The 122113-nt window shown below is 33.3% G+C and overlaps 6 pseudogenes; 5 read left to right on the forward strand and 1 right to left on the reverse strand.

Moving 5' to 3' along the window:
* Positions 1-17202: 17202 nt before the first annotated feature.
* LOC149892218 (torsin-1A pseudogene) lies at positions 17203-25109 on the forward strand (annotated as a pseudogene).
* Positions 25110-26224: 1115 nt separating this feature from the next.
* LOC149892219 (uncharacterized) lies at positions 26225-117137 on the forward strand (annotated as a pseudogene).
* LOC149892220 (uncharacterized) lies at positions 30870-37669 on the forward strand (annotated as a pseudogene).
* On the forward strand, positions 37894-41246 carry LOC149892221 (uncharacterized; annotated as a pseudogene).
* Positions 78190-80225, forward strand: LOC149892222 (uncharacterized; annotated as a pseudogene).
* LOC149892223 (uncharacterized) lies at positions 83885-86895 on the reverse strand (annotated as a pseudogene).
* Positions 117138-122113: the final 4976 nt, after the last annotated feature.

Genomic DNA, 122113 nt, shown 5'->3' on the forward strand with positions numbered 1-122113 from the left:
AGAAGCTATTTTGCGAGGAGACAAGATTACGGCCGAAAATTGCAAGCTTTGCACCAACGGACATTACGGTTGGCTTTGTCAAGACGCCGCTAAACACAACGCTAGCACGCACGTGAACCATCAAGAAAAAACGTTGCAACGAACGATAGCTCGCACGCGAAGAGTGATCGAAATGCTGTGCGACGATAGTGAAGGATTTGCGACGAAAGATGCGATGGAAATGATCGACCCGCGATTTTTGTATTTGTTCGTAGACGACGGTGACAATTTGATTCGCGAAAAATACAAATTGGATACTTTTGCTCATCGCGTGCGTTTAGACGGAACGTACGTAACTCCCGATTATACTTACGACGATTATTACAAAGAATATTTGAGGGAATGCCTCGTTCGCGACAGCAAATCAATCGTTTGTTTGGCTCCGTCTTATCGCCATCGTCATCGCGGTGGCGATGAAGAAGAAGAAGAAGAAGAAAAACACGTGTTGGAATGGGTGTTTGGAGAAGAGGACAACAATTTGAACGAATGCGTTTTTTTGGTCGTTCGCGAAAAGAGAAAGCAAAAAATGAAGTCTTTGAGATTGACAGCCGCTACCGTTTTGTCGTTAGCCAAAAATCAAATCAATCGTTTTCGTTGGAGTTTTCAACAAGCGTTGCCAGAATGCGACGTTCAATTGTTATTGGCCGATACGGATTCGTACGGTGTGGCTGTTAACCATTATTCGTACGATAACGATGCAGAACGATTTAGAGATTATATAGACAGACGTCTTTACGAAAATCCCGATGCTAGACGATGGTTAGACTATAGCAATTTGGACAAGAACGATTATCGTTACGACGACAGTCATGCCAAAGAAGCCGATTATTTTCAAGAAGAAGTACCTTCGCCGTGGTACATACAAGAAGCAGTAGCTTTAGCTCCCAAGTGTTATTCTTTAAAAAAATCAATTTTAAAACTCGCGACAAAAGCGAAAAAATTACGGCCAAAGGCATGAACAAAACGGCGCTTTGTTTCGAAGATTACGTTTGTAAAATCGATGACAGCGGTGATGGCGACGGTGCAGAAAAAAGAGTGTTGCAAAATTGCATGCAAAGCAACGTAAACGGAATTCGCATTATAGAAAACACGCTCGACTTTGCTAAAAACATCAACAGCAAGCTTTACATTTTTAACGACGGCGTGATGGGAGAAATACGCGATCATTATCGTTTAAAACCCGTTCGAGATTTGAACAAGAGTTGCAAAGACGATTTACAAAAAATGTGTAGCGACGAACACATTGCAACGTAAGAAAAGATCGTAAACGAATGGTTAGTTTATCGAAATAGACGCACGATGATCGAACAACACACCCTTCCTCATTTTAAAAGAAACAAACGTTTGTAAAGAATAAAAGAAACATTGTTATTAAAATTTATATATAACGACGAGTGTGTAATATAGATTATTAGAAGAAAAAAAAAATTATATATAGAATTGTAAGAAAAAAAAAAAATCGTTTTTTTTTAAAAAAAAAAAAAAAATGATGAACGAAATGACTCAGGAAATGATTCGTAGAATAAAAGAAAGAGAAAAATATTTTGAAAATCGACAAGGCGAAGAAGATGATCAACAACAACAACAAGAAGACGAAAATGAAAAACAAGAAGAAGAAAATGAACAACAAGAAGAAGAAGAAGAAGAAGAAGAGGAAGAAGAAGAAAACGATAAAAAAAAAAAAGATTTTTTGTTTCGTTTGTTAAAAGAGAAAGGTTTTGAACCGTGTTATACCGAACGAAGCGATGGATCGTTGGAAAAGAAACAAAAGGCAAAACATCTCATATTCGAACCTCGTTTAGACGTTTATCCTGAAAACACCATTTTGTTGGGTCCTACCAATTGCGGAAAAACGACTTTGGCTTTGAACCTGATTAAATCTGGTAAATATCCTCACGCAGAAATGCTTTTTGTTTTGCAAAGCAGACAAACTTCACCGTCACAACTCGAAGCTTGGCGTTCCATTGCGAGTTCCGATTACAATCGCATTCAAGCTGTATATTTGACCATCGTAGACAGCGTGGAACGATTAGATCAAGAAATATTGCGAATTTCTTCTTTGAGTTTGGAAGCGTTCGGCGTGCAAAACAACAAAAAAAGACGCATCAAAACGTTGATTCTTTTTGACGATATAAGTCCTTTGTGTGTAAAAAGCGAACAATATTTAACGCTATGCTCTAGCGGTTCGCATCACGGTTTAGGCACCATGACTGTTTTTCATAGCGTTCCCAATCATTCGATTCATTGGCAAAATTTACAAGTTCATTATAAATTGGTCATTGCGTTTAACGCGTGTTCGGCTATTCACGCCATGTTTCGAAACGAGTTTCCGTCTGGCGGAAGTAGATTGAAACATCCCATAGTCGATTTGTTAGACGATAAAACAAAAGAGGGGAAACATTTGGCTTTTTTTCGAAAAAATAGCAGCGTGGCCCGATTGAGAAGTTCGTTAGACAATCCTGTGCGACAAGAAGTGTTTGTACCCGTAGACGGTAAAGGCGAATGCGATTTCGATTATTCGAGCATGAGCGTTGCTAAAAAACTAGTTTCTTTTCAAGCTTTTCCGTACGTCAAAGTTAAAGATCGTAATCAACATTTTTATTTAAAGTCGTGTTACAACGAACCCCCCGAATTAAAAAGATCTAACCCCCCGATTGACGATGAAAAAAAACATATAAAAGCGTGCGACGACGACGAAACGATTCTTTTTCAAAAACGACAGCAACGAAAGAAAGAAAGAAAAGAAAGAAAAAGAAGACTAATAATCAAACGAGCAAACGATTTGCTCAAACGAATAAAACGAGTCGAAGATGACGATGACGACGATGATGAACAATAGTTTGAAACAAGATTTCGATAACGATAATTGGTTGACGGAAATTGTGCAAGAAAAAGAAAAAACAAACATTTTTGAACAAACGTACGACGAATTATGGTTTGAAGAATTAAACGCTTATTTATCGTTAAAAGAGGAAGAACAACAACAACAGCGTTCGATCGAACAATGCAACGAAACGGAGTTTGTAAAAATCGACAAAAAAAAATTAAAAAGACAAAACACGAGAATCAAACTCAAATTGAGAGCCATGTATCATATACCGAACATGAAACAACGTAAAGATTTCGATCGAAACGAAATTGAAATTTTGTTGTTGCACATGATAAAACATTACAATCCTGTTCAGTTTAGCAAATGCGAATTGATGAGCGAAGAAGAAAAACGAATGTTTGCTAAATGTTTTAAAGAAAACGTCGCATCGTCGATAAAAGAATTTATAAAAATACATTTGTATTCGTATCCCGACGAATACGCGTTTTCGAGAAGGAAACAAAAGGACAAAAAGGAATCGATAAAAGCGTTTGTTTGCGAAAACATAACGGCGTTAAAAGACTATTTCAATTCTAACGATTTCCATAAATACTTGCAACAAATAAACGTTCACGCAACCAAGTACATGTCGTGTCTTGTGAAGAAAAAAAAAACTTGTATTATAGATTTGTTAAGATTAAAATTTGATATCGATTATATGAAATAAAAAAAATGAACTTAAGTTCTGTTTTTGATTTGTTAAAAAACATGAGAGAAAACGTCTGGCAAAGACAGCGTCTTTTTGTGAAAGATGCGGATGCTAACGATAACGACAACGATTTATACAGCTTCACCATGGAAGTGCGTCATCGTAAAGAAATAACTCAACCTCAGTTAAACGATTTAAATATTTTCATCGTATACGGCAACAGCGTGCGAAAGACAAACGAAAATTTAAAAAAGCTATACGATCATCTTACAAACAAAGACAAACCAAACGAAACTAAACTCGAAGACAGAGATAAAATTTCGTTTTATCAAAACGTGATTCGTTCGGTTACGGGAGGAATATCGCTTGTCGACGATTCGTTTTCGTTTTCGAAAGTTTGGAAGATGGAAATAAAAGCTGACAACGTTAACTTTAAAAAAAGCAACGTCGAACTGGAACACGTTACAGTACAAAGAGATTTGCAAGTCGATCCTTATTATCCTATCATGCGCGGTTTGCTCGACAAATCGTGGCTCGGCGAATCGCCTACTCAAACGGGAGCAATAGCCAAACGTTTTTTTGAAAACGTAGAAACGAATTTGAGAAAATGGGAACACTCGTTATTATCCCGTTACGCCAGATTTGATCATCAATCCAAAAAGTTAACAACGTTAATGAGCGAATTTGTAGAAAAGCATCAAGAGTACATTATAAAAGAACACGCACCGTTGTTAAAGGCTATCGAGGATTTTTCAGTTTTTGCAAAGGAAAACGAATGGGACGAATTTTTACCGTTGCTTTATCAGAGTTTTGTATTTAAAAAAGAGTTACCGTTTAGAACTGATGATGATGTGGTCGAGGTGTTTCAAACGTATCATGCGAACGTGTCGAAGAATGTTCTCGTCGATAGGTTTTTGCTCGATTTTAACGCTTCTTTATGCGACACAACACACGGAATATTTGGCGTCTTTGCTCGTTTCATCATGTTTTTGGTAATGGGTTCTGTTTTGACTTCCAAAACAAAAGATTTGCCTATTTATTTGTCAGCTTTTTTTAGTTTGTTCGAAAACGATTCAATCGACAAAGAAAGAAAATATACGAGAGATATTTTTAAAGAATTATCGATCATAAAGGTGGATTTGATTACTCAACCTAAAATATACAACACTCGAACATGACGACACTGACTAACGTGCAAGACCTTGTGGAACGATGGAAAACAAACATTAAAAGCAAACTGTTTATTTTAACCCGACGAGATAAAATTTATCGCTACTTGAGCGATGCGAAACAAATTAAAAACGAAACAGACGAAAAATTGCTTGTTTTGTTGAACGATGTATTAAAAACGCAAAACGAGTTTGTTTCGCTCAAAGAAATGTTAAAGGCTTGGTCGACGACGAAAAAAATAAAAACCAAAACCGATTTTGATAAAAGCGAAGCTCCGAGAAAACCGTATTCGTACGAAACAGACATGGACAGGTATAACGAACCTAGAACGTATTTTCATGCCGATTTGGCAGATATGAGAACGTTTAACGTCGACAGGAGAATATTTAGACCTAAATATTGTTTGGTAATGATCGATGGCGTTTCGAGAAAGATATATTTGCGAAGCTGTCTAAACAAAAAACCTTCTACCGTTACAAAAGCTTTTGAAAACATGTTTGAAGGAATAGAAAGAGTGTTTGACAAACGCGTTCGTTTGCAAACGGATAAAGGAGGAGAATTTTTCAATTCTCAATTTAAAAATTGGTGCAAAAAAAACGGCGTCGTTCATTTTTCAAGCAAGACGGGTCATGCGTACCGTGCGGAAAGAGCTATTTATACTTTAAAGACTCTAGTAAGACGTTTAAAAATGAGCGAACAACTTAGCGTGAAAAAAAATTGGGACGCGTATATTGAAGAATTGCAAGACGTCATCAATTCTACTCCTTGTTCGTATAGCGGTTTCTCACCTGTTCAATTAGATGCAAACACTGACGAAAGTAAAATAATGCGAATGAAGGATCGTGTATCGGCGCAAAAAAAGAGAAAAGCACAATGGAAATATAACAATACGACTAGAATAGAAAAAGAAAAGAAACCGATTTTAAAACCGTTATCCGTGGGAACGTTGTGTTATCGAAGACAAACAAAAGCTCTCGATCAAGACACGTTTAGCAAACCTTCGACGCGAACCGAATCGTATTGGAATAAAAACGATGTTTACAAAATAACCAAAGTAACGATAAACAAAAATCAATTGGATAATTTTTACGCTCCTACTCATCGCTATTTTATCGAACATACGATTGATAAAAGAAAATACCTCGTTCGCAGAGAAGATTTATACCCTATTACATTAAACGATGAAGACCGTTATTTTGACAACTATGAAGATTATAAAAAGAATTATCTTAATCACATAGAACTTTAAAATGTCTACTTATACTACGTTTCGCACTTATCGAGGAGGTAACAACGAAAGAAAATACATGAAAGAATATCGAGGATCCGGTTTAAAAAAAAAACAAAAGAAAATTCGAAAAATCGTTCATCGCGCTATCAATAACGAAATGAAAAAATACAAAAAAAGAAAACAACGCGGTGGACTACCAGTTGCTTTACCGTTGCTTGGCGGAGCCTTGTTAGGGCGATATATTTATAAAAAAATCAAATCCAAAATGTAAAAAAAAATTATATTTTTATATTAAATGAAATACATTGTTTTAATTATATCGTTTTTTTTTTTAAAAAAAAAGTCAATCAATTTCCATTGGTTCTTCTTGATTTTCTTCTTGATTTATCTTTTTCGATATATTTTTCTGTTCAATTTTCATCGGTTCATCAATTTCCATCGGTTCCTCTTCATTATTTTCTAAAACTCATCATAAAAAAAAATCATTTCGTTATTGTAATATATTTCTCAATTTAAATAAATCTTCCATACAATAATTACACAAATAATAATTAAATGATAAAATTTCAATAGATGGACAATGACTAAGTTCACCATCTTCTATATGCCCACCGCAATGTCCGTATTTAAAAGGTGTGACAATGTTTTCAAGTTTAGGTACTCCTAACAATTCGATATTGTAGGATAAAATATTGTTTCTATCGCAAAATCGTTTTTCGTGAATTCCACCTTTATATAGCACTACATCATTTTTACCAATATGTTTCATAAGAAATTCGTCAACATCTTTACACGATAATATTTTGGTTGTTGTGAATAACGATTTATTATTATTTAACAAATTGAGTTTTGGATAAAAAGGTAATTTATGAATAAAATTGCAGCAATATTCAAATGCGTGTCGGTATTTTGAAGAAAGATGATCGTAATCAATACAAGGAACAGCGTGTATATTGAGCATATATCCAAAAGGATCGCACATTCTTGTTAAAGAAACTTCTCTTATACAAGCGTGAGTTTTAGAAATTTGGATCATTTCCATATCCATTATCCACCATCTTCTTCGCAGTTCTACTTTTAAAAAAAAAAATGTATTATTTTCGTTTTGTTAAAACCCACTTTACAATTCTCTTTCCGACTCTATTTAATTTGTTATTCATCGCATTATTAGTATATCTCGAATTTGTCTTTCTTTTGCAAAATTTCAATTTTTTACATTCAATTTTTCTTTTTCTAAAATTTTTTTTACTCCATTTTTTTTTTTGTTTTTTTACCGGCAAAGAATTATTAACCGGCACTGAAGAAACTATTTTAAAATCAACATCATCATCATCTTCATCAATAATTCGCCTCGGTTTATACTTTATAATAGCCATTTTTTAATATTTTTTTTCATATTATTTCTTCCATTATATATATACTATTTTAAAAAAGGTTGAATATGAATTAATATAGTGTCAAAATAAAAAAAATAAACGCTTACCTTTATTCATTTGTTCTGTTGTATTGTCATTAATGGTGCGCATCATTTTTATATGTAAATATATTATTTATACTAGAAAAAAAGATAAAATAGAATATATAACAATAAGAATATGGTGACAAACAAAGCGTTGCACGATTATTTTACTTCGGAACCGTTATTTAACGATTATTATTTGGGTGTATATTCGTTGGATGAAATACAAAATGCGTTTGATTATTCGTATTTCAGTAAAAATTTTAACAGAAAAGGATGCTTTATTATATATAACAGCGATCCATCATATAAAAAAGGAGAACATTGGCGAATGCTAATGAGAATAGATAAAGATCATCTGTTTTGTTTTGATAGCTTCGGTAAACAAAGTTTCGATCGACAAATTCCTCTGTCTTTTTTAACTTGCAACGTACTTTTTGAAAATGCGAGTTTGATAAATACAAACTCCTACATCGATAGTTTATCTGTTAATTACAACGAAATCGACACGACTTTGCAAGATTCTAAAAAAGATTTAAAATCAAACACGCAATTTTATTATTTTTCACAATTTATCAAATGCTATTCGTTGGAAAACAACATACAAAATCTTACCATTTCGTACAATCGATTGATTTATCAGAAATACAATACTGTTTTATGCGGTGGTTGGTGTGCTTATTTTGCTTCGCTTTTCTTTCAACATTTTGAAAAAATCAAACAAAATATCGACCTGTCTTATTTCAAACAAATATTGGCTTCACACTTTCAAGAACGCACCGTTTTTGATCAGCGTTTAATTTTTCAATTTAAAAACTTTATTAGAAATGTTTTTTTAAAATATTGCGACGTAATAGCTAAACGAGCTTTTTTACACGATATAGAAGATAAAGAAGAAGAAGAAATGTACTTACACGATTCACCGTCATCGTCTTTTGAATTCAACCCTATTCGTGTTTTTCAAAACGAAGTTAATATTTTACAACACAACGAAAACAAAGCTTTACTTAAACAATTCGATTGGTTAAGAACAGAACAAAACATTCAAAACTCGACGTTTTTACATGAAAACGATTTAAACAAATTACCGTACTATTGGTTAAACGATTCGATCAACACTTTAAAAGAAAACGAAAAAATGATTTCGTTACAAAAAAGATTAACAGATATAGCAAGAGAAAATAACGTTTCAGAAGAAGATAAACAATTATTAACATTGTTATAAATATTTACATTATTTTTTTATTGTCTTCATGAGTCTGTTTTCTTTTTTTAATACAAATACATTTTTTTTCAGTTTAGCCAAAGTGATTTTATATTGTTCGTTTTTATCGATAAGATTTTCATTTTCGCATAACAAATCTGTCACTTCTCTATTCAGCAAATACCTTTCGTATTTCAACGACTTTACTTTCTTCTTCAAACGTTTTATTTTCTTGATCATTTCATCCCCACTTAATAACGTATTCATTTTTTTATCTAAAAAAACGTTACAAAAAAATTATATATCATCAAATTCAAATTGTCGCCAATCAAAATCCTTTCTCCATTGATGTTCCTCTTGACAATTTTCACTATTACATATATTTATTTTACAACATTCACATTTATATACAATATTGTCTTTTTTTAACCACACTTCTTCGCATAATTCGCATTGCAAAATATCTTTTATCGTTTCCATAATCAATTTACGATATCGCTCTACAATTTTAACTTTATCTTTTATAATCGACTTGGAACATAAACAAACATTATTATTTTGCATCTAATAAAAAATTAAATATTTTTTTACATTTTTTTATATTCAATATCAATATCACAAAAACAAAATATATTAATACATTTACAATATTTTGTCATTACATTTTCATTTTGTTTTGTTTTAATATGCTTTACTACTTTACTCTCTTTAGTTTCTTGATTAACATTCGTTTCTTGAGTAGCATTTGATTTTTTCATTTCGTCTTTAAATACGTCGTCATTTTCATCATCATCGTTAATTTTTCGTTTTCGCATATTTTCATTAAATATTTCCATTTTGGTTTCATTTAATGTTGTTTCCATGTTGTTAACCATTTATCGAATGTTATCAACTAAACTTTATCATCGTCTTATATAGGTTTTGTTTGTTATTTCACCTGTTTTTTTTATTATTTGTTCCTAATCAATATCATCGCTTTAATATTGCACGTGTTATATTTGTGTCTAATCAATATTATTTATTATTACCCTTAACAACATCGATTATTTTTTCACCTGTTTATTACGTCACTTTTCTTTTGCACGCATTTAATTTGTTCCTAATCAATATTAATCATTGTTACTATTAACAAAAATCGATTGTTTTTTCACCTGTTTTTCTTTTGCACACTTTTTATTTGTTCCTAATCAATATTATTCATTTTTGTCATTAGTAACATTCTATTTATTGATTCACCTGTTACATTGTTACTAAAATATAAATTAAATGATTTTTTTCATTTTAATCTATATCTAACGTGAATCTAACGAAACAAGTATCAAAAATGACTCTTGTATGTTATACTTCGTTTTTGGAAAAATTTATGTCTGATTTAAACGAATCACATCTATTAAATAATAACATTACTATTAAACTAACATCGGATATGAAGGTGGAAAAGATTGAAAAAGCATTTTCGCTTACTATTAAAGCTGATACAATTTTAAACTGGGTACATATTAAGATTAGTAAATTAGAAGATAAACTGATTCGTTTACGAAGTTTAATCGACAGTGGTTTGAAAGATGAAGAAGAAGAATTGAAAAGATATACAGACAAACAACGAGGTTATTTCGATTTTGAACATCAGTTACGAAATGGCATGTTTTCAATTGATCAACGAACAATATTTCATTTTAACCTAACTTCACACTCGATGAAATATGCTGCTATTTTTAAACAAACGAGAAAAAGAAAATGCAACGAATAATACCATTTTGTAACATATATTCTTTTTTTAATTAAAATTACATTTTTATTTATTATTCTCAATTATTGTTTTCACACCCTGACCAACACCAGCGCTTACCGCTCCACTTGCTGCTGCTTTTGCCGTTCCAATTGCAATCGTTCCTGCTTTAGCCGCTAAAGCTGCTTTCGTAGCAATAGCTGCTGCCGCTGCTGCTTTACTCGCAACGGCCGCTTTAGCTGCAATGGCCGCTATAATCGGTGCGATAAGAAAAGGTAAACCACCTCTTTGTATGTTTCTTCTTCTTCGTTTCTTATATCTTTTTTGTTTTGATATTTGTTTTCTTCGTATATATTTATCTCGCGAATTGTTAATCATCGTTTTATATTAATTGACTTCTTCGTGCTACTGCCCAATCTAATGCTTTTTTTCCATATGTTGAAGATAAAAACTGATCACCAGCAATCTTTCCCAATCGAATAAGTTTTTGAATTTTTTCACCTCTCCCTCGTTGTTTTCTGTTTTTATTTCTGCGTACTCGTCGTCGTCGCCGATACATTATTATAGTTGATTTTTTAAATTTTTTTCGTTTTATATAATAAATTAGTCAGAAAATATCGTCTTTTAACTGGCTTTTAACGAGTTAGGTGAATATGTTATTTCTTCGTGTAAACCCGTTCCATTTTGAATATATTCCGTTGGTACATATACGCCAATTGTCACTTGTCCAGTAAAATTTTCATGAAATTTTAACGTAATTTGAAAAGCACTACTTCCTGTCATAATTTGAGGAGGGGCGTTTTGAACAGAATTATAATCACTCGTCATATCAAACACTAATGGTTGATCGTAATTGTATTCTGGATTAAAATATTCACGCATGCTTGGAATAAAAGTATCGTTTTGATCATGATAAGCAGATACTAAATTATCAATATTTGATGTTGAAGAAAGTCCGCCATTGTGCCAACTTGCGTACATACGATACACTTGACAGCGAGTTAAAAAATCTCTCATATCAAATTGAATCACATCACCCGGATTACTATCATAACTTCGTCTGCAATTTGAAAACGTTACTTGTGATATAACTCCTGTAGATATATCACGCAATGTCATACAATTTTTATTTTGATGTTCCAACTGATCTTTTCGATAACAAGAAATAATAATAGTATTTCCCAACCAATTGGAAACTTTATTATTTCCCATGTCAATAGTAAACTCATTTCTATTATTAACAACATTATCAATTGTTTCCAAATGCTGCATACGAAATAATGTATAAGGTTTATCTGGAGTAGACATCATCAAAGCCGTTTTTTCAACAACCAACGTAGGATTTATTTTGTGATTTAGCATATACAAACACGGATCTTCCATTTTTAAACCAATATTAGCTAAACTTGCAACTTGCGCATCAGTAATAGGAAAAATATGTTCCATCAATTTTTCATATTTATTTTCAAAATATATTTCCAATGCAAATTTCTTTCTTCCAATATATTCCTCTATTTCAAATATTTCATTCAATAGCTTTAAAGGTATAAGAAAATACATTCCGTTACCACACGCTTTCTTATTATATCTATCACACAAAATTGTTTGATAAACAGGAGCTTCACCAGTAAGTGCACGAATATTAGCATTTGTACCTTTACTTTCTGTCACTGTTGGATGTTTAGCAAAAAATTCTTTAACATCTTTATCACCATAACTAACACAACCCATTTGTTGATCTAAATTCGTTTCACGATACTTTTTTTTGTAATTTTTCTTATAAGTTAACGCTTTCATACGAGACAAAAATTCCGACGGAACAAAATTATTGCTGCAATGTTCTTGATTTTTCGCTAAATTTGTAAACAATTTAATTCCTTTTATCCAATAAAATATGAAATCTTCTCGCACGCAAAACTTTTTCATTAACGCATCATCAGCATGACCATCTGCCATATTAAAATATGTATTATCGTTTACATTTTTTAATATTCGCATTTTAAAAGCGAGACATATTTCACTTAATTTTATATGATCAACAGCTTCCCATTCGAAACGAAGTTTTATATCACGAGTTGTATTATTATTAGGATATATTATTTGCGTAGTAGACTTTATTATTTCTTCTTGAACTCCTGTTGTATTAAAACCAGTCCATTTTTCACTCAATCTTTCTTGCCATTCTTTAGATAATTTTCCCGAAAGAGCTTGTTTTAATAAATCTCCTTCTTCTTTTGTATTAATTAAACTCTCTTCAAGAGTAGCAGGATTATCGTTAGGACTATATCGATCTTCCAAATTTCTTTTACGTAACTTACTTTCTGTAGACATTTTTTTTATAAATAAACAATACAACATTATCAAACTCTTTATATATATTTTTAATTAAGAATATACATCAATTAGAATCGCTTTCAGAATCGCTTTTAAACACGTCTTTTTTTTGCTTTTTAACGTCTTTCAATGCTTTCTTATAACCTTTTTGTAACCATTCTTTTTTTCGATTTTTATCAGGTCTTTTACAAACAACGGTTCTTAAAGCACACGTTCGACACATACCCTCAACATTTACAGCTTCAACATTTTCTAAACATACGTTACACAATATACTTTTTCGAGATCTCTTTTTATCTTTTCGCACTTCGTCTTCGCTTTCATTGTTCTCATCTTCACTTACGTCATCATTATTTCGTTTTTCGTTTCGCGTCTTTGTTTTTCTTTTACGCTGTTTAATTTCTTCATTTGTAAAACTCTCTTTCTCTTTCTCTTTTTTTAACGATTCGAGTTTATCGTTCATTTCTTTTATCCTTTCATTCATTTCTTTTTTATTTTCTTCTTTAATTTGTTGTAAATAACCATTTATTTGTCTCATTTTTTGATTATTTATCTCATTATATATATGTCGAATCTCATCATGAGATTTTTTCGATTTTGCAATAAATCTATTAGCATACGCCTTAATATGGCTCATTTTTTATTAATAACTTCAACTTCAACAATAAATAGCGGTTTAAATTTATCATCTTCAAAAATTAACGGTTCTTTATTCGAATTTAATAACGTACATTTTATTTTTTGAAGCGATGTTATTCGATTTAAAATAAACGTTCTCGTTACACCGTCAAGTTGAGGTTTTCTATTGTTGTTCGTAACATGAATATAACCCTCTCTTTCATAATATTCATTCATATCAAAAGAACAAACGATATTTTCAACAAGCTTGTTATTTAAAAAAACCATTTGAGATAATGCATTTTCAAACTGAACATGTACCATTTTATCATCTTCGTGAGGGAAATTCAAAACGTTATTCGGCATAAAAAATATTTGCTTAACGAAGCATTTCACTCTATTTTCGCCATATCTTTGCAAACATTCGCTTATAGATTCCATCTCCACTCCCAACAAAAAAGGATTAACTTCACTACTTTCATTATTGTCATTTCCTTTCCATTTCTTATGTAAAATAAAAACATCTTTCACACCACTGGTATCCATTGCAATACAAATATTGGATCGATAACATAATTATATATTAATTTTTCATTTTTTGAATTCAATAATGTACAACTAAATGATAAAAAATCAACCGTATCTTTTACTTGAAAATAACGCATTTGCCCTTCTAAAAGAGGTTGATAATTGTTTAACAATGAAATGTTTGTTCTTTTATCACCTTTAACTAAATATTGATTTAAATCAAACGACGCCACTACATGTTCAACCTTTATATTGTTTAAATAAACATCACATTTCTCCGCCATATTAAACGTAACATGCACCCAACGATCATCTTCAGAAGGAAAATTAAGAGCTTCTGTTGGAAAAAAATAAATGTAAGTTAATGCGCAACGATAATATTTTTTATTTATATTTCTTTGTTGAATTTCATTAACTACTGAATCTGATAATCTTAATGAAAAAGGGTTACTCTCGTTTTGCAGACTATTATCATCACGATGAATAATCATAGTTTCAAACACATTTGTCAATTTTTTATTTTTAATTCTTTCATCTCTAGGCTGATACACTATTAAATGAACTCCTCTAATAGGATAGCTTTCTTTCCAATTATCAATAATAGTACCGTCATATCTTCTTTGAACAAGCGGTTGTTGATATATATCAGTGGAATAAAATGTAAGTTTTTGAATAGCATCATCCGTTAATATATTCTTTTGTCCTTGACACCAACGATAATAATTCGTTTTATTTTTAGTAGGAATTTCTTTTCTCCACAAACCTAAACATACCAAAGGCAATTTTACTGAAGAAGAATAACTTTCTTTTATTTGTTCACAATATAACCACACTTCTAAATTGTTCTTTTTATCATTCATGTATGGTTTAAATTTAACTGATTTAAAATCACCATTTAATAATGAAACATAGTCATCATTATACGTTAATGAATATTTAAAATTTCCCACTGGATTTTTAAGAAACTTAATTACGTTATACACAACACTTTTATTAATAGCTTCTAATGAAATATCATCATATAACGGAGGACACCATTTCAAATTATCTTTCTCACTCCATTGCGGAGTCCAAAGATCTTTACACATTACTTTCAAATATATATTATTCTTATAATCTTCAAAGCTTAATCCATTTAACACCATATTCGTTTTTCCATCCATTAATCCTTGTTTAAAATAATCCAATATTTGTGGTGAACGTATAGGAAATATACTCTGTTCTATTGTTTGAAACCATGGAATAGTTAAATGTGATACAATAGTATCCTTATTCGCCGACACTTCTAAATACGAATAATCCGCTTTGTTCTCAATTCTATTGTTCTTCAATCTTATACACGACATTCCAAATAAAAAATCTTGAATACGAGGAGGAATGCAAGGCATATATTTCCAATGCGACTTATCTGCATACAACAAATGCTGCCAGTCTTGTAATAATGTCTCAATTTCTACTTGCTTATCTTTAATTCGATCATTATCTTCACCGTATAAATATTCATACATTGTTTCAATCAACAAACATTCGTTAGGGATTCCACTACTATGTCCTTCTTGAATAATATTGTTTCCGAACCAATACCTCATATCAGTTAAATGTTTATTTTTATTAAACTTATAATAATATTTTACACCAGTCGGATATATAGATCTTTGAATGTACTCTTCAAAAAATCTTGCAAACGGTGTTGGTACAAATATAGGATACGAATATCCAGTTTTAGGATCTTCACCAAACACATGACCAATATTAGAAACACGAACAGTAATTTTAATTTCATTTACATCACCGCTTTTTTTATATTTATCGGAATCTCGAGGTTCGATTTTTATCGAAAACAAATATGTAAATTTCCTTCGATCAGGATCAATCATATCTAAAACGTTACCGTCTTTTGGATTATTATCATGTTCCACAAAAAACAAAAATGGTAAATTATGATATTCTGACGGATCTCTTAAAACATATTTTCCATTCTCAAACTTTTCATATCCTTGTCGAGCAATATCCTTCTCGGATGGTTTGTCTGGGTAGCATGAAATAAATTTGAGCGAGGTAAAAGCAGTCGACGTTGGAGTGTCTTCCTTGGATGTAATATTTTTCGCTTTTGTTTTTTCTGGTGAGTTACAAATCGTCAAAGATCATCAAATTGATTTTGGACGAATCTAAGGATTCAGGTTCAGGCACGTTTTCTTCACTTTCGAAAAATTTACACTCCATATCTGTTTCTCCTTTCCATTTTTTCGAGATTTCTTCAATAACGGTTTCAGGAGTTGCGTTTTTTTGTTCGATTTTGTTTTGAATGTTGAACATTTGGAAAATGATTTCTTTCGGCAGTTTCTTCTCAAAGGTGCTTTTGAGTATTTTGTACTCGGGTTGAAAAAAGGATTTGCCAAAGACTTGCAAGCACTTATAATCTACCCATCCACGTCTATGCAGCAAATTGAGCAGCAACGTTGTTTTCCCGCAACCAGACTTTCCAACGATAATTCCTTTTATACTTCTTGGCAAAAGCGCGTTGTTGTTTCTTTTGCTTTTACCGATATTCCATGACAAGTTAATGACTTTCATTTTGTATTATGAAATTTTTTTTTATTATATTTAAAATGTACTGCGTTAAATGCAAAAGAGAAACCGAAACCATTCACATGAGAAGCGAGATGAGTAAAAATAATAGACATATATTGAAAGGGACTTGTGACGCTTGCGGAACGACCGAATGCAAGTTTGTTTCTTCGCATGGATCAACAAAAGGAGATGATTTGGTGGAATCAATTAATAAGCTGTCGAGCAAAATCAAACTTCCATGGGCAAAATTTCCAGGAGAAATGCACATTCCTGGAATGAACTTTGCAGGACCGGGAACCAATTTGGATAAGAGACTGACTTCCACGGATATGTATTATGAATGGAGCAAGCCGGTGGACAGAGTGGACAATGCAGCGTATCACCATGATTTGGCTTATTAATATTTTAACGACCGGCAAAACAGGAATGTGACGAATCAAATGATGCTTGAGGAGATGAATTCGATCCCCAATCCTATTCAAAGAGAAATCAACAAAAGAAAGCTCATCACACCGGTGATCAAAGCCAAAGCAAAATTTGAATTGGGTGTCGCGAAAAGTTCAAAGAATTTTCCCAGATCTGTAAGATCTAAAAAAAAAATGCCCGAGAGCAGTCTGAAATGGACGGATCGGCTTGCAGAGGAGCTTCATAAACCGGTCATTCGCCATTTTAAAAGAAGAAGGGTGATTGTGAATGACGTTGATGATATATGGGCTGCAGAATTGGTTGACATGCAATCGTTTTCAAAATTCAACAACGGCGTAAAATATTTGCACATATTGATCGACGTGTTTTCAAAGTATGGTTGGATTGTTTCCATTAATAAGCAAAACAGGTTTTGATGTGGCAGAAGTGTTGAAAAAGATTTTTGTAGAGAGAAAGTGCTTTAAATTGTGGGTGGACGAAGGAAAAGAAGTTTACAACAAGCACGTAAGAGCGTTGGGTATGCAATTGCATTTCACTGAAAACGAGGAAAAAAGTTGTGTCGTTGAGCGATGGAACAGAACGATGAAAGAGAGAACTTAATATTTTTCAGCCAACAACACCAATAAATACATTGACGTTTTAGATGAGATGGTGAAAAATTACAACAGCACAAGACACTCTTCCATCAAAATGACGCCAGTTGAAGCCAGCGAAGAAAAGAATAAAAATAAAGTCTGCATGAACCTGAATGGAATGGTGCAAACAGAAAAAAAAGATCCAAAAATCTTACTAGGCGACAAAGTGCGGATCTCAAAAAAGCAGTCTTATTTTGAAAAGGTGTATACGCCGAGATGGACTGAGGAGATTTTTATCGTGTCAAAAGTTCAGTATACGGATCCGCCCACGTAAAAAATTGCTGACGTTAACGGTGAAGAAATACTTTCTACGAGCAGGAGATGTAAAAGACACATCAAGACATATTCAGAATTGAAAAAATAATCCGCCGAACAAAGAGCAAATCATTAGTCAAATGGTTGGGATATCCACAATCGTTTAATTCGTGGGTGGTCAATAAAGAATTGATCAGTTTGCTTTCGAGTTACAGTGATCATTTCATTTGCCAAAAAATCGCAGATTTTCCCAGATCTTAAAAAATTTTACTTCCCATTAAAAAATGTGCAAGATGATGGTTTTTTCTGAGCCTTTTATAAATGAGCACCTTAAAACGGAAGATTACGAGGAGTCGTGTTATTATTCGCCATATGAAGAAAAGTATCATTACAAGATTTACAGCTTTGAAAATGATTTGGATTTCACCATTATTTGTCGAATGGATAAATTGGAGTTGAAAATAAAGTGGCGAGGGATTCGTTTTGAAAAAAGCGGCATGGTGATGAAGGATATAATCGAATATGTTCCAAGAAAAATAAATAAAGTCAAGGAGCAGATTAAAGTCAAAGCATCGAATTTTTAAATGTTCTAAAAAAATTTCTTTTCCATTAAAAAAGATGTATTTTGTGACGATTGAAAATTTTGACGAGAGCAAACTATTGGCTAGAGAGATTTACGCAGCCACAAAGCCCATTCAGTACCAAAAGATTCCGTTGTATTATGAGTATGAGAATGGAAAAGGTCCTTTTATTTTAAGAACCCCCGTTTTTTTTTCTTTGGTGTGTTTGAAAATCGCAGTGTGGAAACGAAAGAACTGAATGGATATTCCATGTCTTTTGTTGCTTTTAACGATAAAAAGGGCATGACAGCAGAAGAAGAAAAGTTCATAGAGGTGACTGAAAAAATATCAAAATTTCTTCGCGAGCAAGTCATCCATAAGACGGCTTTGTTGAAAAAAGGAGGCAGAAAGAAAAATATAACGACTGAGGATTTGTCCATTTTCAAGCAAAAGGGGTCGAGCTCTCCTATTTTTTTCGGAAAGTTGTATACAAAAGAAAAGTGCATCACTTCCTTGTTTTGTAAAAAGGAGAATAAAAAGCATGTAAAGGCAGATCCATTGGGGTATTTTTGTCAAAGTTGTTATGCCATTGCGTCTTTGAGAGATGAAGGTGTTTTTATTGGACCGCAGATCGAGTCCATTCAAGTCAAGCTTCCAGAAGTGTTCGTCACTAAAAATGCTCCTTGTGTTCAAAGCATTATGAGCGATTTGGATTTGGGAGAGGTTGAATCTGATGAAGATTTTTAAGATCCTGGAAAATTCTTCGAATTTTTAAATTTTGCAGGAATTTAAAAATGATCAACGTTGAAGGGGTAAAATTGCCAAACAAGGCTTTGACAAATTTTTAATTGATAGAGGCTGCAAAGGAGCTAAAAATAAGAAGCTCTCAGGGTGTTTTTGAAAGAGACACATTGCCGAAAAAACCGAGAAGAGACACATTGCCGAAAAGACTTTTAAAAGAGACACATTGTCGAAAAGACTCGAGCACAGGTTGTTTTCATTGGGTGTGTTTGTTTAAAGACAGTGATAAGAAATACAGTTTCGATTCTTATGGTCAACCTCCTCTTGTCAAATTGGTTAAATACTTTAAAAGTTCCGTTTATTACAACAGCGAAAGGGTTCAAAAAGGAAACACGGTTTACTGCGGTCACTTGTGTCTTTACGTCTTAAAAAAATAGGATGAAGGGTTTGACTTTCAAGACGTCATCAATACCTTGTGGTGACCAAAATATAAAATCTGAGCCATATAAAAAATGATTGACAATTTGGTAGATCAGAATTGGGTCAGTATTTATACAACCCAACCTCTCTTACAAGCGATCTGTATGTCAGAACAGATGGAAACAGCACCATTACTGCAGATTTGGATTTTAATTCTCACAAAATCCTTAATTTAGCACAACCGACCTCTTCGCACGACGCAGCCTCAAAAAATTACGTGAACACGCATACGTCTGGAGGAGGAACGGTGATTGGCACAGCGGACTTGGATTTGAATTTTCACAAATCGATCAATTTGAACGAACCGACCAATCTTAACGACGCCGCCACAAAAAATTACGTCGACGTCACCTCGTGTATGCACGTCAAAACTGACGGATTGAGCAACATCACTGGGGACTTGGATTTAAAATCCCATAAATTGCTCAATGTGACAGATCCGATCGCTTTAAAAGACGCAGCAACAAAAAGCTACGTCGACACTAAAGTGGCATACGCCAACATCTTTTACAACGACATTAACATGTCATCACACAAATTAACCAATCTGGCAGTGCCCACTTTATCCTCAGATTCAGCCACAAAAAATTACGTGGACACGCACGCTTCAGGTGGTGGAACTACTGTGGGAATGGTTGTCTTGAATTTGAATTCTCACAAACTGATCAATGTGCTGGATCCTTGAAACGCGCAAGACGCTTCGACAAAAAGTTACAAGGACGCTTCGTCACAAAAATCCAACTTTTTAGGACTTGTTTCAAATTCAAGCTTTTCATCCTTGGGGTTAAAATCGCAAACTGTGACAGGATCAACCACTGCACCAGTCTTTAGCTGCGTAGACGGTCCTGGAATTTTGAGAAGATTATGCCTGGCTTTGAGTGGAAACGAAACAAACGTCCCTGGAAATGTTTTTATTCGGATATTGGCAGACGGAGAAATCAGAGTGGGTAATTATTCAACAACCACTGACGTTGTTGGTGTGGACGTCACTGCTCTTGCTTGCGACTTGCTCTTTTCCCTTCTCGGCGGTCCGTATTACGCCAACTCTTTGCAAGGATGCAACGCTTTCAGCACCACTTCTTTGGGAGAATATTTCACCGTCGACTTGCCCTTTACAGCAAATTTGACTATCCAATCGGTTAGTAATAATGCTGCAGCCATCACTTACTGGATTCAGCCGTTCATTTCCACATTCACTTCCATCCCTCCTCTTCTTTCCTCCGTTAAATTGTACTGCAGGACGTTCAGATATTTCAACACCACTTACTCATTCTTCATTCAGATATGACAAATAATTTTTAACTAATTTGTAAGTATGTTTGGAATCGTTATCCTGTTGCAGGATAAAATAATCCCCAATAAGTTGTCGTCCAGAAGGCACAGTTTAGTTATGTAAAATATTTTTATATTTTTCACCTGTCAGCTTTTCTGCTATTTTAACAATACCCTCAACACCTTATTTTTAAATACACCCCTAAACTTGAATATTCCCTGCACGATGTTTAATAGTTGATGCTAGAAATGGCTCCTTCAATCCCTCTCCCTTTATTTGCCAAAAATACTGATGTCTGTTTGTCCCAAATATTTGAAATTTAGATTAGTCTGGAAACAAAACCTTGTCCCACTGATTTTTCTGCCACTCTTTGTGCTCTCTGGAGAACTTTAATTTCTTTCCTTTATTACCTTTGCATAGTAATGGTTTTTTAATTGTTACACAACCTTTTAATCCAGGTTTTAATAAAGATTGTTGCACAGTAGATGCATGTACTAAAGTTCCACTAGATCTTAAGATCTCGAACGAGTTCTGCGCTTACTTTCTTGGGATTTTGTAGCACTGTTATTTTAAAAAACTGTTTATCAAGTGGTGTAAACTTCTTGGGAAGACCAGATTTCTTTTTAAACACTATATCACCAGTTTCAATATATTTTTTGAAATGACGCTTGCAAACAATTCACAAGTTTGGTTATTTTAACTTGACTACAGCCCCTCTTCACGTAAAACAATGATGTTATTTCTGTCGTTAATCGATATTTACGAAGTTTTATTTGTATTGAAAAATAACTTTATTATAAAACAAAACTTTTAAAATAAAAATAAAAAGTTTTTTAAAACGAAAAAATCTCTAACTAACACGATAACTCAGCAGTAACTAAATATTCTTCTCCACTCTCATTTATCAAAAAATATTTAACAAATATAAATTTAAACAAAATAAACAAATAGTACAATGGTTGATGTAATCAATTTCAGGTATTGATCCTTGTCCGTAGTAAATAAAGAAACATTATAAGTGGGTGAAAAACGATACAAGTTGAATACATCAACATATACAACAATAACTCATTAAGTAAATCCATAATATTTTAATACACCTAATAAATATTTATAAAAGAAAAATTATAAACACAATTATTACCTAAAATAAATAAATATAACTTTATTTTAAACATTATCTTAGTTTAATTTAATAAAAATTCAACATTATTTACTTATATTTATTTAAACGTACATTTTTTTAAAAATTTTCTTAGGTCTTCTATCTTTTGCACAGTACTGTACGTCTAAAATATACGCACCAACGAAAGATGCAAACTAGAATAGTCTTAGATGATCTATAGACGTCTTTTGTCTGCTGGGAATGGCTTGAAGAATTTCTCATAGCCACAAAAGGAAGCCATTTTGTTTCTGGAAAACCCCATAAACAATGAGTCGTTCTTGGAAAACGAAGCAAAAGAGAAAAAATAAAATAACAAGGTGTTGCAAGAAGTACATTTCTTAAAAAAAGTCAAATGCTTTGCAGGAAAATCAAAAATGTTAAAAACACTCTGGATAAAACCTTTCTTTTAAATATTTGTGTGAAGCATTAGAAGTGAGTATTGACACCAGCGACCTACTTTATTAAATGATCAGAAACGTGCCTTTGGACACATTTATCTCCTTCTATCATGATATTTTAGTGGAAAAAGTTAAATACCATCCTAACAAGAATTTTATTCTCTCTGATTTCAGCTGCTGCCATAAATATTACTGAAGCTGTGGGTATGTAGATTTTATATTAATATAAATTATAACAGCTGAAACAAATGGTGGTAATTCTGCCAGAGGAGCAATTAAAAATCTTAAACTTTTTTCTGAAATTACGCTGATTGTGATCATAAGATTGCATAACATTCTCATAACCATATCTTCTGGATACCCAATTAATAACAATGATTTAGATTTATCTGCCACTGAAACAGCTAAACTTATAGTGAGTTTGTATGGCTAGTACGTTATGCATCCTTCTGTACACAAGCTACTACTACATAATACTTCTATATCACATTAAATAACTTTGACAATTTTTGTATATTCTAAGGATGTAATGATGAGTTTGAATAAATAAAAACAAACTTTAGAAAACATTAGAATTATCTAGGAAAACCATTCCCTGTCGAAGTTATTAAAATAACTTTAAGATAAATATTTTAAAAAATATTACATTTCTGAAAAATTTATTTTTATGTATCAACTTTCTTTAAAAACAATTGCCATATAAATATCAAGTTGAATAATGTACCAATATGTTGTGTTTTGGCTTGAAAGTTCTAAAATTTTAAGTAAAATTATTTTCTAAGCGTACAGCCAAACTTTACACGCGCGTGAACGAGTTTGCATACAGTATAAACGTAATTAAATTTTATTGCTATACTTTTTATTGATGTCATGTAAAAAAAAAATAATATACAAAAATTAGGAACGAACTTCGAATTTCCATTTTCAATTTTTTAACTTTCAATTCTTCATAGATTTTTGCAATTGGAGAACTTTTTCAAATATATTTAACTTAAACAAATATAAACTAGGGTAAAGCTAACTAAAGACAGTTCTGCTACATGAAATTTGAACAAAAATAAATTGCATTAGATTATATATATATATATATATATATATATATATATATATATATATATATATATATAAATCAAAGTCAACTACTTAAAATTGAACTGGCTAAAAACCGGTTGAAACTAAACAGAAAATAAAATCTTTAAACTGCATTGGATGAGACTTGTTCCAAATCAATTTACCCGGTAAAGTGGTGAAAATTTTGGCACAGTTTGTTAATTAGTTTTCAAATCATAAATAAGTTGCATCAAAATTTAGCTAATGGTAGATATTTTATCAGGTCCAAAGTTTGTAATGCTAAGAAATAAAACAAACTTCAAAGAAAGCCACTAAGGTATTGGATTTTTTTATACTTATTATCAAACTTAACAAAATAAATTAACAAAAAGTCATTGAATTTTAGTTAACTTAGTACTCATCTTTATTATTGGTAAAAAAAAATCTATGATTTCCTATAATTTTACATCAGTTTAATTAACTTTTCGCTTATAATTATTTTATTTGCATAAACTATTGCTTTTTTCTAATTTAATTTAAGTTTTCTGTATATTATGGTTTTACTTAATGAGTTATTGTTGTATATGGCAAGAATTGCCTCCAAACTCAATAAAAAATCTTTTTTGTGTATAGACGGGAGTAAACGAAAACTTCTTAACCGGTTTACATATTCAATATTTTTTTTGGATTAATTGTTTTTAGATCTTATAACTTTTACAAGTATTATTATAAAGCTGCTTAAAAATATTTTTAAGCAAGTTTATAATAATACTTGCAAAAGACATAAGAAGCCTTCTTCTATCTTTATACAAATATAATTCAAAGTCTTATACTTTTTTTATTGGTAAAGTCTACTGTCATTTTAATGAATGTTGCAATGAAAACTGGTTGAAGTACGATATCACTGGTATTCACACTACTTTAGAAAACGAATTATTTGAGCAGCATTTAGTTAAAGGAATTGTTGCAAAAGCTGTGAAACTTCACTCCGAAGAAACAAATCCAAAAAAGCCATTAGTTATGTCTTCTCATGGATGGACTAGTAGTGGTAAAAACTTTGTTTTTGATATTATTGCAAAACATTTGTTCAAAAAAGGGCTTGAAAGTAAATTTATTATCAAGAAAATTGCAACACATGTTTATAAATATCCTGATAAGTTGCGAGCATACCAAGCAGATTTAAAAAAACTGATTCTATCATCTACAAAGAAATGCGATCGCTCATTTTTCATATTTGATGAAGTAGATAAAATGCCTGAGGGTCTTGCAGACGTTTTGAAACCCTACTTAGATTACCACCATTCAGTCGATGGCATAAACTATCGTAAGAATATTTTCATTTTTCTGAGTAACACTGTTGGTAATAAGATAAATAATTTTGCTGTTAATCATTTTGCTAAGGGTAAACGCAGAGAAGAAATCAAAAGGGTTGAGATGGATCTACTTTTATCCGTTGGTGCATTTAACGTAGATGGCGGTTTGAAAAATGCTGATATTGTCTCAGCAGCCTTGATAGACTTTTATGTACCATTTTTACCATTGGAACGTAAACATATAAAGCAATGTGCTGCAGCAGAACATAGAAGACGTTGTAAGTTTTATGATGATACAAATCTTGAAATGATTGCCGATGAACTGCAATATATTCCAGAAAAAGAAAAGGTTTTTTCTGCTGATGGCTGCAAAAAATTTTCAAAGAAATAAGACTTATTTTTTGTCTTTTAGCTATATGTCTGTTATGTTTTGTCTGTTATGCATAAATTGATTATTGAATTTCGAATAAGATAGATAATTATTTTCATATAATAAAATTTTTTTCAAATTAAATATTATCATATTTAGGAACTATTCTCGAAGTTTTAAAATGATTTTTATCTTCGAAAACATGTTGTTAATTACTTTCTAATCCTACAAGCATGCTTTTTTGTTGCAATATAAATGCTACACAGGTTGCGTTAGAACTTTTCTTGAACGTATATAATGGAGCTAGCATAAATGCGCCACGTTGCAGTTAACTTTGGCGTTTAACTTTTTTAGGATTAAAGTTACTGCTATACTGCAAAATACACGTGTGCTTTGTAGCAGCAAACATTATGTGCATCTATTTTTTTTTAGTAAACCACGTTTATCAAATATATTTATTGCACTAAATTTAAAAAAAATTAGTTAAGTGCAAAACTGTTGTTGATACACGCTGATTGCAGGTATGGTATGTATTACGAGCCAAAAAATATAGTTTACTCATGGTCGCTAACAATTTCGCCAACAGTGATACGGCGGATCCTTTAGAGTGCGTTATTTAGCCAGTTTTTAACTTATCTCCTTATTTAATCATAAGTTTATTCTCTTGCAATAGGCTGCTTTGATTAGAAATTTAATTCTCTTAAAGTCTGTTGGATTCGAAGAAAATTTTTGTTCTTGCCTAAAAAGTCACATCAACTTTCTTTTATTTATCAAAGATAACAGCAATACAACCAAGTTTTAAGCTGAATTTTGTATAGATTCAACATTTTAAGGAATAATGCGGATGTTGAAATATACTTGACTAATACATGTATAACTTGAGATATAATAAATAATACAAAATATCAACTCGTTTTGTAGCTACCTTGAGCGCAATGGTTCCATGTTTAGTGAACTGCTCCATCTACTATATTGCTGCAGTCTTCCAGTTTATGAATTATAGAATTTACTTCAATGTTAAACAGTAAGTTGTATGTACATCTCTTATAAGTCCATGCTTTAATACCTTCCTTAATTCCGTCTTTAATTACGTCTTTATATCCAACTGCCGCAGATAAATGCCTACTATTTTCTTTTCTTTTCAGAAGTTTTTTTTAATGAAGTTAAATTTTATAAGGAATTGAAGAAAATTAAATAAATCAGTTTTAGTAGAAACTCGAGACGAAAATGCTGATGAACTTCAACTAAACTGTGCACAACTTAAAGAAGAAGCAGTTAGAGATTCTTTTAATATACGCAGTCAGAGTTGTAGTCGTTTATCTGTGGAAGAAAATATAAAAGTAGAATCAAACAATTCGCTTGAGTACTGATCCGACAGTTCTGGCGACAGCGAGTCTTTTAATCCATCCACCAGTAAAGAAAACCTCTCAGGAGAGCTAGCATCCTGGTGTCTAAAGTTGAACTGTTCCCAAGCAGTCATGAATAGTTTACTTAATATAATTTGAAGACATGGTAGCACGATACCGAAAGATGCAAGAACACTATTGAAAGTACTACAAGAAGTTAAGTGTTCTCGAAAATGTGGTGGTACTATTTTGGATTTGAATTAGGTATTAAAAACAATTTTACGGGTTACGAAAGAGAAATATGAATTAGTTTCAGTATTGATGGGCTACCTTTATATAAATCATCCAATACAAAAATGTGGCCAATTCTTTGAGAAATCAGTGGCGGAAAGATTATTATGGTGGCATTATATACAGGGTAAAGTACCATCAAGTTTGGATTTGATTTTAAATGATTTTTTAGTTCGTTAAATTGTTCGCTAATGATTTATTTCAACCTGGATGGACAGAAAGACGGAAAAAGAAGCTTCAGAGAAACCCACCTTTACAAATATGTAATTGGTAAGTGTCTTCTAAAGCTGCTCATATCCAAAGGAATAGGAGAACACACTCCATAAATTTATTCAGGGTATTTTAAAAAACGCACCAGCATCACGAAAGTCAATAAATATATATTCATGAACTCTTTTTTTTTGGCTGCTGTGAAATAAATTTCTATAATAAATTATGTCACTTTCTTAAGGTGATTTCATCACAACTTTTTATATACTGTCACTACCTTCCAGTCTCCTTCCAATACAATATTATAATACAAATTTATAATTTTATATAATTTTCTTTTTTTCAATTGTTCCTTAAAAGCTTAAACAATAAACTGTTTATGAATATGTTAAACCTAATCTAAAGCTGATCCTAAATCATATAGAAAGCAGGCTTTTATGATAATCTTAATTTAAATATGTTTATATATTTCTTTGAATTCTTTTGAAATAATTATTTATGTTGAAGACTTGCATTTCTTTTTTTGTTGACATATTTGAGGTTATTTGTTAAGTATAAATTAATGGCGAATTTTTTGTAAAGTAGTGTTTTTAATGCGTAAAAAAGATTTTATATTGCTACGTTGTGTTGTTTGTACAAATAAATGAGTATTATTAAATAAATTATCATTAACAAGCAAAAATTGTTTTAGAAAAACTAAAAATAATGAAAATATAAAAATTATTCTGAACTCTGTAACTTACTCAACAATAGTTATTGTTGTTGAACCAAATATCCATGTTAAATTTTATATCAATATTGCTAAATTCACAAACTGCAGCCAAGAGACCATATGTAAATTCCATCAAATTTAACACTTATATTAACAAATGTTTTAAAAGTGAAAACTTCAGGACCCGTTACTTAGGGGTTACGACTTAGACTTAGTTAGGACTCAAAACTTCAAGATTCCTTTTTCCCATTTTATATTTACAATGGCATTGATAAAGATGTGATACAATGATTAATTTGTATATCTGATCCGATGAAAGTCAGTGATGCAAGCACTCTCAAATAAGTATTGTTAATTCTATGCTTGCACATGAATTAAGATTTTTATTGGCTGATTTTTAATAAATGTTATTAAAAAAGATTATGAACACTGATAAGCATTTGAATTTAACTATTTGATCACAAGACACTGATCACAACATAACTTAACTATTTGATCAAAAGATAGGACAATTGAAAGTTATTAGCGAAATCGTCAGTCATAACCATTTTCATTATTCGTCTGAGAGTTTCTTTCAAAGTAACACCTACTTAAAGACCAAGATAATTTCTATGAAAGTAATGTATAATTTAAACTTACAGAAAAAATAATTTAAGTTTGTTACAAGAACAAAAAACGTACTGATTGAAAACTGTCCAACACTGACTGTTATAATTTATTTTCAAAACTTTGCATCTGTTGAAATCATTACAATATTTTTAAAATTACATTTTCAGGCAATTTCTGCACTCAACTTTCAACATATTTAGCGTTCTATTTTAATAATTAAAAAATAAATTTAAGTATGTTGATAAAACCAAAATGCAAACCTAATCAAAATTGCCACAAATATTTGTATACAAGTTGTGTTGTAATTTTATTACATACTTTTTTATTAAATTTTTTGACCTAGTATAATTTATTTTAATGACATGCCAGAAATTGCATGTTGTGTAGCTAGTGGCCGTTTTCAATGTTTTTACATAATGTCTTGAAATTTGAGGCAGAGTTCCCATCATTCTACTTAATGAAATAAGATCTTGTGACTCTTTGATTTTGATTCGAATCTAATTAGTCTGTTGTCATTTCTTTACGCAACAAAGAAGTTATATCACACAAGCAAAAAGCAACCCGTATTACGGGCTATGGTCGGTCTGTTACTTAACTTATATTGGCTGTTTTCCACAATTTAAAGTTACGAAACCTTTATTATACCCTTTTAGAAAAACGACTTCAAATTAATAAAATTAAACCATCTGTAAAATTAAAAAGTATGCGGAGGTAAAATAGTTTACCAATTATTTAACATTATTTGAGTAATTTACAACTGACATAGGCCATGTCAGTGTGAGGCAGAACCATTTTCCTCGACATTACTAAGTTCAAAACAATACGTTTTTAGTTTCTGAAGAAAAATAATAACACTTCATCATGCTTTAAATTGACAAAAAAATAAAGCTAAATTCTTGTTATATTTTTTATAACATAAACTTTAATTAATAAGATTAATATAAAGCAAAAGTAAATTATACATTAGTTACTAATTTTTTGGTACTCCCTTGATACAGGTCTCTTTAAAAAACGAAATTGTCTTTTAAATATTAAATGCACACAACAAATAAATTCATTAAAAATATCTGACCATTTGACCATGTTTATATATGGCACTAATCTGACCATGTTTATATATGGCCTCCTTGTTTCAATAGTTTTTAGTAAACAGTAATTTGCTACCATTTACTAAAAATTCCTGTTGGTATTTAAAATTTAATTCTCTTAAGTATTTTGACACTAATAAAGGACCTCCTTTTTCCGTTTTTAATGGTGGTCAAGAGAATAGAGTTATCTTTATTAAGAGTAATCAAGTTTTTGATTAAGACCTTTTACCAGAATGATATTATGTAAAACAATGATTTACATGTATAACAATTTTTTCTTTTTAATATGTAAGAATTTAACATATATAAGAATTTTTTCTTTCCTCAAGTGTTGCAAATGCAAACTAAGCTAATTAATTAGTTAAACACCTTATAGAATTTAAGTAACTCTATATTTGAAAAATATATGACAAAACTACAATATTACCTCCCGTTTAATAAGATTCCCTAAGTACAACAATTTATTAGGCATAAAGAAGAGAAAATTTAAAAAAAATTGAACAAATTGCATATATTTATAACATTTTAACTGACAAAAATATACAATAAAAGATTATCAGGTTCTTTTTATAAATCGTAAATCTTAATGAAAAAAAAAAGGAATTATGATGCTATAATTACAATAACAACAACAACAACAACAACAAAAAACCACATAAAAACTGAAAATCGATTTACCTATTTATAGAAACCTATAAATTCTAAATATCTAAAACCTATAAATTCTTTTTAAAGTTAGTGATCGCTTAAGTAATTGCTATTTAATATTGCTTTTCTATTTAAATTTTATTTACTTTTACTGAAGTTACAGTTTACATTATAAGTTTTTTTTACCATGTCTACAGTTTAAAACAAAAATATAAAATAAATATTAATGGTTGAGTATGCACCCATTAATGCATATTCTCCCTTAATATATTTAAAATACCGAATGTGCCAATCGATCACTTGTTTTTAAAGTTCGTTTTTTTAGAAAATTGTTAAAAAATGTCAAACTTTGTTAATTTAGAACATAACTTTCTGAGGGCCGCGATTTGCCTACAATAATGGCTGGAGAGATAGCTTGATGTAATATCATTAAGGGGCCCCAAAATAAGTTTTAAGATATGCTTTATGTCAGCTGTGTTGCAACAATTTGTTAAAACCCTACACTTAACAAATAATAACTTTAGTTAAACTTCTAGATTAAGGCTTCAGTAGACAATTAATATGGCTTCAGTGGACGATTAATTCAGAAAATTGTGAAGGATATCTTAGCTTAATGTTAGTTGATGGTATTGTTAACCCTAGTTTACATTTTTAACTTTCATTTGTTGAGCTTTGACTGCAAGTTACACATAAAAAATTTACCCTCGCATGTTTCTTTGCCATCCTCATAAATTACAGAATATAGGTCTCTATTGCGTAATTATAGAGAATTCCTAAATTTTACAGAACTAAACTTAGGTTAACCTTAGTCTGAAATATTGGTACTTACAAAATCCAATATTTCAGACTAAGGACATGAAACATTATTCTGCAATCAAGGGTCAAAATCAGCCTGGATATGTCACTAGGTGGTATGTACCCAAACGTCCAAACATTCTTAGGATCAATTAATAAACAACTAATAGGATTGGTTTGGTTTCATGAGCTAAATAACAAATTTGAGGTAACTACTGCCCTTTTTTCACATATACACAATTATTTATAGAGGTGCAACATTTTATTCTAAAAGAGCTGGCTAAAACAAACTTTATGTTAAAGGAGCTTTTGTTAAAATAAAGTTTCATTCAACTTGGCTGAAGTTACTAGAATAAGTTGATCACTTGGTAGCATTTAATAATAAACCCAATGACAAATCAGAATATAATAAACTGCTATGATCTTATTATCTTGTTTTTAATTGGGTTGTTTGAAGGTAGCTCAGGATTAACTTTATTTGCTCTATAGAAAAATAAATTGAATATAATAGTTTTTATTATGTTAATTTTAGCTTGATAGTTTAAAAATTGTTGTTGGCAGAAAGCCAAGTGGGCATGATTTTCATGATCATGAGAAGGTTAAAGAAAATTCTAATCTAATTTCAGTTAATCAGAAGTTCAATTAAATAGTAGCAAAAAACAAATAATTTTGACCGTTTGAGTGAAAATTACTTGAAAACTGAAAACAATAAAATTTTTGAGTAATTTACTGTAGGTATTTAAACTAATATCTGCATGCAAAAGTAGTTTTGTTCAGGGTTTATATTTAATGATTATAAAACTTTATAATTTATAGTTCATTCAAATAGTTTATTTCATGTATTCAAATATGTCATTTCATTACCATATTCAAATGTATATGGTCAGTATATTGTGAAAATATCTGTCAGGTTATTTTCAAATCAGCAACAATATAAATTATATCGAAAAGACGATGGGGAAAAAATAAGTTTCGAAAACCTAGTAAATATCTGGAGTGTTTTACGAGGTATAGATTTAATGTGTGTATAACTGCTCTCTGAATAAAAAATGCCCTCTTTAGCTCATTTTTGTGCCATTCTTGTATTTTTTTCTCCATCACCTTTCTTTAGCTATACCAAAGTAAATTATATTGAATATTTTAATTTTTTTTCATTTTCACAGATTTCTGTGAATCCAATAGTGGATCAATAAAAGAAAAATCCGTAACTGATGGTTTTCAAAATGCTCCTGCTCGTAACCAGAAGAAAACAAAGAGTTTAATACATGTAAACTGATGATACATTGTTGATGATACATTGTTGTTACAATCAATAAAATGATATTTTTAAATTAACTATTACTATTTTATATATTATGTCTTTTTCAGATAATTGAAGATGAAGAGGTAAATAAATAGGAAAAAACAGCTTAATAATTTGGCAACAAGCCGAGTGAAAGTTTATATATATTTCATGTAAACAGATTTTTTAATAATTCTTCATGTATTTTAAAGCATTAGTGCCATTTATTTACATGCTATAACATTATATTTTAGATACAGATGCCATGGAACAGCGAGTTGGCGGACTCAATACAGAATCATAGTTTTTTATTGTAAACATTTGTTTTGTAAACTTGGTAAATAAATTTAAACAACTTGAACCTAATTGTTTCTTTACTTTTGAAATTTTTTAGAGACTTTTTAAACTTAACTCAGTCGGGAAAAAGATATCTAAATTGCATTTAATATGCATGTAAAAACTAAACTAAAATATGTCTGAATTCAAGTCGTGAATGAATGCTAAATAGATGTCTATCTTATAGATATCTTTTAGATGAATTTTATTTGATAAAGGTGCATCATTTTTTATGCATAAAAGATGTGCAATATACGTCTATTTTATTTATTCTTTTATCGAATAAAATGCATCTAAAAGATGTCTATAAAATAGACGTCTATTAAACGTTCATTCACGATGTGATTTCAGACATTTTTAGACCAGTTCTCATATGCATTTAGATGTATTTTAGATATCTTTTTGCCTGCTGGGTTGATATTCTTTTTGTATAAATAAATCATAATTTCTACCACATTGTTTAAGTTCTTTCCTTTACTTTATTTATGCTCTCTTTGCTAATTTCTTCAGTTTTATTTGATTTCGTTAGTTTAATTCTTCCATAATCATGATTTATCCACTCCTAATTAACGTATATTCGGGAAAGATCTAACTTTTTTGTTGTTATTGTTCTAAAGAATTGCCAAGTTAGTAATATCATTAGTAAATACCAGAAACATTTTTAAGTACTTTATATAATTTTTCCATCTACACTGTTTGATGTTTTATGTTATTGTTTCTTTCACAATTATCTCATTAAGTTTTCTGTAATGTTTAAGTAAATAATGTTACTTGCATATTACAGGAAACACTGAAACTGTTAAGTAAAGCTTTTTCAAATGGGCAGTACTAATGGAATAATAAATCATCATTCAAAATTAACAATAAACATTTTAACAAACGTCTAAGCAGCATATGATGACAAAACCATGTTTCTTTAAACTATATTTGATATGTTAAAACAAGTAATAAAAGTAAAAAAAATCTAATTCAAGAAATACAAATGTCAATAAATCCATAAAAACCTTATTTTCCGTTATTTTCATTTGTTTTGATATAATAAACTACCGTTAAAAAATGGTGGAAAACAAGGTTTTGATGGATTCACTGACATTTGTATTTCTTTAAATACTCCCTATAGTAGGAGAGAATTGCGAGTTGACCCGGACAAAAATAGTATAAAGCTGCAACTTTGCACAGAGGAAGTAGAAAGTCTCTGGATGAGCGTAAAAAAAAGCCCCATTGATTGCGCTACGGGAACATCCCTTTTGGGGCAATTTGGGGCAAAAAGTAGGCTAATTTTGACAAAACATGATTAATTATATATCGTTGAATCGAGAATTTTATGCTGATCAGTATTTATATAAGAACTATGACTTGAAAAAATTATTTTTTAAGTTACTTACGTTTGAAAAGTGTAAAAGTGTAAAAAGTGAATGCCGCGCAAAACTTCATTCAATTTTTGTTTTCAAAAGAAAATTTTTATTGCAAAAAACTTAATTATTTCGTTTGTTTTCATAACAAAAGTTTTCAATGAAACATTTTGTTTGAGTGGATAAGTTTTACTCCAAAAAAAGGTTGCGTCTTATTATATTGAAACTATTATATAGAAAAGTAAAACTAACAAGTTAAACGTTACGTGTAGTAAAAGTTTTTTCATTTAAAAAAAAAAAAGAATGCTGTTTGTGTATTGTGCAAGCTTGGGTTTGACAAAGAAAGTTATGTCAAAGTATATGGAAAAGGTCTCAAAACATTGATTCGATTAAGCGAAGAACGGAGTATGATTGAACTATGCAGGTTAAAATTTGTTTAAATATACAATCTTATAAAAAAGATTTTTCGCGCAGTTTGTTAAACTAATTAATTAAGTTAAATTAATAGTTCTATAATTTTTCGAATCATTTCAAATTAAGGGCTGCCCATTATTTACGTCAACAAAATAGGGAGGAAGTGGGTCTGAACTTTTTTGACAATTGTGACACTGGGGAGGGGGAGGTCAAGTAAAGTTGACATCAAGAATGTTTTTTTTTTTTTTTTTTTTTTTAATTACTCAAACAACATAAAATTAGGTTAAGTTTTAATTCTAAACTCAATTGAAACGTAGCTATAATTTGAGAAAGATTTTTGCATATTTTTAGTTTTCTTAGAGACCAGTTCCGACAGAACACGCATAATAGTACAACAGTACTAGTCCATCATAGCTGTAGAAGAAAGTTTGTGGATAGTCGTAAAGATCAATCATTATCTGTTCCAAGAAAGAAACTACGATCCTCATTTGAAGAGGTATTTGATTGGAAATCAAAATGTTTTCTTTGTACTTAAAAGGTAGATCACAAACATTCCCTGATTTCTAAGGTTGAGACCATACCATTAATTAAAAAAATGATTGAACGTTCATTGAATCGAGAGGATGATTGGGGAAATGCTGTACATTCTCGTTTGATGTCTTGTTATGATCTTGTAGCGGAAGAAGCTATTTATCGTGTTTCGTGTATGAACAACTTCAGGCTTAAAACTAAAAGCGACAACCAACGTGGACGCCCATTAGATCTCATTATGTTTGAAAGTTTTGAGAAACTCTTTTTCTGGTCAGAAGAAGAAACTGACTGCGAACTTTATACTCTTTCAGATGTGCACATTAAAATGAAAGAACTTAGTAATGGTTATCCGTGTTACTCGAAGAAATCTTCAAAACGAAAATTACTTGAATATTATCGTAATCATATTTTTTTTGGAGAACTCTCTGGTCAATCTAATTTAGTTTGTTTCAGAGATATGGCTTCTTTTATTATATCAAAATTTCAAAAGAAGAAAGATCACTCTAAAAATGATATTATTTCTGCCACTGCAAGTATAATTAAAAGCGAAATCAGAGAAAAGAATGTCGATAAATCTGTATATCCGTCACTAAAGGATATGGGTGATATTGAATATGGATTCAAATGGGTTCCAAAGAGTTTACAGCTATTTCTAAGCAATTTAATTTCAGTTAAGCTTAGACAAATTATTTTAGGACAATGCATTGCTTAAGCTTCGCGACCAAGATCAATGATAGCACCAATTCCATTTGGAATTAGAGTAGGTATCGATAAATTTTTTGGAACAAAATGGCTTGTGGATCACCTTTACAAATTTGGATTTTCAATTTCCTCCGATGAAGTTAAGTTGTTCAAGTTAGTAGAGTAAATGCCGCGCAAGAACAAGAGCCGAAAATCCTACATTGGGTCGCTGATAATGTAGATCCCAACATTCGAACATTGACCGGAAAGGGAACGTTTTACGGAATTGGTTTAATATCAATATGTTCGTCTTCTAAATGCTATTATGAAAGCATAACACGTTTGAAACACAAGTCTATTAAAAACTCATCTGATATGTCTTTAAAAATAACGCCTTATTACGGATCAAGTATCAGGGTTTATTAAATGTAAGTTTTAAACCAATAAAAGATATTGTATCTGAAGAATTCCGTGCGCCCGAAATGAATCTTGATCTTATTTGGCATGTGGCATGGTTTTTTAGTTCAAGAAATAATCCTCGCCCAAACTGGTCAGGTTATATGATGCATACTACATCACAATCAAAAACAGTTTATAAAAAAGCATCCATAAAATTTTTACCTATTATTGACTTAAATTCTTCACATGAAATATGCATATATTCTACACTATTGTTCATTATTGATGAAACCAATAAATATAAAATAGTTACTCCCTGCGTTACGTTTGATCAGCCATTATGGCAGAAAGCGTTTGGTGTTATAAAAGATCAGAACCTCAATATAGTATGTCGACTCGGAGGGTTTCACACAATGATGAACTTTCTCGGAAGCATTGGAAAACTAATGGCAGGGACAGGCCTGGAAGAAGTTTTAGAACAAGTTTACTCTGAAGATACAGTAAAACATATGCTTAAAGGAAAAGCTGTTGCAAGAGCTTTAAGAGGTCACATGTTGGTCCAGAGTGCATTGATGAGTCATATTATAGATATTTTAGTTGACGAATCAAAACTAGATACATTCGGACTTGAATGCACTTATAAAATTACAATTCAAAATGGTATGAATGAGGAAGAGTTAATCAGACTTGGTAATACTGATGCTTTCAAAAATATTGAATGTGCCATACTAACCTATACGGAAAAGAAGTCATGAATCACGCACTGCAAAACTTTGGATCATGTACATATACTATATAAGTATCATAAAGGAATTTTTAGTTGCAGAGAGAACTTGTAACTGGTACTTGCATCTTCAAACAATATCAAAAATGCTAAACTTATTTGCCGCATCAGGGCATTCAAACTATGCCAAGTGCTCCAGGTTATATTTGCAAAAAATGCAATACCTTTCAGAAACGAATCCATGGTTACATCAACAATTTTTAGATGGTCGTCACGCAGTGCGCCAATCTGAAAGATATTGGGCTGGCCTATCTTCTGATCTTGTAATAGAGCAGACCCTGATGCGGTCTTTAAAATGCAATGGTTGTTTAACTAGAGGTAGAGGATTTGATGAAAATGTACGCAACCTATGGACAATGAGCATCTGTTATTCTGCAAGTGTTCATGAAGCAATGGATAAATTATCTGGATTTAACATCGGAGTTACGGAAAGCAATAAAGAAATGGGTATTAAAGATTAAAATGTGATTATGAACATTGTGAGTTGTTTTTTGACTGGTTTTCTGTAAGAAATCCATTCAATACTGTCGATAGAAATTTATATTCATTATCTACGGGTATTGTGTCAGTCAATGGTGAAGATCTTGTCAATTGTGACGAGGCTGAGAGCATAGGTGTTTGTCTACAACATTGCTCAACGGCCTTAAGTTCAATGAAGCAAAGTTTAAAATGAAGAATACATTTTTGACTGATTGTTGACTGATTGTTGTGTCGATCCAACACTCCTTTTTAATAGACTTGCAGCAGTTGCAGAAAGAGAGGATGACGTTGAACTATATTTTGATTATGAGCTTACTCATCTCCTACAATCATTATTTAAAAATAACCTAATGCTGAAAGCAAACAAATCATCTTTGCGCAAAGTGATTCTTCCTGACGACGAATTTAAAGCAAGTACAAATGTCAGTTTGTGCAAATATGTCCTTGATGGAGATTCCTTACTCCACAGAGTTCTTTGGAACAAAGGTATGAAGTTTGTAGAAACTGTTGAGACCTACATCAGCTATATAAGAAAAATTATGCCACCACTTATATTATATTTGATGGTTATGATAAGAAATCTTCAATTAAATCTAATGAAAACATCAGAAGAAAATGCAAAGGTTCTTCCCAAAATCTTGTGATAAGAAAAAATAATCAGGTTCCGTACTCACAAGAACGTTTTCTATCGAATTCACACAACAAGGCACAATTAATTTTACTATTGTCAGATTACCTTAAACGAGATGGATATGATGTATATATTTGCAAAGGGGATGCTGACACGAAAATTGTCTCTAAATCGTTGGAAGTTGCAAAGGAAATTTCACCATGCATTGTTGTTGCTGATGATACTGATATAGCAGTTATGCTAATGTATCATTGGAGAGATGAATTAAATGAGATTTTTTTTTATCAGGAAAGAAAGAAAAAACTCTGGAGTATTAAAGGTGCTCAATCTCGAGTAACGGATTTTAAAGAACATCTGTTATTTGTTCACGCATGGTCAGGATGTGACTCGACATCTTCAATACTGGGAAAAGGAAAACCTAGTTTATTAAAAATTACTGCAAAAATCCAATAATATACAATCAGTATCTGAAATTATTTCGGATTACTGGGCTACCAAAAAAGAAGTTGGAGAATCTGCAGTAAGGGCTTTCATTGAACTTTTTGGTGGAAAAGCAGAATCTTTGTTAAGGAAAATGCGGTTGGTATTTGAAAGTTTAGTTATAATTTTGTGGATTTAAGTCAGTCATTTAGATTTAGAAAGTGTCATATTTTCATAGTATTTTTCTTAGGTATTTAAAATATAAACAAATGGTTTGTGAAGGAATTATTAAGCCAGAAAAGTTACCACCCATAGACCGTGCTGCTTATTTTCATGGCCTTAGAGTTCACCTACAAGTTGTTGAATGGAAAATGCTAGATGAATCTTTCAACTTGGATCCTAAAGAATGGGGATGGATGTTAGATAATGGTTGTCTTCTTCCAATACCAACAGACAAAGATGTGGCACCACCCAATATATTAAAAGTGATTCGCTGCGATTGTAAAACTTCGTCAAGAAATATGTGCGGAACTAATATGTGTTCTTGTAGGAAAAACGGATTAAAATGCATGACTTCATGCGGTGGCTGTCATGGGCAACACTGCAGTAATAAAACGGTAAATTTTATTTTTTAAATATACACATAATCTTCTTTAAATATTTTTGTTTTTTTTGGAATACAAATATTTTGCAATTTTAGGATTTTGAAATTGAAGAAGATTCAAGTGATGAAATTGAAAACGAGAGAAATTTATTTCATGATTTGTTTTGAGAAAAGTAAGATATCGGACATCTAATTTTAAAGAAATTTGCATTCAAGTCTTAAAGTTATTTTCAAAGAATATATTATTTACTAATTTTTTCCCATTTAAAATTGTGCACAGACAAAAGTTATATTATCTTTTAAATGCAAAAAATATAACATTTTAACGATTTTACACTTTTCAAACATAAATAACTTAAAAAATAATTGTTTTCAAGTAATAGTTCTTATATAAATATTGATCAGCATAAAATTTTCGATCCAACGATATAAAGTTTATGATATTTTGGTGCTGTCAATATTGTCCCTTTTTTGTACCCCAAATTGCCCCAAAAGGGATGTTCCCGTAGCGCAATCAACGGGGCTTTTTTTTACCTCATCCAGAGACTGTCTACTTCCTCTGTGCAAAATTTCAGCTTTATTCCATTTTTTTCCGGGTTCGACCCTATTTTTCGCTAATTCTCTCCTACTACTACACCGCAGGTTACCGCAGCAATCCCCCTATATTCTAAAAGTAAAAGTGTTAATTAACTGAAAAAAATGCGTTATTTTTTGGAACTCAGTGGAAAATTTTTTAAACTGATATTTAAAATAAAATAGCATGTATATATTTTATATTCTTTTAATTTTAACAAAAATAATGAATTGCAATTTTTTTTTTTAAATATATTTGAAATATATCCAGTTAAAAGAATATCTAAAAACAAAATGTACGCATTTGTTTAGATTAAAAACTCTCCATTTTTACTAAATTTCTCCTTTTTTAGATTTCTTTCAAAATATTATTAAAATTTTTAACTTATTTTAACCATTAAATATAAAATATAAATTTTATGAAAATAGTGTTTACTTTTTAAATTAATAATCATTGTAATTTAATGTTATTAAAAAATTGGCACTATATTTACAAAAGAAATGTGATGGACTTATTGCCATTTTTTTTTGGTTATGAGTGCGGCTCTGCGAAATAAACTTTTCCTAGGAAGTAGAAGCTAAAATTTTTGCAAAGTCATACAACGATAGATTGAACATATACAGAGTAAATGTAAGAAACATAACTGGGTATACATAAAAATATCCATTTCCTCGATATTGCTTTCCAGTGATGATGCTTTAACAAACCATAGTTTGAGTTTATTCAGTTAAAGGGTAAGTAAAATAGGTTTTTAAAAATGTTGAAAAAATATTCCCTTTATGTCAAAGCTATATTTTAAAGTAATACAGGTAACATAAAAGAAAATACAAGTATTACATCGCTACCAAAAGTAAAAAAAATTGGTTGGTTAACTTTGAAAGTTTCAAACTTGTTATGTTACTTTAGACAACCTCGGTGTATATAGGTTATCATAGCTCTTTTAAATATGTTTGAAAGTGAAATAGCATTTTTTTTCCCGCATTAATGCTATATGGCTATGGGATCAACGTTAGCACATTAAAGAGTGTCTTCGGAAAACTTCATAAACATTTTCATGAAATAAAATATAAGAGGAAATGGTCTACTGACAAGGATTATAATTTGGAAATTTCACTAAAAACTTTTTTTGCAGTATAATCACCTCTAAAAAATATTTTTGCAGTATAGTAGCTTCTTTTTGTCTTTTAACTTAATATGAAGTGATATATGGGGCATTCCACTTCAAGTGGAACCACCAACTCAGATTTTGTTGAAAATTTGCTCACATGTTGGGCCTATGGTTCCACTAAACCTTGGTTATTTAAAACGTCATAACTTTTTTTCTATTGAACTTAGGAAGTTGATTTTGGTGGCAAACAGAAGCTCTTGAATAGACGAACAACTTTGTGTCTATACAAAAAAGTGATAAGTTCAATAAAAAAAAAGTTATTGGTCATTTGGTCATTTGAACTTTGACCCTGGTCTATGGCAAAGGTCAAAGGTCATAATTTTTTTTACACATTGCTTCTTCTATTGTGGATGTCCCATGAAAAAATTTTTTTGGGATTCTCACAAACAGCTTTGGGATTAACGTTATAGTATAAGTAGGTTCTACAAATTTATCATTTATCGGCCTTACAAATGCGATATTTTGAGGTCATTTTCTGTAAATAGCCTATTGTAGATATATATTATTTATTTATTCCTTTTTTCCTTTTATTTTCTAGGTTGTAATTTAATTTGATATATTAATTTTAAAAAAATCATATATATTTTTGTTAAAAAAATCAATTCCTTTCCATTGAATTAGTATATATTTATATTAAAAATATATATATATTTATATTAAAAAAAATCAATTCATTTATATTGAATTAGTCATCAAAAGACAACTTAGGAAAAAGTTTTTAGCAACTTTCAAATTAAATTTAGATTAAAAATGGCATTTCCAGCGCAAAGGAAAGAGTTAAAGAAGAGACAACACTATTGTTATGGTCTTTTCCAACACCATAAGAAAAAAAGTATAAAACTTAAAGGGTAGTTACTAGTCAGCAGGTAGCTATGTATCCCTCAAAACTTATGGCTGGAGAAAAGTTATGTGATATTTGTTGAAAGAGGATCACTGGCCTACCTTCCGAAATAGGACTATGTGATGATGAAAGTTCTGCAAATTGTAATACAGAGTTAGATTCTCAAGGCAGTTCCAGATCTCAAGATATTTGTAGTGACAACGGAGATGAAAATTATCAGTGCCAGGAAGTAGAAATTTCAGTTTTTAATAAATCCTTGTCGTTATTGGGTGAGTCACCCTTGGATAAACGCAAGTTACAAAATGTTAAAAGTTATTTTCCAGAGAAAAAGAAAAAGCTTAAACAACATGTAAAAAGGAAGTTAAACCTTTTTTCTCCTTATTCAGATGCTATTGCCATTGATACTTCAGAGGATGATGAATACGAAGCAACTAAAAAAAAAGTTTCCAACACATGTGCTGATGACATTGTTAAAGTGCTCCAGGATAAGTATAAATCAACACGAAGTAAGTGTGAAAAGATCATGACTTTGACAATATTTGATGCTCAATGGAATAATCGAAAAGTGACGAGAGAACTCAATTGTTCGCAATGACTTGTATTTCAAGCAAAAGAAGTTTTAATAACCAAAGATGTTTTATCAACCCCTAACCCAAAAAAAGGGAAATCACTACCTTTACATGTGAAGGTATGGTAAAAGAGTTTTATTACTCTGACGCTGTTAGCCGTGTAATGCCTGCAAAAAAAGATTTTCTATCTGTTATGGGAAATGGAAAAAGAAAACATATTCAGAAAAGATTAGTTTTAAGTAATTTGAAGGAAGTTTATCATTTATTTTCAGAAAAATATCCAAATATCAGAATTGGGTTTTGGAAGTTTGCAGAGCTACGTCCAAAAGAATGTGTCTTTGCAGGAGCAAGTGTTACTCACTGTGTATGTGTATGTACCATTCATCAAAATGTTAAGCTCATGATAGTCGGATCACATATGGATGATTTACAACTAGAGGATGAATTAGAAAATGTATTAAGAACTACAAACATGCTTTGGCTAAAAATAAATGCAATCCTTCTTTGCCAGCATGTCCTCTAGGCGAGTGTAAAAATTGCCCTGGAGTTGCTATGCTAAATGAAAGGCTATTGCAATGCTTTGAAATTAAAGGAGTTGAAGAAATTGACTATAAACAGTGGACTACAACAGATAGGTCCCAGCTTCAAACCTTTATACAGTCCACTGATGAATTTATTGAAAGATTTTTAGGGAGCTTGAAAACACTTACTAGAAATGATTTTATTGCTCAAGAGCACGCAAAATAATTATACTGGAAGAAAAACAGTATAATTATTTTGGTTATTAAAACTTCAATTTATCTGATGGAGAATTTCTGGTTATTGGTGATTTTTCAGAAAATTATGCATTTATCATACAAGATGCAGCACAGGGATATCATTGGACAAATAGCCAAGCAACTTTACATCCCTTTGTTTTTTATTATAAACATGAAGGAAATTTATGTCATGTAAGTTATGTGCTACTTTTGGAATGTAATACTCATGACACAATTGCAGTTCAACTTTTTCAGCGTAATCTAATTATATTTTTAAAAGTGAAATTTAAGGTATAAAAGTAACATATTTTAGTGATGGCTGTGCAGCACAATGCAAAAACTGCAAGAATTTAATAAATCTGTGCTATCACAAAGAGGACTTTGGTATTCCAGCCGAATGGCAATTCTTTGCCACAAGTCATGGTAAGGGCACTTGTGATGGAGTTGGAGGAACTGTTAAACGTGAAGCGGCAAAAGTAAGCTTACAACTCCATACCATGACCAAATAATGACCACTTAACAATTATATGCTTTTGCTAAAGAAAATATCCATGGAATTTCCTTTGAATACCTCACGGCAAATGATTGGCAAATCGAATCCACAATATTGAAGGAAAGATTTTCGAATGCTAAAACGATTCCTGGTACCCAAAAACTTCATCGCTTTAAGCCATTATCCACGAATGAACTTCAAGTACAAGGTTATAGTTCCAGCTCTGTGTCTAGAATTGAAAAAATTACGTCACAGAAAGTTAGCCAGCTCAACTTCAGCTCAATTACTGGTTACATGGTTGTAGAGTATGATGAACATTGGTGGATAAGTTGTGTGTTGGAGAGCAATCCAGAAAAAAGAGAAGTAACCATGAACTTTCTTCACCCTCATGGTCCAAGTCAACTTTTCTCCTTCAGAGATCCTCCAGATATTTTTACTGTTGATTTGAAGGATCTTTTACTTGCGTTCGAATCCAAAACTGCAACTGGTCGGTCACACTTCATTTCTTCTAAAGACTCTGAAAGAGCAACCAAAGCACTTAACTTGCATCATCGTTAACTATTATAACTTTTTTAATTATTTAATAGCAAACATGTATTGCAATGGTTATGGTGTAAATATTTTACTGCATTCAGTACTGTAATGCCATGCAGTTAAAACTGCTAAATAAGGCATTTTTGTTACTTTTCAACAATAAAAAAAAAAAATAGAATTAGTATATGGAGTATTCCTCGTCAAATGGAACCACTTTTTGATCAAATATATATATATATATATATATATATATATATATATATATATATATATATATATATATATATATATATATATATATATATATATATATATGCCAAGTATCACCAAATTATAGTATATTTGGTTAATGGTAGCTATTATATAACTTAGGCCCTACTTTCAATTAATTACCTTGAAATACTGTATAAGTATAAAGTATTTAAATAATAAATTTTTAGAACCTATTTATACTTTAATGCTAATCCCAAAGCTGTTTTCGGGAATCCCAAAATGATTTTTTCATGGGACATCCACAATAGAAGAAGCAATGTGTAAAAAAAATTATGACCTTTGACCTTTGCCTTTGACCAGGGTCAAAGTTTAAATGACCAAATGACCAATAACTTTATTTTTATTGAACTTATCACTTTTTTGTATAGACACAAAGTTGTTCGTCTATTCAAGAGCTTCTGTTTGCCACCAAAATCAACTTCCTAAGTATAATAGAAAAAAAGTTATGACGTTTTAAATAACCAAGGTTAAGTGAAAAGGTCTAAACTTTGAAAGGTCATATCTCAGGAAGTAATTGTTTTAAGTCAAAAAAATGTTTTTCTTCTGTCATATGCCCAACATGTGAGCCAATTTTTATCAAAATCCGAGTCGGTGATGTCGAATTTGACCAAAAAGTGGTTCCACTTGACGTGGAATGCCCCATATACTTATTCTGTTTTTTTAATCTACTTGAGCACACATTTCTAGTGTAAGGAAATTTTTAAGGTGGCTCACCCCCATTAAAAATCAAAAAAAAAAAATTTTTTTTTCTTTTGAATTATGTTATTTTAAGCATTGAAGTACAAAATCCATAATATATTTTTACTATTATATGCTTAAAAAGTAACAAAAAATACCATTTTTGTGGTTAATACAGTTTCCTACTCCTTAGCAACGTCATAGCAACGGTATAAACAACAAATTTATTTGTTACTTCTGGAAGGTTTCAACTTTAAGTTTTGAAGTATTTTTCAATTTTAGATCTATTATGTTTTCTACTGTTCTGTAAAATATAATATTTCTTAAAAATATGCTCCGTAGCATTAATACAATGTAACTGAACTGAAAACTATCTATCTGGATATGGCAAACAAAAGAAATAATATTAGAAACTTAAAGTGAAAATATCAAGGAAATAGGTATACATGGAGAGCAGAGGAAGTAAATGGTCGTAGCAGGAAATTAGAAACAACAAGTGTATCAAAGCTTAATAAATAACATGACTTAAGTGCTGCAACAAATTGTGATTCCAAAGTTGACAGTTTTTTCTTTATTTGTAACTTTAGAATTATTAAAAAAGTATTTGAACAGTATTCTACATGCAGTGAGTGTAATAGCAAGCTAACTATTTTTCATAATGAATCTATAGGTATGGGATTTTCTATTGGAATTATAATACAATGTCCAAACTGTGACTTTGAAAGTACATTTTATTCATCACCATCTATAAATCGAAGTGCTTCTAGTTCAAAACTAGTGACACAATTCAGAACTTTGTTGAAATGGCTATAAGACAAAATAAAAATAACCTACTGAGTATAGGAAATTCTGTAATAGCTGTACTTTACCATTGTACAAACTTTCCATATGAAGTCACTCGTCATCAATTTTGTTTAAAAGTGAAAAACAGTTGGTGCAAATGGCAATCAGATAACGTTATGGGTAAAACAAGCTATGGATAAAAAAATTAATTTACCTGTGACAATTATGGAGGAAATTAAACCTATTTTTCAAGAATTGTCAAACCCTGAAACGCTAAGAAAGTGTTTACATGAGATGACACAAAACTGCAAAGAGTCATTGAGTGGTTTCATTTGGAAGTGATGCCCTAAAACTACTTTTACTGCAAGGAAAATTCTTGGAATATCTGTTTATTCTTCTATTTTAAATTACAATGATGGATTTTCTTCTTTATGTTGCATTTTTAAAATGCTTGGGTTTTCTGGAGGTGTTAATTTCGAAAAAGGGAGCTTACAAAAAATATAAAAAGTGATAATCAAGTATGTCAAGAAAATTGACTGATATTAATAAAAAACGAAGCAAACATACAAGATCAATAAATAAAGGTTATTTAGACATTGAGAAAGAGAAGGATGATGTGAACTCTTATGCTAGTGGCAGTTTTTAGTAACTTTTTATAAAAAAAACTTTTTGTTTTTGTTGTTTTTTTTTTTAATAGTGTTTTTTAAGACTTTCTTATTTTAATATGTTTTTCTTACGAAAACGTTAATATCTTCAGTTTGGTTAAAGCTTTTTTCTTCCATTTTTCACAGTATGTGTATTAACTTATTTATGAGGGCTGGAACTAGAATTGTAACATTTTAAGTATAAATGAGTTAGTTTCAATGTAGTTTTTCAGACTGACACAGGCTATTAATTGATTTCGGCACATTTATTGCTGCCATTTTAGTTTTTTTTAACATTTGAAAAAAATTTTAGTTCCAGCCCTAAAGCAACTATTTAGCTACAATTTGGCAAAATATGGTGTAATAAGTGCAAATTTTACTCAAGATATCATTGTTTTAGATAAGGTAAGATTTTAGACAAATTATGCTGACTCAGCATCAAAAAATGCAAATATAATTTTTATTTTGAAAAGTTAAAGTTTTAATGCAATTTCCTTATATAAAAAATTAAAAACAAGTTTAGAAACTTTATAAATAAAAAGTTAGACTTAATGGGGGTGAGCCACCTTAAATATATCGTTAGCATTAAATCTAAGTAAATATCTACAGATATATCAACATATGATGCTTTTGTATTGATTTTGAGCAGTTGAATTTTTTTAAAACAAGTAGGTAATTTGACACTTGCTTTTCAATAGGTTTTGGAGCAATATATGCACTTGTTAGTTTAGACAGTTTAACTCTGTTTTTTTCTTTCACTCTTAACAACCTTAAGATATTAGCCCAAAATTTTCTTTTAGTTTTCCCACCATATTCTTAAAATAAGTTTTTACTTTTCTTTGTGATCCAGTTATTACGATTAGGTTTAAGTACATCCACAGTCATAAAATAAGGACATATCGTATTTGAATAACTATACATTAATATAATCAAACTTTTCAAATAGCCCAGGAACTGTAAAGATACTTTTGGAAATTTATGCAACTGCATCCCTCCAGCTATCTTTAGTCTAAAATAATTTAAGCATGTTTAAACAGAAGTTTAACACATTGCTCAAAAACTGGTAAAAAACCGCAAAGCTAAATTGGGCCTCCTTAGTGACACCAACATATTTTAAACAGTAGTTAATGAAGACTCTGGTTTTACTTATTTTCAAAATAACTGAACCGGTATGTTAAGTAAAAGATTATTTGATGTAGACTTCATTGATTATAAGCTTTTTTTTGCTTTTTATTTTCAAGCTTTGAAAAAACGGAATTCAAAAACTCTTTAACATCCAACGCAGAATCCAGTTTCAAAAATAGCTTTGATAAAAGAAAAACACTCGGTGGTGCAAAACCTTGCCTAAATCTTCCATAAAATGATCTTAAAGTCGGAAAGTTTTTCAATACTCACTTAGTAGTTTCAGCAGCACTGTGGTGTAAATTTCAGCGACCCTATGAGATCACTAATAAAACTTTATTAAAATCCTGTTTTTAGAGAGATGCAATACTTGTATTCCACTAAATCCTGATTGTTAATCATCGTTTATCTTAAGTATAAATCTGACAATAAAAGAGTTTTCTTCAAGGCTTATTGATAGAATGAATACCAACTGCTTATCAGAATAATATCAAGTTTCATTCAATATGTTTTTGTGACTTCTGATGTAACGATCAAAAGCATGTAATCCTATCAGCAGCTAAAAAGAAATCAAGTTTATTAGGCATAATCCTTAGACAGATAAATTGCTTTAAAGGTTGTTCTTAAAATTGGTGGAAGAATAGGTCTTAAACTTGGTTTGGTAAATTGAAACCCGATTGTAGCTTATTAGGGGTTTCATGATCAATTTTAGGTAAATGTTCGATATCCATTTGTAAAGTGTAAAAAGGCAAACAACCTTTCTCATGAAATAGCATTCACTCAACAATCATAATCTTCTTTTTCAGAAGAAAATTGGAAAATTTTTCTGCTTATTGTAATTATCACTACATTTAGTCACTAAACATTTTTGAGCACTTTCTTTGCGAGCAATTATTAATGTTAATAACTTTAAAGTTCTGTGTAAGCCCTCAATCCCAGGCTTAACTTTACATCTTTAAGAGGTCTGTTTGCTCACACAGTAATGCCATAGAGCTGATTGAGTTTTCTTTGCTAATTTAGTGAGAAGCTTTTTCCGAAAAGAAGAAACTTTGTAAAATTCGTTGTCTGTTGTGAAGATATTCAATATGCACAACATTTTCTATATGTAAAGCAAAGAATAGGGTCTATAAATCGATGAGAAGCCGATGTAAAAGCTGTTGAAAAGTTGGAACAAAAAATTCCGAAAAACTTTTCAGTATTGTTAGGTGCGAGTTTGGAAGGAAAAACGTAATTGATCATCTTAGACAAAAAAACGACAATCAAAAAAGTTTAAATGAATAACGTTTTACCAATAACTTAAAGTTACACCAACCATGTTTTTTGTAGCCATTGAGCGCATCAGCAAGATGGTGTAGCGGCTCACAAGCCTTTACTTTTACACAAACATACAAATTTCGAAAGTCCATTGGTGTTGGCATAACTTTCATAAAGAATGGAATTTTTATATTAATACCATCTATCTTTAAAGGTTTTCTCAGTTAGCCGGAAATAATAAAGCTCCTTTTCTTGCTGATAATTTTTTACATTCCAAATTTAAATAATTAAGGCATTTCCCATTTAGTTGACATGAATTAGCTTGTTGGCAATTTCATGATTGGCTATTATAATCAGTAATATTAGATAGTATTTTTTTTATATGAGCAGTAATATTTTTCTTGATGCTTTGAAGGCAGCTGTAATTAACCTTTAAGTTGTTGCGGTTAAAAACTTGGTGAAAGTTATTGCCTTTAGGGGCATTTAAGTATTTGTCAATTAAAAATAAGCATCTTTTTTTTTGCTAAGTTTGTTCCTATCTTCAGTGCAAATGGAGGGTTAAACCATTTCCCGTTTCGTTTTTGAGATTCTGGCTTACGTTTTGGGGTATCCTGATCGCAAGCGATTTTTTCTTAAAACCTGAATAAATTGAGAGCGTTATTATAAAAAGGTGCGACTCTATCAAATATTTTTAAAGATATATTACTTCAGCGATTAGTAATCATTTTTGGTATCAATTTGACTATATTTAGTGCTTGGTTGAAATGGACGTTTAATTACAAACGGTCATTTTCTGATTTTCTTAAAGGTAAAAGAGTGTTGTCAGGAAGATAATCTGTGACATCAAGGAGGTTAACAATTTTAGATCTTTTAGTAATGCTAAGGTTGAACATACATACATACATACATACATACATACATACATACATACATACATACATACATACATACATACACACATACATACATACATACATACATACATACATACATACATACATACATACATACATACATACATACATACATACATACATACATACATACATACATACATACATACATACATACATACATACATACATACATACATACATACATACATACATACATACATACATACATACATACATACATACATACATACATACATACATACATACATACATACATACATACATACATACATACAGCGTTGGCCAAAAGTCTTGGAACAAAACATTAAACGACCAAAAAAATTTATTTTTGATTTAAAGTATAAATTTTGAAGGTTTGAGGTATATTTTTAAAGAGAATGTTGTTTAAAAAAATACTTACAACTTGTTTATTTTTTTATTTATTTTACTTTTATCGTTTATTATTTTTAGTATAAAAGTTTATCATAACATAAAATATGTTGTTCCAAGACACCACTGTACATACATACACCAAAGGCAATTACGAATTTTAAATTTACAGAAAAGAAGCCATTATAAATATTAAACTAAACTTCACTCAATTTACGTCCAAAAAATTTTAAGCTCAAAACTTAATTGTTACGTTTACTGACTTTACTCCATATCGTGAGGAGGGAAAATGACAAAATTCTAAACATTATCTTTAAGTTTTACCCGACTCAAGCATATAATATTCAAACAAAAAAAGAGTGAGTCAACCAACAAAAAAGTTCGCACGGAGACTTACTGAACTTGTCATATGAATAAGATGATAAAGCGAAAAGAAGAGTAAAAAGTAACAACAACCAAGAAAAGTCATACACGCAGACTTATTGTATTTGTCATATAAATAAGATGATAAAGCGAAAAGAAAAGTAAAAAGCAACAACAACCAAGAAAAGAAGTACGCACAGAGACTTATTGAATTTGTCATATGAATAAACGATAAAGCGAAAAGAAAAATAAAATATAACAACAACCACGAAAAGATGTACGCACGGAAACTTATTCAACCTGTCATATAAATAAATGATAAGTAGCAAAACGGTAAACAACCGAAAACTATGAAAAGCTCAAAAAAAAGAAAAGAAAACAGTTTTGGGAGGACAGTTTTTGAAGAGAGTTTTTGAAGAGAGATTTTGAAGAGAGTTTTTTAAGAGAGTTTTTGAAGAACAGTTTTTGAAGAGGTTTTAAGATGGCAAAGTAAGAGTTAAGAAGAGTAAGAGATTTAAAAGAGAATTTTATGAGAAAAGAGTTTTAAAGAGATTTAAAAGAAGATTTTATGAGAAAAGAGTTTTAAGAGATTTAAAAGAGGAATTTATGAGAAAAGGATTTTTAAAGATTTAAAGAGAACTTTATGAGAAGTATGTACGAAGATTTTAAAGAGAAACTTACGAGAAGAATTGGTAAGAAAAGATATTTGAGTAACTTCAAGTAAGCGTTATTATCTGTATTGATTTATTGAGATTTGCATGAGTTAATTTTAAGAGAATATATATTGATGAGAATATTTGAGAATATTTATTAAAAAAATAAGTAAGAGAAGAAGAACCAGTAGTAAGCACTTTTGTTTGCATTTCGATTATTAATATTATTGTTGTTATTACTATACGCGTTAAATATTGTTATTGAAAAGTTTGATGCTTTACCGCGCACCTTTGCATATCCGCGCCATTACACTTACGTCACACAAATATAGGTCCTTACCGTTACACATTAATAGAACATTTGTTGAGTTTTATATTATAGAATATACTGAGGACGGCGAATATAAGTTAAGCCTTTTTGATTAGACCTTGCCCATTCCTAACCAAACTATTCCCAAACCTAGCCTTTTCCTAACCAAATACTCCCCTGACCATCAACCTTGTTCCCAACCTCCATATACCTAATCCAAAACAACACCAAACCCGAACCTTCCCTGTTCCCCTTTCCCTCAAACGTAAGAAAAACTTTAACATTAAGAAAACATTAAAATCAAATAACATAAACATTAAAAACAAATAAAATAAACAAAAATAAATAAAAAATCCACCGCCCTCACTATATGCAATGATTTACATTTACGAAATGAGAAAACTTTTCTATTTCAAATACTCAATGAAAGTTGTTACGACGAAAGCCAACTGATAAATATTGCAAACCAATTTAGTAAAAAAACTGTCCATAAAAAACAATAAAATTCAATCCAAGTATGACGCCCCCTATTCAGAGTAGCTTTTAAATCTAATCCTAATTTAAGATTACCGCTTACATGTAAAAGCTTATCTACATTTTTACGAGATAGCCAACCTTGAACTTATTTAATTGAATGTATTTGCCTTGAAGCCAACAACATCAAAAAGGCTTAAACGAGGGAAAATACCCTTGTCCAGCTAGTTCTGGATTAAAAGTTGAAAGACTTCCGTCATCTTTTATCATTGTTTGGAGCAAAATAACATATTGGAAGAGAGAAAGTTGAAATTCACGAATTAATAGACACTTAAGATTAAGATACACAATTACTGATGATTATATTACTTGATGACAATGTTTTAAGTTTTTTTGAATACTGCTCCAAATTTTAAAAATGCCTCAGTTCTGAAATATGTAACAGTAAACGGAAATCTTTAATCTTAATGGAAGCTAATTTATAAAGGAAAAAGTTTTAAATAAAAATTTTGAAAACAAATACCCAGTAAGTTGGGTTTTTGGTTAGTATTTGCATTTGGGTTTTTTGTTGAGTTTTTGCATTTAGGTTTTTGGTTTAGCTTTTGGGTTTGGTTTTTGAGTTCCAATCCTGGCTTTAATTGATTCTCTCAAGATATTTACAAAATAAAAAGAGTTCCAGAATTACTATTGAGCATTTATCCCAGGCCTACATTTTAAACATGGTTATGTAAACTATTTTTTTTTTCTTTTTACAGTTTAGAAATTGTTTAACTTTGTTTTTGACTGACGTCCATTAGCTGTAACCGTAATTTTAAGTAATTAAGTTAGTAACTGCTTTAGTCTAGAGTCTGAAGGACATAACGCTAATTAAGGAATCTGACTACCTAATCAATGTGAAGGTTTTGTTCCCTTAGTTTTATATAAAAAAAAACATCAAATGTTTTGAAAATTTATATAAAAAAAAACATCAAATGTTTTGATAATTTTGAGCAACAACGTAAATTAATTTACATACCACCTGTGTAATAAGCACCAGCACCAAGTAAACCAATCGTGGCTAACTGGCTCAAAAGAATACACCATCTTCAAAAAAAAACTAAAATGATTGTCAATTTTAATTTTCCTATCATCTTGAATTGATTTTCTTATAACTAAAATTTATACCTAAAGGCAGAAGTCAACAAGATTTTCAAAATATCATCCTAAAAGCAAAACTTTTTAAAATTTTCAGAAAAACAAGGTTGCAGTTGTAAAATAAAGCATGTTTTTGCAGAATCGATAATCTGTCAGACTCTATTGCACCAATACCGAGAAGTTTATGAAACCAGAGAAGTTTATCAAACCGGAAACACGTTAAGTTCAGCTGAAACTATTTTCTAAGAAATAAAAATAATCTATGAAGAAAACATTTAACTTTGAATTTTAACTCTTTTAGCGCTATTTTGATTAGGGGAATGTAAGTTTTGGTGGGTGTAAGGCATGATGGCGGACTAGATAAATCTCACATATAACGAAGTCTGAGACGCACCATATCACTATAGTCGATGTCTTTTATTGTAATGACATTTAACTACTGAGAGCAAAAAATAACGGGAAACTTGAATTTATTTATTTTTTTGATTCCGATTGGGGCTAATGTTTTTATTTTAGAGTTGGCACTACTATCACCAACATCTTTTCCAAAATTATTCCTCAAATTATTCAGTAGTGTTTGAGATAAGTGCCCTTTCGTAAACAGCGAAAAGTTAGTTTTTCGCTTTTTATAATGTCTGAAAATATTCAACTACGGAGTTGCATAAAGTTTTGTGGGCGTAATAAAATTTCTGCTGCCAAAATGTTCAAAATGTTGCAGAAGGCCTGCGATGACCAATCTTTATCGAAAACAAAAGATAATGAATGGTACAAAATGTTCAAAGAGGGTCGGGAAAGCGTTGAAGACAAGGCACGGTCATTGCAACCATTAACATCAACTGATAAGCTATACATCAACAAAATCAAATAATTGGTGCTCCAAAGTCGTCAATTGACAATCCGAGACCGTACCTACCTGGTTAGAATATCAGAAGGATCAGCGCCGCGTTAAAGTGAGTGAAAAAATGCTTTCCGACTCTCAAGACAGAATGATACGCATCATAACTGAATATGAGACTTAGACCTACGCTTACGACCCGGAAAAAACCGATAAATCGGGTGTATAACGTGCCAATTGTAAGCCAAGACTGAAAAAACCATAACAAAGCAAGTCAAAAATCAAGATAATATTGATTTTTGACATGTTTTGATAATAGTTTTAATTGATTATCCTAGTGTGGTGCATTATGAATTCCTTCCAACCAGCCTTCCAACTGTTAACAAAGAATATATATTAGATGTTTTACACTGTTTGCGTGATGTTCTTCGTCAAAAAAGATTGGATTTGCGGAGAGTCAATTCTTGGTCTTTACATCACGATCATGGTCGCCGAGAGGAGAGGAGGGGGGAACGGGGAAGATTCCCGTGGCCCCGTGTTTATACAAATCATTTTTTAAAATAATTTTTAAAAGATTTAAATAGTTTTGACTTCTAATAGAGTTAATTAACTTTTATTATTAATTTTCAATGATCAGAGCACGCTTCTTATGGTCCTGGGTATATAATTAATCTTAATGAGGGCCTCTTAAGAAAACTTCCCCGGGGCACGAAATTTCTCTCGGTTGCTATGATCACGATAATGCACATTCTGACACGACTCTCTTAATTCGTGATTATTTCGCTGCAAACTCTACCCATATTTTTACGCAACCAATGTATTCGCCTGATTTAGCACAAGTGACTTCTGGTTATTTGCTAAACTCAAGAAATCGCTCCGTGGACACAGTTTTGAATCGTTAGAAGAGAAAGAAACCAAAACGAAGAATGAATTGAAGGCTATACCGAATGAAGAGTTTGCAACTTGTTTTGAAAATAGAAAAAACCTAAGCACAAGCGTATTGCATTCGGTGGGGACTACTGAGGGAAATGAAATGAATTTAGAAGAATAAATAAAAAGCTTTTTATTTATAAACAAACTCCAGTTATATTTTACCCATAGTCGTAATGCAGCAGTCGCATCATTTGACGTGTTCTTTGTGATTTTTTTCTAATTTTGAATAAAAAGGTAGTGAAAAAAAGAACAAAAAAAATTTCATTGGATATCTGTGTTTGCAGCGCCAGATTTCTAGATTTTTAAAATTAAGTCAGGTAAATGTATGGCAGGTACATTCAACCCTTTAACAACATTTACAACTGTGCCTCATCTTTCTTGATGGTTGCCCATAAGAAGAAGTGCACTTCTCCTAGTGGATGGCAAAGGGTATCTATTTCATCAAAATCCTTCTTTTCAAGAATCATGTGTCTCTCACTGCTCATGAAAGAAAAGCTTTGATCGACAGCTTGTTTGTTACTCTAGTCTGTGGAAAATTTTGGCATGAAGCTTGCTCGGCAGAAAGAGCCCCATATAAGGACTTGAGACTTTTGAGACTTTTGAAGGATTATACCTGCCACAATGTTTTTAGAGATGTCGCAGTAACAGCCTTCAAAAGACAAATATGGCATTTTTCAGAACATTTGATTGGCTTGGCATTTTTCGACCCCTGCGTTGATGTTCTTACAAAAAGCTGCCATGTTTCAGAATCTTTAACGTGCCAAAAAGAAAACGTCACCAAAGAAAATTGAAGGCTTAACATTCAAGTTAGAAAACCCTTTGGAATCATGCGTTACAAGCCGAACATCTCATCTTTTCGACCTTCGCATCAACAACGGAGCAGAGAAGGCTCAAGTTTTTCTCTCGATGCCACTAGACTTTTGGCAAATGGATCCAATTTATATTCAGTTCAGAGAAACTGCCAGGCAAATGAAATTAGTTAATGACTGTGCGGAGACAGGGGTTGCTTTAATCCAGACCTTCAACTCTTTGATAACGAAAGACGAAAAGCAAAAGCAATACTTCTTACAGGTTGTCAGCACTCATTGGATAGCCTTTCCATAGCCATCAAAGTGTCTGTCAAAAGCCTCGAAATAAGCAATACATTTCATCACAATATGTGAATTAAGTTCAGAATAACTAGAACTACTTTAAGTCATGATATTTTATTTCGTTTTTGTTTTGTAACAATTTTCTTGCTGACGAAACTAAATTTTAAATTATTTCTTGTTTTATCAATCGCAACAACATTTATTGCTCAAAATTGCGCCTCCCCAAGTTACGTTTAAAACTTTTTAAAAATTGGCCGAAATGGTCCATATGGGCAGAGAACAAAAGAAAATGTGAACCAATTTAACTTTCCACCTTTCAATTTTTTGGACCACTCTTATATATATACACTGCCACTCATGGATGTTAGGACAAAAAATATTTTTTCAGAAGAACAATATCAAAATGTAATTACGTTATAAAATTATTAACTTATATTAGTAAAATTTATGCTTATATAAAAATAAATCAAGTTAAATAAAATTTGTATAAAAAAGTTCTAAATTAAGTTATTTTAATGTAAATAAATTAAAATGACACAAATTGTTCACGGAACTAAAAGTCTCATCATTTTAAATTAATAAACAGAGAATCCAGAAACAAAAAATTCACGTATGTACCAGTATTTTACGTTATCAATTAGAATCTTGAAGTTTGTCATTTATCAAGTATTTCTATTGTTTTTATATGCAGATTTTCTGTGTATTTTGTGTTAAAATTAATTTTTTTTTTTAAAATGAATTCAGAATATTGAAGAAAATATGGCTAAAGGTAAGCCAATAAGGGTATAAAAAAGTGCAGGAATACTCACTTTGCTTCGAGAAGACTATAAAGTTAGAAAAAAAGCTGAAAAATTAAATCTGAGTTAATCAACAGTCAGCTATATAATTCGTCGATACAGGAATCTAGAAATTTGGAAGACAGAAATCGTCCAGGCCCTTCTCGCATAACTACAAAAACTGATGACCGACGTATAAAAGTTATCCGTAAACGTAATCGAATGTTAACTGCTCCACAAATAACAGCTATTTTCAACTGTGATGGAGAGAAAAAAAGTTTCTGTCAGTATAATCAAACGATGATTACAAAGAGCTAATTTGCATGGTCGTGTTGCTATCCGAAAACCATATCAAAGCAAAGGTAATTGACAGAAAAGATTCAGCTGGGCAGTTTGACAAAAATTGGACGATGAATGAATCGAAGCAAGTACTCTTGACCGATGAGTCAAAATTAGAAGTTCTCAGAAATAAGCAAAGAGCTTACATTAGAAAATCTGCCGAAGAAAAAATGCTAATTTAATGCCTGGTTCCAACAGTAAAACATGGTGAAGGCTCTGTTATAGTTTGGGATTGTTTCTCTCTGGATGGAGTCGGAGATTTTCGTATTATCGATGGTATAATGAGAAAAGAACATTAGAGAGATATCCTGGAAACAACAGTGATTCCTTCGGGGCTTCGATTAATCGGATATAATTTTATTCTGATGCATGATAATGACCCTAAATATTCTGAACTGTTATTTACACCTTTGGATAAAAGTTTATTTACCTCATCGCTTTTAATATCTACTCTGCGTTTACCCTCAGCTGAATGTTTTAAAACAAAATTGTTTATTAGACTACCAGTATTGTTACTCAAAAGAATGAAAATACTATTGCGATAATTTGCACCATTGATAGGAGAATCTAAGTAGGGCTTTAAAACATCTACAAGACCCTCCTGCATTTTATCTACTTCATCAAATATGAATAATGAGCGATCACATTTCCTTCCAGACGATTCAATCATTTCTTATAAATCTGCTTTGTACGCTTCCAGTTTACCACCCCGGCGATAATCTAAGCTTCCAATTTTTTTATAAATAAATTTACTTTCAAGCCCTTTTTTGAACAAATATTTCGCAAAAATGTCAGATAAAAAGCTTTTACCGCTACCTTTATATCCATAAAAAAACATTACTAATGGCTTTTTTGAATTTAATTGTTCAGAGGTGTTTTTCACAGCTTTAGCAGCAATATCTTGAGCTAAATGCTGCCCATATAGTTCTTTTTTCAAACTAGTGTAAATGCCTGTGATATCGTGCATTAACCAATTTTCATCGCAACAATCATTTAAACGCCAGTAGACTTAAGCTATTGAAAAAAGTTTTAGACTTAATAATTATTTTATTATATCTCGCTTCTACTCATAACTAGTTTGAAGAAAGTTTATAACTTTTATTTTCATAATATTTGATAGACAAAACTGATTTCTACAGAGCTTGGTAATAATTCCTGCTATATTCAACAAAAACTTAGAAGCAAATTTTCAACAAATTTATATTAAAAAAGAAAAAACTGCAGGTAAACCTTTTAAAGTAGTTATTAAAAAAGTAAATTTTTAGGATTTCAAGCTTTTTTTTCAATTAATGTAAAGGAGTGTTCTGTTAGTTAGAATTTAATGAGCTCGAAGTTAGTTGATTATTGCTAGATATTGTGAGGAGGGAGAAAAAGTTAAAAACAGCGAAGAGTTGTTCATACAGAGACTAATTCACCCTGTCATAAACAATATATAAAAGATAACGTAATAAAGAAAAAAGTTAAAAACAGCGATTAAGAAAAGACATACACACAGAGACTTATTTACCTATCAAGTAAATTAATTATAAGTAGATATAGCAACGAAACAAATAATAATGAAGAACTATATAAGTTCAAAAATAGAGTTACGAAGGACTTCTAAATAAAGAAAAAAAGACTTCTAAAAGGACTTCTTATTGAATAAACGAAAAAGAAGGAGGAAAAGGTCCTCTTCTTGTATAAAAAAAAAGGAAGAAGTCTGAATTTTTAAGGAAGATTTTTAAAAAGATTTTTAAGAGAAAGTTTTATTATTAAAGTATTTAAATGTGTTAATAAAACTGAAGAAAAGAAATAAATAGAAGTCAGAAAGAAAAATGATTGAAGAAAAGTTAGCAGAAGTTGCGTCGTTTTTAAAAAGGAAAAAAAAAGACGAAAGATATTTGTTTAAAGCAGGAAGAACTAAAGAGGAGTTACTGATAAAACAGTATCGAACAATACAAGTAGAGTAAGAGAGCATTTCTTGTACATTACAAAGTAAATGAATAAAAGAGATAATAAATATATAAAATTGCCGCCTTCACAATATGATAATAATTATGAAAAGAGTTACAGCTACATTCGCTATTTTCGGAGTTTAACTTGTCATCATTACATGGTTTTCTACCTGATAAAATATAAAACATAAGTCAAGTGTTTGGGCAACTTTAGTGAGATTTGAAAACAAGTCAGTTAATTGTAAAATATTCACCACTTTATTTGGTAAGTGGCTTGGTTTGGTAAAAACCTCAGCTTGGTTAATTTTGGGATTTTATGTTCTGTTTGCTTTCATTTAGTTTTTTCGTAGTTAAATTTAAAGTGATTAACTCTGATTTTAATTGAAACTTCAAAACATCTTAAGTATATAACAGTTATATACTTCGTTTTATGGTAAAAAAAAAAAGTGTCAAAATAAAATGACTTAACTCTTACTTTTTTGTTCGCATTTAATGTTACAAATTACCTTTTCATAGTTCAAGAAACTGCAAGACCTCAAAACTAGGCTAATCTGTTCTTCTTTTGCTGCCTTGGGAGTATTTTATAATATGAAACTTCAAACATAAGTAAAAAAGTAAGATTGAAGGCAAGTTGGAATCTTAATTACTTCAATAAGCAGGACTTCTTCGGAAAAAGAACACTGAAACAAAAAATTATCTCAGCTAATGAACTGAATAAACAGATAAAAGATCGTTCTTTCAAAGCACCTATCTAAACTCTAACCATCTAGGCTATAAATAAAAATACTGTCTAAAACTTGATAGCTTAATTACATTATATCTAAGGATAACATTCCTAATTTTTACGTTTTTCTGGAAATGGCAAGAAAATGGCCTAAACTTTAAGCTAGTTAATCTTCCCTTCTTCAAAGCTGATTATTCCAAATTTGATTATAAAACAATTTACTCTAATACTTACAGCTCTGAAAATTATGATAGTTAGGAGCAACAAAGTTTCATATGAAAAAAAACTCTTCATTATAATAATAAAAAAGGTACTAACAAGAGACACTATTGACTATAAAACATTTGAAACCCCGGTCAACACTCTAGAAAAATAATCCAAGCAATTCCATTTGCAAAAAGGATAAAAATGTTGCTACATCTGTGGGTCTCTCCGAATTATATTATCTTTCCTGTTATAAGGCCTGAATTGCACACAATATAGAAATCCCCACCATTTTGTACATGTAAGTAAATTAAGGCTAAATTGTTCAGCTACAAACCGTAACCAAGTTGTCCAAAATGAAGATTACGCTAACCAAACCTTGGTGTTGCTAAGATAAAAACAAACTGCGTTGTAACACCTAAAGAGTTTACTGATCATTTGTGGTTGTATATGGTTGTCATAGAAAAAGAAATAAATTGTTGCGATAGTTCATAGATCTAAAAATTATTGCGATTGTTCATAAATCTTAAAAAACTCTACAAGTAAAACTTTATACAACACAAAACCAATGATGGGAAGTTGGAATGTTAATTTCGATTCATGAATTGATTTTCAGCAACGAACTCCCAACTCCGGAGTTGTAATGATTACTTACAAGCTAAAGCGTTGTAGGAAAATAAGTTAACACAACTATAGGACTAGATATTTGATGCAAAATATTGTTTGAATGCACACGTTCACAATCACCTATCTGTACATAAGAAAGTAAAGAAGTTTAACATCACTACTAGAAAAGGAGAGTTCTGAGACAAAACCATTTTCGATGCCCGTTTTGATTTTTTTGCTGATTGAGGGTTGTGAAAAATGTTTTGGTTCCCGTTTTGATTTTTTTTGAGGGGTGTGAAAATGTTTTTGGTGTGTGAGTGTCTGTTTTTTCATGAGAAAAGGATCCATGAAAAAAAATTAATGGGTGTAAAGGTGTTGAAATCGTTCGCGAAAAATTAATTTTTCTTTTTGTCTTTGTTCTTGTTCGTGTTTTTCTTCGAGAATGGACTTGTACAGTTCAATTTCGCGGTGACCAAAACCTTTGTCCCTTAAGTATTCAATGAATTTAATGCTTCTGATTTTTCCGTCGTCGTTTCGCAAGATTCTCATTTTATTTGGTCAAGAAAAAAAATTTTCACAAAATTAAATTTAAAAAAGGGATGTTTGAGAAAGGGGAGTTCGGTCCGAGAAGCAATCCGGATCCGATGGATTCGTAACCTTTTCCGCTTTTGATGTAAAGACCGTCTCTGACGGAGCTTCCTTTGATTCAGAGTGTTAAAAATAATCCGTTTCCTCTGTGAGTGCCCATTTTCATTCCGTGTCCAGTTTTTTTGACGTAAACGACACCTCTTCCTGAAATTTTGTCGATCACAGTGGACCCAAGTGAAGAGGCAGCACCGCCTAATAAACCAGTGGCAACAATGGGAGCGGCTCGTGCAGCAAGCATTCCCAATAAAGGTAAAAGAGCTCCGATAAATCCTCCTTTGACATTTGCGTTGTGTTCCACTTGAGTCTTGCTCATTTTAATGGTGACTCCAACTCCTCGATGGAGAGCGTCCAAAATTTGTTGGTGTTGTGTGTGTGTCACAAGCAAAACGTCGTTTCCGTGGAAATCCTCTCTTGAAATCCGGATGCTAACGGGTTTTCCTTCCATCATGGATTTTTTTATTTTTTCGATCTGTCCATGGGACACGTTTAATTTGACACTGATGTATTTGCTCATTTTTTTTAACGAGGGAAAAAAATATTTATTTCACTTCTCGAATGTGATATCGGATCGTGACGTCCTCTCCGCGAAAGTCGATTAAATTTCCGTTTTGATCGACAACGCGTGTGATCATCGTGGAAATTTCATGGACCTTGACAGGGAGGTAGACCAAATGGGTGGGTCTTTCGATGATTTTGAATCCAGGACCGACCGATGGGTAAAAGGAGTAAATGCAATTGAGTTGTGAGCCGTTGATGTAGGCTGATCCGATGACGTTGTTGACGATTCTGATCGTGTTGACGCTTGAAATCCTGACAATGTCGTCGGACTTGTATTCTGAATTGGAGTCCAATTGTCTTTTTGTGAATCCCAAAAGAGAGGCGATGCTGTTTTCGACGTTCAGGTTCATCAAATAATTTACTCCGAGTTTGATGGTTGATTTTAAAGTGTTTGAGTTGGATCCGATTTTGATGTTTTCAGGTGAGTAGCTGATCTTATTCACAGCGACGTAACTTGCGCTTTGTGACGCGTAATTTTTGATTGTGTTTGAGACGGTTTTTTGCAAATAATTGTTGATGTCGATGATGTCGTAGCTTCCGTCTGGGATGACGACGTTTTCCCAATTGGCTCCGTTGTTCATGCTGTACCGGAAAGAATTGTTTTTGCTTGTGATGTTTGGAAAGCTGTTGTACGTCTCCAGACCGAGAAAAGCCATCTCGTATGTTTTTTCTTTTTCAAAGACGATTTTGTCCAAAAATTCTGTTATGATTACGTTGGAATTTCCATCAACGTCGATGATGATGCCAGACATTTTTCTTAATGGACAAAAATTTTTTTAAAAGGATTCTTTCGGGAAAAAAAAATCGTCGAATCCGCTTCGATATTTTCCCTCGTATTTTTTTGAGGTTAAATCGATGACGGCAAATCCGTGGTGTTGAGACCAACAACGCTTGCAAAATTTTTTGAATTCTTCTTTTCCCATGTCGCTCGAAACGTGGTCTCGAAAAATGTGGTCCATATTTTTTGAATCTTGAGGAAACAGACAAATGAAGTTGGTGTTTTCTCGGATGGTTTGTCGTGGGAGCATGAAGTAATTTTGAGCGAGGTAGAAGCAGTCGACGTTGGAGTGTCTTCCGCGGATGTAATATTTTTCGCACTTGTTTTGCTTGGTTAATTGAAGGTCGTCAAAGATCATCAAATTGTTTTTTGTTGAATCGAGGTCTTCAGGTTCAGGAACATCGTCAGCCGTTTCGAAAAATTGACAATTCATGTCCTCGGTTTCGGAAAAATTTTTTGAAAGGTCGTTAATGACGCATTCTGGGTTTAAATTCAATTTTTCCATTTCGTTTTGCACCTTGAACAAATCGAGAATGATCTTTTTTGGCAAATTTTTTTCGAACGAGCTTTTCAGTATTTTGTACTCGGGTTGGAAAAGAGATTTTCCAAAGACTTGCAAATGGTTATAATCCAGCCATCCAGGTTTGAGCAGTAAATTGAGAAGCAAGGTTGTTTTTCCGCAACCGGACTTTCCGACGATGATTCCTCGAATGCTTCTCGGCAAAAGCGGGTTGTTGTCTCTTTTGCTTTTCCCAATATTCCATGACAAATCGGTCACTTCCATTTTTTGATTAAAAAAAAATTTTTTTTTTCAATAAAATGTACTGCGTCAAATGCAAAAGAGAAACCGAAACCATTCATTTGAGAAACGAGGTGTCAAAAAACAACAGAAACATGATCAAAGGAACATGTGATTCTTGTGGAAAGACCAAATGCCAGTTTGTTTCTTCGCATGCAACAAAAGGGGGTGACTTGGTCGAATCGATCAACAATTTTTCAAAAAAAATAAAGCTTCCGTGGGCAAAATTTCCAGGAGAAATGCATATTCCAGGAATGAATTTTGCAGGACCTGGCACAAACCTGGACAAAAGGCTCACATCCACCGACATGTATCAGGAGTGGAGCAAACCGGTGGACAGAGTGGACAATGCGGCATATCACCATGATTTGGCATATAAATATTTGACCGACGTTCAAAGCAGAAATTTGGCAAATCAAATGATGCTTGAAGAAATGAACTCCATTCCAAACCCCACTCAAAAAGAAATAAACGAAAGAAAGATCATCGAGCCCATCATCAAAGCCAAAGCCAAATTCGGATTGGGCGTCTCTGCGAATCCAAAGGGTTCTTAAAAAAAAATTTTTTTTCAAGTTTGAAATGGACGGATCAGCTTGCAGAGAAGCTTCACAAACCGGTCGTTCGCCATTTTAAAAAAAGAAAAGTGTTTGTGAACGACATCGATGAAATATGGGCTGCTGATTTGGTTGACATACAATCGTTTTCAAAGTTCAACAATGGCGTCAAATATTTGCTCATGGTGATCGACGTGTTTTCAAAGTATGGATGGATCGTTCCGTTGAAAAGCAAAACGGGTCTTGAAGTGGCTGAGGCGTTGAAAAAGATTTTTGGTGAGAGAAAATGTGTCAAAATGTGGGTGGACAAAGGAAAAGAATTTCACAACAAGCACGTGAGATCGCTAGGTGTTCGATTATATTCCACTGAAAACGAGGAAAAAAGCTGTGTCGTCGAGCGATGGAACAGAACGATGAAAGAGAGAATGTTCAAATATTTTTCAGCCAACAGCACCAACCGATACATTGACGTTTTGGACGAAATGGTGAAAAATTACAACAGCACAAAGCACTCGTCCATCAAAATGACACCGATTGAAGCCAGCGAGGAAAAGAATAAAAATACGGTCTGGATGAATCTGAATGGAAAGATGCCAAAAGAAAGACCAGAGCCGAAATTTTTAATGGGAGACAAAGTGAGGATCACAAAAAAGAAGCCCCATTTTGAAAAAGGGTACACTCCGAGATGGACCGAGGAGGTTTTCACAGTGTCCAAAGTTCAGCGAACGGATCCACCCACGTACAAAATCACTGACGCCAACGGTGAAGAGATTCAAGGCACTTTTTATGAGCAGGAGATGCAAAAGACTGATCAGAGCATATTCAGGATTGAAAAAATCGTTCGCAGAACAAAAAGCAAATCACTGGTCAAATGGAAAGGATATCCAGAATCGTTCAACTCATGGGTGAGCAATGTTGAATTGATCCGTCTGTAAAAAATGAGTTAAAAAAATTTTCTTTTCATATTAAAAAGATGAATTTCGTGACGATTGAGAATTTTGATGACAGCAAATTGTCGGTTGGAGAGATTTATTCCGCAACCAAACCAGTTCAGTTCCAAAAGATTCCGCTCTTTTATGAGTACCCCTCTGGGAAAGCACCTTTCATTTTGAGGACACCTGTTTTGTTTTCTCTGGGTGTGTTTGAGAACTGCAGCTTTGGAACGAAAGAACTGGAGGGATATTCCATGTCCTTTCTCGGTTTCGACGAGAAAAAAGGGATGAGCGAAAAAGAAAAAAAGTTCATCGATGTGATCGAAAAGGTATCAAAATTTCTTCGCGAAAAAGTCAAGGAAATGACTCCCACTTTGAAAAAGGGGGGGAGAACAAAGAAAATAATGACAGAGGACTTGTCCATTTTGAAAAAGAAATCCGATAATCCGAATGAATCTCCCATTATTTTCGGAAAGTTGTTCACAAAGAAAAACGAGAAAGGCATTGAAGTGTCTTCTTTGTTTTTCAAAAAGAAAGCGAAAGAGCTGGTGAAGGTGTGTCCTTTTGAATATGTTCGACAAAAGTGTTTTGTCGTCGCCTCTTTGAGAATCGAAGGTGTTTTTGTCGGAGCGCAGATCGAGTCCATTCAGGTTAGGATTCCCGAAGTGGTCATCGCAAAAAACGCGACTTCTGTTCAAAGCATCATGGGTGGCGATTTGGATTTGGGGGAAATGGAATCTGAAGAAGAAATGGAATCTGAAGAAGAAATGTGAAAAAAACACGAAGAAAAAACACGAAGAAAAAACACGAAGAAAAAACACGAAGAAAAAACACGAAGAAAAAAATGAAAAAAAAATGAGTTAAAAACATTTTCTTTTCATATTAAAAATGCATGCCCCTCACAAGTTTTTTAAAAACGTCACATCGGCAGAGAAACACGCTGATTCGAGTTTGGAGATCTCGAAAATATATTTGGGACACATGGATGAGAGGATCAAAGTGTTGGAGAGATTCAAAGAGTCGGATCGAACCAAAAATTTGGAAAATTTGGTGGAACGGATCAAAGAGCTTGAAAACCTGGTGGAGACAATCAAAAACCTGCAAAAAAAGACATCGCAAAATATTGTTGTGGCAAAAAAAGAGTTGGATCACCCAAACTGTTTTAACATAAACGGGCACCATGAAATTTTTGCTCAGAAGGACATTAAATTCTCTGCTCTTTCTCTGACGACAATATCGTTGTCTGTTGGGTTGAGTTTTGACAGAGGCATCGCTGTCGTCACTTTGATGAACAAAATAAGTGACCAATTGAACTTCTTCAAAAGCGATGTTATTTTTTCAGAGTCTGTGGATGACGTCATTTTGGATGTGAGCAACAACAGCACCAATGACGTCATTGTCAAAAAAGGTGAAAAGCTTTGCAAAATAAATCACATCGATTCGAATTAAAAAAATCTGTCTTTGTTAAAAAGATGGAGATAATCAAAAACACTGAAAAAATTTATCCGACTCTTCCAACAGCTCCGACGGATGGAGGTCACGTTTACAGACTTCAAAAAATAAGCGAGATCCAAAAAGAAATGGAGGATGAAAAAGTGAAGAGAATGGCTTTGAGCAAAAAGTACCATCGGGTGTTGAAAATCATTCGTTTCGCTGACGATGGGCTGCAAACGGTGTGCATTGCTTTGGGGATTACTGGTATTGCCCTTTTGTCAACCGTCGTTGCCACCCCAGTTTCGATTACGTGCGAGGGGATTGCGGTTGGGATGGGTGCTTTGTCCATTTTCGGAAACCAACAAAACAAAAAAATGATGTTGAAGGCTGAAAAGCACGAAAAATTAAAGGTTCTTTCCGAGTCAAAATTGAACACGATTGGCGATCACATTTCAAAATCGCTCATGGACGGATTTGTGAGCGATTCCGAGTAGGAATTAGTTCTCAGCGAGCTTCAAAAATTTAAGGTCATGTCCGAAGAAATACGGACAAATGCAAAAAGCAGCATTGACGAATTGACCAAAGAGACGTTGATCCAAAAAGGAAGAGAAGAAGCCATTCAAGCGTTTAACAACATTTTCAAAAAGGGAAAATGAACGCAAACGAAAACGCAAACGAAAACTCAAACGCAAACGCAAACGCAAACGAAAACGAGTTTGCGTTTTTTTTCTCCGTATTTTAAAAATGTCCTTCTTTAAAATACACGACTCGAAAAAGAGAGATGAGATTGTCAAAGAATACATGGCCAACCGGGAAAAGCTTTACAATGAGAGCCTCAACGCGAACATTTCAGATGTGAGTTACCAGGCTGATTTGTCAAAGTTTTTCAAGCCTCTGATCGAGAGCAACGAAAAGGTGCAAAACGAGCTGAAGAGCATTGCATACAGAGAAGTTGACAACACTCCACTGGCTTTGACTTATCCAGAAAGCCCATCTGAAAGCTTAAAAGGTGCTGAAAAAACGTTTGGAAAAATGAATGTGGGAAACATTGCTTTGGAATATTTGTCGAAATATGCAGCCAAAAAATTTTCTGCAGATCGAGTTTTTGGGATTCACGCAAAAGAACGAGGAAAAATGTTTATTGGAGACAAAGAAATTTTCATCGATGAAAACGACATCATTATTGATGGAGGAAAGTACAAGGGGACGATTGGTTTTTGGGAGCTGATTTCAAGATCCAGACCTGATATGACAAAGGTGACAAATGAGGACTTGGGAAATTATGAAAAAATACTGGTCGAAACGCATGCGATGGAGAGAGAAGGGAGACCCACCGTTCCAAAAGCTTCGAGAAGCGAAAAGTGGTACAAGATTGTTTCAAAAATTTGGGAGAAAAATTACACAAAAACGAGAGGAACAAAAGGTCGTGGAGTGATCATTCTTCCGAGCGATCCAAATGCTCTTGTGCAGCGACTTGGTTTGAGCATCGCCGCTGGTCATGCTGGAAACATTGCATCGAGAAACGAAGCTGTGTCCATTTGTGACGAGCTTTTGAGGCAGGGGGAAATCAACAAAGAGAAATATCGATCGATTCAAAAATACATCGAGTCGTGAAACAAAAAAAAAATTTTCTCATTTTTAAAATGCTCATCGTGAACAACAAAAGATATGTGAGAAAGAACGTTGTTGGAGGAGGAGGATTCGTTGACACGTTTAAAAATTTTTTGAGGAGAATGGCAGCCTCAAACGCATCGAGATCGTCTCTTCATTTATTGAGAAAGGCAGCGGCAAGCGAAATTGGAAGAGAGGCCATCACCGCAGCCAAATCTGCAGGAAAAGAATTGACCACTTCAGCCATTTTGACCGCCAAAGACGTTGCCATCGACAAAGGAAAAAAAGCGATCGAAAAAGTTTACGCCAAGACAGGGACAGTGAATCCAAACCAATTGGTCAACACGATTGCAAACGAAGCGGCAAAGGTTGATCCGTACACGTATATCAATCCAATGGAAGAGCTGCACAAAAAAATGTTTGGTTCGTCCATTCGTCCAAAAAGAAAAATGACAAAAAAGAATGCGGCCAGAATTCAGGATCTCGTCAAAATGGGGAGCGGGCTTTTGATTGCGTGATTTTTTTGACGAATCAAAAATGACACAAAATTTTTTTTCTCATTAAAAAAAAAAGATAAACACCGACAGATTAAGAGTTGATGAAATGCCCGAGCATGACACCAGCATTGAAAAAGTTGATTTTTTCGAGTACCTACCAACAAACCTCGATTTGAATTCTTCAGGATCGATCGTTTTTGAGATTGATTGCAAGTCTGTGCAGACACTTCCGTCTGAGGCTTACATCCTCGTCGAAGGGGTTCTGAAAAAAGCAGACGGAACCGCTTACGCAGCAGCAGACAACATTGCTCTGGTGAACAACGCCATCATGTATTTGTTCAGTGACGTCACTTACGACTTATCAGGACAGCAAGTGGAAAGAGTCATGTATCCAGGTCAGGGAACAACCATGCTTGGATTGTTGAAATATCCTTTCGGTTTTCAGCTTGCCGATGGTTTGAAGCAAATGTGGTACAAAGACACATCAAACGCAACTGGAACCACAGGATTCAACGTCAGGAGAGACCACTTGTTTGCAGACACCACATCCATTGGTGCATTTTCGTTCAGGATCCCTTTAAAGCACATTTTTGGTTTTTGCGAGACTTACGACAAAGTCGTTTACGGATTCAGACACACGATCACCTTTACAAAAAATGAATACGATGACGCCATTTACAGAGCCGGAACTGTTACTGCAGGAATGATCGACATCAAAAAATTCCGACTCTTCATGCCAAGGATTGAGCTGGATGTTTTGAAAAAATCCGAATTTTTGAACCTGATGTCAAAGAAAATCACCGCTCCAGTGGCTTACAAAGCAAACAAAGTCGAAAGGCAAGCCATTCCAGCGGGTCTCACAGAATTCACATGGACCCTTGGAAGGATCACAGACAAAAGCGTTCCGAGATTTATCGTGTTTGGTCTTCAGACAAACAGAGGTTCCAGTCAAACCGCAAATCCAGCCGTGTTCGATCATTGTGACGTCAACAATTTTTTCGTGACCGTCAATGGGATCAAATATCCAAATTACAATTATGACCTGAATTTTGGAGAAAAGAAAATGGTCATGGCTCATTTCGATGCGTTCACTTTTGACGAAAAATATTATGGCACAAACGAGCTTGTTTGTCAATCAGGTTTGACTCTGCTTGAATACAAAAATTTGTTTCCGTTGTTTTTTGTCGACATCAGCAAGCAAAAGGAAAGAGTTGTTTCCGAAACGGCTGAATTGGTTGTCAACCTAAAATTCAGAACGGCTGTTCCTGACAACACCGTTATTTTTGCAGTGATCATTTCTGACAAATTGATCCAATTTTCTTCAGACGGGACCAACATGAGCGCTGTTTATTAGACAAAAAAACCGTCACGAGATTCTTGACAAAAAAAATTGATTTAAAAAAAAATTTTTTCTTTTCAAAATAAAACATGAGACTGACGAAAAATTATCTGAAAAATTTGCTGAGAGAAAATGGTGTCACAAAAACCTAAAACAATTTGTTGACTTTGATGATGATTGCGGTTGAGAACAATCTCGTAAGCAAAGATTCGCTTTTGGAAGGTGCAAAAGAATGCAGACGTGTGGGTCGACCGAAAAAAGAAAATGTGAAAACGGAAAATGTGAAAAAATCGATCGACCCAAAATACGAGAGGCTTGGTTCGATTCGAAAAAAACCTGTGTCTGTGAAAACGACCAACATCGAAACAGGAGATGTGGTTGAATACGGATCACTTTACGAAGCGATGAAAAAGACTGGTCATGGCTGGAGATATTTGGAGCGCCGTGATGGAAAAGTGGATAATGGAATCAAGATTGAGATCTTCAATTCTGAAAAACTCGAAAACAGAAAAAAAAGAAAAAAAATCCAATTCCGAAAAAAAAAATTTTCAATTCTCGGAAAAAAAGAATTGAAAAAACCGGCACCGAAAAAACATGCAATCCTTAAAAAACCGGCACCGAAAAACCGAAAAAAAAATTTCTTGGCATAATAAAAATGGAAAGCAAAATGCGAAAAATCGGAAATCCCGAAAAAATTGAAGTTGAGTTAAATAATTTTCTTGGCAAAGAAAAAATGGAAAGCAAAATCGCCAAAGAAAAAAAAGTTTCGATGGCAACATTGAAAAATCAAGCTCGAGACAGAGCGATAAAAGGATTTTCAAAAATGACGAGGGAACAACTCGTTGAAGCCATAAAAACAACAACAACAACAACAAGACCTGTCATTGGTCCTCATCCTGTTTCTCGGAGACGCACGACTGAAGCACGACCTCTTTCGACGAGATCTGTTCCAGTGCCATCACATTACCTCATTGACGATCCTGTTACAGATTCGACTCCTGTGTTGACTCCTGGAGTTTTTTCAAGTTTTTCGACAGCTGTGAAAAATGCGGTCGTCAACAGTTTCAACAGCTTTCTTGAGTTTGTTGATCCTTTTGTTCCAGAGGCTGTTAAGAAAACAGTGAGCAATGTGGGGAGCGAAGTGAAGAGAAAAATCGAATCTCTCAAAATAAGAGCCCTCAAATCAATTGTTCAAGGAACAGTTTACAAACCACTCAAGCCACTCATTGATTTTCATTTGACCGATCACGCGCTGAGACATGTTGCCAAACAATTTTCACATCAAGTCAAAGGAAACCAAAAGGACGCTTCAGACTTTTTGAATTTGGCAAAAGACGGCGTGATCAAAATTCTTCAAGAGAATAAAAACAAAAAACCGAGCCTCGTTTTGACAATCGATATGGAGAGCGTCAGCCTTACAACTGGAGAGGAGGAGCATCGAATCGTTCCTTTTTTGTCAAAAGCTGGGATTATTTTGGAGTCGACGGACAGGGAGAATTTTATGAAAAAGCAAAAGATGAGATCCTGGAAAACATGGAAAAATACAACAAAATGGGCTCGAATTGCACAGTGTCAGCCATCTTGAAAATGGACATCAATTTAATTGACTACAGACCCATCTGTGGTCGGTCGTATATCCCTCTCGACGATTTTCTGTCGAGCAAAAAAGCAATCATCAACATGGTGAACGAAGACAATGAATGCTTCAAGTGGAGCGTCACCAGGGCGTTGAACATGAAAGAAAAACATGGAGAAAGAATTGACAAAGACTTGATTGAACAATCAAAAAATATTAACTGGGAAGGGATTGAATTTCCTGTCAAACTCGATCAAATCAAAAAATTTGAAAAAAACAATCCGGACATCAGCGTCAACGTTTTCGGTTACGAAAAAGAATCCATTCACCCTTTGCGAATATCGAAATGCTTGAACAGAAAGCATGAAATTGATTTGCTGATTGCTTCAGACGAAAAAACGAATCATTATTGTCTGATCAAAAATCTGAGTCGACTAATTTCATCCCAAGCATCCAACAGAAACGGGAGAAAATATTTTTGCAGAAACTGCTTGCAAGGGATGAAAAGCGAGGAGGATCTTTCAAAACATTCGACCTATTGCAGAGAGCACAGCGCGACACGAATGGATCTTCCTCCAGAAAATTCGTTCATGAAATTTGGACACATGGAAAGGTCGATGAGGGTTCCATTCATCGTTTACGCGGATTTTGAAAGCTTTGTCAAACCGATGCACTCGTGCGAACAAAACCCAGACCAGTCTTACACCAAAAAGTTTCAAAGTCACATTCCGAGCTCCTTTTCCTTTTACATCAAATGTTTTGACGAAACCGTTTATGATGGTGAACCATCCATTTCCGAATCGTCAAACGAAAACCAAGACGTGGCTCAATTTTATGTCGAAAGTTTGGAAAAAGAAATAAAAGAAATTTTTGGGAAAAACTTGAAAAAAAATATGGTCTTCACAAAGGAGGATGAAAATAATTTCAAATCAGCGACGGTTTGTCACATTTGCGAAGAAAAAATTCTCGATGCAGAAAAGGTGCGCGATCACTGCCATTTTACTGGAAAATATCGGGGAGCGGCACACAACGAATGCAATTTAAAATACAAAGTCCCAAAATTTGTTCCTGTCGTTTTTCACAATCTGTCAGGTTACGACAGCCATTTGTTTATCAAAAAATTGGATGGAGTAATAACCTGCATCCCATGCAACTAGGAAAAATACATCAGCTTCTCGAAAAAAATCAAAGTGGGAGAGTACACTGGGAAAAACGGAAAACCCAAAGAAAAAAAAATTGAATTGAGGTTCATCGACAGTTTTAAATTCATGGCCTCCAGTTTGGAAACTTTGTCGAAAAATTTAAAGCCTGAAGAGTTCAAAAACCTCTTAAAACATTTTGAAGGAGAAAAATTCGATTTGATTCGAAAAAAAGGCGTTTACCCTTACGGTTGGGTGGACGGATTCGATAAATTTCAAGAGACGCAATTGCCTCCAAAAGAAGCGTTTTTCTCAGAACTCAACCACAATGAAATAAGCGACGAAGATTACGCGCATGCGCAAACGTTTTGGAACGTGTTTCAATGCGAAACGTTCAGAGATTATCACGATTTGTACAACGTGTCAGACGTTTTGATTCTGGCCGACGTCTTTGAAAATTTCAGGGACGTTTGCATGAAACATTACAAGCTCGACCCAGCCTGGTATTACACGTCTCCCGGGTTGGCTTGGGACGCTTGTTTGAAACTGACAAAAATAAAATTGGAGTTGTTGAGCGACCCCGACATTCTTCGAATGATCCAAAAAGGAACCCGTGGAGGTATCAGCATGATCTCCAACCGGCATGGAAAATTGAACAACAAATACATGGGTGACTCGTACGATCCAAGCCAACCATCAAAATTCATTCAATACTTGGATGCCAACAACCTGTACGGATGGGCCATGTGCAAACCTCTTCCCACTCATGGTTTCAAATGGATGTCAGAAGACGAACTGTCCAATTGGAGGCATTATCCGTGCATTTTGGAGGTTGATTTGGATTATCCGGAAAGCCTTCACGATGAACACAACGATTATCCGTTGGCCCCTGAGAGAATGAAAATCGGAAAAGTGGATAAGCTCGTTCCAAATTTAAACGACAAAAAAAATTATGTCCTTCACTGTGAAAACCTGACATTGTATGAACGATTGGGGATGAAAATCTCAAAGGTGCACAGAGGAATGAAATTTGAGCAACGTGATTGGATGAAACCGTACATCGACCTCAACACCGAATTGAGAACAAAAGCCACCAGCGAGTTTGAAAAGGAATTTTTCAAGCTGATGAACAATTCGGTGTTTGGAAAAACCATGGAGAACATTGAAAAGCGAGTGGACGTGAGACTGGTGACAGAAAAGGAAAAGGCAATCAAGTTGTCGGCCACACCAAATTACGACCGGCACACGATTTTCGACGAAAACTTGATTGCCGTTCACATGAAAAGGACATCAATTTTTTACAATAAACCAATTTTTTTGGGCATGTCCATTTTGGATTTGAGCAAAACCTTGATGTTCGAGTTCCATTATGATTTCATCAAAAAGAAATATCCTGGTGGTGACGCAAAGCTGCTGATGACAGACACGGACTCGCTGGTTTATGAAATAAAAACGGACGATTTCTACAAGGACATTTCCGACGATGTGGAAAAAAAATTCGACACGAGCAATTCCAGCAAAAGCCATCCAGCCATTCAAAACTTCGGGTTCAAAGTGGGTTTTAACAAAAAGGTCATTGGGATGTTCAAAGACGAAACCGGAAGAAAACAGATTGAAGAGTTTGTCGGCCTCCGGTCAAAATTGTACTCTTACAAAATACATCAAGAAGAGCACAAAAAATGCAAAGGAGTCAAAAAATATGTCGTCCAAAAATACATCACACATGACGATTACAAAAAATGTCTCGAAACCAAAAAAGAAAAGATTAACAAAATGAATGTCATCCGATCCCATTTGCATGACGTTTACACGGAGGAAATCAACAAAACCTCTCTCAGCTCCGACGATGACAAAAGAATCATTTTGGATGATGGGATCCACACGTTGGCTTATGGGCATTACAAAAAAAGACCAGAGCAAGAGGCAGAGCAAGAGCAAGAGCAAGAGCAAGAGGAAGAGCAAGAGGAAGAGCAAGAGGAAGAGCAAGAGGAAGAGCAAGAGGAAGAGCAAGAGGAAGAGCAAGAGGAAGAGGCAAAAAGGGCAATCGCAGAGTGCAGAAAGATAATCGCAGAGAACAAAGAAATCTCAAATAGGTCAAAAATGTTGATCGCAGAGAACAGAAAGATAATTGCAGAGAGCAAAGAAATCTCAAATAGGTCAAAAATGTTGATCGCAGAGTGCAGAAGGATAATCGAGGAGACAAAAAGGTTAGTGACCAAAATGATGAGACCAAAATGATGAGACCAAAAAAAAAAAATGAACAAAAAAAATGAGAAGCAAGAAAATAAATGTGCAAAAAATTTTGACCAATTTTCAATTGACGCATGGAGTTAATTTGCCGAACGAGGCTTTGTCTACTTTTCAGTTAATGGAAGCAGCAAAAAAACTGAAAATAAAAAACTTTCGAGGGGTTTTTGTCAGAGACACATTGCCAAAAAAACCGAGAAAAAAAGAATGCGGGATTATCAACACGGGGGATTCAAGCACCGGAGGGTTTCATTGGGTGTGTTGGTTCAAAGACGAAGACGAAAAGTTCAGCTTTGACTCTTACGCTCAACCCCCTCTCGTTGAATTGGTTCAATATCTGAAAAGCCCTGTCTTTTAAAACAGCAACAGGGTTCAATTTGGAAACACGTCTTATTGTGGTCACTTGTGTCTTTTCGTCTTGAAAAAATGTGAAGAGGGAAACAGATTTCAAGACGTTGTCAACACCCTTTGGTGATCACGGATCCGAAGGATCTAAAAAAAATTTCACCCTTTAAAAAAATGATTGACAAATTCAACAGAAACGAGTTCAGCGTTTATTTAGACAATCTCACATCAGACTCATCAAGCATCGTCTATATCAAAACGGATGGATCCAGCACCATCACTGCAGACATTGATTTCAACTCTCAAAAAATCATCAACCTGGCAGAACCAACCAACTCTCACGACGCCGCCACAAAAAATTACGTCGACACGCATTCGACAGGAGGAGGAGGAACAGTTATTGGAATTGCAGACTTGGATTTGAATTTCCACAAGGTGATCAATTTGAACGAACCGACAGCTCTTCATGACGCCGCGACAAAAAATTACGTCGACGTCAGCTCGAGCATGAATGTTAAAACAGATGGATCGTGCACCATCACTGCTGACATGGATTTATACAACCACAAGTTGCTCAACGTCTCAGATCCAACCACTTCTCACGACGCGGCAACAAAAGGGTACGTCGACACCAAAGTGGGTTATTCCAATATTTTGTACACAGACGTCAACATGACTCAACACAAATTGACCAATATGGCGGAACCCGTTTCCGCTTCGGATTCAGCCACAAAAAATTACGTCGACACGCATATGTCAACTACTGTGGGAACCGCGGACTTGGATTTGAATTCTCACAAATTGATCAATGTGCTCGACCCGTCAAGCGCGCAAGACGGAGCGACAAAAAGCTACGTCGACTTGTTGTTGCAAAAATCGAGTTTGACCAGTGTCGTTCCAAGATCGAGTTTCACCAGTTTAGGTTTCAAGTCTCAGACCGTTGCAGCATTAACCACTTCTCCTGTGTTTGCGTTTTCCGGAAAATCAGGAGTGCTGAGAAGGTTGTGGCTGGCTTTATACAGCACCTCTGGCACAAATATTCCCGGACAAGTTTTTATTCGAATCTTTACTGACGGAGAAATCAATGTTGGGAATTATGCAGAAACCACTGAAGGAATCGGCGTGGACGCAACTGGTCTCGCCACCGATTTGCTTTTTTCACCTTTGGGAGGAGTTTTTACACCAATTCTTTGCAAGGATGCAACATGTTTAACACCACTTCCTTGGGAGGATATTTCACGTTGGACATGCCTTTCAGAAACGATGTCTCCATTCAACTGGTGAACAAAAATGCCACAGCCATCACGTATTGGATTCAACCGTTCATTTCCACTCTCACTTCCATTCCTGCTTCCATCCCTCTTTTCAAGCTGTACTGCAAGTCGTTCCGATATTTGAACACCACTTATGGAAGCGAATACGTTTTGATGAACACAAACGGAAAAGGAAATGGCGTCTCGTTGAAATACATCAGGGTGCACATCATCGGCGCTTCTGGAAACTGGTGGGAATCCAGAGTCAGAATGTACGACGGAAATGTGACTCCTGGAAACGGAACCGTTCTCACTTCTTGGACTCCATACAACACCAACAATTACACGTATTTTCCCGGTTACGACGGTGACAGCACATGCTTCTTTTCATCCTCTGGACTGGAAGATTTTTACTTGTCGTCATGGAACGGATCAAATTTGACTTCATTCAACAACAAATCGACGGGACTTCTTTACCAATCCACTTCATCCATCGGCTCCACAACCACCATCTCCTTTTACAGAAATTTCGGAGAAGCTGACTCCATGCCCAGCGTTGAAGCCGGAAGAAGACTCGTCGTCACTCTCAACTCTGGCGACGCACAAGTCGGACAATCCGGAAGCTTCTACCTTCTTCTTGGTCAGGTGTTTTACTACGCTTAATTTTTCGCGAACGATTTCAATACCTTTACACCCATTAATTTTTTTTCATGGATCCTTTTCTCATGAAAAAACAGACACTCACACACACCAAAAACATTTTCACACTCCTCAAAAAAAATCAAAACGGGAACCAAAACATTTTTCACAACCCTCAATCAGCAAAAAAATCAAAACGGGCATCGAAAATGGTTTTGTCCCAGAACTCTCCTTTTCTAGTAGTAACATCGGTTTTGTCTACCCGAATCCTTTAAATGGTGCAAATATGAAAACGTTTGAGCCAAAAATCTGTGCTCAAACGTTCGTTGATTTTAAACAACCATCACATGACTTCGCCTATGTGATAATAAATCACCATCATAAAACCATTTTCGACCATAGCTCACTGAAGAAGGGTAAGTTTGATGGTGTTTCAATAATTTTATATCTAGGTGATATATTTGGGAAGAAGGAAAAAGTAACATTTGTTATTTAACCAACTACAGGGTGTTCGTAAAGTCAGTTTAAGTCTTTGATGAAATATAGCTAAATAAAGAAATAAGATAATCGGTTTATATGTATTTTGTTTTAAAGTAGAATTATCGATAGTATATATATTTTGAGAAAATTTTCGAAATGAGCTCCTTCTGCCATTATGCAGAGTTTCAACCAATCAGGTACACTTCTGCATACCTTCTCGCACATCAATGACTGTAGCTCCGCACAGGCTTGCTAAAGCTGGGTAGTTCAACAAGTGTAGAGGGTTTGTCCCCGTATACTATATCCTTTAAGTTGCCCCAGAGAAAAATTTTGGTGGAGTTAGGTCAGGAAAACGAGCAGTCCACTCGATAGGGCCTCGTCTGCCGATCCATTGACCAGGGAACTTTTAATCGAGCCACTTTCTCACTACAAGTGAGTTGGGGGATGACGCTCCATCCTGTTGGAAGTAGAGACGACGCTGTTTAACTTTAGGTCATAGGTTTGTCTTAAGAATTTCCAGATAGGACTCGCCAGTGACAGAACCATCGAAGAAGTATGGTCCAATAAGTCCACCTGAAGTCATTTCACACCATACCATAAGTCCTTCTTTAGATGTCCCCACCTGGAATATTTCATGAGGGTTAGTGTAGGCCGAATAGCACCTATTGCAGCGATTTATAACTGCATTCAAAGTAAACTGACTCTCATCCGACCACAAAATCTTGTCAATCATACTGGGTTTTTGGGAAAATTGTCTAATAGTGTTTCAGAAAACTGTACTCGTCTATCAAAGTTGTCTTCACTTAGCTCTTCACTAAGGGTTAAAGGTCAGACTCTTTAAGGGCATTGTAATACCTGGTCTGTTTCATGCCCAGAGCTGCAGCACCCTTTCGAACTGAGAGATCACTCGTTTTCACGAGTTGCTCTATAGAGATTAGCAAAATTAAAAAACTTTGTCGTGAAAAGTATTTCCAAACTAAGAAAGGGTAAAAGTCGTACAGGTGAATCAACTTTATCAAAAAAATCACCAGTTAAAGTTTTTGAAGAAAAGGCAAAAAACGTTGCTTTATATAGTTTTTCATAATAAAAATATTGATGATCTTCATTAGGGCATGGAAACCGGTAATGAGAAACCGGTTTTTACCGGTAATTTTTATTCACAAAAATTACCGTTACCGGTTTTTTCTCAATCTATTACCGCGGTTTTAAAAATGATATTTTGTTAATTAAATAATTTTGTATTTTGCTTTCATTTTAATTTGGCAACTCCTGAAAGACGCAACACAGTGAGAAAAAGCAGTTCTTTGAAAAAGCAATAAACACGAAGATGAACTTCGTTGCAGGAAACAATAATTCCGAGTTATGGAAGCACTTCTTACACAGCTAGGATCCACAGCTGGCAAAGAGCAAAACTTGTAGCGAAGAAATCAAGTGCAAAGGTGGATCTACCAGTGGTATGAGATCTCATAGCAAATTAATGCATCATATCGAGGCCGATGCTGTGAAACAAGTATCAGCCAAAGTTGAACAAAAAGTTGGAAAAATTGATCCCTTCTTCGTGACCCAAAAAGTTTCTTTGGCAGTTGCCTTGTCCGAGTTAGTCGCCATTGATGGATTACCAATTCGAGTACTGGCAAAAAGTAAACATTTAAGAGCGGCATTGGGAGCTCAAGGTTACCACTTGCCAAAAGATCCAAAATCGATCAAAGCAATTATTATGAAGCACTGTCTTGAGGTTCAAGACATTTATAAAAAACAGTTTGAAGAAATGAAGAAAGACAAAATTTGTTTTAGCATTACTCTTGATTAATACACATCATCTCGTAACAGAAGGTTTATTAATATCAATGTTCATGTCAAGAATCGGCATTGGAATTTGGGAATGGTAAGAATTTTTGGCTCAATGCCAGTGGATAAAGCAGTGACCATTGTTAGAGAAAAGCTAAAAGAGTTTGGAATTTGTCTGGACTCTGATATTGTGGCAGCTACAACTGATTGAGCTGCTCTAATGAAAAAATTTGGAAAAGCTATTTTACCAACCCATCTATTGTGCTTGGCACAAGGCATCCACTTAGCAGCCTGTGATGTTTTGTACAAAAGAATTCCGGTCCAAGAAGTCATTCCTAATCTCGATGAAGAAGAAGATTTTGCACTTGATGATATTTCCATCTCTGATGACAGCAATTACGAAGATGAAAAAGGATTACAGGTGTTGGATTACAGGTAAATTATATATAATTATTCAAAAGTATAAGGCATCTAAATAAGATTATTTTTGTTAAAAAAATCATTTTAATTACTGACACTTACAGGTAGTAATTGAAGATGATCAACCCCCTGAAGTCCTTCAAGATCTGAGACACATTATTTCATAAGTAAGTTGTTGTGTACGCCTGTTTCGCAAGTCCCCTGTCAAAAACGATGGTATTCTTCAAAGGCACGTTCTAGCTGAGTTTAAAAAAGAATAATCACTTATACTTGACTCAAAAACTAGGTGGAACAGTTTGGTGGACATGATGTCTCGATTTGTTAAGCTAAAGAGCCTATCAAGATGTCCTTGATCGAAATTTCTAGTGAAATAAGTTTCTCCGATGAAGAATTTAACACACTTGAAAAATTGATTGCAGCCCTAGAACCATTAAAAGTGGGAACAGAAGCTTTATGTAGACGAGATGCAATATTGATTTCAAGTGATCAGATTCTGAAGTTTACTTGCCTTAAATTGAGTATGCAGAATTCAACTTTCAGCAAAGAGTTATTAAAAATATTAGTCAAAAGAATAAAAGAAAGAAGAAATCCTGATATAATAAATCTATCGATTTATTTAAACAATTCAGAGGCCTTGGACAAGCAAGGGCAAAGTACGGATGTCTTTGACACTCCACAAATGAAACGAAATGCCCTGGCAAATACTGCTGCTAAATTATTCTATCGTCTGTTTGAGGAGAGCTACGAAGATGAAGATAAATCGGAAGAAGAATGTCAAGAAATACCCAATATTGATGAAGGACAATCTTCCTTGGCAGAGCAATAGGAACAGTCTATAAAGGATGCTCTGAAGTGTCCCTCCAATTCAAGGAGGATGAGAGTGGGCATCAGTTCCAAATCACTGTTGAAGGAAATGACCGTTTTTGAGCTGACAAAAACTTGCACAAACAACTTAGAATGCTGTATAATGCATTGATGGGTATACCAGTAACTAGTGTTGAAGCTGAACGTTCTTTCTCAGCCAGTGGTCTTTTTGTTAAAAAACTCAGATCAAGCTTGAATGATAATACTCTTGATGCCTTATGCATTTTACGAGCTTATTTTCTGTTGAAAAAAGCTCAGCAATCAGCAGTAATTTCTGTATTGAATACCTAACAACTGCGTTATATGTTATATCAGTCAATCTATAGAGTTTGAGTTTATTTAAACTGTTTAAGCTCTTTTTTTGTGTTATTTAACTTTAACATCTGAAAGTGGATGTATTGTTTTGAGCTTAATATGAGATTAGCTTTATTTGATACAAATCTGTGTTAATCATAAGTCGGTTTTCTGCATTTCAAGCCTTTTTTTATTCCTTTGAAAGAACTTTAAATTACTGGTTTTACCGGTAATTTAAAGTTTTTTCAGAGGAATAAAATGTCAAAAACCGGGGTTTTACCCTTACCGGTAATTATGAAAAACGATAATAATTCCATGCCCTAATCTTCATAGTTTGACATTAATTTAAAATGTTGTTATAAAGGATTTAAACAAAAAAAATCTTTCAAATTTACATTCAATTGTAAAAACAGAATCTGCTTTGAAGAACTTTACAAATGCTTTTACATTTGACTTTGTCTCAGTATAAAAAAGAAATGATAAAAAAATGATCCTGAATTTTGTTTAGAACTTAAAAAGTTACAATTTTTTAATTTTTTTTGTAAAGAAGAAAATATAGAGATAAAACTAGCTTATACATGTATAGTGACCAAAGAAAGTATTTTGTAAAATTATAAAAATAAAACCGAAATTCCTTTTCATTCAAATATAGAAATAAATTTAGCAATTGACTTTGATGATCTGCATGATATTATGACTGATTTTATAATGGAAATCTTTTTACATTTCAGAAGTGTCGTAGTGGTTGGTCATTCATTTCATTAGTATCTCTAAAAATTTACACTGTCGAGTATAAACCATTAACCGGAGGTTTATGCATGCCTCTTCTTAAGAGTATTGCTTCTAAAGATCCAATATTTAATATGAAAAAATTACGATGCAATGTGTTTCCTTTATTCATTATTTAGAGCAAAATATTGATCTAAGAACTTTAATGAACTAAATATGACTGTTAATAAATATCCTGTAAATAGAAGATCTAGCGAAAGGTTTGAAAAACAAAATCCAGAAATAGTAATAAATCTTTTTTAGTCATACAAATTTGGTAAATCATTAAAGATAAGTGAAAATTATAGTTCAAAAGTAATTGCGATTATATTTCTCATCACAGAAGAATTTATTACTGTCTTATTAGCGATATGAGTAGATAAATAACAATACAAATGCAATACTGCTCAAAAATTTAGCACAAATAAGATTTAAGTTTCATTTTTCTTCTTTTAATTGAACTTTTAGGCGGTAAACTTCTTATGCCTTTTCAATTTTTTTTCTTTACAGTTAATTAAAACATACCTTATTTAGAAAAAAAAATTGAAAAAAAAATTACGTTTATTTTACCATCTATTTTTAACTTAAACAGAGACCGCTAATTAAAGTGGTGTAAAAAACCTGCTCATAAGTTTAGCACCCTTGCACTTCTATTGTCTTTTAACTGCCGCTCTTTACTTTTTGACGTCAAAATTTTATTAAAAAGTAAATTTAACTATCCATTTTTACATAAACAAAACTGAACAAAAGTTTCAAAGATATACATAGTATGTATTACCTCATTTGAAATAAATTTGGTATTTTTCGCTTAAATTTTGTCCCTAATGTGATCAATAAGATGGGAAAAAAATCAATTAGCTCTGAAATAAAACAGCGTATTGTAGGACTACACCTTGGTGGTTTCAACAGCTCTGAAATTGCTCGAACTCTTAAGTCTGTATCTCGTTCATGTGTACTCAGAACAATTCAGAAATTTGAAAAAACTAGTACTGCGGCAGACAAAAACCGATCTGGACGACCAAGAATCACAAGCATCACCGATGATAACAGTATCTATAGAATTGCAAGAAAAAACCCTAAATACTCAGCGAAAGAGATTGCACAAGAAGTGAACTTGGCTCTAAAAAATCATATCTCAAGACAAACTGTAAATAGAAGATTGATTGATCGAAAACTTTGTTGCTACGTTGCTGCTAGAAAACCACTGCTTAAACCAACTGATCGGTTAAAACGTATCAAATTTTGTAGAGCTATTTTGAAAATGACTAATTATGAACTAAGAAGAATAATATTCAGTGACGAATCCAACTTTATAGTTATTAATCGAAAGAACAGAGTGATTATCCGAAGACACTATAATGAGATGTTTCGTAGTCGCTTCATTGTGCCGCGACTACAAGGTGGTGGAGGTTCGGTAGGCATATGGTTTTCCATCACTTATGACGGCCCAGGTCTCTGCTACTTATACAATGGTCGTATGGATCAACATAAATATATCAAAACGCTTTAAAATCATTTAATTCCGACTAGAGACATCTTTTTTAGCAATGAGTCAGAGTGGCAGTTTCAACAAGATAACGCTCCTTGTCACAAGGCAAAAACGGTGACTATTTGGTTTCAAGAAAACAGCATTAAGGTACTTCAGTGGCCAGCTAGATCACCTGACCTTAGTCCAATTGAAAATGTATGGACTGTACTGGACCGTAAACTCACTAAAGCTCCCGTAACATCAGCTGAACATCTTAGGGAAAGTTTGAAAGAGTCGTTCGACAGCTTATCAACTGATTATTGCCGAAAACTTTTTGATTCAATTAAAAGAAGATGTGAACTATGCATAAAGAACAAAGGTGGACATATCTCTTATTGATCTTGCTATTAAAGCGAACTTAAATCCAGGTGTGCTAAACTTACGAGCAGCTTTTTTTTAACTTTTTTTTATATATTAACTTTGATTAAAGGTATTTAGTGATAGACATTTGTTTTTTTTTTAGTTTTTTTTTCTCTTAATGTAATTAAAAAAGTCAAATAAATATTTTTTGTTTTTTAAAAAACCTTGAATTTCTTATTTTTTACTTTTATTTCATTTTTAAAGAAAAAACTTAAATCTAATGTGTGCTAAATTTTTGAGCAGTATTGTATCACATAGACATGGTTTTTTTTTTGTCTTAGATGTTTAAACTCATTTATTTTTGAAGTTTCTCTTAATAAACTTAAAGTATTAAGAGAAACTTCAAGCATTGTGATAGGATCAAATCTGTTAGAGGTTCGTTCAGTTTGTGCAAATGGAAAAATTTTATGTCAATATGTTCAAAGAAAAAATAAAGGAATGCTGCGATCAAATAACCTTTGATGAATGAGAAAGTCTGATTCGGTGCCAAACAGATTTTTTCACTACTATTTAAGAAAAAAATAAATGATTTTTAAATTTTGTTGTTTAAAAGTAAACAATATTTAAATACTAAAAATTTTATCAGGGACAACTAAAACAACGGGACGGGAAACTCTAACTTCATGTAGTTTTGACGACAGGGCCGATGAAAAAAAAAAGCGAAACACCTCTATTGTTAAACAATAACATAATTATCAATAGAAATATAAAAAAAAAATGTTATGGCTAAATTATTTATCACTATTTTCAAACAAAAATTAAATTGTGTTGATGAAGTGTTAAAAATAAAACAACTTTATACAAAGAAACTGTAAGTTATCTGTAAATTAGATGTAAATAATCAAGACACTGTTAATTTATTAACTAATCATTATCATACTTTATTCATATCATAAAAAATATATTATAAATAAATTTTAAATCAAATAAATGTAACACCATAAATACATTTCAAAACTTTGTTAATAAGATCACCAGCAAAAAGTAAAAGATCAAACCATTAAGTATTAAGTTTCTTTCTTTTTCTGTCCTCTATGTTTAATGAAATAATATCAGATGTATCATCAAGGGTCGTAACACCTTTCAAGTAACAGTTTGTTATTATTGAGACTTTTGTAATATCTATACTGTCTGTGTCTTAATCAAATGGTAATGTTGAATGCAAAAATAAAAATAGTTTCTTTAAGTAAACAACACATTGAAAACGTTTTTCATGCTTTGGAACACTGTTAAACAGTAAATAACAAAAAGAAATAAACTGGAAAAGAGTATCACTAGGATAACGCAATTTACCAATATGAAACATAATCTGTAAGTTCAGAACTAGCTGACTGTGATGTTGTTGTATCAACTACACGCTGCGGATCGATCTTGTGCTGTACATAACCAGTTATATAAAAAATTGCAGCTTTCTCCTGATTATTAACAGATTCATTGTCTGCATTAATTAAACATTCATCTAAATAAATTATATCCTCTTCCATTTTGATCCATTGTGCAACAGTCTGAATGTATGCGTGAGCAATAAATGACAGTTTCATCCAAAGAAACAAGTTTGCTGAATAATTTTAACCGCCGAAGGTGCAAACTGTTCAATACTTGTTCTGCTGAGATAAAATAATTTCCACCGCTTAGTTGTCTACAGATAAGCAAAAAATTTAAAAAAAGATATACCAAATAAATTGAGTTGAACCTAGTATTAAACTATAGTTAAAACAGCAATTGTCAAATAAAAACGTATTGTTAAACTTATGTATGTTAAAAATGAATACTTTCAAATAAATAAATGAGAGAAATATTTGTTTATTAGATTTTAAATCTAAAATATTTTCTTAACTATAAGTAACACAAAAATGATTTTACCTGTAGATGCCAAATTCACCTTCAAGACGATCTGTTTGATAAATGCCATGAAGAACATATTGGTGATCTTCTGAAAGCAGTTTTTTTATTAATTCTACCAATTCTTGTAGGGTGTTAACTAAAGCATGTTTTGTTTCTGGTGTAAAAGTATTATGACGCTTAAATCCCTTTCCCTCTGACATCTTAGAAGTTGCATCAGCTAATGCTAAAAATTCTTTAAATCTAAGGTCATCAAGTGTCTGGAAAGGAGACCTATTGGTATCATTAAACATCACAACCTTTTCTCTTTACATTTACCATATTCCATAATGAAAAAACTGGTGCCAAAAAACAGGCAGTGTTCTCAAAATTAGCTAATATTAATGCTGCAATGGTTTTTTCATTAAATACAGTAACCATGTTTGCAACATATTGTCTATCAATCAAACTAGGGTACACTGACTTGCGTGAAAGCTTTGTAGTTTTGGCAACACACAATTTCTGTCTGTTATATAATTGAAAAATGTGAGAACAATTACCAGAGAGGTTGATTATTAATTTTTAAACTTATTGTTTGTGTTTTTTCCGTAAACCAATTATTTCTTATACTTTTAAAGAAGTGAACTGGATCGTGTAGCATAATAACTGGTTTTTCTTTTTCTATAATACCTTGCCATGGAAAACTCTTATTAACAACAAAACTTTGGTAAACCTGTCGATTTGTGGGATGGTTATCTGATAAGAGACACAATAATTTTCCTCCTGCATCAATTATTTGTTTATTTATGTTTGTGATCAAATCGTGAAGAAAGTTTACTGACAGTTTGAATATTGGTACAATTCTACAAACAAAAGAAGGTTTACCAAACATAGGTTTAATAATAAAAACTAATAATGTTTTTGCAATTTTAGTGAGATTGTCCTCACTATATCCAATGAGGTGTCCTCCTCTGAAACTAACATTTGTTTTAATATACATCTCATCAAAGAGAAGGCAGCAACGCTTTTCAGAACTATTAAAATTTTAAAAAACAACTTTGATTGCATTATTGCACTCTTTTTCATTTCCAACTTCTCCAACTCTTCCTAATTTTGAAATGAGAGTCTTTGGGCTGGGAAAATAAAGCAGATTTCTTAAATGTCAATAACAACATCTGGAGGACAAATACAGTTCAAGTGCACGACGTATGCATAAAGTAGAAAAGCGATTTCCATTAGAAGAATAAGTGGTGAGGCGTAGTTGTTCAATGAGTAAAGAAATTTATTCAAAAGCGTCACTGTATGTATTTTCAATTTGAATAATCAGACTTAATACCTCATCTTTTATTTCAGGACTAGAGGTACAAACTCTTTTGACAATAGCTTCCAGCTGTGACCGCTGAGTAAGAAAATGTGAAAAGCTGAGCAGGTCATAGCAGTTAACTTTTGTATGCCTACAATAGATATTAACATGACGTGAATGACAAGTAATTTCAACAGAAAATATTGTTTCAGGCAGCCATGATCGAGAAACATCAAACAATATGAATTTTGAATTTTCAATGAATGCAAAGTATCGAGGATATCTAAAATAGATAACAAGTAAACTTTAAATCAAAACAAACAAATATTATAAAACAAGGAAAAAATCATTAATGTTACCTCTCTTTTATTTCAGACAGCATTATTTCAACATCATAAAATCTAATTAAATCAATTTGATTGAAATCATCCATTTCATCAGGTATTGCATTTCGTGATGTTAAAGAAATTATATTTATATTTGTAGATCTTGGTTGTATTGAGACTGTTTGGTGCACCATTGAAGATGTGCATCCAGGAAAAATAGATGGGGGATCAATAGGAACCTAAAAAAAGATATTAATAAAATCAGTCATTGTAAAATATATTAATAAAAACAACTTTAAGGATGCTAACCTCAAACTTTGATCAAGGAGGCTTGTGCATTTTGCAGCCTGGTGGCCAGTGTTTTTCACACACACCCATATTTGAAGTTACTTTTTCAAATGCATTTGGAATAGATGACAACCAATATTGTAACTTTTGTGAGTCACTTGGAAACATGTAAACATGAAGCGTTTCTTCTGAAGTTGATGTTAAATAATTTGTGGTACAATTAACTATTGAACATTTTCTTGGCATGATTATAACTAATATTAGTAGCACCATTACTATTTATTATAAATACGACATAGCATTTTGTAACATTTAATAGATTCATTACTTAAAATAAATTACTTAAATTACAAACTACTTAATGCAATTTTTTAATTTTACTCCTTTTAAATCAAAAAACTCCAGATATTTCAATAAAAAATAGGGGAGATATTTACAACCTTTTTCAAAAAAAAAAGTTTTTTTTAAAAAAGGTTGTAAATATCTCCCATATTTCTATTGCATTAATTTATATTTTATTTACACGATATTGATAAAAAATATATACATTATATGTGTAACATAAATTTATATCACTTTAATGTTATCTAAATTGTGAATATAATTAGATTAATGTAAGTTTTTCATAACTTCTTTGTTAAATCAAGCTAGCATCGCCATTTACGATCGGCCCTGTCGTCGTTTTAGCATCGATTTGAAGTTTCGCGTCCCGTTATTTTAGTAGTCCCTGAATTTTATCATTTCAACTTACTGTTTGTGTTTTTTAGTTCAGTAAATTCTAACAATGCTATTATTTTTACAAGTTGTTGTCATCCTTTATAATAGGTTAGCACGCAAAGGTTTACACATTCAAAATAAATAAAGACTATTTGCATCAACATGTTAATAACTTTGTTTGCATGTCTTTGTTGTATTTATCTTTTAAAAGCTACAGGTGTTCGACCTCTAATACCATTTTAAAACATGAGTAATATATCACCTCAACAGTTTTATAAGCATCGGAATATTCTTTATAATTTTCTATTAAATCTCGTGAATGGAAAGGGTTTAAACATTTAATGCAGAACACTGTTTAACATTTTTTTTTTTTTTTTTCTAAACTCTTTTCTTTTTTAGAATAGAATTCAGTATCTCGTTCAAAAATAAGTTATATTAAAAAACTACCTTTATCCATTCCACATTTAAAGATAAGTTTTAGCTAATGTCCTGTCAGTCAGACGTACAACAACATTCTCTCTATCAGTTGACTGTACAATAAATTTTTCTCCATAAGATTGGCAGTTTTTAAGTATAACAACAATAACAACTTCAAAGATATATTTTGGAACATATAATGAAAATAGCACTTTCTCTGAATCTCAGAAGCAGATGACTTTATTCTCACTACTTGTTTGTTTATATCAAAACCGAAAATTGAAAGATCCGTTTCAAAATCCATTAACGGTATATATGGTTAATGCAATGCACAACTTTATAATAATCTCCACATAGAAATTCAAAAGGTACTTTCAAATTAAATGTACCTTTTGAAAAAGACTTTGAGTATGTTAGACTGGTCTCATAGCAAAACCTGTTTTAACTGCAATTGATAATGCTGTTGATGTATCTTTATGCTACAGATGATTGAATCAATGAAACTAGTATATTTTTGCTAACTAAGCATAGTTGTAGATTGAGGAGGTTGATTTATATATTCAATCTATTGACTTCTAGTTCATACTTAATGGTCCTGAAAAAATACATCAAAACGCTATTAGTAAAACTGGTATAATCAGCAATAGCATAATCATTGTTATTAGCATTTGTTAACCTACCTTTAAGTATGAGATAACTCTCGCAAGGATGAGTATCTTATAACTTAATATTCATATGTTCATCATTAGGGCTATTTAGGTTTGTGCCTTTTTCTAGTTCAGACGTTGATATTTAATGAGTCTATACTTTCGTCTTTTTGAGGGGTTTCAGTAAAATTTGAGATTACCGTATTTTATTGTATGAAAAAATATTTCATCTTTTTTTAAACCCATTAAATAACCCAAATTTGAGGAAATAACTTTTTCTTCATCGTTTATATATTAGCTTTGAAGGGTGATAGAACCGAATAATATTTGTGATTAGTTTTTGCATAAACCTTGTCATCATACAATATAGTTTTCTCCAAAGCTTTCCATTGTTATATAAACGCATACTTCTTCATCTTTCATTTTCCATTTTTGGTTCTGAAATCCATGTTTTGTCTCTGTAACTTCCAATACTTCTCATCCTTTAAAGTTCGTATCAGGATTCACTCATTACTTTTGAAGATGTATCGATATAATTATAATAATTGCGATGGAATTCCATATGATCAATAATAAAATAAATAAAATTTTCATAAAAGTCAACAGCTCTCTCTTCAGTTTGAGATATTTGAAGACCAAATGATCTCTTTTGTAATTTTTAGTAAAGACATTCGTTTTACAAAACTTAACTAAAACACAAGTTATGTTAAATGAAACACAAAATTCAAATGAAAAACAGAAAGTTCGCAATTCTTTTTTCTAAACTCCATCCAAGACTCTTTTCAATTCACTAATATCTTCTTCTCTCCCTTTACATATGAGTGATGCTTTTTCATCTTCATCCATCATTTTACGTTTACCCAACCTTCTTTCTTTCCTCATCTGTTTATACTTTCTCATTTTACTTAACACAATAGAAAACTCCACTTGTGAAACAAAATTATGACATTGAGCTTTTGAAGGAAGATCGCAAATATTGCTCATTTTTGTTTCCTATAATGTTTTTATCTTTTCATGCTTTTCAGCTTTCTTATTATATCTTTACTAATTAATTCACCTACAATGCACTGAAATCCTAAATCAAAAGCTGCTGCTTCAATAGCTGCTATTAATAGGTGTACAACAATAGTGGATAATAAACAAGCACTATCAACACCTAATCCAAAAAATACTAACTCTATTTGAAGCTCTATGTTATTTTTTAGTCAACTTTTCTCTGACAGCTAGCTCATATTCTAACAAACGTTTATTTTTATTAATCCTTGGCAACCTGTAACCACATTTAAGAGCAATATCGTTATCTATTTCTTTGTTGGTTCCAATATAGCCATTGTCCAAACACTTTGAGCAGATCAAAGTGTTGGATTAACTTTTGTTAATTATTTCATTTCCATTTTTTTTAAACGAAAGAACAAATTTTTGCATTAGCGCTCTGAGCCATTGCTCCTCGGGTGATTTAAGGCCAGTCTGAGAAAATTTCGTTTTTTTTTCGTGTTATTTTTGTTTAAACGCGTGTGACGTATTTTCACCTCGCGGGATTGATCACATTAAGAGTTAGACGTTAAGTATACCGTTATCAAAGGCCGACAATCTTTTTATAGAAACAGCCGATAATAGATAAAAATATACATCTATCAAATCTATACATTCATATTCAACAAAAAATAGTACTTTATTTTTATTAAATGTAAATGATTACATTTACCTATTTAAAGTGTAAGTTCTTATTGAACTTGAGGTTCCAAAATATTACATCATTTTTTATTGGTTCTACCAAATTTTTCTTAAGGAAAAAATTGGACAATTTACTCGATCTTTCTTCGATAGGAATGTAAAGAAACCGGCACTAAAAATCTTTATACTTTTTTTGACTGATGGTTGTCTTTTAGGCCTTCTAAAATTTTAGCTTTCGTATAAAAACACTTATAGAGTTTAGCTATGTTCTTAGGTTCGAATTTAAGTGTTCCAAACCTATTCAACTTTGTACACATTTTTTTTTTTTTTGCAAAATTCGAAATTTGCACGGTAGAAATAGGAAAAACGTAGTAAATACTCTCTCAAAGTCTTTTGACTTTATAAGGGGATTTGTCACTCACCTATAATACAAAAAGGCTGAAAGTCAACCCTGGTATATATTTTTTCTGATAATTTTATTTTTTCACTTTTAATTACCCCAAGCACAGGCTACATCTTAACATTTGACTCTAACAAATCAGGAGATAATAACTTACTTGAGTTTAGGAAATAAAAACTTATAGATAACATAAGGTAGTAAAATATTTTCTTTCTAAAGCAAAATACACTTAAAGATTGTCTTTTAAATTGCATTAAAATTAGGTTTACCGGCCCTGTCATCAGTCTGATCCACTATGTGCTTTACAGAACCTTGCATGTATCAGCCTTTGTCAACTTCGAAAAGTTTTCCAAAGTATTTTCTAAAAATTAACAATGGAGAAGCTGGATGAAAGAATGAAATTTAGCAAAACCCTATTGTGAGATTTAACATATTTATTTAAAGTGATCAATTATTGGTAAAAAAAGAAAGATTGATTAGTATTTAATATTATCATTTCTTACCTTTACGATGAAACAATCTGCTTAACACTATGATCTCATTCCCATATATTGCATTTTGAAGAGTGCTTGATATTTATTTTTCATTGTCCTATGAGAAACAAGGATTAAAAATTGTCAATATTAATCCAGCACCTTGTATTTTATACACATTATAATGTAGTTATCATATAATGAAAAAAAAATTTAATGGAATTTAAGGAAGAAATTTAAAAAATCTCTCTCATATTTGTATAGGTTTTATTTAGACCAACCACCAATTAAATTTCAAGGTTGACCAAAGACAAATAATTAATAAAAAACATTTGGATTTTGTAACTTTTCCTTGTACTTTCAAAACTTGTCTTGTTTTTTATCATTATTATATTTGCTGAAAAATGAAAATTTCACAAAACTTGTAGTAGTTATTGAAAAATTAACAACTTAGAAGTAAGTATGTATGTATGTATGTATGTATGTATGTATGTATGTATGTATGTATGTATGTATGTATGTATGTATGTATGTATGTATGTATGTATGTATGTATGTATGTATGTATGTATGTATGTATGTATGTATGTATGTATGTATGTATGTATGTATGTATGTATGTATGTATGTATGTATGTATGTATGTATGTATGTATGTATATATGTATGTATGTATGTATGTATGTATGTATGTATGTATGTATGTAAGTATGTATGTAAGTATGTATGTATGTATGTATGTATGTATGTATGTAGGTATGTATGTATGTATGTAGGTATGTATGTATGTATGTATGTATGTATGTATGTATGTATGTATGTATGTATGTGTGTGTATGTATGTATGTATGTATGTATGTACCTCCAGCATATACCACGTATATTACACAGAAAATGAATCATAAAAATTAGAAAAGATTAAGTGAAACATTAAATTCATTTTCAAGTAAAAACCAAACACAAAAAGATAAACATAGCAACAAGACAACTGGTTTAACATATTTTCATGTAAAACTCTCAAACTAGAAAATGATTTTTGTTTTGCTTGAAATAGCTGCAAAATATTTAAAAATCTAAAAGTTCATGCCAAATAAAATGTAATTTTGATCACATGGTTTCATCCGACAATAAAATCTTAATTACTCTTATTGACTTTATTACTCAAAGTGCCGTTAACGAAATTGCTTCTTTTAGTCGTAATAGGGACGACGCCGGAAGGTTATAAAAAACGTCGGATTTTCTGATCGTACCACAAATCTCTAATTGTACAAGTGGATAATAACAATTATCGAAGTGTACTAGACTGAACATTACTGGAAAAGATGTGCATAGTGATCATTTTGTTTATTTTTAAAGATATTCTCCTTTTTCAGAAAAGACAAAATCCGTCATAACCCATAACGTCGTAAAAAATTAATATTTTAATTTTTAACAGCTTTTGCCTTGTAACGTTCATTTTAGTGAATTGTTTGCCAAAAAAAGTTATGCTCAAAAGAAATGTTTAGTGGTGCAACCGAACACTCATAAAAGCGAGACATGCCTTAAGTCACCCGAGTCTTTCAAAGCTTTAAGTAATACAGCATATAAATTCTACTTTAAGTAATACAGCATACAAATAGCATCACCCTTTTCAGTCATTAGGTCCATATCAGAGTTGTTCTGAAAGGTGATATTAATACCATCAACACTATCAAGTAAAGTCTCACTTTCTAAAGTCACTTTACTTTTTAAAAAACGTTTTAGATAAGTCATCAACATTCCTCTAGATCGCGATTTTTTGGTGTATCCATATGCATTTAAAAAAAAAGATATATCCATAGTTGTTCCACCAGGCTTAGTGTATTGCTTTCTCTCGTTTAATTCTCCCATGAAAATAGTGATGACATTAATGCAACGCTATCCACAGTTTGGTTTGGTTTTAAAAAAACAGGATTCTACTGTAGCCTTTTCTTACTTCTTGAAGATAAATAAATTTATGAATAAAGACTTTTTATTAACTTAATTTGTAACCTGATTAATGTATTGTAATTGAATTGCACCGATGCAATCGTATTAAATGGTTGAACGAATCGATGCTGAATAGTCTCCTTGTGTTAATTGCTTTTAACAAGAAAATTTTGTTAATGTAATTGGAGCTGTTTTTTTTATGACGGTGGTTGAGGGATTTTTATCAAACTTGAGAATTTTGTTATTGTACCCAAAAATTGTACGCAAAAATTATGCAGATGAGACGAGAGATATAGAACTGCATTGTTATCTTTGCTGCGATAAAGCTACATATGTAATAAATGTAAAATCTTCCTTGAAATAATTTTTTCCTTTTTTTTATTAATTTCTAATGACTTTTTTCTTTCTGCCCACCCAACACAAGACGACTTTAAAACGTATGTAACTTGTCTTTAACTCGTCTAGACGTCTACAACTAGTTGAAGTCGTGTTTAAGACGGCTTTTCAACACCTCATTTAGACATCTTCCAACAACCAGTTTAAGATGTCCTTAAGAGACGTCTAACCAGTTTAAGATATCCGTGAGACATCTTGACAAGACGTCTGTCGGAACAACAAGTTTAAGACGTCCTTAAGACATCTTAATAAGACGTCTCTCGGAATAACCAGTTTAAGACTTCTTTCGGAATAACCAGTTTAAGATGTCTTTCAGAATAACCAGTTTAAGACATCCGAGAGACATCTTAACAAGAGGTCTGTCGGAACAACAAGTTTATGAGGTCCGCAAGCCTTCTTAATGTGAGGAAGCTAAACCTAACTAACCAAGATGCTATTCACAACAATCAAAACACCCGTAATCAACCATTAATATTTTACACGCTATCTAACGAAAATGAAAAGACGCCAACGCCCAAAAACAAGCAACAAATATAAAAACGAGAAACCCGAAAGGAGTTAAGGGGGGTTGAAGAAAGAGGGAGTTGGAGGAGCAGCGAAAGGGAAGAAGTGGAGAGAAGAGGAGAAAGAATCTAAGAGATAGGTTACGAGAAGGCTTTGAGAAAGTTACGAAAATTGTTTAAGTAAGGGAAGACAAATTATAGACATAAGGGATATACGGGAGGGCATTTAGGATAGGGAAATTTATAGTTGGTTACATGATAAACGATAAAAGAAGGAACAGAAGAATTAGTAAGAAACAGTTTTTTTTTACATAGTTTATAGTGGAGAATATATTATTTGTTAATAACGGAAAAGATTTGTTAATCATAAAGAAATATATCACGCGCCAAGAAAAGTAAGTACGTATTATAGCACAAGTCAGAGTGCTACCATTACACAGAACCAAAAGAGGCATCCCAACATCCATACCCCTATCCTCCGTAAATACAAACCATTAAACCCCATTCCCCGTAAAGAAACCCCGACTCACAATAATTAAACGATATAATTATATAAATACACAAAAAACACCCGCCTCACATTAACAAGACGTCTGTCGGAACAACCAGTTTAAGATGTCCTTAAGACATCTTAACAAGACGTCTTTTGGAATAAGCAGCTTAAGATGTCTTTAATCGTGGAAGTATTAGAGATGGACGTGCAAAATTTTTGTTTTTTTGCAAACCATGCTAGTTGCGCATTCTTAAATATCTATTAATATAAGCAATAATATTTTAAGAAATAACGCGGATGATGAAAAGAAATCATTTACTTGAATACATGTATAACTTGAGAGGTAACACCCACCCAACAACAAGTCGTCTTAAAGACAAATTGAAGATGTCTTGAAATTGGTCTTAAAGATGTCTAAAACTGGTCTCAAATGAAACACTGTAAGCCGTCTTGACTAAAATGTCTTAAAGTTGTCTTGTTTAACACACCTGGTCTCAAATGAAGCACAGTAAGTCGTCTTATTTAAAACATCTTAAAGTTACCATATCTAAGACATCCTAACGTTGTCTTAAACTGGTCTCAATAGAAACACTTCAAGTCGTCTTCACTAAAACGTCTTAAAGTTGCCTTATTTCAGACGTCTTAAAGATGGCTTAAACTGGTCTCAAATGAAACACAGTAAATCGTCTTATTTAAAACGTCTTCAAGTTTTCTCGAAGACGTTTGTGTAAGAAAGAGACTGGAAGGTGGTGACTGAATATAGGAAGGTGTGAAAAATATGTACTATCAAAATGCAATAAATAAAAAAAAGAGGCATAATTTACTATAGAAATATTTCACAGCATCCACAAAAAAGAGTACATCATTACATTTTTAATAAGATTTTCGTAATGCTGGTGCGTTTTTAACATGTTCTGAATAAATCTAAAAACAGACTTCTCCAATTCTTTTGGATATGTCGCTCGAACAATCGCTAAAAAGAGAAAATCAATAAAAAAAATAATAGATCAAGAAAATCATTGTTTTTTTGGAAAGCAGCATTCGAAGACACCAATTACAAATTTGTAAAGGTGGGTTTCTTCAAAACTTCTCTTTCCGCCTCTCTGTAGATTCATGTTGAAATTAATCATTAGTGAACAATCTAATTTCTAAATTCGATTAGTTTCTCAGAAAACCTAGCCATAGGACCTTAACGAAATAATTCAAAATTTTTATGAACTATTAGCTGGTCTTTTGCATATTGTCGAGGCAGAAATCCGGAAAAACACATTTAAAACCAGCAGCTATAAGAGGAGACATATTTCTGATGTTGCTTATACGACTGGCAGCTAAAATCGTAATCTGTCCGCTTGCAAATTTTTTGTTCTTCATTAAACACTTCCTTCCCAAGAACCTTTGATAATGCCTCTTTCACAAGAATAATATCCAGTATGAGCGCAACAGCCCATTTTAAAAATGATCTTCCTGGGGCATCACAGAAAAAAGCTCAACTTTAACAGTGTGTACAACTGATTTTATTGTCAGATAAAATTGTCCGCATATCTTTAAACCAAACAATTCTTGTCATTCTTCCGCAATTGGAATTAAAGACGTAATTAAAGACTCAATTAAGGAAGGAATTAAAGCATGGACGTATAAGAGATGGACGTGCATCTTATTATTATAGTTTAAACTTTTAGTATTAGTTTAAACTTTCATAGTATTTGTTTAATAAGACTGTTCAGGATAAAGTAACTACTTCACGTGTTGACAAATTATTAAACAAATTACACCAAAGTAAAGGAAATTAGTTGTCGGCACGAACAGATTTTATCATTTTTTCGAGATTAACATTTGTAAATTTGGACACGTTTTTTCGTGTAAACAAAGTCTGTCAATGATAAAATAGACCTGTAAAAACAATTTTAAAATGACTAAAAAAAGTATAGCGAAACATAAAAAAGCCAAAATAAAATTTTTTGTCAAGATCTGGTTTCATTCAACTCCTTGGTCCTTCGTTCACCAGCCTTAAATTTATGTATTTTTTAAGATTTTTTTCCCATATGCCGTCATTTTTTGCGTCGAATACTCTATAAGCTCCCCAATATATATTCCACTGTGAGTTGTTTATTGGTAGGTGCATTTTTTAATGGGTATATTTTAACTTATTTGATAATGCAAAATCTTTTAGAAAGTTATTCAAGTTTATAATTATCTTGCAAAATGCGCCAGATATTTCATGTTTTCGTTTTTCATATTTCATATATTATTTCACTTGTTATAAAAAGCACATAATAACCCATTAGTTTTTGTCAAATAAAATTCAGTTTATATATAGCTGGTAAATCAGTAGTAGCATATTGCGGGTTCTAGCGCATTGATACCTATTATATTGGGGAGTTCAAGGTTTTTCCAAGATGACTTACCTTTTATTCAAAAAAATGTGTATAGAAGTTTTACAAAAATTTCTTGTCGCGATATATTTTTGTGATGATTGTTTTTGTTAAGTTATAAATTTTTTTTCTTGTTGATGTTTTAAAACATCAACAAGAAAAAAAATTTCTTGCCATGATTATGTTGTCATAAAAAATTTCTTACCGCAATGATTTAAATTTATTTTCTTCTTTTAAAAAAAATGTTTTTAGCGAGAACAAAGCATGCAGGTGAAATGAAAGTGTTGTTTGATCTTTTGTTCAATAATATGAGGATGGTGTGTTTGAAGATAAGTAAAGAAGGAATTTGTGTGAAAACAAAAGCAACGATAAATTTAATGTTTGAAGTGGATCTTTTTGCAGATCGGTTTGAGGAGTACGTGTTTGATTATGAGGAGCCGTTGCATGTGGGTATTGAGACTTATATGAGTAAGGTGTTTAAAACGGTGAAAAGTGGTAGCGAGTTGACCAGTTTTCGTATAATATAAAGGTGGCGACGGAAAGCGTTAAAAACGTGAATTTGAGTGAGCGCTATTCTTTTCGGTCAAAGAGAAGAATTTTGGCTTCGAGGTTTAGCGATATGTGTAAGATGATAAAGCCGACCTCTGAATTTAGAGTGGCTTTAGAGAAAGGGGTGTTGATATTTTCAATGGAGACAAGCGGTGTTTTTTCTGAGAGCTTTAAGTTTGGAGAGGAAACTTAGGGTGAAGTGAAATTTGATTTGGTGCGTAAGTCTGATCAGCTGTATCGAGTTTCAAAAATAGTTTCTTTTTCGAGCGTGTTGGATGTGTGTGTGGGAGAGACGTTGTTGATTTCGTCAACAGGAGAAATGGGAACGGTAAAAGTGTATTTTCTCTGAATTTTTTATTCTTGTCAAATAAAAAATTTTAATATTAAAGAATGGCGCCTAAAAAGGGAATGCTTGAGAAGGGTGAATTGGGTCCGAGCAGTAAACCGGATCCAACAGATTCGTAGCCTTTGCCAGTTTTTAAGAATAGCCCGTCTCCGTTCACGCTTTTAGACCAAGGTCTTAAGTATAAGCCAGAGCCAGCTGCTGTAAATTTTATTCCTTTTCTGTTTTTGTTCAAGTAAACTATGCCGCGTCCAGCGATTTTGTCAACCATGGCAGAGCCGGCAGAAGCTCCAACACTTGAAAGCAGACCAGTGGCAAGAGCAGGAACGACTCTTGTGGCTAGAGTGCTTCCGAGCATACCGAGCAAAGGGAGTAGCGCACCGATGAAACCTCCTCTTTTACTTTAGAGTTGCGTGCGATTTGTTTTTTGCTGAGTTTAAGCGTGACTCCTTTTCCGTTGCTGTAGGCTTTTCTAATTTTGTTCAATTGTGAGTTTAGAACTGCGATGATCTGATTTCCTTCTAAATCTGAATGAGTGAGTTTTATGCTGACGTCGCTTTTGTCTTGAATGGCTTTTTTAATTTTGTCAGCTTGTCCTTGCGAGATGTTTAGTCTGATCTTTTGATAATTGCTCATTTTTAATAGAAAAGGAAAAAAAAATTTGAGATTTTTCGAATTATCGATTGAAAGCGCTTCCGGAGAAAAGATCGGATAGAGTTGAGGAAATTGTTTCTCTGATCTGATATCTGACGATGATGTCTTCTCCTCTAAAATCAATCAAGTTTCCATTTTGGTCGACAATTTGCGTTTCCATTCTTGAAATTTTGCTTACAACGATGGGAAGGTATATCAAGTGAAAAGGTTTTTCAACAATTTTATAGCCGGGTTCAACCTGTGGGTAAAAGGAGTAAATATCGTTTGTTGTTTTTCCGTCTAAATAAGACGAGCTGATAATGTCGTTGGTTACTCGGATCACTGCAGTATCTTCAATTCTTACGATGTTTTCAGACTCGTAAGTGTCGATAACGCTTGTGACTTTATTAGGGTCAACGGGGTCTTCTTTTTTTTCAACGTAGATGTATTCGTTTTTGTCGAATCCAAGGAGCGACCCTATGCTGTTATTCACGTTAAAATCAACCCAGTGTTTTGTCGTTGCTGTAGGCTTTCCAAAGGTCAATACGGCTTTCAACGAAGACTCGTTCGCTGTAATGGTGACTCTGTCTACTCTGTACAAGCTTCCTGTTTGTTTTTCCATTTCAGTTTGAAGGTATTCGTTGATCTGGTTGATGTCATAGGCTCCTTCTTGAATGTAAATGGTGTAGCTGTTTAATCCAGCATTTGGACTGTGTCTGAAAACGTTATTTTTAGAGGTGATGTTGAGGTAGGTTTCAAGTCCCACAAGAGCCATTTCGTAATGTTTATTCAAATCCAGCTCAATGGGTCTTTCAAAGTATGTTTTGATGGAGCTGATTGATACGGTGGGTGCATCATTTTTAGATTTTGGAAGCAAATAAAATCCGGACATGTTTTTTATACGTTTGGAAAATAAAAATCGTCCAACCCGCTTCTGTATTTTTTGGAGGATAAATCAATGACGGCAAATCCGTGGGGTTGAGACCAGCAATATCTGCAAAACTTTTTAAATTCTTCTTTTTTCATGTCGCTCGAAACGTGATGTTGATAAATGTGATCGACGTATTTTTGGTCTTGAGGAAAGAGCCAAATAAAGTTGGAATTTTCTCGGATGGTTTGTCTGGGTAGCATGAAATATTTTTAAGCGAGGTAAAAGCAGTCGACGTTGGAGTGTCTTCCTCGGATGTAATATTTTTCGCATTTGTTTTGTCTGGTGAGTTGCAAGTCGTCAAAGATCATCAAATTGTTTTTGGACGAGTCTAAGGATTCAGGTTCAGGCACGTCTTCTTCACTTTCGAAAACTTGACACTCCATGTCTGTTTCTCCGTTCCATTTTTTAGAGATTTCTTCACTGACAGCTTCAGGATTCGCGTTTTTTTGTTCGATTTTGTTTTGAATGTTGAAAAATTGGAGAATCATTTCTTTTGGTAGTTTCTTCTCAAAGGAGCTTTTGAGTATTTTGTATTCGGGTTGGAAAAGGGATTTGCCAAAGACTTGCAAACGGTTATAATCCAGCCATCCAGGTCTAAGTCATAAATTGAGAAGCAAGGTTTTTTTCCGCAACCGAACTTTCCGACGATGATTCCTCGAATGCTTCTTGGCAAAAGCTTGTTGTTGTATCTTTTGGTTTTGCCGATATTCCATGACAAAACAATGACTTACTTTTTGTATTAGGAAAATTTTTTTATTGTATTTAAAATGTACTGTGTTAAATGCAAAAGAGAAACTGAAACCATTCACTTGAAAAATGAGATGACAAAAAATAATCGAAAGATTCTCAAAGGGACTTGGGACTCTTGCGGAACGACCAAAAGCAAGTTTGTTTCTTCGCATGGGCTCACAAAAGGAGGTGATTTGGTGGAAAAAAATTTCCAGGAGAAATGCACATTCCGGGGATGAACTTTGCAGGACCGGGGACCAATTTGGATAAGAGATTGAAATCCACGAACATGTATCAAGATTGGAGCAAGCCTGTAGACAGAGTGGACAATGCGGCGTATCACCATGATTTGGCTTATAAATATTTCAACGTTCTGCAAAACAGGAATGTGGCGGATCAAATGATGCTTGAAGAGATGAATTCGATCCTCAATCCCACTCAAAGAGAAATCAACGAAAGAAAGCTCATTACGCCGGTGATCAAAGCCAAAGCTAAATTTGGATTGGGTGTAGATAATAATAAAAAAAATGCCTCTGAAATGGACGGATCAGCTTGCAGAGGAGCTTCATAAACCGGTCAATCGTCATTTTAAAAGAAGAAGGGTGATTGTGAACGACATTGGTGAGATATGGGCTGCAGATTTGGTGGACATGCAATCGTTTTCAAAATTCAACAAGGGCATAAAATATTTGCTCATGGTGATCGACGTGTTTTCAAAGTATGGATGGATTGTTCTATTAAAAAGCAAAACGGGTCTTGAAGTGGCTGAAGCGTTGAAAAAGATTTTTGGTGAAAGAAAATGCGTCAAATTGTGGGTAGATAAAGGAAAATAATTTTACAACAAGCACGTGAAAGCGTTGGGTGTTCAATTGTATTCCATTGAAAATGAGGAAAAAAGTTGTGTCGTCGAGCGATGGAACAAGACAATGAAAGAGAGAATGTTTAAATATTTTTCATCCAACAACACCAATAAATACATTGACGCATTAGATGAGATGGTAAAAAATTACAACTGCACAAAGCACTCTTCCATCAAAATGACGCCAGTTGAAGCCAGCGAAAAAAAAATAAAAGTAAGGTTTGGATGAACCTAAATGGCGAACAGAGAGAAAGAAAAGATCCAAAATTCTTAATAGGCGACAAAGTGCGGATTACTAAAAAGAAGTCCAATTTTGAAAAGGGGTATACGCCGAGATGGACTGAGGAGGTTTTTACCGTGTTAAAAGTACAGTATACGGATCCTCCTACGTATAAAATCGCTGATGCTAACGGTGATGAAATTAAAGGCACTTTTTACGAGCAGGAGATGCAAAAGACGCATCAGGACATATTCAGAATTGAAAAAATCATTCGCAAAACCAAGAGCAGATCATTGGTTAAATGGTTGTGATATGCAGACTCGTTAAATTCGTGGGTGGACAATAAAGAATTGATTAGCTTGCTTTCGAGCGATATTGTTCATTTCCTCTCTGAAAAAAATTTTCAGGTCCATTAAAAAATGAGCAAGATGATGGTTTTGTTTGAGCCCTTTATAAATGAGTACCTTGAGACGGAAGATTACCAGGAGTCCTTTTATTATTCGCCTTATGAAGAAAAGTACCATTACAAGATTTACAGCTTTGAAAATGATTTGGATTTTACCAGTATTCGTCGAATGGATGAATTTGAGTTGAAAATAAAGTGTGGAGGGATTCGTTTTGAAAAAAGCGGCATGGTACTGGAGGATATGTTTGAATATGCTCGAAGAAAAATAAATAAAGTCAAGGAGCAAGTCAAGGATCAGCATTTTGAAATGATCTAAAAAAAATTTCTTCCCCATTAAAAATGATGAACTTTGTGACGATTGAGAATTTTGACGAGAGTAAATTATTGGCTGGAGAGATTTATGCAGCCACAAAGCCCATTCAGTACCAAAAGATTCCGCTGTATTACGAGTATGCCAATGGAAAAGGTCCTTTTATTTTAAGAACCCCAGTTTTGTTTTCTTTGGGTTTGTATGAAAATCGCAGTGTGGAAACGAAAGAGCTGACGGTATATTCCATGTCTTTTGTTGCTTTTGACGATAAAAAGGGCATGACAGCAGAAGAAGAAAAGTTCATAGAGGTGACTGAAAAAATATCAAAATTTCTTCGCGAGCAAGTCATCCTTAAGGCAGCCTTGTTGAAAAAAGGAGGAAGAACTAAGAAAATAATGACAGAGTATTTTTCCATTTTTAAAAACAAATCTGAGATGTCAAACGCGTCTCCCATATTTTTCGGAAAGTTGTATACAAAAGAAAAGAGCATCACTTCCTTGTTTTTCAAAAAGGAGAACAAAAAAATGGTAAAAGCAGATCCATTGGGGTATGTTCGTCAAAGGTGTTTTGCTATTGCGTCTTTGAGAATTGAAGGTGTTTTTATTAGCTCGCAGATCGAGCCTAATCAAGTCAAGCTTCCAGAAGTGTTTATCACTAAAAATGCTCCTTCTGTTCAAAGCATTATGAGCGACTTGGATTTGGGAGAGGCTGAATCTGATGAGGAAATGTAGATCCTTTGGATCCTTTTTATATTTTGCGTGAATTTAAAAATGATTAACGTCGAAGGAATAAAATTGCCAAACGAGGCTTTGACTAACTTTCAATTGATAGAGGATGTTAAAAAGCTGAAAATAAGAAACTTTCGAGGTGTTTTTGAAAGAGACACATTGCCGAAAAAACCGAGAAGAAAAGAATGAGACTCAGGCACGGGAGGATTTCATTGGGTGTGTTGGTACAAAGAGGGTGATAAGAAATATAGTTTTGATTTTTACGGTCAACCTCCTCTTGTTGAATCGGTTAATTATTTGAAAAGTCCAGTTTATTATAACAGCGATAGGGTTCAAAAAGGAAACACGGTTTTTTGTGGTCACTTGTGCCTTTACGTCTTGAAAAAATTGGATGAAGGAAAGGACTTTCAAGACGTCATCAATACCTTTTAGTGGAAAATTAAAGATTTTCCAGAAAAAACTAACCAAAAAATAAAATCTGGGGTATATTAAAAAAATGATAGACAAATTTTGTAGATCAGAATTGGGTCAGTATTTATACAACCCAACCTCTCTTTCAAGCGATCTGTATGTCAGAACAGATGGAAATATCACCATCACTGCAGATTTGGATTTCAACTCTCACAAAATCATCAATTTGGCAGAACCAACCAACTCACACGACGCTGCCACAAAAAATTACGTGGACACGCATGCTTCAGGCGGAACTACAGTGGGAACCGCGGACTTGGATTTAAATTCCCATAAATTGATCAATGTGCTTATTCCGTCAAATGCGCAAGACGGGGCGACAAAATGTTAGGGAGACGTTTTGTTACAAAAATCCAATTTTTTAGGTTTTATTCCAAATTCAAGCTTTTCGTCCTTGGGATTGAAATCGAAAACGGTGGCAGTAGCCGCCACGTCAACAGTTTTCACTTACTCGGACGGACCTGGTGTTCTGAGAAGGTTATGGTTGGCTCTCAGTGGAAACTTTCCTAGAAATGTTTTCATTTGAATATTTACAGATGGTGAAATTAACGTTGGAAATTATTCAGAAACCACGGAAGGAATAGGAGTGGACAACACTTAACTTGCTTGCGACTTGCTTTTTTCTCCTATCGGCGGTCCTTTTTACGCCAATTCTTTGCAAGGATGCAACGTTTTAAGCAACATTTCGTTGGGAGGATATTTTACGCTTGACTTGCCGTTCAGTACAAACATCAGCATCCAATTGATCAACAAAAATACCTCTTCCATCACTTACTGAATTCAGCCTTTAATTTCCACATTCATCTCCATCCCTCCTCTCCTTTCATTCGTTAAATTGTACGGCAGGACGTTCAGATATTTAAGCACCACTTACGGAAACGAGTATGTTTTGCTGAACACCAATGGAAAAGAAAATGGCGTTTTTCTAAAATATATCAGGATGCACATCGTTGGAGCTTCTGGAAGCTGGTGGGAATCGAGAGTCAGAATGTGCGATGGCAATTTTCCTCCTGGAAACGGAACCGTTCTCAGTCCTTGGACACATAATACAAACAATAACACTACTTTTTCTGGATATGACGGTGACAGCAAATGCATCTTCTCCTCGTCTGGATTGGAAGATTTTTATTTATCTTCGTGGAACGGATCAAACATATCCTCGTTCAGCAACACATCGACGGGACTTCTGTACCAATCCAACTCCACCATCGGTTCCACAACAATCATCTCCTTTTACAGAAATTTTGCAAACGCAGATTCCATGCCCAGCGTTGCAGCCCGAAGAAGGCTCTTCGTCACGCTCAACTCCGGCGATGCGCAAGTGGGACAATCCGGAAGCTTTTACCTTATTCTCGGACAAGCGTATTATTACGCCTAAAAATTCTTCAAATTTCCATGGATCCAAAAGATCTAATTCTTAGGTTTAGCTGAACCATGAAAAATATTATAAAAAAATGTCATAAATAAATATCAGCACAAATGAAAAATGCCGTCTCCTATTCGCGAAAATTATTGTGTTGAAGAGTTTGATCCGGAGCTTCAGCGAAATGTCTTTCACGTTTACCCAACAAAAGAAGGTAAACTTTTGCGAATGATGAACACTAAAGAAAGGATTTTTTATCGATGGTTCCTTGAAAGTAAAAAAGAAGACAAAGAATGGGAAAAAAAAGTCGAAAAGAGAAAAGAAAGATTGAGAAAAAAGTTTCCTTAACTGTTAAAAAGAATAGAAGGATCGTTTATTATGACGGGAAGAAGTTGAAAGGGACAGTTTATTTTAATGAAAATTTGGTTCATCCTCCTAGACGACTTTTTTGGCGTTCCAAATGCGAAATATTTGCTCAAAGAGACATTAAGATAAATCATTTATCAAAGCAAACATTTGTTTTTATGTTTGGAATTAAAGTGGACAGCGGGATGGCTTTGGTAAATTTGAGACATGATATAAATTTAAAGCTGAATTATTTCAGTCACTTTTTGCTTTTTTCAGAATCGGTGGATAACGTCGTCATGGAAACTTATAACAGAAGCGACAAGGACGTCGTGATTAAAAAGGGAGAAAGTCTTTGCCTCGTGAATTTCTTTTAAATCCTTTGGATCCGGGATTCTAAAGAATCTTGAATCCACCATGAAAAAGAAATGTTTTTTTTTTTCCTCAATAAAAAAATGGATTATAACAGTTACAAAGAAATATACCCCACTCTTCCAACGGCTCCTGCAGAAGATGGAGGACACGTTTACCGTCTTCAAAAAATAAGCGAAATCCAAAAAGAGATGGACAACGAGAGGAAAATGAGAGTTCATCTAAGCAAAAAATACCATCGCGTTTTTAGGATCATATCCAATGTGGACAATACGATGCAAGCGCTGTGCATTGCTTTGGGTGCGACTGGAATTGGTCTTTTGTCAACGATTATTGCCAGTCCAGCAGCGATTGCGTGTGAAAGTGTGACTATTGGAATGGGTTTTTTATCGATTGTCGGAGGTCAAGTGAACAAAAAGATGGCATTGAATGCGGAAAAGCATGAAAAGATAAAAGTGTTAGCCGAGTCAAAAAACACGATCAGCGAGCACATTTCCAAAGCGTTGATGGACGGAAAAATAAGCGATTCAGAGTTTCAATTGATTCTTGGTGAGCTTCAAAAATTTAAAGCCTTGACGGAGGAAATACAAACCAAAACCAAAAACGGAATGGACGAATTGGGTAAAGAGACACTGATCCAAAAAGGTCGAGAAGACGCCATTCAAGCGTTCAACAATTTGTTCAAAAAAGGATCTGAAAATTAATTTCTATTGTATTTTAAACACCATGCCTTTTTTTAAAAAACAAGACCCGAACATTTTGGGATGAAATTGTGAAAGAAATTAATGACAGAAGAAAGAGGATTTATCAGAACAGCATCAATGAAAACATTTCAGATGCGAATTTTCAGACGGATGTTGCCAAGCTGTTTAAGCCGCTCATTCAAATTAACGAAAAGATGCTCAATAAGATAAAATCCGAGGTTAAAAACGAAGTTAAATCTGAGCAAGAGGATGAGTTTAAACCTAAATATGACTCGACAGGAATGGAAGAACCGTCTATTCTTCCTGAGGGCGATGAAACTTTGAAGAGTTTGCTTGATCTGGACACAAGAGCAAAATTTAAAAGAAGTTTTAAGAACAAGTTTGAATTGAGCAAAAACGATGGTCAACATACGATTTGAAAAATGGGAGTGATGTTTGAAGGAAACGATATGATTGTTGGCGGAGAAAAGTATAAAGGAACAAAAGGTCTTTGGGAGCAAATGAACAATCCAAACATTTCAAAGAATTTCGACGTGACAGCAGAAGATGTGGTTAATTACTCGAAAATTTTAACGGAGAGTGAAGCCGTAAAGCCAGATGCAAGATCGAACAAGCCCAGAGCTTCAGAGATTGAAAAATACAATCAATTCATCATCCCTATTGAAAAGGAGCTTAAATCTCAAAAAGATGACGGCTCCATACCTGTAGAAAAATTGCTGAAATTTTGTGAGAAAAAAGATCCCGAAGATTCTATTTCAGCTCTTACTAGTTATGATATTCAACTTCTTGATCAAATGCGTGCTGAAGAAGAAAAGAGGAAAATAAAAGAGGAGAAGAAGAAGTTAAAGAAGCAGTATAAAGAAAGCATGGCAACGCTTGAAGGAGATAAAGATAAGATGGGAATTGAAAAATATATTGAGTACAAGGAGAAGTTTAAAAAAGCTTATGAGATGAAAAAAAAATATTTTGATGAGAAAATTAAAGGTTCAGGTGTCATCATTCTTCCAAGCGATCATAATGCGTTGGTGGAAAAGCTTGAATTGAGCGTGGCTGCTTGTCGTGCGGGGAATACGGGATCGAGAAATGAAGCTGTGAGCATTTGCGATGAGCTGTTGAGACAAAAAGTGATTAGCAAAAACCAGTACAAATCGATTATGAAGGTCCTCGAGGTAAAATAGGTTCTGTCAAAAAATTTTTTTTGCATATTAAAAAATGATCATTTACAGAAACAGATATGTTAAGAAACACGTTGTTGGAGGAAGTGGAATCATTGACACGTTAAGAAATTTTTTAAAAAGAGCAGCAGCGTCGAGCGCATCGAGAGCAGCGTCTACTTTGGCTGGTAAAATTGCAAAAAGCGAGTTGGGAAGAGAAGCGATTACAGCTGCAAAATCTGCTGGAAAAGAGCTGGCTTCTTCGACGATTGTGACTGCTAAAGATGTGGCTATTGATAAAGGCAAAAAGGCGCTAGAAAAGGTGTATACCAAGACCGTAACTCCGAATCCTCAAAAGATCCCAAAAGTTATTGCTCCGCTCACTCAAAAAAGCAAAGACATTATTTCCGGAATGGTCGAATCAGCAGCAGCTCCGAAGATCAGCAGCTATTATTCCTCGCTCGGGGGTTCTCTGCATCCTAAAAAAGTTGTCCAGGAAAAATGCCATCCGAATCCAAGACCTGGTTAAAATGGGAAGCGGGATAAAAGTGGTTTGAGGATACGAAAATTTTTTTTCTTTTGTATAGAAAAATAGCAAATTCCGATGTTTTAAACATTACAGAAGAAATTATTGTTGATGAAGAAATTGAGAGATTTGAATTTCACGAATACGAACCGGTCAGCACCAATTTAAACATGGCCGGGGAGATAAGAATCAGCATTGAGCAGCAAGATTTGTTCACGCTTCCCTGTGATGCGTACCTTTTGGTTGAAGGAAGGCTGACAAAAGCAGACGGGACATCCTATGCGGATGCGGATGTGGTTACTCTTGCAAACAACGGCATCATGCACCTGTTCAGTCAGATTTCTTATCAGTTGTCGAATCAAGAGATTGAAACCATATACAGTCCAGGTCAAGCCACTACCATGCTGGGTTTCCTGAAATATCTGGCGGAGTACCGAGTGTCGAAAGGAATGAATCAGCTGTGGCAAAGAGACAGCACTGCCCTTGCCGATCTTGCAAATAACAGCGGGTTTAGTCAAAGGCAAGATTTCATCATTAAGTAACCTGTTGAAAAAGGAACATTTTCATTTTGCATTCCTTTGAAACACATTTTTGGTTTTTGCGAAGATTACGAAAAAGTTCTTTACGGATTCAAGCACACGATTACTCTTGTGAGAAAGAGCGACGTTGATGCGATTTTTAAGAGCGAGGCAACAGCCGCAGGAAAAGTGACCTTGAGCAAACTGTCTTTGTTCATGCCTCATGTCACCCCCTCTTTTATAGCAAACAACAATTTTTACAAACTCATCGAGTCCAAAGTGGATGTTCCGTTGTCGTTTAAATCCCGTCAGTGCGACACCATTGCCGTGCCAGTTTCAAACACATTCAGTTGGAGGTTGTGCGCCAGATCTGCCAGTGAACGACCGAGGTACATCATTGTTGGATTTCAAACCAATAAAGACGGCAGTCAAGAATTGAACCCTTCCGTATTCAATTACTGCGATTTGAAAAACATGTACGTCACATTAAACAGCGAAAGGTACCCTGCTGTGGATTACGACTTGTCCTTTACAAACAACAAATTTTCGAGGGCTTACAGAGACGCGTGCAAGTTTGACAAGACTTTTGGAATCAGCGAAATTATCGCTAAGCCAAATTTAACAACGCTGAATTACAGACACATTTGCCCTCTTTTCGCTTTTGACGTGAGCAAGCAGGCTGAAAGGTTGAAAGCAAATTAAGGCTACCTTTAACGCAAACGTTCCTGCAGACACTAAAGCCTTTGCCGTGGTGATCTCTGACAAACTGCTCAGAATCAAATCCGACGGAAACCGAATGAACGTTGTGTATTAAGATCCACATGTGGATTTATTAGGAAAAAATAAATGGATCCTTAATAAAAGAATGAATTATACGAAAAAGGATTTGAAAAATTTACTTATCGAAAATGGCGTTTCCAAAACGTCGAAAAGCAAAATGAGTTTGGTGATGATTGTGTTGGAAAACCATCTGATCGATAAAAATGCGATGATGGAGGACGTCAAGCCGATAGATTCAAAATATGGCTGTAAAAATAACTCACGCTGAAACAGGAAAAGTGATCGAATACGACTCTCTTTACAAAGCGATGAAAGAGACGGGTCACGGCAACAACTATTTGGAGAAGCGAAACGGCAAAGTGGATGAAAACGGATTTAAAATTGATATTCTTAAATAAAAAGCATGTCGTTTCACCCGTTTTTTCTAGAATGTAGCAAAAGAGAGCCCAATGTAAAAAAGAAAAGACAGCTCGAGGCTCTTGCGTTCAAGGCTGAGAGCGGCTCGTTCAAAATTCCTGAAATGTACAGCGATGAAAAAAGAGACGAGCTTTACGCGATTTTGTGGGAAGACAAAGAGGATGACTTTTCGCAAATGGAAAAAGAAATCAAAGAGCACAACAAAGAATGGAGCAATTTGAAAAAGCAAGAAAAGCTGACAGCAATCGACAGACGCGTTTTTGAATTGGACTGCAATTTTGAAGAAAAGAAAAAAATGTCTGGAAAACTGAAAATGGACGCGCTGCTCCAAAAATTTGCTAAAAATAAAAAAAATTTAATCGAAGAAAAATAAATTCCAACGAAAATAAAAAAGATGGGTGAAAATCGAAAATCGTGGTATGAAATGAAAAAAGGGTCTGTTTTAGAGATGGAGTTGCATGAAGAAATAAAATCTAAAATAGAAAGTATTGATGAAAGAATAAATGAGTTTAAAGAACTTAAAAAAAGTTATTATGAGGAGATAAAGCTGTTGAAAAAGGATATAAAAAAGCTGACTCAAATGAGAAAAGAATTGACAGAGGAAAGAAAAATAAAATTCCCTTTCAAATTCAAAACGTGGGATGAAGAAAAAAAAGATTTTTTAGAAGATCTTGAGTTGTCTGAGATGATGAAAAAAGCAAATTCACCAGAGGAGATAACAAAAGTAACTCAAAAAAGAAAAGAGGTGATGGATAAAAGAAAATTTCCGATGAGTGATGAAATGAAAGCTGAAAAGAAAAATCTTTTTAAAAAAGTAAAAGAGCTGAATAATGAGGTTAAAAAGTTGGCTGAAAGACAAAAAGAGCTGTTTGCTCAAATAAAAGAAATGACAGAGGAGGCAAATAAATTGTGTCATTCCTTTTTCACTTTTATTGAGCAGAATAATTTGTAAAGAGATTTTTAATTCTTTTTGAAGAATTGAAAATTTGCTGAAAATAAAAAAAATTGAATTCGAGTTAAATAAATTCCAACAAAAATAAAAAAGATGTGTGAAATAATTAGAGAGTTTGAAGAGGAAAGGAGAAAGTTGAAAAAAAAAAAAGAGAAGAGTTGGCAGATAGAGGAAGAGAGTTGGTAAAGGAATGGGAAAGAAGATTCCCGTGGATAGTGTTTGAAATAAAAGGTCATGGTTGGGAAGAAAGATTAGGAGAAGATTTTGAAGAGAATTTAAGAATTTTTGACGAGCATCAAAGAAACTTTAAAGAAAATCTAAAAATAGAGAAGGCAGAGCATAAAAGAAAGCTGGCAGAAAGAAGAAAAAATTGACATGTGAGGAAAGAAAAAGAGAGTTGGAAGAAAGAAGAGAGTTGACGGAAAGAGGAAAAGAGTTGGCAGAGGGAAGAAAAAAGCTTACGGAAGGAATAAAAGAGTTGGACGAGAAAATAAGAGAGTTGAACGAGGAAACAGGAGAGTCTTTAATTAAAGAAATTAAAAAAATTTTACGTGCGCGAAATTTTTCAAGATTCTCAGAATTTTTTAATTCTTTTTTTGAAGAATTGAAAAAAATTTAATTTGAGATAAATAAATTCCAGCTCAAATAAAAAAGATGGAAAACAACACCATTGACGAAACCATTGTATTTGATGAATTGGGAGACAAGTTAATCATTGAATATAGAGAAGAACCGCCTGTTGTTAAGAAAGATGCTTCAAAGGATGAATATTCATTTGATTTTAAAACTCAACATTATGAAAGAACTTCGTATAAAGATTGCGAACATTCTTTTTGCTGGGATTCATGTCAAAGATAATTTTTTAATTCTTTTTTGAAGAATTGAAAAAAAAATTCAATTCGAGATAAATAAATTCCAGCTCAAATAAAAGATGGAAAACGGTTTAAATACTGAAGAACAAGAAGTGGAATAACATTATTACAGGATGCGAAAGGATGATCTTTTGGATGCTCTTGATTGCAACCCTGTTTCAACTACAGAAAAATCTAAAAGCTTGATTAAATTCCTAAACAACGTTAGAAAAATTCCAAAGGAATACCGAGAAGAATTAAAAGAAATGGTTGAAGTAGCACCATTTCACGAAGTGATAAAAAATATAAAAATGTTTCTTATTTTAAATAATAAGGTAAATTATAGACATATAAATTCTAAAGGTCGTAAAAAATATCATGAAATAGTTGAACGAATTAGAGCAATCAAAAATATGTATATTTGTTGAATTTTTTAATTCTTTTTTGAAGAATTGAAAGAATTGAATTTGAGATAAATAAAATATTTCAGTAATAAAAAGATGATTTACACAAAGAAAGTTTTGAAAGATTTGCTGGTCAAAAATGGTGTTACCAAAACGTCTGACAATAAAACAACTTTGACACTGATCGCGATCGAAAACAATTTGATCAATAAAAGCGATTTAATGGAAGATGTGAAAGAAAAGAGACCCGTGGGAAGACCGAGAATACATGAACAAAAAGAAAAAAAACCTGTCGATCCTAAATGGAAAAGACTTGTTGAATTTAGAAATCATCCTTTCACTTATAAAATAACCCATGTTAAAACGGGGAAAGTGACTGAATACAATTCTCATTACAAATTAAGAAAAGAAACGGGTCACTACTGGAAATATTTTGACGATAAACACGGTTATCAAATAGAAGTGATTATGCCATGAAATTTAAATTTGCTGAAATTTAAATTTTCAAAAAATGAAAATGAGTTAAAGAAATTTTTTTTTCCTATATAAAATGGATAGAATGAATATAAAAGAATTAAAAGAGATGGCTAAAGACCGCGCCGAAAAAGGCATCTAAAAAATGAGAAAAGCCGAGCTTATTGAAGCTATAAAAAATACAAAACCCATCATTGGGTATGGTCCTGCAGCTCGTAGACGGACGACTGATGCAAGACCTTTGACTGTTAATGAAAGACCTACCGTAGTTAGGTTTGTTCGGCCTCCTGTTAAAGTTTCAGTGAAACCTGCAAAAGTGCGGTTTGTTGTTGGACCTGATGTAACACCTGCTCCAAAACCGACAAGTCTTGAAAAACCGGTTCCTGCACCAACACCTGTTTCCAATGACTTGATTTCATTCGGACCTGCTCGCTTACAAAATCGGGTAACAAGAGCTGAACCATCCATCCTTGACACACCTGTTACCGATTCAACAAACGTTATTGCTCCTAGACCGGTTCCAGCACCAAGACCTGGGTTGTTTTTGAGAATTGCAACGTCTGTCTACAACGGTTTCAACAAAATAAATGCTCTTGTTGATCCATTCATTCCAAATAAGGTGAAAAATGCAGTGAGCAGCGTGAGAAATGGAGTGGAAAATACGATAAATTCTTTCAAAGACGTCGTATTTGGTAAACCTGTTCCCGCTCCAAGACCTGTTAAGATAAAGTTTGTATTGACTGAGCATGCGCTAAATCACATCACTGAGCAATTTTCTTACACCCTCTCTGTTCAATATGAAAATCCTGACGCCTTTTTAAACATGGTTAAAGAGGCTGCGATCAAAGTCATTAAAAAAAACACAAAAACAAACCTTGTTTTAACCTAATAATAAAATTATTACAACATTACTGGGAGAAAAAGAAGGTGGTAACTGATGAAGATGAAAAGAATTTTAAAGCTGCAGTAAAATGCCACATTTGCAAAAAAAATCTTAAAAAAGATAAAGTCTTAGACCACTGCCATTTGACTGGAAAGTATCGTGGAGCTGCTCACAAAGATTGCAACTTAAATTTTAAAATACCAAAATTCATACCCATTTTTTTACACAATTTGTCTGGTTAGGACAGCCATTTGTTCATCAAGAAATTAAGAGGAAAATTAAAATGCATCCCCAACAACGAAGAAAAATACATCAGCTTCACAAAAAAAATTAAAGTGAGAGAATATATTGATAAGGAAACTGGAAAACCAAAAAAAGTGTGGAAAGAATTGAGGTTTATTGACAGCATCAAATTCATGCCCTTCAGTTTAGAAAAACTGTCTAAAAATCTAACCAATAACCAATGCAAAAACGTGGCTGAATATTATCCCGAAAAGAAACAGTTCGACTTAATAAGAATAAAAGGCATTTACCCTTACGAATGGGTGGACTCCATTAAAAAGTTTTCCGAAACGCAATTACCTCCTATCGAAGCCTTCGACTCCAAACTAAACGGTGAACCAGCAAAAGTTGAAGACTATGCACATGCTCAAAACGTTTGGAACGAATTTGGATGTATCACGTTTAAAGACTATCATGAGCTGTTCAACGTTTCAGACGTGCTGATACTTGCAGATGTTATTGAAAATTTCAGAGACGTTTGCATGGAATATTACAAGCTCGATCCCGCCTGGTATTACACCTGCCCTGGAATCGGTATAGATGCTTGCTATAAAAAAACCAAAGTCAAATTAGAACTTCTTAGCAATCCTGATATGCTTCGAATGATCCAAAAAGGAGTACGCGGTGGAATCAGCATGATCTCCAACCGATATGGAACTGCGAATAACAAATACATGGACAAATTTGATCCTTCAAAACCGTCAAAGTTCATCCAGTACGGATTGATGATTTGTACGGATGGGTGATGAGCAAACCTCTTCCTGTTGGAGGATTCAAATGGATGACTGAGGAAGAGCTTTTAAATTGGAAATCCATGCCATGCATTCTTGAAGTCGATTTAGATAACCCTGATCACCTTCACGACAAGCACAACGATTACCCTTTGGCTCCTGAAAGAATGCCTATGGGAAAGTAGAAAAACTCGTTCCAAATTTAAACCCTAAAAAGGAATACGTCATCTATCATGAAAACTTAAAACTCTATGAACGAATGGGATTGGTCATTACCAAAATTCATCGAGGCTTCAACTTTAAAGAAGAACCTTGGATGAAACCATACATCGACTTCAACACCGAGAAGAGAACAGACGCTACCAACGAATCTGATAAGGAATTTTTCAAACTCATGTAAGACTCCGTCTTTGGAAAAACCATGGAAAACATCGAAAATCATGTTGACGTTAGACTTTTCACTACAGAAAAAGAAGCCTTAAAATTATCCAAAAAAACTCAATTCGAAAGCTTCACCATTTTTGATGAAAACTTAATCGCTGTTCACATGAAGAAAACAAAGTTGGTTTACAACAAACCCATTTATTTAGGGATTTGCATCCTCGACATCAGCAAATTTTTAATGGCTGAATTCCATTACGACTACATCAAACAAAAATACGGTGATCGAGCAAACTTATTAATGACTGACACAGACTCGCTCTTTTACGAAATCGAAACTGAAGATTTTTACGAAGACATTGCTGATGATGTACTTGAAAAATTTGACACGAGTGATTTCAGCAAAGATCATCCTGCCATTAAAAATGTTGGATTCAAAGTGGGTAAAAACAAAAAGGTCATTGGAAAGTTCAAAGACGAGACTGCAGGTAAGCAAATTGAAGAATTTGTTGGGCTTAGACCTAAGCTCTACTCTTACAAGATTCTTAAAGATGAAGAACACAAAAGATGCAAAGGTGTTAAGAATAAAGTCGTTGAAAATCAAATCAAACATCAAGATTATTTTAACAGCTTAAATAATAAGAAAGAAAAGCTTGCAACCATGAACGTCATCCGATCTCATCTTCACGACGTTTACACCGAAGAAATCAACAAAGTCACACTCAGCGCTAACGATGACAAAAGATTCATTTTGGAAGACGGAATTCACACCTTGGCTATTGGACACTATAAAAACAGACCTCCAAAATAAATTTAAATCATTGCGGTAAGAAATTTTTTATGACAACATAATCATGGCAAGAAATACTTTTAAAACTTCAACAAGAAAAAAAATTTATAACTTAACAAAAACAATCATCACAAAAATACATCGCAACAAGAAATTTTTTTAAAACTTCTAAACACATTTTTTTGAATAAAAGGTAAGTCATCTTGGAAAAACCTTGAACCCCCCAATATAATAGTTATCAATGCGCTAGAACCCGCAATATGCTACTACTTAAATCATGTTACGTTAATGTTAAATACTAAGTTATTCTTGCGGTTTGCCATAAACTGGTTTTGCTTAATTCTTTAAAACTGTGACAAATTATTTTTTCTTTCTTGTATTTATATTCTTTTTATGTATAAGTTATTTATCCTTAACTGTATATATTCCTGTTGTTAAACACACACACAAACACACACACACACACACATACACAAACACACACACACACACACATATATATATATATATGTGTGTGTGTGTGTGCGTGTGTGTTTGTAGCTACCTAGAGCACAATGTTTTTTGTAGTAGGTAGTTTTGTAGCTACCTAGAGCACAATGTTTCTATGTTTTGTGAACTACTCCATCTACCATATTGCTGCAGTCTTCTGTTTGATGAGAATTAATGAATTTTCTATTTGGGCTTGCTCCAATTAGAAAATTCAGTTTAAGTCCAATGGATTTTAATATCGTATATATATATATATATGTGTGTGTGTGTGTGTGTGTGTGTGTGTGTGTGTGTGTGTGTTGTGTGTGTGTGTGTGAGTGTGTGTGTGTGTGTGTGTGTGTGTGTGTGTGTGTGTGTGTGTGTGTGTGTGTGTGTGTGTGTGTGTGTGTGTGTGTGTGTGTGTGTGTGTGTGTGTGGTGTGTGTGTGTGTGTGTGTGTGTGTGTGTGTGTGTGTGTGTGTGTGGTGTGTGTGTGTGTGTGAGTGTGTGTGTGTGTGTATTTAACAACAGGAACATATACAGTTAAGGATGAATAACTTATACATAAAAAGCATATAAACACAAGAAAGAAAAAATAATTTCTCACAGTTTTAAAGAATTTAGCAAAAGCAGTTTATGGTAAACCGCAAGAATAACTTAGTATTTAAAATTAACATAACATGATTTACCAGCTATATATAAACTGAATTTTATTTGACAAAAACTAATGGGTTATTATGTGCTTTTTATAACAAGTGAAATAATATATGAAATATGAAAAACGAAAACATGAAATATCTGGCGCATTTTGCAAGATAATTATAAACTTGAATAACTTTCTAAAAGATTTTGCATTATCAAATAAGTTAAAATATACCCATTAAAAAATGCACCTACCAATAAACAACTCACAGTGGAATATATATTGGGGAGCTTATAGAGTATTCGACGCAAAAAATGACGGCATATGGGAAAAAAATCTTAAAAAATACATAAATTTAAGGCTGGTGAACGAAGGACCAAGGAGTTGAATGAAACCAGATCTTGACAAAAAATTTTATTTTGGCTTTTTTATGTTTCGCTATACTTTTTTTAGTCATTTTAAAATTGTTTTTACAGGTCTATTTTATCATTGACAGACTTTGTTTACACGAAAAAACGTGTCCAAATTTACAAATGTTAATCTCGAAAAAATGATAAAATCTGTTCGTGCCGACAACTAATTTCCTTTACTTTGGTGTAATTTGTTTAATAATTTGTCAACACGTGAAGTAGTTACTTTATCCTGAACAGTCTTATTAAACAAATACTATGAAAGTTTAAACTAATACTAAAAGTTTAAACTATAATAATAAGATGCACGTCCATCTCTTATACGTCCATGCTTTAATTCCTTCCTTAATTGAGTCTTTAATTACGTCTTTAATTCCAATTGCGGAAGAATGACAAGAATTGTTTGGTTTAAAGATATGCGGACAATTTTATCTGACAATAAAATCAGTTGTACACACTGTTAAAGTTGAGCTTTTTTCTGTGATGCCCCAGGAAGATCATTTTTAAAATGGGCTGTTGCGCTCATACTGGATATTATTCTTGTGAAAGAGGCATTATCAAAGGTTCTTGGGAAGGAAGTGTTTAATGAAGAACAAAAAATTTGCAAGCGGACAGATTACGATTTTAGCTGCCAGTCGTATAAGCAACATCAGAAATATGTCTCCTCTTATAGCTGCTGGTTTTAAATGTGTTTTTCCGGATTTCTGCCTCGACAATATGCAAAAGACCAGCTAATAGTTCATAAAAATTTTGAATTATTTCGTTAAGGTCCTATGGCTAGGTTTTCTGAGAAACTAATCGAATTTAGAAATTAGATTGTTCACTAATGATTAATTTCAACATGAATCTACAGAGAGGCGGAAAGAGAAGTTTTGAAGAAACCCACCTTTACAAATTTGTAATTGGTGTCTTCGAATGCTGCTTTCCAAAAAAACAATGATTTTCTTGATCTATTATTTTTTTTATTGATTTTCTCTTTTTAGCGATTGTTCGAGCGACATATCCAAAAGAATTGGAGAAGTCTGTTTTTAGATTTATTCAGAACATGTTAAAAACGCACCAGCATTACGAAAATCTTATTAAAAATGTAATGATGTACTCTTTTTTGTGGATGCTGTGAAATATTTCTATAGTAAATTATGTCAGTAGTATATAAATGCGGGTTCTGGGACATGGGTACCGTTATATATTGGGGGGTCTTGATGTTTTTTCCAAGGTGGCGGTTTTTAAGTTCTTGTTATGCATAATATTTTTCTAAGATGAATAAGTATAAAAATAGTCATGTTATTTCTATATTTTTAAGATGTTTTTTTTCTAAGTTGACTAACCTTTTTATTCAAAAAATTTCTTACCAATTGTTAAGTTTTAAAAATCACTAGTGATCTGAAGGATCTAAAAATATTTCTTACCGTCCATGCGCAATGGTTTAAAATTGTTTTCTTGTTTAAAAAATGTTTTTAGCGAGAACAAAGCATGCAGATGAAGTGAAAGCGTTGTTTGATCTTTTGTTCAATAACATGAGGATGGTGTGTTAGCGATTAAGTAAATAAGGTATAAGTGTGAGAACAAAAACAACGATAAATTTAATGTTTGAAGTGGATCTTTTTGCAGATCGGTTTGAGGAGTACGTGTTTAATTTTGAGGAATCGTTGCATGTGGGTGTTGAGAGTTATGTGAGTAAGGTGTTTAAAACCCTGAAAAGTGGTAGCGAGTTGACTTTGTCGATTTTGAATGCGGGAAGTTTGGAAATCGCCGTGAGATCTTTAGACCAGTTTGCGTATAGTATTAAGGTGGCGACGAAAAGAGTTCAAAACGTGAGTTTGAGTAAGCGCTATTCTTTTTGGTCAAAGAGAAGAGTTTCGGCTTCTAGGTTTAGCGATATGTGTAAGATGGTGAAGCCGACATCGGAATTTAGAGTGGTTTTAGAGAAAGGGGTGTTGATATTTTCAATGGAGACAAGCGGTGTTTTTTGTGAGAGCTTTAAGTTCGGAGAAGAGAGTGATGATAAGAAATTTGATTTGGTGTGTAAGTCTGATCAGCTGTATCGAGTTTCAAAAATAATTTCCTTTTCGAGCGTGTTGGATGTGTATGTTGGAGAGACGTTGATGATTTCGTCTACAGGAGAAATGGGGATGATAAAAGTGTATTTTCTCTGATTTTTTATTCTTGCCAAATAAAAAATTTTGGTCACAAGTGATTATAGAATGGCTCCTAAGAAGGGGATGCTATTGAAGGGTGAATTAGGTCCGAGCAGTAAGCCAGAACCGGAAAATTCGTCTTCACCATAGCCAACACGCTCGTAGCCTTTTCCAGTTTTAATGAAGAGCCCATTGCCATGAGTATTTTTATTCCAAGGACTTAGGTATAAGCCAGAGCCAGCTGCGGTTAATTTTATTCCTTTTCCGTTTTTGTTCAAGTAAACTATTCCTCGTCCAGCGATTTTGTCGACCATGGCAGAACCGGCAGAAGCTCCAACACCTGAAAGCAGGCCAGTGGCAAGAGCAGGGACTGCTTTTGTGGCTAGAGTGCTTACGATCGTGCTAGAAAAGGGAGTAGAGCACCAATGAAACCTCCTTCTACTTTTGCGTTGTGCATGAGTTGTTTTTTGCTGAGTTTGAGTGTGACGCCTTTTCCATTGTCGTAGGCTTTTGCAATTTTGTTCAATTGGGTTTTAGTGACAGCGAGAACATGTTCACCGTTTAAGTCTTAATGAGTGAGTTTTATGCTGACTTCCGTTTCGTTTTGAATGGCTTTTTTAATTTTGTCCGCTTTTCCTTTCGAAATGTTTACTTTGATCTTTTGATACATTTTTAATAGAAAAGGAAAAAAAAATCATCGACTGAAAGCGCTTCCGGAGAAAAGATCGTGTAGAGTTGAGGAAATTTTTTCTCTGATGTGGTATCTGACAATGATGTCTTCCCCTCTAAAATCGATCAATTGTTCATTTTGGTCAATAGTTTGCGTTTCCATTCTTGAAATTTTGCTGTCAACGATGGGAAGGTAAATTAAGTGGAAAGGTTTTTCAACAATTTTTTTCGCCGGGAACGACTTGTGGGTAAAAGGAGTAAATGTCGTTTGTCGTTTTATCGTCAAAATAAGACGAGCTGATAATGTCGTTAGTGACTCGGCTCACTGCAGTTTCTTCAATTCTTACGATGTTTTCAGACTCGTAGGTGTCGATGACGCTTGTGACTTTATTAGGGTCAACGGGGTCTTCTTTTTTTCAACGTAGGTGTATTCGTTTTTATCGAATCCGAGAAGGGAACCTATGCTGTTATTTACCTTAAAATCAACCCAGTGTTTTGTCGTTGCTGTAGGCTTTCCAAAAGTCAATACGGCTTTTAACGAAGACTCGTTTGCTGTAATGGTGATTCCGTCTACTCTGTATAAGATTCCTGTTTGTTTTTGCATTTCATTTTGGAGGTGTTCGTTGAGCTGGTTGATTTCGTAGGATCCTTCTTGAATGTAGATGGTGTAGCTTTTTGAGCCAGCGTTTGGGCTGTATCTGAAAACGTTATTTTTATAGGTTACGTTTGGGTAGCTACGATAGGTTTCGAGTCCTACAAGAGCCATTTCGTACTGTTTGTTTAAATCCAGCTCCATGGGTCTTTCAAAGTATGTTTTGATGGAGCTGTTTGATACGGTGGGTGTATCTTTTTTCGATTTTGCAAGCAAATAAAATCCAGACATGTTTTTTATAAGTTTGGAAAATAAAGTTTGTCAAATCCTTTTCGGTATTTCCCCCTGTTTTTTTCTGAAGACAAATCAATGACGGCAAATCTGCGAGGTTTACGCCAACACCGTCTGCGAAATTCTTTGAACTCTTCTATTGTCATGTCCATCGCAGCATGGTCTTGATAAATGTGGTTGATATTTCTATCGTATTGAGGAAAGTGACAAATAAAATTGGCGTTTTCTCGGATGGTTTGTCTCGGGAGCTTGAAATAGTTTTGAGCGAGGTAAAAGCAGTCAACTTTAGAGTGTCTTCCTCAAATATAATATTTTTCACACGTGTTTTGTCTGGTGAGTTTCAAATCGTCATAGATCATCAAATTGTTTTTGGCCGAATCTAAGGAATTAGGTTCAGGCACGTCTTCTTCACTCTCGAAAAATTGACATTCCATGTCTGTTTCTCCTTCCCAATTTTTAGAGGTTTCTTCACTGACGGCTTCAGGACTGGAGTTTAGCTTTTCAATTTGGCTTTGAATGTTGAATAATTGGAGAATGAGTTCTTTTGGTAGTTTCTTCTCAAAGGCTTTTTGAGTATTTTGTATTCGGGTTGGAAAAGAGATTTGCCAAAGACTTGCAAGTGCTTATAAATCCAGCCATCCAGGTCTAAGCAGTAAATTGAGAAGCAAGGTTGTTTTTCCGCAACCGGACTTTCCGACGATGATTCCTCGAATGCTTCTTGGCAAAAGCTTGTTGTTGTATCTTTTGATTTTGCCGATATTCCATGACAAATCAATGACTTCCATTTTGTACTGGGAAAAAAATATTTTTCTTGTATTTAAAAATGTACTGCGTTAAATGCAAAAGAAAAACTGCAACCATTCACTTGAAAAATGAGATGACAAAAAACAATAGACATATAATGAAAGGGACTTGTGACTCTTGCGGAACGACCAAATGCATGTTTGTTTCTTCGCATGTGGAACCATCTTTAACAAAAGGAGGTGATTTGGTGGAAACGATTAACAATTTTACAAAAAATGTAAAGCTTCCGGGACAAAAATTTGCAGCAGAGATGCACCTTCCAGGAATGAACTTTGCAGGACGGGGAACCAATTTGGATAAGAGGCTGACTTCTACGGACATGTATCAAGATTGGAGCAAGCCGGTAGACTGAGTGGACAATGCAGCGTATCACCATGATTTGGCTTATAAATATTTCAACGATGTTAAAAGCAGAAATTTGGCGGATCAAATGCTGCTTGAAGAGGTGAATTCAATCTCCAATCCCACTCAAAGAGAAATCAACGAAAGAAAGCTCATTACTCCGGTGATCAAAACCAAAGCTAAATTTGGATTGGGAGTAAGCAATAAAAAAAAAAAAAAGACTCTGAAATGGACGGATCATAAACCGGTCAATCGTCATTTTAAAAGAAGAAGGGTGATTGTGAACGACATTGATGAGATATGGGCTGCAGATTTGGTGGACATGCAATCGTTTTCAAAATTCAACAAGGGCATAAAATATTTGCTCATGGTGATCGACGTGTTTTCAAAGTATGGATGGATTGTTCTATTAAAAAGCAAAACGGGTCTTGAAGTGGCTGAAGCGTTGAAAAAGATTTTTGGTGAAAGAAAATGCGTCAAATTGTGGGTAGATAAAGGAAAATAATTTTACAACAAGCACGTGAAAGCGTTGGGTGTACAATTGAATCCTACTGAAAACGAGGAAAAAAGTTGTGTCGTTGAGCGATAGAATAGAACGATGAAAGAGAGAATGTTTAAATATTTTTCAGCCAACAATACCAATAAATACATTGACGTATTATATAAGATGGTGAAAAATTACAACTGCACAAGGCACTCTTCCATTAAAATGACTCCAGTGGAAGCCAGCGATGAAAAGAATAAAAATAAGGTCTGGATGATTCTGAATGGTAAACAGAGAGAAAGAGCAAAACCGAAATTTTCTATGGGTGACAAAGTGCGGATCACAAAAAAGAAGTTTCATATTGAAAAGGGGTATATTCACCGAGATGGACTGAGGAGGTTTTTACCGTGTCAAAAGTACAGTATACGGATCCTCCTACGTATAAAATCGCTGATGCTAACGGTGAAGATATTCAAGCCACTTTTTACGAGCAGGAGATGCAAAAG

The sequence above is a fragment of the Hydra viridissima genome, unplaced genomic scaffold (genome assembly GCF_058129835.1).
Source record: "Hydra viridissima isolate aposymbiotic clone 2 unplaced genomic scaffold, HvirCarnegie_v1 scaffold_2, whole genome shotgun sequence".
NCBI classification, from domain to species: Eukaryota; Metazoa; Cnidaria; class Hydrozoa; order Anthoathecata; family Hydridae; genus Hydra; species Hydra viridissima.